The following is a 144,179-nucleotide window of genomic DNA, read 5'->3' as shown; positions in this document are numbered from 1 at the left end:
TCCTTCTAAAGACCGTCACAGCAAAGTCGACGGTCGTGGCCGAAGAATCAGGATGCCTATCATTTGTGCCGCTCGTGTTTTCCAGTTGACTCGTGAGTTGGGTCACAAATCCGATGGTCAGACAATCGAGTGGCTCTTACGCCAGGCTGAACCTTCCATCATTGCCGCCACTGGCACCGGGACCACTCCCGCCAGCTTCTCCACCATGTCTGTTTCCGTCCGTGGCGGAGCCAATTCTACTTCTCTATCGTCCACCACTGCTTCTCCGTCTTTGGATCATAAGCCTTTGTTGGGTCCCACCCCATTTATACTCGGGAAACGTGTCAGGCCCGACGATGATAACCCCGGAAAGTATGATACCGGAGGAGTCATGGTAGGACCAGGAGTTGTGGGGCCCGCTGGTGGATTCTGGGCTCTTCCAGGCAGGGCAGACTTTGGTCAATTGTGGAGTTTCCCGCCCCCAGCGGAGATGGCGGCTCATCAACCTGCTGCTGCGTTGTTCGTTCAGCAACAGCAAGCGATGGGAGAAGCGTCGGCGGCTAGAGTTGGTAATTATCTTCCTGGTCATCTGAACTTGTTAGCCTCGTTGTCGGGTGCTCCAGGAAGTTCGGGTCGGAGAGGCGAGGATCCTCGTTGAATTTGGCTGGACAAGTTTACCCCTGTTATCGGGAGTATATATATAGCTTGGTTTTGATGTGTGTGGATGTGGAAGAGGGTTTTTAGGTGCAGGCGTGCAGCTTTAGGGTCAGGGAATTAGGGGTAAATTTTGGGGACATTTGGTTGATGATTAATTAGGGTTGTAGAGCCGTCACAAATTGTTCACGATTGTGAGAGTTCATGCGAGGGAGAATTTGGGGCTTGGAGCCACAGACAGGGAGAGATCATGGTACTTGGGGATATATATGGCATGTTAAGAATGGTGTTAAAGCTACTTGTTTTCAGACGATGAAGCTGCAAAACTAATGGTCGATTCTTCTTGTTTTTACACATCATTGGGTGATTGGGAGATTTGCCCTGGATCATACTAGCAATTGACTCACCTTGTCTTCGTAATTATGATTCTGTTTTTGAGAATCATTAGTTAGTTTGCTGCGTACCATTGAATTTATGGCTCTCAAGGTGTTGGATTTATGTCTCTCTCTCTCTCTCTCTTTCTGTTTCTGCCTTCGGTGTCAGTCTTTATGTCGATCACATGATCTTAAAGGGTACTGCTGTGTCAATGATTTATTTAAAAAAAAAAAAAGCAGCTCTGCTCTGCTTCCTTTCCGTAAGCCCCTCTCATTTGGATCATTTTTAGCCACTTATCAGCCTCCAACAAATAATTGTCTTCATGCAAGTGGCTGCTTCTTTCTCACTTGGTTTGATTTATTATGTAGTGTTTCATAACTGGCGGCTTCACTCACTGGGTCTTGTATGTGTTTTCAATGGTATATTTGGGCATGTTTTAGTAACAGCAACTGCTCCTATCTTCTGCTTTAATAGTTTGGATCAGATCAGAGCTATACTAAATGCATACTATGTGTGTCAATTAAAATGATAATTGCAGAACACAAGACTAATAGGGATGAACTGCAACAATTGAAGTGTATGGATTTTGATGAAAAGAAATGGGGTCATGATGAATATGGCAGTGAATGCCAAACACTTGTTTTTCTTTCATTTTCAAGCCTTGCATGAATGAGGAAAACTAAAACAGCAATGACCTAACCAATTATTAGATTCCACATGGACAATAAAAAGGTAAAATGAAATAATTTGGGTAAATTATAAAAATGGTCACTTTTTTTACTCAAATTACATATTAGTCACTTATTTTTTATGTTTTAGTCACTTACGTTATTGTTTTATTACGAAGAGGTCATTCTATTATTAAGTTCTGTTACCTCCAAACATGGGTTTTAAATGCCAACTTGGATGTCTTACGTGGCAATCCAAATTAAATTTATTTAATTAAAAACCTATTTTCATCCTAGTAACTGGACATCCAAGTTGACATTTAAAATCCATTTGGATTGCCGTGTAGGACTATCTTTAAGGAGGTAATGGACTTTAATGGTAGAGTGACCACTTCGTAACAAAACGGTAATGTAAGTGACTAAAACGTAACATTTCAAACATAAGTGACTAAAATATAATATGAGGCAAACAAAAGTCACTATTTTTGTAATTTATCCAAACAATTATGATGTGAAGAAAACATGAAATCACATATAGGAATGGTTAGGTCTTGCAATTAGTGAGAGAGAAAAATCATTAATCATTCCAAAAATGTTACTTCATTTTTAATGATTGCAAAACGAAAGAGTGAGGATGATGAGAAAGTAGGGGAGGGGAGGGGAGGGGATGGTCTTATGATGTCAATTGCCTTTGCCTCTTTGATTTTTCACAGCTAAAAATTTGGGTGCAAGACAGATTGGACCCTCTCTTTTGGCAATTCAAGTAGAAGATAATATTTTGTGAGAAAAGAAAATTTTAAAAATAAAGGAAAATGGAGAGGGCAGAGGCAGTGCATCCACTTCCAATTGTCTGAGGTTCAATTTTCAGATTTGCTGCAAGGACTTATCCTCTCACAAGAAGAAGCCTTATCCCATTTGCTCTACCCTTTAACATCCTTGTTCACTTCAACAACACAAATTTCATTAAGAATCAATATCCATTCCAGCAACTCTTGGCACTGTCATTCTTAGATTTAAAAATAAATAAATAACCATAACATATGTATTAAAAGAATAAGAAAATGATTCAAAAAGAAATGATCATGAAATAGATTGATAAGTATTTGGACATCCCCATGAGACATAGAATTCACAATGTTATCTTCCTTGATTCAATTCAGTTTGTATTTTCAATTCATGGACTAGATTTGGTTGGGACTTTGATTGTTTGACCGACGTCCTTGGACTATCCAAGTTTTGAAGTTTTTGATGATATATCCAAGGCTGAAATGAAAAACTTTTTAAAGTTTTTCATTTCATAAAAGATTTCACATTATATTATTTTCTCTACTCCAAGATTAAATCTTTATATATTTTAAAATTAATAAAAAATAATTGTTTTGTACTAGTTTTAAAGGGATTTAATTAAATAATATAATATTAATTGAAAATATGATTTAAGTCAATTTGAATTTTTTTACCATATTCACAAAGGTGATATTAGTTTTAAAATGAACACAATATAAATAGTGTTAAACATTCTTCTTATTTAAAAGATTTTAGAAGTACCTTAAAAAATATTAAAATAAGAATTTTTTAAATATTCTTTTGAAAATTCTAAAATTAGAAAACACATTCACAAATTTTATAAATATTAAAAGTTAAATATATTAATTTTTTAAAATTCGATCTAAAATGAAAAATTTTGATAACGGAAAATCAGTAACGGGTCACGCCTAATTCTGGAATTTAGTTGTAATAACCTGCACTTTGATAATCTATTCATCCTTTGTCCAAAAATAAGAGTCTAAAATCAATGTCGATAAATCTTTTTTTTTTCCATTTTCGTCCTTTAAAGTTCTTTTTTTTTTTTTTTGCTTAGATCACAACTAAAGTCGTCAACCGTTTAACGATTCAATACTATTACGTTAAAAATGGTTGGCATATCTCTCACCTCTACCTACCCGAGCTGTGTAACTTTGAACATCAAAGTTATAAAAAATTTGCCCCCATGCAGGATCGAACTACAGACCTTCAGTTTACAAGACTGACGCTCTACCACTGAGCTATAGGGGCTTCGAATTGCTATGACTTTTTTTTTCCTTAGAGAACGTATGTTGAATTGAAAGGGAAGCAAAAAGGTAAATGTTGATACGAGCGGGGCACCAGGAGCAGCTTGGAGCAACTCAAAGCATGGATGTTTTCAAGGTTATTTGCTCCATTCTAGGACTGTTTCCATTGCCTTACAGCTACCCCTGTTCTTCCTGCTTTCAAAAGCCAAAATCTTGAATGTCACTACAAAAATAAACCATCTTCATGGAGAGGATGTTTCAAAACTGCATATCTCTTTGAACTCCACATGCTGGTTACTTCTAGCAACCACATATTTAACGCCATCCCTAAAAGTTTCAGGGCCAACTGGCCAAACCTTAATCAATGGTGGAAAAGTTCCATGGTCCAACTTCATTTTCCGACTAAAGCAGTTCATTTTTCCCCCACATTCAACTCGTTATCATTACTGACAAGTCATAAGCATTACAGGAGAAACTGCTTCAGCATTCACATATCAAACAAGACAAAAATAATAACTTGATTGGAGAAGAGACAAGTCAAGCTGATTCTCCAACGCATCTAGACACCTACCAGAAAACATTAGCTCCAAAAATTGAATGAAAAATTTACACTCCCTCCCAAACCCCCGGGCAAAATAAGAACAAATTCTTGGGGGAACTCGAAAAGAACTATGCCTTCAACTAGTAATCATCCAACACTTCCTCCTCTGTTGCCTTTTCAGCAGCAGGGGTTTCCTTGTCTGAACCTCCTTCCTCCTAATAAAAAAAATCCAAATGAGAGGTTAGGCATATTGTCACAATTCGCAACAAATGGGTAAACGTAAGAAACAGAGCACCAAATGGTTTGAGGAGAAGGGTGAATGAAGCCTTACTTCCTCATTTTGATGGTCAGCATTCTTAGCCTCCTCCATTGCCTTTTCATACTCTGCTTTCAGCTCAGCTGCTTTATCCACGTAACACTTCTTTTCCTGATTTAAGTCAAGTTCATTAGCAAACTCAGTTTTTAATCTATAACCAAGTTATAATCATAATAATGAATATTAACAACTTACTTCTTCTGACATAGATTTCCATTTCTCACCACCTTCCTTTGCAACCTAAATTTCATCACAGAAACGTTATAAACTTACCATTATTTAATAATAAAATTGAAAAAATAATAATATTCAACCATGGTGAGAAATGAGTACCCCTGTAACACCCTTTGCATCTGGGTTCGCTTCCTTGTAAGATTTCCTAAAGTCGTCCCTGGAAAGGAAAAAGAGAAATCCCGTTAATTAAAGACCACATGGAACTAACTCGTGAACAAAAAGAGGGTAAACAAAGAGTCATTACATGAACAAGAAGAAGGCGGTGGGAGGGCGTTTGGGGGCATTGGGATCTTTTCCCTTCTTCAACTTCTTCGGCTTTTTAGGATTTGACTCTGTTGTTGCGGGAGTCTTCTTCCTGAAAATTCATCGGAAACATATAAGTAAACCAAAAGTGAAGAACAAACTCCCCAAGGAAGGCCGATGAAAGTAAACAATACCTTTCTGCAGGCTTCTTCTTGGCTTCAGCAGGCTTCTCTATAACTTGAGACTCTAAATTAGAAAATAAAAATAAAGTAAAACTAATTATGAAAAATTCCCACCACCAGTAACCTAATTTAAGTTATATTAATTAAACTTGGAAACGAAGAGGCTAACCCAAATTCATTTTGATTTTAGCTTCAAGGCTACAGCTATGCATATTGATAAGAGCCATGGGTACGGTTTTGTTACACTCATCACTGCAATTTCAGGGTGTGAAACGAAACAAAGAAAATTTAGTAATGAATATACAAAGATGTGAAAATACCCAGAAAGGAAATCAGAATAAAGAACATAGAACAAGAGAGAATGAGATTACCATTTGGCAAAAGCACTGCCATCTTTAGCGCGAACAAGAGAGGAGGCAGTGGCAGGGGTAGGGGCAGGGGCTGAAGCAGCGTCGACTCTCTTCCTAGGCTTTGGTGGATTGGATTTGGACCCGCCTGCCATTATCTTTGTTTTTCACTGTAACACTCACAAAGAACGAAAGAGGAGTTTCTTGCTTGAAGGGAACCAATAAATGGAGAATGCGATTTCGATGGGTTGTTTGGGGAGGGGGAAACAATTAATAGTAGCAGAAAAGGCAAAAAAAATAGAGGGAAATGGAAAATGGGGTTTCGATATTTTGGCGCCAGCTTAGAAGCGCGCCTTTGCTTTTCTTTTATTCCCAACATTTTTGGATTTTGGAGCTGGGAGGGAGGTTGAAAATTTTGAACCAAATTTCACTAGGATTCATGAGTTGGCTCCATTAATCACCCTACGACGTAGAAGCAGAGCTTTGGGCCAAGAGTTTCGGCCTCAAGTAGACTCTTATTGCTGGGCTAAGTTGGCACAAAATTTAAGAGGGGTTGTGTTTCAATTCAGATTGAGCTCCGACTCAATTTTCCAAGTTGATAATATTTTTATTTATGGTCAAGTATGCTTAAATCCAGACCATCAACACCTCTAACCTCTACGTCCATTTTCTTTAAAGTGGATTGTAGCAGTGTAGGTGAATCTAAACTATTATTTTCTCTATTTTTTTAACAATTAATTAATCAAAATGTATATTTGATATATGTGAGAGTATCATATTATTCTAAATTTAAATTTATAAAAATCTTGACTTTTTTTCTTATTTGATCATACTAGTAGGATCACTCGCAATTCACAGCTTGCTGATATTCAGTAATTATACATTGTTAGAGTTGAGATTCAGAAGCGCTGAAAACAAATTCTAAAAAAAAAAAAGTGATGAGGGATAACAATCTTAGAAGGAAAGTAGAAAGTCTAGATTTTGAGGATTTCCCTGGATGAAGTTGGTAGTAAATAAAGGATACACAGGTTAGATGGGTAAGCATAAGAAGTTATGGATAGATTACCTGGAATGCAAAATGCTTTGAACACAGGTCCTTATCAGGTGTGGTTGTAAATTCCCTATTTCTCTGTTTCAAAAGCTTTGATAAAATGGATGAATAAAATGCATGCAAGACATTTGTTAGCTTCACATTAAACAATTTGACACTTACTTAACCACATCTCTTTCCTCATTTTTTATTAACTCATTCCTCTTTCTCAAACCTCTCACCAATTCCTTTTTACTGCTCTCTGAATTACATTTTAAACAATGGACAAGTATCAGGTTTTTATATCTTGTGGGTTTTTTTGTTTTTTTTAATATATAGTAGAGAAACCCCAAAATGGCAAAATAACATCATCCAACACCAGCCGATGCTTCTTCTCTTCTTGTAAAAATCTTGGGTAGAGAAAAATAAGCCTAATAGCTCCGAGCCAAGTAAATGACCCAAAATGATCTCTCTCGTGATTCATCTTTTACATTGGTACTAATTTAAGCATTGAAGACAAAACCCCGATGCCCCTTCACCATTTTATCTTCTTTGAATTGAATCATGGGGTAGACCATGATCAGAATTTGATTTTTTTTTTATGGAAAAATTCTTCAAGTGAAGGCAAATATGGCCGTTTCATTTCATCGCATTTTACTTGCTTCCATACAAAACCAGTACTGCCATTAGAAATGGATCCAAATCAATTTTGATTGGAAAGAATGCCCCACAATTGTTTTTAGTAAAGTTGAAATTGAAAGAGATGCAGAAGATTTTTTATTTTTTTATTTTTTTACCAAAGGATCAATAATAGAAAGAAGAAAGTAGACAAGAGACACAAATTTTAAATTTTGTATTTAGATTCCTCTACCTCAGAGTACTAATATTTTGCCTCCTTTTTTAACTGTTTGCCCCAAATTAGTTAAAACCCCCATTAATACCAAATCATCACAAAATCACATCTTGAAGGCGTTAAATGGCGGTTTAAGTTTAAAACAACCATGCATCCTTATAGAATCTACACATCTGATGGCTTCTCAACACAATATGTATTTTATCATACACACAAATGATCTTTTTTTTACATTAGTATATTAATGAGAACATGGAACTGGGAAAGAAATAATGGTCCAATTAAACAAGGTTCGAAAGAGAAATATATGCAGTGTGAAGGTGGGAGGGGTGTTCCAAATGAAAACCGATGGCTCATACCCCAGACCCTAACCTATTCAATGGCGAAGTAAAACGGTCTTATATTACAAGACAAAAGGAACGGAAGAGATATTAGTGCTGGTGCTGGAGCATTTATAGTAGTGCAGTGAAGTTGTGGTTCCGTATTGCCCATTACACATGGAAGAAATAAATCCACAAGAGGAAAACCCTAGCTGAGATATGGTCAGAGAACTGTCAATACTGAATTAAAAACAAGTTTTAAGACATTTCTCATAAACAAAAGCTACCCGCTTCACTTTTAAAGAAACTAAGCTTTGCATGCCATTAATCTACACAAATTCATAACATTCAAACATCGAAACCCAAATCTCCATTTGCATTGTCTTCTCCTTTTCTTTTCACATTGTTATCAATTTGATACCTAAAGTTAATTGGTAAGCATCATTGTGGGCTCATTAAAGGAAAAAGAAAACCATTTGTAAATATATATATATCTTCATGGAAAGGATTTTGTTGTTTAGCTAAAAGGTAGATTGCATTTTCTTTGAAGTTGGATTTCAGTTACAATCATTACCCAGATGGAGATCAAAAAGCTAACTTAGAAACAAGGGGGAAAAGGTGATAAATAAGAAGAAGAAGAAGAAGAAAGCTTAGAATACAAAGAGACCTTAAAATGAACTTAACAAGCTATGATTTGATTGATTCTAGTTTGGGAGTGATGATCAGCATAAGAAACCGAAGTTACCATTGTCGAAGTTGAGAGCATAACTGAAGGGATCATAGTGGAAGCTAAACTTCTGCTTGGATGTCCTACCCTTCACTTGTCTCCTTATCTCAGCTCTAACCCTCCAAAACATGCTCCTAAGCTTCCTCTTCCCACACAGACACAACCCAATCACTCCCATTTTTCAAACAAGCAGGCCACTCAGATATGAACTGTGGGGTCACAGTAAAGGAATTATATAGGGAGTTCAAAACAATAAAATAAAGGGTTAACTTAAAGCTTGGAACACACACAAGGCCAAGGGGGTGTACGCTAGCAGCTGGGTGTGTTTTGGACCAGTTATAACTTCTGGAAAGCAAAAAGTGTTGGTCGTGTAGAACCAGTAACCGAGGCAAAAGTTAATCTCTTAATCTCTTTCTCTCTCTATCTTTCTATCCATCCATCCATATATCTAGTGTCTTGTCGCTGCCAAGGAAAGCCTACGGCGCTGTCTGTCTGTGTGTCTCTGTCCTTGGTCTTATTGTAAAAGAGGCATGCAAGGGAAGTTAGAGGGAAAGATTACGGGGTTGATCACATGGGGTTAGTGGGTTTGAATTGAAACAAGATGACAAGTAGAGTTTTGACAAACTAGTGTACACAAGATCCATAAAAGCAAAGATATCCCCAATAAGGCCATGACATAGGGGAGACGTTGTATTTGTAAGCTTTAAACGCCCGTTTATTTACAGGGCTTCTTTTAGAGTTTTTAGTTTTACCTTTTGGGGTTTTGATGGAACGATGCTCAGATTAGCTATCTTTTCATTTGTACTTGTTTTACTTGGTAAAATATTGATTTACTTTTAGCTTTTGGTTTACTGCTCTTTGTCAATAGATGCATCCCCTCATCATTATACCCCCCCCCCCCAAAATGATGTCATTTTTGACAATGAACTTGTAACATTTATGATCCCACATTTCATGCACCATTTAATAGATTTGTAATGTCTAACCTACAAAAATACAGGTAATAGTAGTATATTTTGCACATTGAAACCCCAAGCCAAGAGAAAGGAGGTATGTTGTAAAAATTCTTCTGGGATATCTAAAATTCCCCAAGCAGCGACTAAGGTTAGACCTCGACTTACGAGCTAGACCGGTCCATCCCACCCGGCAATTCGTATGCCCTTTTGTCCAGTCCCTATCTTCATTTTTCTTTAAGCAAAATTTCGCATTTATTTGTTGTCATTCCCTTCCTCCCCCTCCCCCTCGCCCTCCGCCTCCCCCACCCCTACCCCCACCCCCACCCCCACCCCCAACACCTTTAATTGCATTTATTAATTAACAGACTTGTGATCATCAAATTTAAACTAAACACTCCATAAAGAGAGAGAAAAAGTAGGCATTAAGTTAGCAGTGGAATTAATGAATTGGTTTTGTATTAGCTCAAAATATGATGGTCCTAGGGGGTTTAAAAAGAAGCAAATTATTCAGAGCTGCTGCTAGTAAAATAATATTAATAATTCTCCAATAACAACGACGACTAAAGGGTTCATTTATGAAGAAGCATTTAATTGGGCTGACATGTTTGTCTTCCTTTTAAATTCCACATTGTTCATTACTTCCCTCAATCCTGCAAGTTGTTGAATTTTCCGTTATGCCTTTAAAACTCCTTTTGCAGTTATACTGTAACCTGCTTCTTCTTTTCTTCCTCCCAACATGGACTTTTTTTTACCCCTTCCCCCATGCCAATGTCTCTGTTTATTACTATCTTCCCCCTTTTTTTTTTAAAGGAAAATTATAGAGTGGGATGTTCTGCATCACATCAATCTTTGTTCCATCCGATCACAATGAGAGTTTATGTTGGGCCTGACTCGATTAATTAAGAAACTTAGAAATTAAACACACAAATAATTTAATATAATAGTAAATGAATAAAAAATACAAAAGATTAAGATAAAAATTAAATCTCGAAATTTGAAAACAAAAACCCTCAAAACTTTAAATAAATTTTCATGTTTTAATTATTAAAATATTCATACGTTATATATAATATATTAGATAGTTATAAATTATAAAATCTATATTTATTATTAAAATATTATAATAGATATTTTTCAATAAATTATTAAGAATATTATTTAAAGATAACATTAATAATGTTACAATTTATTATTAAAGTAAAATTTCAATATTAAATAATTTTGTGAAAATAATAACTTATATTAATTATGTTAATAATTTATTGAATAGAAATATGTATGCTTAATAATATTTAAAATATTATTTATATGTATGCTAGAATTTTGATTTATATGTACACAAGTTAATACAACAATGAATTTGCATTTTAGCTCTTATAGAAATATATAACTTAATTTCACTCCCCTTTTTTTTTACTTCACCCCTCGTAAGGCACATTGCTATAATAACTCGATTTTAAGTAGTGTCAAAAGTAGCAGTTTTGGAACCCCATTTTCGTTGTCTAAGCCCGTAAATATTAATATTTAAAACTTACAAGGCTAGTATAGAAATATATTAAAGTTTGATCTAGTGATTTTGTCAAATTGATAGTTAACCTGACACAAATATGTATTCAACTCAGACAAGCAATTATTGTACTGGAGACACCTATGCAACCGGATCCGTTTACTAGAGTTCACCAGGCTAAATAGCTAATGAAAAGAAAAAATTGAAAAGAATTAACATGAGATTGATGCTTGAATGAATAAATGTAGAATTGAACAAGAGCATGATGTTGAGATATTGATTTTGAAATAGATTGAATTTAGTACATGTTTATATGGCATTATGGTTAATTATATGATAAGCTCACCTTGTTGTTGTGATTTGTCATGTTAAGCAAACCTTGCCAAGTTATGTAGCTTGTTGTGTTTAATTGTAAAATGAGGTAAGTTTTTTTAAATTCCTATGAACTTACTAAGTATTCAATATGCTTACCATGTTTCTTTTCCCTTTTCCTTGTAAATAATTTTGCGAAATGTGTCAACCGGATCGACTCGAAGCTCACACTATACTATCACATAATCGATAAATTTTTTGTCATTTGAGTCTTGAGTTGTGACATGTATATACATAGGATGCTTTCAAGTTATTTTGATACATATATTTATATAAGATGTAATAAGTTGAATCATGTTATGTTATGTTATAAATTAATGCTTTTGAATTGGCATATTTTGACTTATATATATTTGAGATGTATTGTGTATGTAATAGCCCGCCCAGTGAAGTTTCCATATTTGGTTACTGTTTGGCGTATAGATGATAAATTAAGGATAGATTTGAGTAAGTAAAGTATTTGTTTTGGCTAAGTATAGAATGTTGTGTAATACGCCATTTGGTAAAATCCTAATTTAGCAAGCTATAAGGTTTGACGAACTCTTTTGTTAAATATCTGCCAACCCAGATGCTTTGGGCGAACTCGTTAAATTCACAATAGTTTATATTTGTTTATTATTTTAGTATGGTGATTTGGTTAGTCAAGTTGATGTCTAGTTAGAACAAAACTAGACTACTGTCAATGATATGACCTAAATTTTGTTAAGAGCAGTTAATCACGTGAATCAAGTGAGTTAGTGGGATTCTCAAATTTTTCCACTAATCTTTGTCTCCGTTGCTTAAGTATATAAAGATAGCAATGGTCTTTCTGAAACACTTTTACGTTTTCTTCTTCCTTAATTTCTTCTAGAAGTCTCTGAAAAACTTAAGTTTAGGAAACTTCATTAAAGTAAAGGTTCACAGTATCTAGCTAACTTATACGTTAGTACCAACTCACTGATAATTACTGATGAACCCTTAGGTTATCATTGAAGTCATTTACGTGTTTTTTGTACTGCATGCATAGATGTTAGAATGGTACGTGATGAAGGAAACTTCCTAATTCTGGATTAAGTGTTGTTGATTCTTGCATACATGTTCAGATTTGATAGATTAATGATCTCATATGTATAAATATATTTCTTTTAACTTAAAAAGCTAATGATGGTCCACATGATAAAGACAAATGACTTGCTTTGTAGATTGTGCTAGAATTTCTGTTGAGTTCCTTCTTACTTCCATGTGTTGTAAATATCTTTGTTTATATAATTCATGTAAGGCAAGTAATCCTCCTCTGTAATGGATAAAAGGTGTATATGTGGATGGTGGTTATCCAAAGTCATCAGTCTATCTGTGATATGAAGTAAGCACTATTCTTCACACTTAAGCCAGTATCATTTACTTCTGATATGTGATGGAGATTAGGAGATATGTTTGTGTAGGCTCCAGTAGGGCAACTATCTCGCAAACCAAATTGAAATATCATTATAAAACATGCTATTCTGAATGAAAATGATATGAGGTGTTAAGGGGGTAAATGTATGATATGCTTTTGATTTTGAATTCTGGGTACGTGGTGGGCATGAAGATGGGTTGTCTAAGTTATGTTAAGTTGGTGTACAATATACGCCCATGTGTTAACTAAGTTGGCGTACTCAATATGTCTGTGTTATGTATACGTCATTGGGCATACTATGTTCATCATGTGTAAGTTTCCCTGAAAAGTTCGGTTGTGTTGTAAGTAATGATATGTGGTTTTCTTCTTGAAACTCACTAAGTTAATATGAACTTTCTCTATTACCTTTTCCTTCTCAGGCTTGCTGACTGAAGAAGACTTTATTAGAAGGACTATGCTAGAGTGTTGCTGCTATTGTGAGCTAATTGTTTTGTCCTGTATCATGCATAACTCATGGGGTGGCATATAAATGTATTTTGTAATTGATCTATATAAAGAACTTATATATTGACAAGGCTCTGTTTTTACAAGATTTCTATTAAGTATTAATGTTTGGATTTGAATTCTTGCATTTTGTTTAATGAAGTTATTATATTTGAATTTATATGCCAAATGGCTTGAACGTTATTTCAAACTGTTAATGATTTCATTCAAACTTCGATAAAACCACAACTATATATCATATGTTTATTTGTATAATTTTTTAATAATTTTATAAAGTTTTCGCCAAATTGTTTTGCTATAAGCTAGTCTGATTTTGAGTAGTAACACATCAAACTCGGATCCAATCATAGGGTCGGGTTTGACGTGTTACAAGGTGTATGAATTTTCATGCTTTAAGGTAAAGTAATATGGGTAAAAATGGAATGGATTAACTTGTTGAATATGCGATATTTGGTATTGAATTGTTGAAGTTCAAAAGATGTATATGCTAAGAAGGTTTTGATAGAAACTTGAGTATAGTTGATTGAATTTTTTGGCAAGCTTTTGATATTGTTTTGATTCAAAGAAAAGTTTGGTGTTAGTTGAATTTGTGAACAAGTTGGGTTTGGAGCATGAAATAGGTACCTTATGAGTCAAATTTTATTTTTTAAAAAAAGTTCACGTCCCAATGAGTAATCTTCCTCGTAGATATGTCGATTGATAGTGAGTTACATCGCGACATCAAGTAGCTTGAAGTCATGACGTGACAAACTGTTTGGCGACCATGATGTTAGCCCTATAATTTTGAAACTTTGCAATTTGATCCTAGTTCATGTTCGGGTCAACAAAATAACTTTTGTAATATCGATTAAAACTTAGATTTAATTGTGTATCATAATGTGAATTTGTTTATGATATAATTTAATGTTTGAATGATTTATTTATGGTGTATTTGACGGTAGTTGCTCCGACAACAATTGTGGCATCCTATAGCTTAAACCTGATGATCGAGTCAAGCAAAGGGCGTTACAATTGCACTCTTAGAAAGAAAACTCAAGTTCAAACATTAAAGATGACATTATTAAAAGAATCAATCACGAATTACGAAATAATTAATTATACCTATACCATAAGGGTGAGCGTTCAATCAAATTGAGTGAAAAATTTTTGAGTTAATCAAGTTGACGAGTTCTATTTTATCATCTTAACTCAATTTGAAATTTTTTTGAATTAAGTTGAGTGAAATGAAATTGAAGTCAAGTTGAATTAAGTGAAACTATTCATGTTAAATTAAACATGTCAAATTAAAATTTTGTTACAGTGTAACTAATTTCATGTTAGAGCACATAAATTTGAAACCATATAGATTTTAAAATTTTTTCAAAGCAAAATAAAGAGAGAAAAAGATATTTTAATATGATGAACTTTAATAATTAATTAACTTATCTAGGTTTTTAAAATAATTATTTTAGAAAAAAATTAAAATTTTAACTATCTTTATATATTCTTTATATTTAAAAAAAATAAAATTTGAAAATTTATTTTGAATTTTATTTTGTAATTTTTGTCGGGAAAGACCAATTTTATCATTTTTAAAATTAACAAGGACCAAAAGGGTGTTTACACTAATCTATTATTCGAATTATAAAATTTAACTAGACTTAACTCGAAACTCAAATTACTTATTTAAATTTAATTAAAAAATTAAATAATTTGATTTGATTAACTCAAAATTTAAATTTTATTTTATTTTTTTAAATCGAATCAAATTTTATCCTTTATGTGGGATAAAAATTGATAAAGGCACTTTTTAGTATCATATTAAAATCTTATCACGTGTGTGATAAAGTGTAGATGAGGAGTTTTTAACTTTTAGCCGAGGTAAAAAGGCAGGTAGAGAGAGAGCAGGTACATAGTAGTGGCCAATGCCCAATGCCCCCGGACATATAAGGCGTGTGTGGATGGGAGAAAATTCAAAAAATAGCAAGCAAGTGTCCCATATTTCAAATTTTGAGCTTTTAATGAAAATGGTAAAAATAACAAACGCCGAACGCCTCACTTTTAACCTGAAAATTGTGGTAAAAGGACAAGGCCTTTCTGGTTAAAGAAAAAAGAAACGGAAGTGAAAAGCAAAGGAGTCGTCTCTTTCTTCTGTTTTAGGGCATAAAGCGTAGTAGTAGTTGTGGAGAAATGGGGGATGAGTGACGGACCAAAACGAGCAAATGGACCTTACACTTACACAGGGTGGGTGGGTGACTTTTCACTATCATTTAGGTTTATTAGTTGGAGATGATCACACCATATCTGATGAGATACAGTCATATAATATAATATAAAAGTATGACTAGTAAATATATTTCAACCACGGGTGTTTAACTGTAGCATTAAAAATGTAAGCCATATTTGGTGGTTGAGTCATTTCTTGGGACACTACCATAGAATGGCTATTTTGAAGCCTTTACTTAACAACCATTTGATGTTGTTAGAATTTTATCTGTAATGCTAGTTTCAATAGTGCTTGGGATAGTCATTGTTAATGTTTTTACTTGAGAAATAATTGTTCCAACATTTCTTTTTGAGTTGGCAATTGGATATGAAAAATCAAACCAATGTTTTTCAAATTAAAAAATTATTTAATAATTAAATTTAAATGTAATTATTTGTAATTATACAAACGTGACAAATTTAACTAACTAAACTTTCTGAATACACAACACATGATCTAAGTTTAAGAATTATTTTTTTATACAATAACAATGAAATATTTTAATTTTAAAATAATTATACATAATTTTATTAATCTCATTTATAAATTTTATTGATACTTACTAAATATTTTTCTAATTTATATAGTATTGGTTATTGATTACTACGTATTTATATTAATTTTAAGTTTGACCGAAAGTTGTGAATGATGATAGGAAAAAGTTTCAAATGTTTATTTTTTCAGTTTTATAAAGTATCTTTAATGAAAATATTTTTTTTCTAATTTCCACGTAATTTTATTTTTATTTTCCTAAAATTATTTTTAAAATAATCAACTAAATTCGGGTCGAGTCAATGTATGATATTAGTACAATTTATGTTTGTTTTAACTCAGCTCGGCCTGAAATATGGGTCTAACATTTTGTTCAAGCCCACCCATATTTATAAATAGCTAATCTAAACTCATTTTAAGCCAATTCATATTATTTTTAAAAAGATATAATTTTTAATTTAATATTTAATTTTATTACAACTATAAATTTAGGCAACATGCTTTAATGTTTATGTGGTTTTATATGATTATATATTTAGTTTTATCTTATATGAATTACATAATATAAAAAATATATATTTATTAAAAGTATAAAATATATCCAGACGAGCTAGAGTCTCGAATGTGAAACTTAAAGCTCAACTTATTTTTTTAATAAATTTTTTTTGTCCAAATCTATTTTATAGGCCCGTACTTTTATTAAACTCTTTTATATTTTAAACTAACATTTAGATTTAATCGAATAACTTAACTCATAAATAGATTTACTCCAAACCGAAATAAGCCTAACTTCCAATTAAAAAAAAAGGAAAAGAAAAAACTAAAGTGCAAATTCCTAATGGACCAATTATCCAAACCTTACAAGCTACGGCCTGAATTGCTCGCCCGTTTATTACAAGAAAAATACGAAATAATATTATATTAAATCTTTTTATAATTATTAATTTTTCAAAATTAATATAAATATATAGTAACTTAAACATAAGTATGACATAAAGTACTTAAATATAACAAAAAAAAACGAATTTCTGGGTTTAAACAAAAAAAAGAAAAAGAAAAGAAGAAGGATATGAATATAAGAATATCAAATTTTTTTATTTATTTGAATATGATAAAAATAATACTAATACAAAAATAGTTACAACTTTACAAATATTTTGTTTAAAAAAACAACTTATCAATAGGTATTGAATGCAATGATAAAACACATTTCACTATTAAAAGAGAACAAAATTCGATATTATTAGAATGGACAAGTATAAACCCCAATCATAAACAGTAAAACGAACATGAAAAATATCAAAAAGAAAATAACCTTAAACTTAAAAGGATTGATTTAAATATAAATAAATTGATATATAATAATTTTATTTGTAATGGGGAATTGAATTATAGAGAGCTTTTAATCTATTAGATTTAATCATTAATATATGGTTAACTTATTTCATTATACATATAAGGAAGGGAAACTGATAATGATAAGTAAAAAAAAAAAAACATTCAATATGAACTCAATCAACCTGCATTTTCCTTTTTAAGTTTGTTGGTTAGAGGATGTATAGGGAGGGAAGATTGGCCTCCTTTTGGGCAAATGGCTATGAACAAACTTCACTTTCTTTTCCCTTCAACCTCACCACAAATGAGTTCGAAATTAAGACATATTGAACGTGCACCAAATTCTAGCTCCCTCAGTCCATTCTTTTTCCATTCTGAACTGCTGTGGGCTTCACAGAACGCAATTAAAATCAACTTGTTTATGATAGTTGGTTTAGAGGATATGTTTCAAAATATATTATACTCCATGGCATATATCATAATACAATGTAGTAGGATAATACATTTTGTACTTTGATACAATGATACAACAAGGAGGGAGTACAAATGGGGTAGTGGCGGTTGCTACGAAGGTTGGTTTGTCCAGTCGAGAAGGAGAGCTAGATTTGTGGAGAGTGGAGGTGAAAAGAATATAAAGGTTTAAAGTTGAATGAGCGTTGACATAGTATAAGCTTGGTATTCTTGAAGAGTCGATCCCTTCTTCATTGTTCCTGAATGTATCTATAAGCTCGGGTCCTGTGTAAGCTGATGTTAACGTGTTGGACTTCACATTTGGCCATTATTACTGAGTGCATTGGGGATATCTTTGATAGGACAAGGATGTCTGTGACAAGACAAATCTTGTCATTCATTCTGACTTGATAGGGTAAAACAGTTGGGTCCACGTGATATTTAGTGACCAAATATTTCATGTTCCCAATGAAAATTAGACCATTTGTTGCTCGTGTGGTCATCCAAGAAAGGCAAGCTCGCAGATTACCTCCCAAGTTGCTGATGGCAAGCTTACTGCTAAGGTGTCTTCTTAACTTATCAGGACACAGATAAGAATGTAACATGTACCATTTACATATGTGTGTAAACACCAAATTAATTATTAAAAGTGAACGATGTAAATATCTTTTAAAATTTTAAAATTAACAAAATTACGCTATCTAAATACAATATTATTTATTTAAATTTAAGTTATAAAATTTCAAAACAAAGTTAAGATGTTATTAATCTATGTTAAAATTGATATACTTTAAATATAAATTTTTTTATTAATTTATTTAAATTTAAATAAACTAAATATATAAAAATAAATTCCATTGCTTTATTAAAATAAAAAGTTAACTTACAATTAAATCATTAAATTCTAAACTTTTATTTTTAAAATATTTTTACAAGATATTTTTTTATTATTTAATCATCTATGGATGAAATAATAGAATAATAAAATATAATTTTAAAAAAAATTACATTGGCTATTAAAATAAATGATAAAAAATTATACATTAAAAACATAATCATTTTTATCATACAACTATTATTAAACATTTGAGTTTTAAACTATGAAAACTTATTATCTATTGATATTTCTTCTTAATTTTTTATTATACAACTAGTATAATTCACAATTAAGTTTATATAGCATGTTTAAAAATGTCCTTACAAAAATTAAAAAAAAAATACTTATTACCTATTGGTATTTCTTTTTAATTTTTTATTATATTCATTTCCATTTTGAATTTAAATTTTAAATCAATATTATAAAAATACTAAATTAATTCAACATATTATATTTTTACTAGTTTCTAATGTCACATGTGTCGTATGTGATTTTATACATTTAAATTTTTAATTAATTTTTATAAATATTGTATTTTTAATTATTGTAATGAGTTTAAAATAAAATTTTTATTCATATTGTTATATATAATTAATATATGTTAACCGATTCAAAAATTCAAATATTATAATATAAAAAAATTAAATCAAGATTAAAATATTTATAACATATTCAATATATATTATAATTTTACTTAAGTAATATTATCCAAAATAATAACTAATTAACATATATAAATTATTTTGATATAGTTCTAAAAACAAAATTCTAGTTGTTTTTTTTGTGTAAAGAAATTTCTAATTGTTTTAAAACATTTGTAAAAACTACAAAAAAAAAAGAAAAAGAAAAAGAAAAGAAAGATATATCATAAATTGTTAAGGACCGATAGATGAGTCAAGTTGTCAAGCTAATTTAATTAGAATATAGTTAGAATATAGTCGAGCTTATGTTAAATGTTATTTATTTAGTTAATGTTAACTATTCAGTTGTACAAATGGTTGTTTAAGCTTAAGAGGAATTCAGATGGTTCTATTGCTCGATACAAGGCACGTCTGGTTGGGAAAAGATACTCACAAGTGGTAGGTTTTGACTATCAAGACACCTAGTCCCAGAAGGTTGAAAGGTGAGACAAGTTGACATCAACAAGACTTTTTAAATGGAGATATAATAGAAGAGGTGTTTATGCTTCAACTACCTTGGTATGAACAACATTTTGAGAATCAACAACTAGTTTGCAAATTGGTTAGAGTATGCAATATTAAACACATCATATTTTGTTAATTGTATTTGTTGACTCAATTGAATTTAGTTACATTAGTTGAAATCAATTGCAATGTAACTGAATGAGCTATGAGTTGTTAAAGTTGTTAATGATTTGGTTGGTTTATTTTAACAATTAATGACCTGTATTGTGTGGCTATAAATAACATCTATCAAATATTAATCAATAACTTCCACTTCAATGTAAAAGTAATTTTTTCTTTTTCAATTTTTTTTCATGTTTCTTTGTTGATTTTCTTATTTTCTTTTTGTTAATTTTCAATTGTTATTTGTGTTCAGACCATATTTCAACATGGTATTAGAGCTAGTTTTGATCACTAGAAAATGTTGATTGTTGATTGCTTTGGTTGTTGGTGTCTGTTTGTGAAGCTGCTTGGTGGTTGGTAATGTGTTGAAACTTTCAAAGCTAGGTTTGATAACTGGAAACAGTGTTACTCTTCGATTGTTTAGTAACTAATATTTTTTGAATAATTCAAAGTGATTTTCTCAGCTAACTTGGTTTCTTTTTTTGCTATTTTGAGCTGGTGTTGGTGTGATTTGCTTGGTTGTATTTGTCTTTGATCTCGGTTGGTGATTTGATAAGTTCTTGCTCATAAGTTGTTTTTCTCTTGGTGTTCGATCGATGCTTTGTTTTTCTCTTGGTGTTCAATCGGTGCTCTCATTATGGATTTGAAATTTTTGCTCTTGCTTTTTTGTTCTACTCTTGACATCTTGTGTATTTGTTTCTTGGTTATGAAGGCTGTGGTGAGTAATTTTATTCAGGGCCTAGTACAACAAGTTAAAATCTTGTTGATCTAGTGGTTTTGGATTGAATGTCAAACCTAAAAATTCATTGTTCCTACTCTATAACAATGATAACATTGTAAATTTACTAGTTAATTCTTTTTGCGGTGAGGCACTTGATATTCTTTTTGCCATTTTTCACTTTTATGTGAGCGCCATAAGTGGTAAGCTTTAACTAGCATGACACCTTTAGTCTCATTGTGAAGCTTGTTACAATTTAAGATGATATCTCTTTTGTTGTCTCAAAGGGTTGGAAGTTGTGACAAATTGACATCAACAATGCCTTTTTAAATGAAGATTTGATAGAAGAGGTGTTTATGATTCAACAACCAAGGTATGGACAATATTCTTAAAATCAAAAACTGGTTTGCAAGCTCAACAAGGCTCTATGCAGCCTCAAGCATGCTCTTAGAGCATGGTTCGATAAATTAAAACAACATTTGCTTTCAGTTGGCTTTACATCATCCTAATCTGACGCCTCATTGTTTTTTAAGCTTGGAGAGGATACTATCATATATATTCTTATATATGTGGACGAAATTATTATCACTGGTGAGTTAGTCTAATATATTGTTTTCTAACATATTGCACATTTATATCCATAACAAAACTTACCATCAACCAAGCACATATTAGTCTCAATGCATTATAGTTGTCCAAGCCTACAATAATACTTGACTAAGGACCTTCAAGAATAATCATATCATGCTTAGGACTTTATCATTATACAATTTATTTAACACAGAAATAAAGACTGTAAACAATAATGACAATGCCTTTACTAAGAAACTAGGTAAAAGTACGTTATTACAATCATCATATAATAGGTCATTGGGAATACTCCAACAGTGCCTTGAAAGTGAAGGACTAACTTATAAGTCAAGCTGTGAAGCTAATTCAGTTAGAATATAGTTAGAATATAGTTGATCTTCTGGTAAAAGTCAACTACTCGATTGCACAACCTGGTATATTCTTGTTATTAGCAGTTAAGGTAGTTAAGGAGCTTTGTATAAATAATACATGTGAGGTTCTCGAATGATAACCTCGATAGTTTGAGTATTCATTGATCTCAGATATACTTTGTCATTGATTGTGCTTTACAGTAGTTACTGTCAAGATCTTAGCATAATTGAACTCTTCACAATTTCATTTTTATTTATCTTAACCATCAATAAACTGATCATAGTAAATTTTATAAAATTTTATATAAGAGATATAAAGATATTTATTATATAAATAATTAAAATGTACTAGTAAAAGTAAAAGTAAAAGTAATATAATTTTTTTGTTAATGGAAATATAATAATAACTTATTACTTTTATATGAATTATTGATAGATTATGAATGATATGATGTATATATTAATCCAAATTCACAAAATATAACTCAAAATTCAAAAATTCAACTTAATCGACAAATCAATTCGATTATTTTAATTATTACAAAAGCTTGAATGATTGTGGGTTAATAATTTTGAGGAGGTCAATTAGTTTAGTTTTCAAAATTAGAGACCCTATTAGTGATAGAAAACAAGATTATAGATGTACATGTGTAAATCTCACTTTCTTAGACTTGTTAAAATGAGTTTTTGGTTCTACATTACATACATTGGTATTTGTATTTTCGTTTTCCTGCTTTTAATGAATTCCCATGTTAAAGTTGTTGTTCATCCACTCACTCGTCATTTTCCTCCTATTTTCTTTTACTTCTCTTTCCTCATTATCCTCAGTCCGGATTGAATTTTGGTAATCAAATTGGCAGAAGTGAATTATTAACTATTACTTATTAGGGGTTTAATCTTCATTTAAGACAGACAAGCACTGACAGGTGATAAAGACTGCCTAACCACCATCACTTTTAGCTTTCACAAGCATTGGTTTTAGGAGGAAGGGTGTGAGAACAAAATTTTCAAGTATATCACGAAGGATCGTAATTGCCTGCCAACGCCTTTTTCTTTTTCTTGAAACCCCCTTCTTTAACTAAACAAATTACAACTTTTGGGCAGTCTTTGGTTCTAAATCTAAACTGGTAAAATACCCCCTAATGCCTTTATTAGAGATATTAAGTTGGAGTTTCGTCTTAACCTAATCAATCTTGAAAAAGTGGTGTAAAAAATATTGCAAAAGTCATTGCTTGTTGGGAGGGCTTAAACAGGGGCCCAGTGATGGCGCTGCCTTCACATGTTCACCATAGTGATGGCTCCTCCCTGGCCCCAAACCCAAAGTCATAGCCCTCATCATTCCAACACTCCACTTTACAGTCTTGCTGGACAAATAGAGCCAATAGAATCTCCATGTGTGAAGATAACGGGCAATGAGGAATGTGCTATGCATGTCAATCGATCAAGGTCGTTCCACCCTTAACCTTATAACCCAAATAGACTACTTAGTTGTAATATCCAAGTAGAATATTCTTTTCTATGTTTCTTTCTTTTCTATGTAATTTATTTATGTATTGATCATTGTCATTAAAATTAACACTTTATACATAAGGAATGAGGCAAGAACTTTAAAGAAAACCATAAATTATAATATGATACAAGCAGCACATGGCATTATTATACATCAGACTCTTATGTATTAATAATATATATTTTAACTAGGGATAATACCCACCAAAATTTACTATTTCTTCACATCATCAGCTTAGCAAACATTGGGGCCAAAACCAACGGATCCGTGGGCTCCATCAAAGGAAATTTGGATCCCCTCTTGCTGGATGTTCCCTATTATTGAAAGTCCAAATGTGGAGGAAGCAAATGCAAGATAGAAAGTACCCACATCATCAACTGGTATAAGAAAGTTACTTGCCGGTAAGGTCAAGATGGGTCCGCCTAAAAAATAAAACGACATCGTTGGAACTCGAATCATTACAAAATTCGATAAGTTATAACATGTATTGAATATGGATACTGTGGAGATTCGAGATAAGTTAGCTGTTTGTGCGATAAAGGCATCACGCAAGGCATTCTAAGCCAAGATCGAAAACCTTGACACGGCAGTTCTGATGTCTATAACAACCCCTTCATACCCTAATTCGGTAAGCTAAAAAATACCTTCAGATACAAGCATTCGGATGCCACCTACTTCTAAACCCGAGAACCCTACATAATAAAAGCTCGGGGCCTGTAGGTTACATAGCAAATTGACCCATGCAACACCTACTAGAATTGCTCCACGACCGAATTCTAGTGATCCGGATACATCGGAGCCCTGATTGACTAAACAGTAACTAAAAGCACCCACTATTTGACCACCCAATTGACCCCCTAGCGACAAGGATCCACCTCCAAGACTCAGTAACCCAGCTACCCCAATGCACATGCCCCAGTTAATGTGGCCGCACCCAATAGCCACATTTTTAACCACAGTTCGACTGGAAGTGAGTGTTTCAAGCGCTAGTGTCCCTGTTGTATAAGACCCATCATCGTACAAAACCTCGTATCGGCATTGACCCGCATTGCAACCTGAATTCTCAATCCGGTCACAAACGGCGAAACAGCAAGAGATGCCAGCGTAAGAAGCAGAATCAGCCGAATAAAAAACCGGGTCAGATTCCTTATAACATTGACCTCAAGGCTGGCACTGGACCCAAACAATATCACTGCCCGAATCAATGACCACGTATTGACTTTTTGGTGGGCTACCAACGCCTATTCTCACAAAATACTCCCCACTTCCTTGGTCTATCCCTGAAACGACATCTGACCCAAAATCGTTTACCTCATAAACAGCACCTCCGTCATGGCCTCCACCGCTAGAGAGGCGTCGTAGGAGATTTGCAACCCTTTTCACGTCCCTTTGCATGCGTTCATGAAAACGACGGCTATGGTCGCGAAAAGTACCACTAGTGTTGGAAGATAACTTGTCCCTATGGACAAGTTTCAGCTTCCATTTCCCTTGAGTTTCACTAACATCGGAAACTTGGTGATCTCAGATGTTTGGAGAGGCCTGGGTATTTTTGTCCCAATGAAAGTTTGTTTGACGTTCAAGAGTTGAAAGTCGGGATAGCAGGCAATGGCGACACTGCTTAGACTTAAGTGTAGTATTGCCACTAGGACTATTGGCAGCACTGAGGAAGCTAACATGGGTGAGAGATTTGGTGGTTTATTTAGGGGTTTTAGAGAAAGGTGGAGGGTTCCGGGTGGTTTTGGGTTAGTGTGGGCATATATAGAGGCCAAAAGGCATGTGGGGTTTGGAATAATAATTGAGAATTAAAGCAAAGCAAAGCAAGCAGTATTTATATCTGTTTTGGTTTTGGTATAGGTTTGTTTTTGGACTGACCAAAAACTTGGGGAATGTCTTGTACTTGTTTATGTTCCAACTCTCTTTTTTATTTTTCGGGGCGGGGGTATGTAATAGCCCAAATTTTAGTGTTGTCAGAAATAGTAGTTCGATACCACTAAATTCAAAAAATGAACTCGTAGATTATATTATTTAATATTTATGAGCCAAATGTAGCTTTTAAAATATTTTTGAAATAGTAAATTGTGTTTTATAAAGATTTATTTGATTAAGAAATTAAGAAAAAAAGGTATCGAGATCTCGGTGTTATAAACCAAGCCATAAATATTTTTATAAATATTTACGGAGTGTCAATAAGGTAGTATTAAAATTTCGTTAGAAAATTTTGACGTTTGGGTGATTAATTAAATAAAAAAGACTAAATTGAAAAAGGTGTAAAAGTTGCTAGAAGGATTAAATAGCTAAATTGTCAAATGAAGAAGGACCTAAAGTGAAAACAAGCCTAAAGGAGATACTTTGGGCTGCACAAGTAGAGAAAAAATCAGGAAAATTGAGAAAATAAGGGCAAAATGGGAAAATAACAAAATTTACTAAATAAAAAGGGGACTAGAATGGAATATCTATAATTCTCTTCATTTCTCTTCTTTTCATCAGCTGAAAAACAACCATGGAAGAGAGTTCAAGCTGGTTTTCATACTCTAGCTTCATGTAAGTTTAATTCTTGTTTTCTCCTTGAAATTTCTAAGATTTTGGACTTTTACAATTAGGTCCAACTTGCTATGTCATTAGTTTTTGATTCCATGGCTAATTTTTAAAGTTGCTATGGATGAGTGCTGGAAGCATATGATGAATAAATATAGAATTGAAACTTTAATTTTGATGTATGATGATTTTATCAAGTAAAATTGATGGAAATTGATTTTAGGACCTAATTATGAAAGAGTTTGGAATTAAGGTCTAGTGCTAAAGTTCTGATTTTCAGGGGTTATGAAGTAGTTTAAAATGATAGACTAAAGTATTAATTGAGAAAAATTAGCTCAATTGAAGAGTTAATTGAGCAAGGACTGAATTGTATGAACTGTGAAATTTGGGGTAAAATGGAAATCAACATTTTGCATTAAAACTGTTTTGGACAGCGGCAGTAGTCTAACTTTGAAAAATCACCAAAAATTGTAGAAATAAAATTTGAGAATGAATAAAATATGAAATTAAAGCTTATTGAGTTTAGTTTCTTATAGAGGAAATTATGTAAGCAATGGAATTGTAAATCATGAGATATAATAAATTTTATGAGACAAGGTCAGAATGATTTCGGGTTCCCTTGTTTTGACTTTAGAAAATCATAAAAAATTTAAGAAAAATAATTAGGGCTTAAATTTATATGTTTAGAATTCTGAATGAGTCTATTTTCAAGAGAAACAAATGGAAACATTATTCGAATCCAGTACGAGGAGATAATTAGTTTTTAGTGAAGAGGGGTCGGAACTGTTAGACCGCAGAACAGGGGTGAATTTAAAGAATAAACTGTACTTATTGGTTAAACCAAAAATCCTGAAAATTTTATGGTAAGAAGATACATTAATCTAGTTTCAGGAAAAATTAGTAGATCTTAATTTTGAGTTCTGTAGCTTAAGATAAAAATAATTTAGTGACTGTGATATAGATGGACAACTTGAATATTCATATAAGTAAATAGTAAAAAGTATAGATAATATTACTTACAACTGTGTTATATACATTAAGGATGTGGAATGGAGAGGAGGAAGAGGAAAATATGTGAGTGACTTATGCATAAATTAATTACATGCTCAATTATATTTGGTAAATGTTAAACTTTGTTAAAATGAAAAATGTTATAAATTCATGTTTGAATTAAATGTTATATATGTTAAAGAATAATTTTAATATTTGATATTGCCTAATAAATGAATATCCGATATTGCTTAGTAAATGTCAAGCCAAATATAAAAAAAAAATGTTGTAAGTGGAATATGTGTGAAAGAATGTGGTAAGTATTTTCATGCTTATGTATGGTTATATGTGTTTTCCTGAAACACAAGAAAATGATGGTATATATATTTGATATATGGAGACATGAGACTATGATATATGAACATGGAATATATTTTATAAATGCGTTTGTTCATATTTATAGAATTGTGCAACTCAAGTGTACTATTTGTATAAAGATAGTATTTCAAATGATTTGATGAGTAAAGCTCCAATATGAGATAGTCTGAAATCAAGACAAATTGTTATAAAAGCGTATTTAAAATACATAGATTTGATTGTTATAAGTTATGTGAATAAATGATGTGTAAAAGTATATGCATATGAGAAATTTAATGAAAGTTAAGCCTATACATGTTTCTTGATATTTATATAAATTATATGACAAACAATGTGATAAGAATAGGTATTAGGGCTCATGATCAATTCGAATAATTATGCTTTGCACAATTATGTTGAATATAGAGAAGTGGTAAGTTAAGTACCATGTTATACGAATTTATTAAATATTACATGTTTACTTTATTTTACTTTTTCCCCTAATTAATAATGATTCGATAAGTTCTGATAATCTCTTGTACCCTGTTCCGATTATGGATATGGGTAGGAAGTATTACAGTGTACTTTTTTTTCTTTCGCTTTATGAGTGGTGTTATCTTGACCCCAAGTGTGAATGATTGATTACTTTTCTAAATTTGAACCCTTCAACAAGCTGGAGGAAACAATGTTGGTTTGGTTCGTATCCATCTAACTGAAGGAGATGGCAACTAATATTTGGAATTACAGAAAATGCTATAAACCAAAGAAACGCCATCTGTACTGCCACAGAAGACCTTTGAGATCATGCCTTCCAAACTTTGGATTGATTAGTTTAATAAACTTGGGTTTGTTTGTTTTTTTTTCCTCTTTCATAAATTAATCTAAATTGTTTAATTTCTGTTTATTGTGTGGCTTTTTCATTCATCTTTACAAAGGCCAATGTGAGTACTTGATAATTCTAGTTGTACTAAATTATCCCCTTCTCTCAAAAGGTGAATGATTTGAGGAAGCGAAGTTTCTTATTCAGCTGACCCATTTATTTTTAGATTTAAAACAAGTTCCAAATACGGTCCAAATTTAAGAATAAATTATTAATAAATTTGGATATAAAATTACAAAACTCTCACAACTACCTTGCCATTAAATCATGATCTATCAACAAAAACAAAATATTACTTCATCTAACTCTTAATTGGACTTGTTGATAAGTTACACAATAAGAGATCAATTTCATTGGATTTACAATACTAGATAGGTCAAAATTGTGGGTGTTTATGCAGCTTCCCTTTCATGGTGTTATTAATTAGCAATTTTTAGAGATTTTGGAATGCGATGATTAAGATAGTATTTAGAAAGCCACTTAATAATTGGATTTGAATGTAATTGTTTGTAATTAGATAAGAATAATATGTTTGGGTAACTATTGTAGTTGTTAAGTACAGCTACCAAATTAGGTGTAATTGGAGCATCCCAATTATACTTTTCAATTTTCAGGGGAGGGCAAGAATTTGAATAATTACATAGAAAATTACACTCAAATCTACCTTTTAAAAAGATTATTTTTTATACAAGTTATAAAATTATATTATAAATATAAATATAAATATGTATGAGTGTTTGGGATGATTATAAAAAAAATTCTTATATTATAAATTCTAAAAATAATTTGTGTATTTTATAAAGTTATAACCAAAAATTATATTATTTAAATCCCAAAAGGTTTCTGGAGTTATGGCAAAAAAAAATATTATAAACAAATTTACATGTTATAAAAATGTTATAATATATTTATTTATAAAAAAATTATGGCTAAATATGGACATAACTTATTTATGTGTCTATACTATATATTATAAAAATAATACACTTATTCATAAAAAAATGATATAATTTTTTTATCATAACTTATTTATAAAAAAAAAATTTTATGAGACAAATTATTTTTTATATAATTTTATAAAAGTTAATATTATATATTATTATTTTTACTTAATTTACATTTTATTCGTATGGGTGAAGAGATAGACTTAACAAATCCAAGCCCCACAATGAAGCTTCTTAACCAAATACCTTGTGAAGTAGCTTCAAAACACAATACAAACTCCATTTACATAGTAGAAGTGGCCACCAATATTTTCCTTTTGGGCATTTGCCCACGATATGATTGTTCCGGAAAACATAAAATATATTTAAATGTCGATTTTCAAAACCAACATATCCAACAAAATTTGTGTTTGAATATCCAATGAATTCTAGATTATCGGATTGTCATATGTAAGCATGTAACTTTAGATCCTTTCCAATGTTGAGTTTTGGACATTCGTTCTAATGGAAGTTACCATTCTTAACAATGGTTGCAACACTTTACGAATAATCCTTTATTTTAAATCTCACAAGAATTTTATTGATGTGAATTTATTTCAACAATTGTAACGTCTCTTACTTAACTTGATTATCGAGTCCGAGTTACAGGAGGTCACATCTATTTTTGAAGCAATTAAGGTCAAATACATCGTAAATAAAACATTCAAACATTCCACCAAGACATAAATACATTCACGTTATGATATGCAATTAAATTCGAGCCTTAATAGAGCTTATGAAATCTCTTTTGTTGACTCGAGTATGAAATATGACCAAATTACAATATTTTTAAAGTTTTCGAAATAGTTATTGATACCTCTATTAGGTACCAATATCCTTTTTAGTTTCGATGTTTCAGAAAAATCAATTTAAACTGAAGGTGTCGACACCTTACCTTTTGTATCGATACCATTTTAAGGTTCGATGTTTGAAAATTTTGAAAAAAAACACCAAGTATCGATACCTTTATCTTGAGAATCAAGACATCAGGCCAAAAATGTCAAAATATTGCATTTTGGTACCTTTATGATGCGAACAAAAGATTATAATCAATTGGTGCCTAAAAGCACACTTAAACCTGAACAAATATGTGAAATTAATTTTAAATATTGTTATAGAAACAAAAAAGTTTCTTCCCATTTATTTCTCCTCATTCTTGACCTTTTCCATGATAGAATCTTCCTCCATTAAAGCCATTCAAAAACATGAGCCCTCCTTCGTCTGCTGCTATTAAAATTTGAACCACTAGATCCATAAATTAAGGTAAGATTGGAAGCTAGAATGGATATCAAATTGAGAACCAACTTTTAGTTGCATAAACAATTGATTTTGAATGTAGGTTTTGTGAGAAAGCAAAGAAGGGGTGAGGATGAAGAGTAAGAAATGAGTTTAAGAAAATATTGGGTGTAAAGTGGATAGACTTCTAAATTTTTACATGAATATTGAAAATCCTATATTTCCTTCATATTTCACAAATCATTCCAAATATTTGTACTTACTACTCACCCTACCTACTCCATCTTTTATTTTATTTTTTTTTCAGGAATTCTCAATTATATATATATATATATTATACTTCTATTTTTTTAGATTTTCTTTAAAAGTTTTATAATTAGAACCAAATTGATAAAATGTACAAAGGTTAAGGGTTAAATTTATTAATTTTTTTTAAAAATAAAATAAAATAAATAAAATACATAAATATTAAGAATTAATTTTATTATTATACTAATCAAAATTATGTGAAATTTTGATAGTAAGTACATTGAGTGATATGAGCATATCTATACTACCATATATAAAAGGAAGATTCTAAGACCTTCCTTCTTTGACACATGTTCTTGCTTTTTTTTTTTACATTATTAATAATAATGGTTAAACTTCAATATTGATACATTTATTTTTATTTATATAAAAATGGTTAAATTTTAATTTTTTTTTGAGAAAAAAACAAACAAAGATAAACTACAATAAAGTTCCGATAAATATAAAAATCCTCTCTTTATCTGCCTCAAGATAAACTAGCATTTCATCTGGAGGAGAGTCAATCAGGTGAAGATCCCCCCTCTTCCAAGAGCCATTTTAGCAAGATAGTCTGCACTTTTATTCTCTTCCCTGGGAATAATGTCTTATAATCCATTGTCTTTCTTGAGACAAAATCTGGTGTATTCTCCTAAGAAGAGCCGATTTTGGTTTATTCGAATCATTCTCATAAATGGCTTTGACTACCTCCAAACTATCAGAGTGAATAATCACATTGTCATGTCGTCTCCGTTGGATAAGCTTTAGGCAATCCAATGCCCCATAGTTCTGCATCAAAAATTGAACAATTCCCAATGAATTGATTGTATCCCATCATCCAGTTTCCTGTGCTATCCATGACTCCTTCCGCAGCTGCTCTTCCGGATGTTCTAGAAACAGCACCATTAGCATTGAGATAAATCCAATCCTTGGATGTCGGCTCCTTAAGGGGTAAAACAGTATAGTCACTCGAAATACTTCTAGAATCCAAAGACGCTTGTTTAGCCCAGCATATTGAGACTTTAATGATTTCATTGGGACTCCATGATTTCATTTGAAAGATGGAAAGGTTGCGATTCTTCCATAGATGCCAAGCTAACAATCCAAAGAGGCAAGCCCATATAATATCCCCACCATGAACCCTCGAAGTATCCTATAAATTGAAAGAGATCCATTCGTGTAAAGGGTTAGAGAAAAAAAGAGATTGTTGGTTTCTTGGAACAACTTGTTTCCAAACCTCCTTAGCCACAGTGCAATCCCGAATGATATACAAGATGTTCTCAGAAGCATGTCCACAAATCGAATAAGAAGCATCGTTCGCTAAACCATGCCTCACTCTTTCCACATTAGTGAGGAGTTTCTGTTTAAGCACTATCCAGAAAAAGAAGCGAACTCTTTGTGGGCCCGGGATTTTCCACACCGTTTTCCATAATTTGTCCCTGGAGTTCCAAGAGTCCTCCTTCAGCATCTTGTATGCACTTTTAATTGAGAAAGCTCTGGTTGAAGTATGTTTAAATTTGAGATTTAATTTTTGATATGATTTAGTATCTTAATGTTTATAATGATATTAATTAGTTTAGATATTTTATTCTAATTAAATTGTGGTCGTAAATTTAAAAAGGTATTAACATTGTTCAAATTTTTGTTAGATTTAAATTCATTACAATATTATCATTTTACATGATTATAAAATGAATACTTAAAAAAATAGAATCTCATATCAATAAATTTAATAAAAGAATTTTAACCGTGTGATGGAAACTATGTTAGTATCAATTAGATTACTATCATGGCTTTGAGAAACTTTACTTAATTAAATATATATAATTATATTATATATAAAGCTCAACTTCAACCAAGTAATACAATATTTTAGGTTTGACTATGTGTATTCTTGTATGCCATGTTTATATTATTATTTTAATTATAACTATATTTAAATATATTTATAACTTTTTAACATTAATAATTGGTATAATGATTTATTTGATCCTCTAATTTTTAAAAAAATAATTATTTTAATTATTTTATTTAATTTTTTGTATCTTTAGTCTTTGAACTTGCATTGCTTGTCAAATTATCTCAAAATAGATAGAAAAATTAAAGTTTATTAATTTTGCTAATGTGGCATACAAGTAGATGCCACATCGTCGATTAATTCATTTAAAATATATTTTAATTTTTTTAACTTTAAAAAAAATAATTAATTACTGGTGTGGCAATCCATGTGTTTGCCATGTCAACAAACGTTAATTTTGTCATACATTTTGGGGGGTAATTTGATAAACAACACGAATTTAAGGATTAAAAGAGACAAAAAAAATTAAATGAAATTTTATAAAATTAAAGAACCAAATAAATCATTATACCTTAATAATCTAATATGTATTTATCTTCACATTCTAATTATTTATTATCATACTCATATGAGTGGAATTTAAAAATATCAACAAATATTAATTCTTTTGGTGTTTCATCAATCAAATTTCCTTTTAATTTCTTTTTGGTCCTTTTCAAAGTTCGTAAATCCATGGACCGGACCAAGCATTAAAGATTATAATCATTGCATAGAGATGGAATGATGTGACTATATCCTTCTCCATGGGATGGGGCCATCATAATCAATTTGCTTCCTAAGCTCAAGCATGGTTGGTTGGTGTTGGGTGATAATTCAAGAGCGTTTAGATGCCATACTATGATTAAATGTAAATTTTTTGTTTTTAGCACCTCCGAACAACTAATAATTTAATTGATTTTTTAATACAATTTTCTTTTTTAGATTTTATCTTCTCAAAATTTTCATCATTATATAATTTATTGCTTTGCCCTTAAGACAAGCAAGGGCTTAAACAGATTGGTTATTGTTTGTTCATAATAAAGTAGTATTATATTTTATGTTTCAAAAGTTTATAATTTAGTCTCGATTTAGTAATTAAATGATACTTTCATATATAAGAATTTTTTAAATAATAATAAAAAAGTTATATTTGATGTATTGATAATATAATTTTTTATTTTACAAATAACTTTTAAGATTCTTATCACTCCCTGTGAAATTTAAAAATAAATCCCAACAACAAAGAGGCACTTATTTTGCGAATCTAACATAGGCATCATAACTCTCAAATTTGTTCTAAGATCGTAATTAAAGGTGACTTTGTGACTATAAATATTTAAATGATCCTAATATTCGTCATGACGTTTTTATACGTAATGCACTGAATATTTACGTTAAAAGAAACAAACATAGGAGCGAGCCATCAATGCAGCCAAGTCCTCTTTTACAAGTTGAAATATGTGTCATGGCCCCTGCCTTTTTCAAACATTAATCTTTTAAAATACCTGTCAACTACATTTATTTAAAACCTTTTTGGCTATCCCTTCAACTTCTCCTTCAAATCCCACTTTTAACCTTTTTTTTAATTTTTTTTATATTTTCAATATTTCCATGTTATCAATATATTTAGGTAATTATAAATATTAAGATTTGAGTTCTCATTCGACTGAAAAAATATTTAGATAAAAATTTTTCAATAATAATAATTTCAAAATTAATTTAAATGTGTCACTTCTTCCATTCAGTTGAACAAGAATTTTAAGTATATTAAATATTAATTAAGAGTCTGTTTTCCCAGCAAACATCTAATAGTAGATATTAGTACATTACCTACATATGGTATGTTTCTTTTGTGATCATATCATGTACAATTAGGGGTTTAATACAAATAATTAAATTTATAATAATAATATTATTAATACAAGGACCTTTTTTCCCTTTATTGAGTGGAAGACTGGTTTAAAAGCAAAGGTGGTTTGTATATGATATTCATATGCATGCATGGCGGCTCATTGGCAAATCAATTCCAACTGTGGAACAGCAACAAAAACCAGAAAATTAACAGACTAGGAGAAGTAAACTCTTAATTCTTTGATTGAAAAACTCACTTAAATCTAGACAACCAAACCTATGCTATTTATATAGCAGGAGCTAATTAACAAGTTGATATAAGCTCTAATAATTTTTATTCTAGTTAATCCAACTAATTCTATAACAGAAATTACTACCTTCTCCACAGACTAACTGTCAACTACTTAACTGTCATAATTGCTAAGTTGACTTATTCCTCAATATTCACTGCACAGGCCCAAATTTAACTAAACCCAACCTAACCCCATTACATTAGCCCAATCCCTAAAAAAGCCCTAGCCCAAATAACCCCAAACAGACCCAACTAATCAGTTTAGGGTTTCAAAAAAGCTAAAACCCTAAATCACCTAATCCCACCGCCTCAGTCACATCGTCAGTGCAAGTGGCACCTGCCTCCACCGCCTTTCGCCTGCAATATTAAAAGAAGAAAAGACAGTGTGCAGAAAAGGTTGAAATCCTTGTAAAAAATAGGCTATATAAGCCACAAGAGAATCGGGTATTGTAACACCCCTATCCCGTAACCATCGCCGGAATAAGTAAGGGGCATTACCGGACTTGTAACTCATGACAGAACGGTAAAACTTTTTTTTTTTGATCATTCATTTGGATAAACACTAAACACAGCCAGGAATAAATTGTAAACTTCTATAAGTAAACATCCAAAAGATGCCATTTTCATATGGCTTATATACAATAGTCAAAATATCATTCTACTATATTGTCTATCCTATACATGCCATAAGCTAAGTCTAATTACATAGTTGCCGTAATGGTAGATAGTGTGACGAAGTGCTGATGATCCCCGAACTGGTAGTCAAAATCCACAACCTATAAACCAAAACATGATCGAACAGAGTAAGCTTTTGTAAGCTTAGTAAGTTTTAAGCAAAACAAAGTGTTCTCATTCACTATCATTGGTCATTCATTTCAACTGTTCGATGAAGTTAATCTAGAGCTTCATCTCGAACTATAATATCAATAAACGCATCACTTGGCTGTCACATATATACTTTCGAATGATAATGACCTAGATGGTCAAATATTTCCAAAGCACCTTCTTCATCAATTTTCAACTTTCAATAATCCTTTCCACTTGTTCATAATCACATCCATATTTTTAAGTATTTCAACATGACAAGTACTAAATTACCGTAGGCACATAAAGAACTAAACATATTCCTTATCACATATACGTAAGCTTACAAAACATAATCATTACCTTGTACTGGCACATCTAGCTGAACCCAACCCATACTCAAATCATAAGGCTTTTGGGCAGAATATGCACTAATACATAAGAATATTTCATCACATACTTCATTATACAAGCATACCATTACCAATTAGATCATTCTCATATTTGGAGTTATAATATTAATCACATTTACCTACCTCTTTGATACTGATAATTCACCTCGAAATCACTCCACCGATGAGTAAGTAATACGTACCTGAACATCTTAAATACATAATACTTATTTGATGGTAACTTATTGCAGATACTCAATACCAAAGTCTTACTTGAATCCTAGCATTTAGCCGTCGGGTCTTTAAAGCTCGGATATAGTACGAGCACGAAGCCTACGGACATTAATCAGGATAATATTCTCGCATAAAGCCTGCGGGGTTTTAACCCGGATATAGTACTGACACAAATGCCCTTCGGGACTTATCACATTTATACACTTTCACATCCATCAAATTGGCCATTCGGCCATATCACATATATACACCTTCACATCCATCACATCGGCCATTAGGTCTTATCTCATATATACACTTTCACATTCATCACGTTGGCCACTCGGCCTTATCACATATATACACTTTCACATTCATCACATCGGCCATTAGGCCTTATCACATATACACACTTTCACATTATCACATATACACACTTTCACATTCATCACATCGGCCATTAGGCCTTATCACATATACACACTTTCACATTCATCACATTGGCCATTCGGCCTTATCACATATATACACTTTCACATTCATCACATCGGCCATTAGGCCTTATCACATATACACACTTTGTACATCAATTTCATCATAACAAAATTGACTAGGTATACTAGTCATTTACGGCTTATAGCTTCACTTTAATACGGATTTGGTACTTTGATTACCAATATTTAATCGATAGCTTATAAGCAACTCAAATAGTTTTATTAAGGTTTACAACATAATCACAAATTCAGCACAAGCTGTTTTTCCTGAGCAACAGTCATTAAATTATTCGTAAATGGAGCTACGAAACTCCAAATGAAGTGCCGTTAATTTTCCCTGAAAATAGACTCATACATATTTTATCCAACAAATTTTCAGAATTTTTGGTTTGGCCAATCAATGCCAGATTTTTCTTCAAGTTTCCACTATTTCACTGTTTGACTATGCTGACCACTCTTCACTACGAATCAAATTTCTCATTGTAAAAAATTCAAAATATGTTCTAGTTTATTTCATTTGAAACTAGACTCACTAAGGCATCTAGAATATAAATTTTGTCTTTTAAAAATTTTTGTACAATTTATAATGATTTTCTAAAAACAGAACAGAGGATCACAGTGTCATTCTGCACTGTCTCACACAACTTTAAATATCTCATTATCGGTAATTCCTTTGCTTACACGGTTTATTTTATAAGAAACTAGACTCATTAAGCTTTAATTTCATGTTTCATTCAGCCTCTAATTAAAGTCCATAAATTTATGGTGATTTTCTAAAGTCACGTTACTGCTGCTGTCCTAAGCAGACTATTTCAAATTACACTTAAATTCCCAAGCTCAAACACTTAAGAACTTACCATTTGAGCTTAGAACATAACATGGCGACATCATATCTTATTAAATCAACTCATCATGTCCTATTATGATTGAATTTACTCAACGTTTAATCACTTAAAACTTACCTCGGAAGTGGTCGACGACTAGATATCCACGGCTATTCGCTTACTTTCTCTTTTCCCTTATCCGACTTTGATCCTCTAGGCTCTTGAGCTAAATCAAACAATTTACTTCCCAATCAAACATAATCACACGGCATCCATATACATTTTAGAACCATTCTTAACATATTTACTACTCATTTACAAACAAAATACTCATATCACATTTTTAAAACTACCTTTCATAAACACTATGTATAAATATGCATTTCTTCACTATTTACTAAGTCAAGCCAAACCACATGATTTATTAATCGTTGATATATATAAATACAGCATTAACAACTTCACTTAAGCTTAAGTATAAAATTTGGTCTTACCAAATTTTGCACATTTTACCAAAATAATAACTACCAATTTTACACATAAGTGCCGAATCAAATCATACCATAGTTACAATATCACTTGACTAATGAAATATCCAAAAATCAATCTATCATTTACCAAATTCATAAACCACATATAAGGCACATTTTAAACTCAAGCATGTAACTTAACAACTTAACCATTAGTTGCCGAACCACAAACAAAACATATCATAGGCATGTAAAAACATATTTTACCAGTTGATAGCCAAATATAAATATACAACCCTTTACCATTTCCAAAATACATATGCATGGCCAACCTTTTAACCATATATTCGGTCATAAAATTTATTCTTTAACAATTCAACCAATTTCACAATTTAAATCAAAACTAATTGGATCATTTATAACCGTACCTAAATGAACATCAAATAGTATACAAAACATATTCATATGTTAATATCTCAAACCTTACCTTAACAACCAATATGCAAGATATCACATATACATAACTTAGCTTATGAAAGCATATGTATTATATCATAAACACATCTTTTACCAATTACCTCACTTAAGCCAAATTTTATAATCAACCACAAAAAAAATATACCACAAATCATACTTCCAAAATGAGCTACTTCCATGGCCGATTATATTTCATCATTAACATATCTCATTTTCGAATCATATAATCAACATCACAAACACATCACCAAAACACAAATCATACCTATCATATAACAAGCATAACAAAATAAACCAACCATGTCAAATATAACCATAATTTGATCAAACCTTGAAACCGAACTTAACAAAATAAACAAGCCATTGAATGATTAGAACTTGAACTAACCACCTTCTTTATACATAATTTTCCAAGAATTTCAAGGTACTTACCTCTTCCAAACCTCCTCCAAGCCGAACATGAAGCAAGAGAACTCCTCTCTTCTTCCTTCCTCAAGTCACGGCAAAATGGGGGAGCAAGGATGAAACAACTTTTGTTTCTCCTCCCACTCCCCTCATTTTTTTTATTATTCTTCCCACAACATATTAACACAAAAGGTTTATAATATGTTTTACCCCATAGCATGGCCGGCCACTAGCTCAAATTTTGGGTAATTTGACATGCAAACCCTTCATTTTTATAACATGCATCAATAGGCCACTTTACATTTGCTTAGCACATTTCTAAACTTTCTCACATAAGTCCTATTTAATAAAATTCACTTACAATTAACAAAATTCAAATATGAAATTTTCACACATGCATATATACATATAATAAGCATCAAATATGACGGTTAATTATTTTTATGACTCGGTTTTGTGGTCCCGAAATCACTTTCCGATTAGGGTCAAATTAGGGGTGTCACAGGTATAAGGTTGGGGATTTTCTTTCTTGTTTTCGAAATATAAGAGGGAAATAACATCAAAAAGGCTTCAATATATACTCGAAATCGCAGCAAAGGGATACAAAAGTCCGAATCAAAGGTCTATTTACCTTTTTATCTTTTTTATCTTTTTTTTGGATTTATTTGCATATATCATCTCTACTCTAATAAAAGCAATACATATATGTATTAGATAAATATAAGAGAAAAAAAAATTTACCTCTGGGCGATTTTCGGCCACCGTGTACGGTGGCCGACACGGCGGAGCCACGGCGAGGATGATAGTCGGATCCCCTGGCCAGTTTCGGGTTTTCTCCAGAGAGAAAAACTGTAACGCCCCGTACCCGAGACCGTTTCCGGAGTCGAACACGAGGTGTTAACGGACTTAATTCATTACTTAAACAGCTCATACAATTCATTTTAAAATTTCCAGACAAGCTGGCTAACTGCATCACAGTTTCTTTAAAAAATCATATCTCGAGTTCCGAAACTCTAAATCCAATTCCGTAAATTTTTCCTGAAACTAGACTCATATATCTATCTACTAATTTTTTTCTAGAATTTTTGGTTGGGCCAATGAGTACAGTTTATTAGTTAAAGTCTCCCCTGTTTCAGGGTTCAACTACTCTGACATCTGTGTATTACGAATCAGATATCTCCCTGTACAGAGCTTCAATAACTATGCCGTTTGTCTCTAATAAAACTAGACTCAATAAGGAATCTGTACATATAAAGCATGACTTCTAATTATCTTTTTAAAATTTATGGTGAATTTTCAAAGTCAGAACAGGGGATCTAGAAATCGCTCTGACCCTGTTTCACAAAAATTTAAACATCTCATAAAATATAGCTCATATACCTGTTTCGCTTCTTCCATATGAAAATAGACTCATCAAGCTTCTATTCCATAACTTATTCATTATTTAATTCCATTTTTACTATTTTTAGTGATTTTTCAAATTCACGTTACTACTGCTGTCTGAATCCATTTTATGGTAAATTTTACCTATTTCATGGTTTCCATGGATTAGCTAGCAAATTTGACATACATAACACCAAATATGATCATGATTAGCCATTCCAATGGCTAATCATTACCAAGCATTTCCATACCACTCAATAACCATATCATAAGACCATATATACAAAATGATTATAATGCTATACATGCCATACTCAAAATATACAAGCCATTATGCCAAGATGGTATACGGATAGTGTGAGCGAGCCTCTGACCGTTCCCGATTTCCGAGCTGGCTTTTCAAAACTACAAGGAATGAAAAGGAGGGAGTAACCATAAATGCTTAGTAAGTTCACATGCAAATAGCAAGTAACATAACTATATAAGCAAACATAAAACATCATTTGCATAATCATCACCGAGACATTCATATCACATTTTCATTTATCATCTTACCATATTGTTGTTATATCGATTTTTCAACCCGAGGATTAAGTACATACCTGTTCAAAGTATTCATTTCACAACACTTACCAATACGTCCCTTTCATCTTGAGTATTCCTCCATTTCAGTAGAACTTTACCCGTTGAACACATCGGAATATAATTCGGATACATGGAAAGTTTGCACATAAGTGCCACATATGTAGCCAAGCTACCATGTAACCCGCCCATAAGCGAACTCGGACTCAACTCAACGAGCTCGGGCATTCGTATCCATAGGTGAACTCGGACTCAACTCAACGAGTTCGGACATTCGCATCCATAAGTGAACTCGGACTCAACTCAACGAGTTCGGATGCTCAACCATCCTAGTGACATGTCACTTGTATCTTAATCTATTCCTAAGGTTCAAACGGGCTTTTTCCCTCGATCTCACATTTGCCGTCTTCCATGGAATATCGGAACCGATACTCAGTAGCAATTCATATTTATCAAGTAGTAAACATAATTTGCATATTACTCAACATTAACCACAAAGCATAATATTTCACGATTAAAAATCAGCATATCATATAATTAACATTAATAACTTAAAAATAACATTTATGCTACATTATTTACACATGAACTTACCTCGTATGCGAAAATGGCTCCTTTTACCATTTCGTCCACAACTTGGTATTTTCCCCATTTTAGCCCGAATTTCAGTTTTCCTTGCTCTATCATTTAAAATATAGTCTAATTAGGACTCACATTATTCAAATTGACCCAAAATCATATTTTGGAAAAATTACAATTTTGCCCCTAAACTTTTGCATATTTACACTTTTGCCCCAAAGCTCGTAAATTAAACTTCAGCCTATTTTCTTATGTTTTATGACATGCTGGTCATTTCTCCCTTCTATGGCAACATCAAATTCTCACTCGAACATGTACTTATGACTATTAGGTATTTTTACCGATTAAGCCCTTTTGCTCGTTTTCACTTAAAACCGAGTAGCACAAGTTGTCTAACATAATTAAAAACCTCATATTCTATCATAAAACACCAAAATACACAAATTTCACCTATGGGTATTTTTCCAAATATAAACCCTAGGTTAAATTATTGCTAGCATAAGCTAAATCGAGCTACCGGGACTCCAAAAACATAAAAATCATTAAAAACGAGGCTAGAACGGACTTACAATCGAGCTTGGAAGCTTTAAAAACCCTAGCCATGGTTTCTCCTTGCTATATTCGGCCATGGGGTTGAAGATGAGCAAAATTGGCTTTTAATTTTGTATTTTAATTCATTTTACCCCTAAATGACCAAAATGCCCGTACTACTAAACTTTCCAAAAATTCCATCCATGTCCAATTTTTGTCCATAGACTTAGAAATTGGTAAAATTTCTATTTAAGACCTCCTAATTAATATTTCAAAACAATTTCATACTAGAAACTTCTAGAATGCAAGTTTTGCAAATTATTCGATTTAGTCCCTAATTTCAATTTAAGCACTTTATGCATAAAATTTCTTCACGAAATTTTCACACATTCATGCAATCATATCATAGACCTTAAAATAATCATAAAATAATTATTTCTATCTCGAATTTTATGGTCACGAAACCACTATTCCGACTAGGCCCAAAATTAGGATATTACAAAAACCCTCTCTCTTTCTTTTTTTTTCTCAATCTCAGAAAAAATGAAATTTCAAAAAAAAAATTTACTTTTATAAGCCTTTGGTACGACGTCGTTTTGGGGCAAACACTCAGCACCCAAAACGGCGTCGTTTAGCTACCCTGACCCTAGACCCGACTCCAACATGCTTAGGATCCGCGTGTTTTTGGACTGAGGGTCTATTTGCGCCCTCAGTCCCTCCGCTTTTGAGGCCGGTTTTAATGTGGTCCCATTCCCCTTTCTTTCCTTTTAATTTCGCCCATAAAGTTTCATATTTGTTTCGTTTTGGTCCTGTGTGAAGCACAGCGTTTTGGAGAATGGGAAAATTTCCTTTTTAATCCCCCATGTCCTTCGCGCCCTTCGAATGGGTCCATTCTCTGACTTTTATTTTTAAATTTGCCCTAAAATTTCATTTTTGTTTCGAATTTAGTCCTTTTTTTTTTCAAATTTAATTTAGTTTATACATTACTTTTACCATTTTTTTATTATTTTTAATATTATTTGCTATTATATTTACCATTATCGTTATTATTATTATTAGTATATTTTTTCTATTATTAGAATTATTTTTTAGTTTCAACTAATACTTATATATTTATATATTTTATGTATATATTTATAGTTATTTTTCAATATTATTATTCCTAATAAATATATGTATACATATTTAAATACTATATTATACACATCTTTAATACCACGTTATATACATATTATTATTATATCTATTTTTACTCTTATTATATTTTTTATTAATATTAGTATATGTTTCATTACATATGTATATATCTTTTAATATATATATTTATTTAATATTATTAATAATTGTTTTTTTTACATTATTATCATTTCTAATATATATGTGTATCGTATATGCTTTTATATATATTATATATAGTTAGTATTATTAGTTATATGTATTTATTCTATTTCATGTACATATTTTTATTATCCTTATTATCCTTATTAATATTAGCATGTGTTTTATTATATGTATATATCTTTAATGAATATATGTATATTTATGTAATATTATTAATAGTTGTTTTTTAACATTATTATTATTTCTAATATGTATATCCTATGTAAATATTTCAATATTATATTATGTATACATTTTTTTATATATTACGCATATATATCTTTTAATATTTTATTTTTATTATTATGTATATATATTTTTGATACTACATATATTTTTTTATTTCTATTATTACATATATATTTTAATACATATATGTATATATTTATATATCGTTATTATTAGTTATTTTTTATATTATTACTGTTTTCAATAAATATTGTATATATTTTTAATCTAGTATTATATGTTTTACATATATATGTTCCCTACTATTTCATATTTACATTATTACTATTATTATCATGTTTAATACCATATGTATTATTATTGTTTTATACTATTATTATTTATATTATTATTATTATCGTTTTCGTTATCATTGTCATTTTTATTTTGCCATGTTTTATTTTTATTTATTTATTTATTTATTTATTTACTTATGTATTTGATCATTTCATTTTCCTCATGCATTTGTTTATATTTACATATTACTAGCCTTGCTATTATTTCATCTTTTATAATTGCTCATATTATTGTTTTTGACACTGTCGCACCTATTATTATGTTATTATACATATTAATATCATAATTTGCTTTTATGTTTTACTATAAATCACATTATATATTTTTTACTCAATACATTAAAATAATTCTTTCATAAAAGTAATATTCCGAATTTGGTAATTCGAGACAATCGTGCCCTAACTTACTGGGTTCCGATTTTTCTCATTTAACCTAAATAACGGAATATTCTTTTAAATCACAATACAAGTTTTGAAATAAATGCTTACTCTTGAAGATTCGAGGTGTTGTGTCCTAACTTACTAAATACGACATCTTGTTACCTCAAGATAAGAGCTTTTGCAAATAAAGGCAATATTCGGTATTAAGAAATTCGAGAAAACGTGCCCTAACTTTCTGGGTTTCGACTTTTCTCGTTTACCCTAAATAACCGAACATCCTTTTAAACAATTTAAAATACATTAAATAAAAGCAAGTTCATTCTCAAAAGTTCGAGATGTCGTGTCCTAACTTACTGGATGTGACATTTTATTACTTCGAGATGAAAAGGTCTTTAACACTCGAGTGTTTTTACAAAAAGATGGATTGTATTTTAAAGTCTTTCAAGTTTTCCATTTTCGACACTAAGACACTAATTAATCAACTAGGTACTAATTTTTGGACGTACCGAGGGTGCTAATCCTTCCTCGTGCGTAACTGACTCCCGAACTCATTTTCTGATTTTCGTAGACCAAGAATTATCGTTTTAGTAAATCTTAAATTTTATTAAAATGATTAATTTGATGTGACCCGATCACACCTCATAAAAAAGGATTGGCGGTGACTCCCTATTTTTCATTTTCGTTTCCAAAACCAAAGTCAATCCCTGTTTTTTCAAAAAAATAGTTTCGACATTCAACTAACTAGAAATGTCTATGATCACCTTCTGCTCTGTAATTCCTTAATATTCACCAGACTAGAAATGTCTGTCACCTTCTATTCTGTAAGGATCCATCTCTGTTGACAACCTTGAGTATTGATCTGAACTGGGTAAAACATCCAGTTGAAAGAGGCTTAGTGAGCACATTTGCTGTAACGACTCAATTTTCAGTGGTACTGAAAATTACAGTTTTAGGATCTTATTTTCGTAAACCGAGTCTGTAAATATTAAATAAAGATATTTACGAAGTTATTATATAGGTGAATTGAAATTTGGATAGCAAATTTAGCCGAAATTATGAATAATTAGGGCCTAGAGACTAAATTGTAAAGTTCAATTTCTATAGATTTTTAATTAGAAAATATCTTGATGACTTAAATTGTAATTAACCAAAGGTCCAAAACAACAATTAGACCATGCCAAAGTAAATATTAGTGGACGGTATAATCTTATGGTTATTAACTTAATTAAATTAAGTACTATTTAACTAAATAATACACTGGTTCATGCCACACCTTGAGGAATGATGTGCTAATTGTCTTGGTTCAGTGAGCTGATGATAGTTGACATTCATTGTTGAACTTTCATCAGAAACACTTACAAAAGTCTCATCAAATCAATAATAACATTTCTAGACAATATGGTCAATCTTGCTACATAACAGACACTATGGCTGATTGTGTGTAAACCTTCCCTCACAACCTCTGGCACAATGAAACCCTTTACCATTCTAGAAACTACCTCAAAATTGCTGCTTATGTCCTTGGTTATAGCTTCTATTGTAACCACTTGGTCCAGAATTCTTAGACCAACTTACACCTTCACTACTCTGTTGACTAGCCAAATTAGCTTGAAGAGGTACATTAGACCCAAATTTGAGTTGTCTTAATTCACAACCAAGTAGCATATCAGTTTTGAGGTCAAGAGAAACACAAGTGGCTAAGGCTACCACTCTGGTAAACTCATATTTTACTGAGAGCCCTACAAGAATAATGTTAACTTGCTCCAGTTAAAAAATCAAAGTACTTGCAGCAACCAATGTGTCAAACATTCCTTTGATCTTGGGCAGATACTATTTAACAGACAACTAACCCTTTTTCTAAAAATACAAATCATGCCTTAAGCTTGAAATTGTGATAATAGAATTGGTAGCAAACTTTCTTTCTATAGTTGCCCACATATCAAAGCTAGTATGAGCATTGGTAAGATAAATCAAGATCTCATAACACATGATTAACAGCAACCAAGAAGCTAACAATTTGTCCTGTAGTATATGCAATATGTATTCAGGATTCTCAACTAATTTCCCATCTTTATCAAATATGAATTGAGAAAGAACATTGGCAGTGCCTAAAACAAAACCTTGCATACCATATCCTTCAAGAATCAACATGATTTGATGCTTCCATAGTAATTGGTTTCATTAAGTTTGACAGCATCATGTTTAGGAAATTGCTTAACTTTCTTACCAAGAAGAGAAGCCACTGAAGCAGGCTCTGTGTAACACCCCTAACCCGTATTCATGCCGAAATAGGTTAAGAGGCATTATCGGACTCGTAACTTAGATTAAAATAACCAAATATCAAATACCATCTTAATTCAATAAAATACCATTCATTCATGTTCATTACGAACTTAAACTGAGCATACAAGGTTTAATCCATGCATTTAGGACTAAATCGATAACATGTGAACTTTTCAGAACTTATAAAAATATTCAACTTTTAAAAGGTTACACGCCCGTTTGAACAGGTCGTGTGCCTCACATAGCATTAGACACGCTCGTGTGTCTAAGCCGTAACGAAACAGGGCATACATACTGACTTGTCTTCACAGCCACAAGACACGCCCGTGTGCCAGGCTGTGTGAAAATTAAAGAGGCTACTGACTTGGCCACACGACTGACCACGCGCCTTTGTGCCAACCCGTGTGCCACACACGACCAATAGACACGCTCTTCTGTCTAGGCCGTGTCAAAACTGGAGGGTATACTGCCTTTAATTCGTAGGGTACCCTAGGGGACGCACGACTGTGTAATGTGACCGTGTGTCGCACACGGCTGAAACACACGCTCGTGTCTCTGCCCGTGTGGACAAACATAGGCCATTTGAATAGCCAATTTGCAACCCCAATTTGGGTCAACCTATAAGCAAAGAAATAAGCATATATGCACAACCAATTCAGCCAAATGCCAAACCAAAACATAAGCCACTCATGACATATCAATTCTAATCAAATATATACTCATAAGCCTTACTAATCCATATCAAAACATAAGTTAAAAAGCTTGTCAAAACATTTCTTTCTATACATCATTCAATTACATGCTAAAACTTGCTAAAACTTACCAACATTTACCATTTCTTTTGTCCAACTAGAACATATCAAATATATCATATTGCATCACATATCTTATACCAAAACCATGACATATCCACAACCATACCAAGCCATATCACATGGCTAAATATATATTCATCACAAAACATAATTTCACAACTTCTAGCCTATACATGCCATACTTTAATATATACATTTTCAAAGTACCAAAATGAGGTTTGATAGTGTGGTGATGATCCTTGATGATCCCCGAACTCACGCTAGCTTCGATATCTATAAAACAATGCAAACACACACACAAAGTAAGGTTTCAAAAGCTTAGTAAGTTCGCACCATAATCATCAGCAGTATATAAAATATGAAACATCAACACATACGTACTTATAAATTCTCAACTCATCTATCAATTTCATGCCAACATCATTCATATATTTACACCAATTCAATAAACTTTATATATGCATAATACCATCTACCACATAGGTATTAAACTTACTTGAACATTCCCGTATTCATTCATTTTCATTCTCACCTCTTGCTCGGTTATTTTAAGACTTTTCGAAGATTATCAATGCTTTAAACTTCCGCACACTTAGTGTATTAAAGATTAGCCGAAGCTATAATAATTTCGCACACTTAGTGCTTTCTCAATTAACCAAAGCTATCTCGGTATTGCACACTTAGTTCCTCATATAACCGAAGCTAGTTTAACTCGCACACTTAGTGCCAAATACCATTGATTTATCATTGTATTCATCCAAACTAAATGTATATACAATCTATGTATAAACTAAGCATCAAAAAATACTTATTAACATCATATTTTATGTTCGAACTTACCTCGTACTCGAAATTGTCGACTCGGATCATCTACTCTATAATCTTTGACTTCCCTCGGTCTAAGTCCGAATTCCTCTTTTCTTAATTTATAAGTATTCAAAATTAACCCTTTTATTCACTAAATTATTCAAAACAATCCATAGACACATATTTAGGGCATTTTGCAAACTAGCCCTCACGTTTTCACATTTCGACACTTTAGTCTCTAATTTACAAAATCACAAAACACACAAAGTTTGCTTGTACACAAGCTTAGCCGAATTTTCATAGCTCTCCTACAAGTCCATACATTTTATTTATTTGACATTTTAGTCCTTCAAAATAATATTTTTACAATTTAGCCCAAATTACTCAAATTCATCAAAAATCCAAAGACAAAACATGTAAACCCAACATCAAGCTTTCATATTTCAACATATAACATCACAAAGCTCATGAATTCATCCATGGCATATTTCAAAATTATGAACAAAATTAAAAATTGAGGCATGGGTTCGATAATATACGAAGCAACGATTACAAAAACGTAGAAATAATTAAAAACCGAACAAAATCCATACCTTAATCAAGAAATTCAATGGCTGAACCCTAACTATCCTTTTCATTTCTTTTATGTGTGATTTTAGGTTGATGAACATGAGAAAATGAGTTTATTTTAAGCTTTGTTTTACTTAACTTATATTATTAATCAAATACCAAATTTGCCCTTTATTAATACATATAAAAATCATTTGTAATAAGGCCATATATGTCCATTAACCATGTAAATGGCATAATTACCACATAAGGACATCTCATAAATAAAGCCAAATCAATTAGGCACTTTAAACATATAGCAGGCAACTTTTACATTTTACGTGATTAGGTCATTTTTCTAAATTAAGCACACAGACATTCAAATTTTCATAAGAGACTTTCACACATGCTAATTCACACATCATAAACACAAAAAATAATATTTAAACATTTCTCTGACTTGGATTTGTAGTCCCGAAGCACTATTCCGACTAGGGTCTAAACTGGACTGTTACACTCTGTGTACAAGCCCAATTTAGCCCGGGGCCCATAAATAGAAATAAACTAAACCAACAAGCCCAAAACCAAAGCCCAAATTTTAGACCCAACTACCCTAGCCCAATAGAACCCAAACCTTAACAAAAAAATAAAACCCTAGCCCCCTAACACAAGTGGCGCCGCAACCTACCCTAGCCACTGCCTTTGCCATGCCGCCGACGTCAGCACCTCTGCCACCACCTGCTCCTCCACTTGCTCCACCACCTACAAGATTTAATGAAGAAGAGACAGAAAATAATAAAAAAAGCATGTAAAATGGATTTAAAAAGCCAAGCCAAAATCATTTGTAACATTTGGCAATTTTATAAATACAAGCAGTAGACATTTTTAAGAAAAAAAAAACAACAAGCATTGAAGAAAAAAAGCAAACTCAAACGTGCCAAGGTTCCCTTTTTTTTCCTTTTATTTTCATTTTTCAAAACTATACATACATATAAAGATTTCATTTTTTATTTTCGGTTATATATAAAAAAATACATAAAAAGGGGAGGGAGACCGTACCTATTTTGGATAGCCTAAAAGTGGACATTTTTTTGGGCTCCGACCACCGTGTACGGTCGCCATAGTTTGGACGGAGGGAGAGAGGCTTCAGAGAAAAGGGAGAGGGAGAAGTTTTTTTTTATTAAAAAAGGGGTGTTGAAATGAAAATTTTTTGGGAAAATTTAAATAAAGGGCCAAAACGACGTCGTTTTGGCCAGGATCCTTAAACCCCAAAACGGCGTCGTTTTGAGCCTTAAACCACTACCCGACCCGCTCCAGGCCTAGGATCTGCGTGTTTTCAATGGAAGGGCTAATTGCACTTTTAGCCCTTCCAACTTTTTATTGTTTTGCAATTAAGTTTTTTTTTTATTTTTAATTTTTACCCTGTAATTTATTTCAATTACATTTTGGTCCACATTTAAACGACGCCGTTTCTGTGGGTAGGGATTATTTCCCTTTTGGACCCTCCTTGTTATTCGCGTGTTCAAATTGGCCCATTTCCTTTTTATTTATTTCAGATTTGCCCCAAAACTTTGTTTTTATATTCAATTTCGTCCTTTTCATTACTTTTGTTGTTTTATTATATTATTACTCTTATTATTATACTTGTATTTATATTTATTTTATTCTAATACCATTATTATTACTACTTCTATTATTATTATTATTTAACTATTATTATTTTTCGTACATATATATTATTATTTGTATTATTACTATTATTAACGCTTTTATTATTGCTATTATTATTCCTTTTACTATTACTATTATTATTACTATTATTACTATTTTTTTATGTTCATTTTTATTATTAATATTATTATAATCTTATTTTATTACTACTATCATTTTTTAAAATTATTGTTACTATTATTCTTTTACCATTTAATACATTATTACTATTTTTATTATTGTTATTATTACTATTTATTATTATCATTATTATTACTATTACTTTTACTTTTATTTACTATTATTATATTATTATATTATTTTTATTTTTATTTTCCATTACTATTATCATTATTATTATTACTAATATTAATATTCTTATTATTACTATTATTATTATCATTAGTATTATTAATATTAATATTATTATTATTATTATTATTATTATCGTTCTCATTATCATTGTCATTTTTTATTTTTTCATGTTTTATATTTTTTATGTATTTGTTTATTTCATTTTCCTTATGCATTTGTTTTATATTTTTATATTACTAGCCTTGCTTTTATTTCATCTTTTTATAATTGCTCATATTATTGTTATTGACACTGTCGCACCTATTATTATGTTATTATACGTATTAGTACCATAATTTTGTTTTATATTTTACTATAAATCACATCATATTTTTACTCGATACATTAAAATGTTGTTTTAAATAAGAAATATTTCGTATTTCGAGATTCAAGAAAATCGTACCCTAACTTACTGGGTTTTGATTCTTCTCATTTAACCTAAATAGCGGAATATGCTTTTAAAATCGCAATACGAGTTTTGAATAAAATACTAATTCTCGGAAATACGAAGTGCCGTGCCCTAACTTTCTGGATATGACATCTTGTTACCTCGGGATAAGATTTTTTTTATATAAAGACAATTCGATATTTGGAAGTTCGAGAGATCATGCCCTAACTTACTGGGTTTCGATTTTTCTCATTTACTCTAAATAATCGAATATCCTTTCAAAAAGTTAAAATACACGGATTTTAAATAAAAGGCAAGCTCACTCTCAAAAGTTCGAGATGTCATGTCCTAACTTACTAGATGTGACATTTTATTACTTCGAGACGAGAAGGTCTTTAACATTCGAATTTTTTTATAAAAAGAGGGATCGTATTTTAAAGCCTTTTAAGTTTTCAATTTTCGACACTAAGACACTAATTAATCAACTAGGTGCCAATTTTTGGGCGTTACGAGGGTGCTAATCCTTCCTCGTGCGTAACCAACTCCCGAACCCGTCTTTCTGAATTTCGTGGACCAAAATCGTTGTTTAAATAAATCAAACTATTTATTAAAAACAATCACTTTTACGAGGTAACCTGATCACACCTCATCAAAAAGAATTGGTGGCGACTCCTATGTTTGTTTTTATTTTCAAAACCAAGTCGACCCCCTTTTTTTCAAACTTTAAAATGGTTTCGACACTCTGAATATGATATATTCACCTGCTCACCACCACCACCATTCGAGGGGTGATTTGGACTGCCTTCAACTACTTCTGGTGCCATGATGATTAAAAACACTTGTAACCAAAATCTCCAGTGATCTTAGCATAAAGACCTTGGCTCTAGTACCATGTCGAGATAACACGAGAACAATAAGAAAAACCAGAAAACTAACAGACTAAGAGAAGCAAAGTCTATTTCTTTAATTGAAACACTCACCTGAATCTAGAGGACCAAAAGCAACTAGTTAACCAGTTGATATTAGTTCTAACAACTTTAATCTAGTTGATCCAACTAATTCTATAATAGAAATAACTACCTTCTTAACAGACTAACTATCATAATTGCTAAGCTGAGTTATTCCTTAATACCAACTTCTATACTAAATGTCAACATTCGACTAGCTATGGCTTGTTAGGTTTATATCAAGAGTAAAAAAGCTTTAAAGTTAAGGAGGATTCACCTAAGCTAAAGTTAGAGGATAAAAGAATCACCATAGCAAGCAATAGGGAGGTGTGCTACATCAAATTTGATTAATTATTTGAAAAAAAACAATTTCTAACAACGGGTTCTTGGAGTTCAATTTTTTAATCATTTATTTGTTATAATATTTAATAAAGATTGCGATAAAATTATAATACTATTATGAGTTCGATTTAGCTTAATTGAGATTCAAACCACAATACGTTTACATGATTCTTGCATTCTACTTTATTAATAAAATTTTTTACCTTAAAAAAGTATTATAAAAATAAAGAACGAATATGACAAGTTTAATGTTCCTTAAGTAAGGTTTCACATTAAAATTTTACATGCGGATAAAAAATAGGATTGAAATAATTTTACTTCTCATTTAGAGATCCAACTTAAGTCAACTTTAAATTTAATCAGAATCACCCTAATAGTAATGAATCTAAGAAGACATTAGATTAAGAAAAAAGAAAGAAGATGCATCTTTCAAGTATGCTTATAAGACATGAAAGATTTATTAATTTAAATATTAAAAAGCTAATTAAAAGAATGAAAAACATTGAATGGATGGATGAATTTAAATGCAATTTACCATAAAATTATAGACAAACATTTTAAGTAAGCTTGATTACCACTTTCTTTAGGTTCTTGTGGCTTGCATATATAGGATTTCATAGCGAAGGTTGTCTCTCAAACCTTTTTTGAGTCAGTTGGAGTCTTGGACTCTACGTTATGATTAAAAAAAAAAAACCATGAAATATTCTGTGGGAGTGCGCACTAGAGCTAAGACAAGGATGGAGGATTTATATTGAAAAATTGTGTCAACAGTTATAAATACGACAAGGCCAACCAGAACTGAAATGTTAGAAAAATAAGAAAGAAACCCTATGTGGGAATTAATGTTACAAATACATGTTAGAAAAACTGAAGTTGGGAACACACATAGGATAGCACCACCACTTCCCAATAATTGTACCATTATTACCACCTAAAAGTTGTTTTAATATCTTTATTTTATTTTCTCTTTCCGAATGTCAACATGCAACTCATTCATGTGCATATGAAATTTAGATTGATATGTTCTGCAATATGGCATAAATGTATAATTATACACTAATTAACTTACAAGGTATTCTATATATATATAATTGAGGGCAAAGTTTAATATGATCATATTGAAGGTTGTTCATCCTCTTATTATGTGGTTGAATCATGGTATAAGAAAACAAACTTTAGTTTCCAACCACCACCATTGCAATCCTTCCAAGTAAAAAGTATTAAAATAGTGAAAGAATGATGAGTTTATTGATATCTTGATGAGTATTTATAATGACTACATTGCTCATTAAACCACAAAGAAGAGATAAAGAAATTAAAAAAAAAAAAACTACAAATTTTGAACATAAGATAAGACAAGGAAGTTCAAGAAAGATAACAAGAAATCTAAACAAAATAGTTATTGATGTGGACTAAGTCAATGCAAGTTGGTGTTGATATCAACCACACCCAACTTGGAAAAATGGTAACAAAGGAAGCATCGTGGCAGTGTTTTTGTTAGAAGATCCATGACTTGATGAACGAAAGTGGAAGTCAATGACCACATGTTTCATGCGGAATGTAAGTTGTGTTCACAATGTCACAGAGAACCCGAGGAACTGCTATAAGTGGAACACAAAGTTCATGAAGTAAGTGAATGAGTTAATCAGTCTCAATACAGCTGCGGCAACAACTTGATATTCAACTTCTGTTGATGAGCAAGAAACCGAGTGATGCTTTTTCGAAGACCATGAAATAGGAGAGTTACGGAGATAGATTATATATCCGGTTGTTGAAGTGCGATCGTTAGGATTACTAATCCAATCAGAGTCAGAATATGCAAGTGGGTGTAGATCAAGTGCCTTGGTAATTTGAAGAGCATAAAAAGAGGTAGCATGGAGATACTGAAGAAGTCGTTTGAGAGAAATCCAATGAGACATAAATTGTTGAAGAATAGCATCAACAATATCAGGGCGATTCATAGGCGTGGAAATTCCTTTACAATTGTGCACGTCAACCTCTTGTAATATATCATTTGTTTATGCTATAAGAAAGGTAGAGACTATCAGTGGAATGAAACACCTCAAATACCAAGCAAATAGTTAACCGGACCTAAAAAACCGATTAGAGAGAAGCCTTGATGATATTCTCAACACCCTCAAGCTAATTGCCAGTTACTAGAATATCGTCAACATAGACCAGCTTATACATAGTGGAGCTAAAATTGTGTAAGATAAATAGTGAAGAGTTAGATTATGATTTAATAAAACCCAAAGTAAAAAGATAATTTTTGAGTTCTGTGTTTCATGCACGAGGAATTTATTTAGGACCATATATTATTTTCTGAAGATGACAGATATAGTTGGATGTTCAGAATCTTCAAATATTGGTGGTTGTCGCATACAAACTTTTTTAGTAAATTGACCTTAAAAGAAAGCATTGTTAACATAATATATTTTTAAGCATAAGACAAAATATATAATTATATAAATAAAATAATAATAAATTGAACAACTATAATATGATTGATTTTAATATAAAATAATGCATAAAATTTTTAAGTGAATATTTTTTTAAAAAAGTTTGAAATATTAAATAGAATTAAATATTATAAAATAATAAATATTTGAACTTTTCTCAATTTTTAATTATTTAGTAAAAAAAATATTATTAGACATGAATATAATTGCAATATCTTTGAATTATTTATTAATTTTATAAATGTTAAATTATTTAATTTTTTCCTATGCCCTTAATGGTTAATTTATATTTTCATTATAAGTCATTTCACTGCTATCTTTATAATTAAATTCAAACACATCTCACCATTAATTTTAATCTCGTTAATATAATAGTTAATCTCACTGTTATAATAACTAATTTTCTTACCATTGTTGTTTTTAGTATCAACTATGCTTGTAGCGACGTAAAAATTTTAGCTTAGCTTGGTCGCTAATTGTGGCGATTTATTGAAAAAAGTTTAAATTTTGACGTTTGATTTTTGAAATAAACAGGGAGTCGCCACCGATCCTTTTTCCTAGGTGTGCTCGGACACCTATTAGATCTCTTATTAAAACAAATAAAAGGCTAAGTTTAGGTCTACGTTGAAATCCAGAGAAAATTTAGGGTTCGGGAGTCGGTTACGCGCGAGAAAGGTATTAGCACCCTCGCGACGCCCAAAATTGGTATCTTATTAAACACATGTTGTCTTGATTTTCAAAATACGAATTCAATTTGACATTTAAGTGTGATCCGATTGAAGGAAATGAGAAGTTGCAAGTTTTGTTTTTTAGAAGGACGTCCCGTTTTTAACACGAGCCGATTAATTTCACCCAACATAGCGATGAAATCAATGACTTAATGTTAAAATCGGTACATTGCCTTATTCTTAAAATTAAAATGTAAAAAGTTTTTAAAATGATAGTAAAAAATCCAAGAATATTATTGTCAAAAAAATGTGAATAATGATGTGAATAATAAAATATATAAAATATAAAATATTAAAATATCAAAATATTAGAATAATAATTAATATTGACAAATAAAAAATAAAATAGAAATAAAAAAATGTACATAATATATATATTAGAAATAATAATGATGTTTAAAAATCAATACTATTAATAATACTACATCAATATGTACATATATAAAAAATAAATACGTGATAATATTAAAAATATGTACATAATATAGTGTTAAAATACATACATAATATAGTTAAGATATATACATAAGATAACATGTAAAAAAAATATATATATATATAAATAATATAATATTAAAGATATATACATAAAATAGTATACAATATATATACGTAATATAGAATTTAAAATATACCTAATATATTAAAAGAATATATATAATATAATATTCAGAAATATAATAATAACAAAAAAGGAGAGAGAGGGAGAGGGTGGATGATTTTCGGCCACAAGGTCGCCCATCGTCCGGTCACCGGACCGCCGCCGGCGCCACCGTACACGACAGCCGGACCTCAAAAAACTTTTTCGGTAAAAATGGGTAAGCTTCCTCCTTTTATTTTTTTTACTTTCGTATAAAAGAAACAAAATAAGATTGAAAGGAAAACAATAAGTAAACAAAGAACTTAAAATGAGAATAGACAAAGAAACCTCTTTTGCTTTGATCTTTGATTAATCTTCAAAAAAACTAGCTTCTCCAAAAACTAGTCTTCACAATAACTCTTCTCCTTATTTACTTTAAAAAGAAACCTCTCCAAAATCCTTTACAATAACTTTCTCTCCCAAAAACTCTCCCAAAAAAAAATCCCCCCATATACAAAATATGAGAAGGCTTATATAGCCATTTACAAAATATTTTTTTATTGTTTATGTCTTCATTTGTAGGTACAAGTGGTGGTGGAGCAAGTGTGGTTAGATGAGTAGGTAATGGAGCAAGTGTGGCTAGTGGATTTGGGGGTGGAAAAGGTGTGGCTAGTGGAGTTGGTGGTGGAAAAAGAGTGGCTAGTGGAGTTGGTGGTGGAAAAAGGAGTGGCTAGTGGAGTTGGTGGTGGAAAAGGTGTGGCTAGTGGAGTTGGTGGTGGAAAAGGTGTGGCTAGTTGAGAAAAGTTTAAGTTGTGGGCTAGGTTTTTTATTTTGATTTGGGCTTAGGGTTTGGGCCATTGGGGTTTTGATGTAAATTGGGCTTTGGGTAGTTAAGATTTTGGGTTTTGGGTTTAATTTTGGTGGGTTAGGTAAGGCTAAATTGGGTTTTGATGTGAATGGGCTAAAATTGGCCTACAACAACTGCCCCTCTTTGCTTATTATCGTGTAACGAGAATAGAGCAAAGATATAAAGAAAGGCCAATTTTGCCCAGTCTTGCTAAGTATGGACTTCTTTGGTGCTCTTCTCATCCAAGTAGTCTCTTTCCAGTCCATCGCATCTTGTAGCTTTAGTTCAATCCACTGCAAATTCGGAGATATGCCTTGTAGCTTCAATCTGTTCCAATGTAATTCAATATGCTCTTCTATCGCTTCAGTGAGATAAGGTTTTGGGTCTTCTCTTCTGCCACTTTAGAAAGGCAAGATCTGATATCCTCGATCAACTCCACTGTAACTTCAGGGAGACAAAATCTGGTGTCTTCAATCAGCTCTAATATTGATTCTTTACTCGGCATGTGATCCTGAGCTCAACTCATTTCTCGCAATATGAATTGACTCCGTAAAACTAGACATTAAAAACAGAAATTGAAAATAGCTCAGCACGTGAGTCAAGGCTCAACTCACATCTCGCAATATGAGTTGATTTTTGAAAAATATAAATTGAAAAAAAATAGAAATTGAAAAGCAGAAATTAAAAAGACCTCAGCATGTGAGCCGAGGCTCAACTCACCTCTCGCAATATGAGTTAATTTTTGACAAACAGAAATTGAAATTACCTCAGCGTGTCCCGAGGCTCAACTCTTCTTTCCCAATATGAGTTGATTTTTGGAAAACAGAAATTTAAAAATACCTCAGCGTGTCCTGAGGCTCAACTCACCTCTCGCAATATGAGTTGATTTTTTTTTACGAACAGAAATTGAAGAACAGAAATTGAAAAGACCTCAGCATGTGAGCCGAGGCTCAACTCACCTCTCGCAATATGAGTTGATTTTTGACAAACAGAAATTAAAAGGCTTAACTCACTTCTCGCAACATGAGTTGATTTTTGAAACAACAAAAATTAAGAATACCTCAGCGTGACCTGAGGCTCAACTCACCTCTCGCAATATGAGCTGAATTTGAAAAAGTAGAAATTAAAAGGTTCAACCCACCTCTCGCAATATGAGTTGATTCTTGACAAACAGAAATTGAAATTACCTCATCGTGTCCTGAGGCTCAACTCATCTCTCGCAATATGAGTTGATTTTTTGAAAAACAAAAATTTAAAAATACCTCAGCGTGTCTTGAGGCTCAACTCACCTCTCGCAATATGAGTTGATTTTTTTTTACGAACAGAAATTGAAGAACAGAAATTGAAAAGACCTCAGCATGTGAGCCGAGGCTCAACTCACCTCTCGCAATATGAGTTAATTTTTGACAAACAGAAATTGAAATTACCTCAGCGTGTCCCGAGGCTCAACTCACCTTTCGCAATATGAGTTGATTTTTGAAAAACAGAAATTTAAAAATACCTCAGCGTGTCCTGAGGCTCAACTCACCTCTCGCAATATGAGTTGATTTTTTTTTACGAACAGAAATTGAAGAACAGAAATTGAAAAGACCTCAGCATGTGAGCCGAGGCTCAACTCACCTCTCGCAATATGAGTTGATTTTTGACAAACAGAAATTGAGATTACCTCAGCGTGTCTTGAGGCTCAACTCACCTCTCGCAATATGAGTTGATTTTTGACAAACAGAAATTGAAATTACCTCAGCGTGTCCTGAGGCTCAACTCACCTCTAGCAATATGAGTTGATTTTGAAAAACAAAAATTAAAAGTATCTCAACGTGTCTTGAGGCTCAACTCATCCCTCGCAATATGAGTTGATTTTCCTTGAAAAGCATGAATTAAAAACATCAAAATACCCAAAACCTGTCCTTTGGTAGAACTCGGGTGTCTTTTCCTTTGATTCAGTGCGACTCTCATTCAAGATTTCTTGCTCTGCTGGAGTACCTGTATATGATATGTATGATGTTATCATGATATGCACATGTTTGTCTTAAATGCTTTTATGCCTACATGATTATGCAGTGCTCCTTAAGCATGTTTGTCGTATGTCCATTTAGCCACGGTTGTTGAGGATCTGTGTTCATTGCTTTGATTCTCGACTTTCTCTTCAGGCCTTATACCTGCCTTCAAGCTTCACGAGTAATCGACGTTCCTCAGATATCACTCTTCTGCCCCCGATTGAACTTTGTTCTTACTTTGAGACTCTTGTGCTTATCAAATTTTCATCCAGGTAATGCTTAACATTTCTTTTGTTTAGAGTATGTCATTTCTCCATTTATCATGTAAATAAACACATAATGAGATGCATGAAAAAGGTCAGGTATGGAAAAAATGATATTTCATATTCATCTATTTCAAATGTGGCAAATAAAGCAAGTTAACCAATGAGAGTAAAAAATGTCAAAAAGAAAGAAAGGATCGTATTCAACGGATACAAATACTTTAGATATTCGACACATGAACTCTTCCACGTTCCTCAATCAAGAATCTTTTCGAGTCTGGCTCTTTGCGTAGAAGATTTCGAGCTTTCAGAAATGCTTCAAATACTGTAGTCTCACTGTTTGACCCGCTGTTAAAACGCCACGCTCTTTAAGCCAGGTTTACCTCATTAGGACGCCCTCTCGGGTTTTTATCCTAATCTTTTGTACTAATCAAGACGCCCTTTTCGGGTTTTCGCCTTGATCCCTTTTTTTTTTAAGATGCCCTTTTCGGGTTTTCATCTTAAGCATAATATTTCTTCACAGCATCTGAGTTCACTGGATTCGACAACACTTTCCCATCCATCTCAGTAATGATCAAAGCTCCTCCTGAGAATGCCTTCTTTATGACATATGGTCCTTCCCAATTTGGTGCCCATTTTCCTCGCATGTCTTTTTGTATTGGGAGAATTTTCCTCAGCATGAGTTCTCCTTCATGGAATTCTCTTGGCCGTACCTTCTTGTCATGGGCTGTGATCATTCTTTTCTAGTACATTTGTCCATGACAAATTGCCCTGAGACGCTTTTCTTCAATGAGGTTCAGTTGATCATATCGAGCTTGTACCCATTCTGCTTCTTCTAACTTTGATTCCATTAAGACTCGCAGAGAGAGGATCTCAACCTCAATAGGTAGCACAGCTTCCATTCCATAAACCAGAGAGAAAGGAGTTGCTCCTGTAAATGTTCGCACAGATGTGTGATATGCATACAAAGCAAATGGTAGTTTCTCGTGCCAATCTTTATATGTCTCAGTCATTTTCCCAATATCCTCTTAATATTTTTGTTGGCTGCTTCCACAGCCCCGTTCATCTTTAGGCGATAGGGCGAGGAGCTATGATGCTTTATTTGGAATTGCTTGCACACTTCTTCCATCATCTTATTGTTCAGATTCATGGCATTATCTGAAATGATTCTTTCAGGCAAACCATATCGGCAAATGATTTTCTTTTTCAAAAACTTGCACACTGCAGTCTTCGTCACATTGGCAAACGAAGCGGCTTCAATCCATTTTGTGAAGTAATCGATAACCACAAAAATGAATTGATGTCCATTTGAAGCTTTTAGAGAAATTGGCCTTATGACATCCATGCCCTACATAGAAAAAGGCCACGGAGAAGTCATAACATGAAGGGGTGAAGGGGCTACATGAATTTTATCGCCGTAGATTTGACATTTGTGGCATTTTCTGGCAAAATTGATGCAGTCACTTTCTATTGTCAGCCAATAATAATCGAGTCTCATGATCTTTCTGGCCATATTGAAACCATTGGCATGCGTTCTGCAAATTCCCTCATGGACCACTTCAAGTATTTTTCTGGCTTCAACATCATCCACACATCTCAAAAGCATCTGATCCTTTCCTCTTTTATACAGGATATCCCCATCAAGAACAAATCCTGCTGCCATTCTTCTAATTGTTCTTTTATCGTTCTCATTCGCTTGTTCGGGATACCTTTGATTCTTGATATATTCTAAGATATCATGGAACCAAGGCCGTCCGTCTACTTCTTTCTCAATGCTACAATAGTGTGCAGGGACCTCGTATATGCTCATTTTGAGGGGCATTATTTTTGTTTCTCTACTTACTTTGAACATTGAAGCCAAAGTGGCCAGGGCATCAGCCAGTTGGTTCTCTTCTCATGGGAAGTAATGAAAAGTTATTTCTTTGAATTCCTTGATCAATCCAGCCACTAAATCGCTGTACTTAATCAATTTTGAGTCCCTCACTTCCCACTCTCCACGGATTTGGTAAATTACTAGGGCTGAGTCCCCGTACACCTCCAAGATCTCGATGTTTCGTTCGATAGCTGCACGAAGCCCCATGATACAGGCCTCATATTCTGCGATATTATTGGTACAAAAGAAGTTCAGTCTTGCAGTGAACAGATAATGATTCCCGTCTGGTGATACCAGGATTGCTCCAATTCTATGCCTTAAAGCATTTGATGCACCATCAAAGCACATTTTCCATGACTTCTCTTTTGATTACTCAGATTCTATTTTTGTGATGCACATTAAGTCTTCGTCTGGAAAATCGAATCTTAAAGGCTCATATTCCTCTGTCGTTCGAGTTGCTAAAAAATCAGCTATTGCGCTCCCTTTTATCGACTTCTGACTTACATAGGCAATGTCATATTCCGAAAGGAGGATCTGCCATCGTGCCATTCTTCCTGATAGTGCAGGCGATTCCATCATGTATTTTATTGGGTCCAGCTTTGAAATTAGCCATGTCGTGTGATACAACATATATTGTCTGAGTCTCCGAGCTACCCAAACCAGAGCGCAACAATATTTCCCAATGGACGAATATTTTGCCTCATATTCAGTGAATTTTTTGCTGAGGTAGTAGATCACTTTTTCTTTCTTTCCTGACTCGTCGTGTTGCCCCAGTATGCAACCCATTTAACTTTCGAACACAGTCAAATACAATATCAATGGTCTTCCAGGAGTTGGCGGTACTAGCACTGGAGGACTGGACAAATATTGGTTTATCTTATCAAAGGCCACCTGGCATTCCTCGTTCCATTCTCCCGGGTTATGTTTTCGAAGAAGCCGAAAGATTGGGTCGCATTGGTTGGTAAGTTGAGTGATAAACCGGGCGATGTATTTTAATCTCCCTAAAAATCCTCTAACTTCCTTTTGCGTGCGCGGAGGTGGTAATTCTTGGATGGCTTTTATTTTATCTGGATCAACTTCAATACCTCTTTCACTGACAATGAATCCTAGCAACTTTCCCGAGGTAGCCCCAAATGTACATTTGGCTGGATTAAGCTTTAGCTGCAACTTTCTCAGCCTTTCGAACAATTTCTTAAGGTTCACTACATGCTCTTCTTCCCCTCGAGATTTAGCAATCATATCATCGACATAGACCTCTATTTCTTTATGCATCATATCATGGAATAACGTCACCATAGCCCTCTGATATGTTGCCCCTGCATTCTTTAACCCAAAAAGCATCACCTTGTAGCAGAATGTTCCCCACATCGTTATGAAGATAGTTTTCTCCGTATCTTCCGAGGCCATTTTGATCTGATTGTACCCCGAGAATCCATCCATGAAAGAAAACAATGAATGTTTTGCTGTGTTGTCCACCAACGTGTCAATATGTGGCAAGGGAAAATTATCTTTTGGGCTTGCTCGATTCAGGTCACGATAATCCACGCACATTTGTACTTTGCCATCTTTCTTTGGTACCGGGACTATGTTAGCCAACCATTCTGGATATTTGGAGGCTTGTAGGAAGCCAGCATCAAATTGCTTCTTGATTTCCTCTTTTATTTTCAACAGCATTTCGGGTCACATCCGTCTTAATTTTTGCTGGATGGGCTTGCATTCTGGCTTTAATGGGAGCTTATGGACCACTAAATCTTCATCTAGCCCTGGCATGTCCTGGTATGACCATACGAAAACATCTTTGTATTCGCGGAGTAAAATGATCAAACTATGTCTGGTACTCTCTGAAATAGAAGTCCCAATCTTCACTTCTTGTTTCTTCTCTTCAGTGCCCAAATTTATTGTTTCCACAGATTCTTCATGAGGCAAAATCTGTTTATTAGGCAAAATCTGTTTATTCTCTTGTTCCACCATTCTTAACAATTCAGGAGACGAGACATAATCTTCAGCATTTTCTTCGGCTTCAAATTCTCCTAAGCAAACAACCTTCTCAAAATCAATTTCAAGATTCGTAACGGGCTTATTCATGTCGTCAATATCTGAGCACCTGAAAGTTGAATGGAAAAGGAAGCTATAGAGGGGCATCCAAGTATTGGAATCAACAAAGAAATGTCATGTCATGGCAATGAGGCAAATGTGAGTATAGGCTATGAAATGAGAAAATGATTATGAAATTAGCGATAATGCGAAAAAAATCGTGACAAAATGCATCTTTATTGATATTTATTTAAATGATAAAGAGCGAATGCAAACTCTTACAAAAGAATTCTATTATATCTAAGGACATAACAGAATGTTAACGTTTGAGCATTACTCTGAAGACTTATAAACTACAAGAAGATCCTCGGCAGTCCAATTGTTCAACATGAAACCCGGGGGACAAGGGCGTATCTTTGAGACGCCTTTACTCGCGTCAGCTCCTTTATCAATGACATTTATACTGATATTCTAAAAACCCTTTTCAATTAACCATAACGTGTTTCGTGGACCATCTTGTTCAGGGTACATCATTCCCGCAGATGTAAATGTTTTTGACAAAGGAGGGTACTCTATTGGTTCTCATTCTGGTTCTTGGCCCAAAGTTCTTGCAATCCTTCTTTCCTGATCTTTTTTCCACTGTCTTCTTCTTTAACGCATGTCAAGCTGGAACCCCAAACCATATCGGGCCCTGTGGTGCACTGGCTTTAAAGCCCTGACTATTCCTTGCAGATATGTCCCTAAACCTCTTCTTGCTCGAGCTCCCCTTCCTACGGTCAATTTGACACCCATTCTAGTATTTCTCGACAGTTTTGGCATCAGAATTCTGTTTTCCTCAACAATAAAAGTGGCATTGACGAATTCAAGGGATCGGAAGGAACATTCCAATGCGTCTTTGTTCACTTCCAAGTACGGTGCATCGGCAGAGACAGATGCGACAATGTCTTCTTCTCCCTCGACAGTGACCAAACAACCGTCCATGATAAATTTCACCTTTTGATGTAGGGATGATGGGACTGTTCCAGCAGAATGGATCCAGGGTCTTCCCAAAAGGCAGTTATAAGAGGGTGTAATGTCCATGACTTAGAACTCGACATCAAAAATTTAAGGGCCCACTTCCAAAGGGATTTTGATCTTTCCCATGACTTCGCGCCTCGTTCCGTCGAATGCCCTTACCGTGGAATGACAGGGCCTTAAGTAGGACAAATCCATCGGTATTCTGGAAAGCATGGCTAATGGCATAACATTTAACGCTGACCCATTATCGATGAGTACGTTCGGTATTATGTAACCCTTGCAGCGTGTCGTGATATGTAGCGCTTTCACCAAGCCCCTACCATTTGGCGGTATCTCATCATTACTAAAAGAGATGAAATTGTCCGCATTTAGATTATTTACCCACCTATCAAGCTTCTCAACGGATATGTTGTTGGCCACATAAGCTTGATTTAACACATTCAATAAAGTATTCCGGTGTGGCTCTGAATTTAACAGTAGAGATAAAACTGAGATTCGTACTGGCTGCTTACTCAATTGTTCCACCACACTATACTCGCTGTGCTTGATAAATTTCAAGAATTCCTGAGCTTCTTCCTCATTCACAGGCTTTTTGGTTTCTTGCACGGGTGGAATTTCTTGCTCGACTTCTACTTCGTGCATCACTGCTTTCCCTTTTTGCTTCCAATCGCTATTCTTTTTTACTGGTTCGACTTCTTTAGAATAACAACGCCCACTGCGGGTAAAATGACCTACTTCCCCAATGTCTTCAGTTGTGGCTTCGGGCTTTTCCCCTTCAGGTGCGATGATATTGACATTGTACTTCCACGGTACTGCTTTATTGTCCTTATAAGGGAAAGGTGATTGTACTTCGATTATCATTTTTGGCTTCACCGGCTCTTTCTTCGCGTCATAATAAATTATTAACGGTCGGTCGGCGCTATATAGGAAACCCGATGATTGATTGTCGAAGCGCATATTTCTCCTCTATCGGCCTCCTCGCTTTTATGAAAGATCCCAATCTCCTTGTTATCCATCATACTTTGCAGTAATCCTCTGAACTCGTCGCAGGACTGAATGTCGTGCCCTTCAATGCCATGGAACTCACAAAAACTGTGACCTTTTGCATCTTTTCCTTCGAATACTCCGTCAAGACGATAAAGTAACTCTTTTTCAACTAGTACCTCCCAGATTTTCTGCAGAGGTGTTCTTATTTCAGAAACCCATCTTCTACTTTGTCGTTCATTTTCCTCTCCTACTACGCTCACATTCCCTTCGGTGTGGTTTGGGAATGGGTTCCCAGTTGCATTACTGGCACTATCGAATCGTAGGATACCTGCATCAATGAGTCCTTGAACTCTTATCTTAAAGGCTAGGCAGTTTTTTGTGGAATGTCCCTGGTTTCCCGTATGGTATGCACAACTAGCGAATTGTATGTTTTAACCTCAGCGAACGAGTATGGAATATGCAATGAATGAATGAATGCATGAATGTCAAATGACTGTTAGTCATGAAAGAAATGCAAGAAATTGGTGTTAATTTCAAGATAGCCCCTATTTAGGCATTTCCTTAATCAAAAGAGTCTATTACACAATGTTTCAGTCACTCGTGTAATTGACTCCTCTATCAGAAACCCCTTTTTGGCAACCAATCTCTAATCAACCCTTTCCTAACAAGATGTATATGATGCATGATGAAAAATAGAAATACAGACAAACAACATTGGTTAGCAAAACACATATGATCAGAGAAAAATTGTGGAAAATCTAACAAATTAAGCTACTTGGTCCAATGGACTCGATTCCTTTGCATAGAAAGCGAAAGTGCAAAAGGTAAAAGGCGTTCCTCCCGTGCACTTATTTTGGTGACTACTAAACGGATGGAGGTTCAGCATGGCTCTAGTTAGGTGGCTCGTATGGTTCATTATATGCGGTTTTGATTCTAGATAGGTACTCGAATTGCCCGTACTATCATCTACTAAGATTAACACGGAGCCTCGGTCATAGCCTATCACAGGCTCACGAGTTCAATTCGAGGGGTTACATTTACTTATGCCTATGCGGAGGGACAAGTTAACTCACGAAAGCATAAATCATATATAACCCGAAAGTATTCACTAGCCTGTGCGGAGGGACGAGTTAACTCACGAAGGCGTAGCGTTTACTTTCACTTAAACGGACGGAGCCCGGGTAGAGAGCTCATGTTATGCGAAAATGTAAGTGCACGATGTGTGGGGAACAACTCATAAACCTTTACGTTTCACTTAAAGAAACTAAACCAAAATTAAAACCATAAAAATTAAAACTGAAAACAACCAAATAAGCAAGTTAGAAGAAATATTTACAGCACGATACAAATGCATGAATTTTGAAAACGAGATTTTCGGATCACGACCAAATATTTACTTTGAACAAGGAAATTTGAAAATTTTGACAAAACGTGTTTAATTCCAGACACGACTCTCAAAAAGGCTTTCCCCAGTGGAGTCGCCAGCTGTAGCGACGTAAAAATTTTTTTAGCTTAGCTTGGTCGCTAATTGTGGCGATTTATTGAAAAAAGTTTGAAATTTGACGTTTGATTTTTGAAATAAACAGGGAGTCGCCACCGATCCTTTTTCCTAGGTGTGATCGGACACCTATTAGATCTCTTATTAAAACAAATAAATGGCTAAGTTTAGGTCTACGTTGAAATCCAGAGAAAATTTAGGGTTCGGGAGTCGGTTACGCGCGAGGAAGGTATTAGCACCCTTGCGACGCCCAAAATTGGTATCTTATTAAACACATGTTGTCTTGATTTTCAAAAATACGAATTCAATTTGACATTTAAGTGTGATCCGATTGAAGGAAATGAGAAGTTGCAAGTTTTGTTTTTTAGAAGGACGTCCCGTTTTTAACACGAGCCGATTAATTTCACCCAACATAGCGATGAAATCAATGACTTAATGTTAAAATCGGTACATTGCCTTATTCTTAAAATTAAAATGTAAAAAGTTTTTAAAATGATAGTAAAAAAAATCCAAGAATATTATTGTAAAAAAATGTGAATAATGATGTGAATAATAAAATATATAAAATATAAAATATTAAAATATCAAAATATTAGAATAATAATAATTAATATTGACAAATAAAAATAAAATAGAAATAAAAAAAATGTACATAATATATATATTAGAAATAATAATGATGTTTAAAAATCAATACTATTAATAATACTACATCAATATGTACATATATAAAAAAATAAATACGTGATAATATTAAAAATATGTACATAATATAGTGTTAAAAATACATACATAATATAGTTAAGATATATACATAAGATAACATGTAAAAATATATATATATAAATAATATAATATTAAAGATATATACATAAAATAGTATACAATATATATACGTAATATAGAATTTAAAATATACCTAATATATTAAAAGAATATATATAATATAATATTCAGAAATATAATAATAACAAAAAAGGAGAGAGAGGGAGAGGGTGGATGATTTTCGGCCACAAGGTCGGCCATCGTCCGGTCACCGGACCGCCGCCGGCGCCACCGTACACGACAGCCGGACCTCAAAAAAACTTTTTCGGTAAAAATGGGTAAGCTTCCTCCTTTTATTTTTTTTACTTTCGTATAAAAGAAACAAAATAAGATTGAAAGGAAAACAATAAGTAAACAATGAACTTAAAATGAGAATAGACAAAGAAACCTCTTTTGCTTTGATCTTTGATTAATCTTCAAAAAAACTAGCTTCTCCAAAAACTAGCCTTCACAATAACTCTTCTCCTTAATTACTTTAAAAAGAAACCTCTCCAAAAATCCTTTACAATAACTTTCTCTCCCAAAAACTCTCAAAAAAAAAAAAATCCCCCCATATACAAAATATGAGAAGGCTTATATAGCCATTTACAAAATATTTTTTTTATTGTTTATGTCTTCATTTGTAGGTACAAGTGGTGGTGGAGCAAGTGTGGTTAGATGAGTAGGTAATGGAGCAAGTGTGGCTAGTGGATTTGGTGGTGGAAAAGGTGTGGCTAGTGGAGTTGGTGGTGGAAAAGGTGTGGCTAGTTGAGAAAAGTTTAAGTTGTGGGCTAGGTTTTTTATTTTGATTTAGGCTTAGGGTTTGGGCCATTGGGGTTTTGATGTAAATTGGGCTTTGGGTAGTTAAGATTTTAGGTTTTGGGTTTAATTTTGGTGGGTTAGGTAAGGCTAAATTGGGTTTTGATGTAAATGGGCTAAAATTAGCCTACAACAATGCTAATCAGACTCTCCATCCAAATGAAAATGTAATTATTACAACTACTGAATAAGGCAAGAACTATTGAAGTCTAGATATGTGCTTTGGTGTTAGGTGCAACAACTATTCTGCCATGACATCCTGTCTTGAAATAATATAGTCAAGTAGCCTAACTATGCACTCGTGATTCATGAAAAAAGAGATCCAAGGTTCATATTTTGTGTGAAAAATGGCAGTTCTGCCTTTATGTGTACTGCTCCCCAAATTACTGGACAGCAATAGGCTTGCTAGGTGTTTTGCATGATCCAGGTAGTTGGGTTTGGATTCGGCTTTTCTGTTTACAGCTTCTGGGATTTGGGTTGGTTTTTTTTTTTTTTTTTTTTTTTTGTGTTACGATTTGTAGGCATGATGGGTATCTCTAGGCAGACATTAGAAAGGACCATCTCTGATGAAAATTACTAAGCAATGATGAGGTTGACCAGCTGGTTCTTTTGCTACCAAATTCCCAGAATTTTCAAGACACCAACTCCGTTGTTAGCATAGCTGTAGGGTTTTTGAATGTGAATCCAGAGAGACAAACGGACGTGGGTGGGATTGTGTTTTTGATCAAATTGTGAAACGTGCATTTTGGTGGGGAATTACTTACTATCCTCCATTATTTCACAGGAATGAGCTCTCTGCAGTTGCACTTCACTTCATCCCCACCACCAAATCCTTATAACCATAGCACAAGCCGAATAGATGTGCAAATATTCAGTGATTTTTCTATCCATTACCTTTCTAAATTACTTGTATTACAACTAAACGATCATTTTAAATGATGAGAAATAAATTCATTTTTTATCATTACTAATTTTATTATCGGGTGTTCAGAATATTCTAATTTGTTATTTTAAATTTACAAGATTATGTAATTTACTTTTTTTAAATATTAGTTATTTGAATAGATTTTCCTTTTTAAATTTTTAAAAATATTTTCATTGTTTAAAAACTTCAAAATTAAATCATAATAAAAATTTTATTTTCTAATCATAAGTGTCCTCGTCCATTTTATAGTCTAAGCATAATCTTGTTCGGGTTAGGAGCCATATCTAGATAAAATCATCCCAATAATGAATCTTATAAATTTTTTTAATATAGTCTCTCTCCTCTAATTAAAGTTGATTTTTTTTTCAAAATCTTCAAACTTTGAATTCCATTTTTTAAATATTTTAATTAATTAAATTGTATTTAAAAAAATTACTTTATTCAAAGTTTCTAAATTCATTTTCTTTTCAAAATTTTATCATTAATAAATTTAAAATCATAAGAAATCAAAGTTAAAAATTATTGATGAATAAAAATCAAAATATGAAAAATTAATAATAAAAAAATTAATCGGTGCATTAGACAAGAAAACTAATGTGTAATTATTTTAGGCTAGCTTGTATATTCATTTTCCCACTTCGGGATTTAAATTTCATTTTATTATAATTTAGTACTTAAAGTATCAATTTTTTAAATTTTTGATCCATTTTATAATAACAGTTAAAAAATTTTGTTAGGCCACTTTGGCCAATAGAAAATTGTCACGTGGCAATTAAATTTATTTAAAATAAAATTTAAGATTAAATTTAAAAAATTATAATATTAAGTATTAAAAAAATTGACTTTGACCAGCATTGACCTATCACGTGGCACTATTAGAGTAGACCATATGTCTCGTTTATTTTATTTTATTAATATGATATATATTATATTGATTAAAATATATAAAAAAATCATATAGTATATATAAAAAATTTAAAAAGCTTTAAAAAAATATAAAGTTATAAAATTTAAAAAAGTCAAAATAATGTATAACAATTAAAAAAGTATTTAAATTTCAAGTAATTGAAAAAAAAAACCCTTGAAACTTAAATACCTTTTTAGAATTTTCTAAAAAAAATATTTTAAACTTTTTTAAATATTGGTTACATTTTTTAACAATTCTGTTTACAGTTTTTGTAATAATATTATTAATTTCAAGTAATTTATTTTCAATTATCGTATTTTTTAAAATTTATTTTTATAAAGTTTTTATAACATTTTTCTAGATTTTATATATCTATTTTTATTTTTCATATTTTTTAATGTGTATATATATTTAATAAAATATTATTTGTTTTTTTTAATAAAGCCATCATATGATGTGATTAGCTATTATATTGTTTTTAACATCTTTCAAAAAAATAGACTAAAAAAATATAATAGAGGCATATTTTAGATATTAAATTGAAAAGTAATTAATACTTTTAAGTAGTAAGGGAAAAAAATGTTTAGATACTAAAATAAAAAAATAAGTATATTTCAAAAGTTAAATTTGGTAATTAATTGGTAGAAGTAAATATTTTATTGCGATTCTGAATTATTGGTTAGTGTTGGGCGCTATTCTTTTTTTTTCTGTTAAACAGGATTTTAACTGATGGAGGTAATTGCGGGAATGAAATGGATAAGGTCAAAATACACACGTAATTCATATAAACAATTTTAGTTTTATATTTAAAGAGTTAAATTTTAAATATAAAAATTAGATTACAAATTTCATTTAATTTATTAAATTTTTTTTAAAATATATATTTTTAGTGAACTATAAGATAAAGTAAACTAACAATAATGCATTCGAAGTCAAATTATATTTGTGGGTGATAAACAGAAAAAGGAAATTGTAAAAATAAATAACGGAATATCTAAAACAGACAATACCCTGTAGCTCTGAGATTTTACAGAGTCAACCTTTGCTATTGAATGGATTATTTTTCTAAATACAACATGAAGAATCCAGGATTTGAAAATATCAGATTCAAGAATTGCTCCGCTGCACCAACAATACTGTTGGTATGCTTTTTGGTTTACTGGGTTTTTGTTGGAATTTAAAATACCCATTCTCAGTATCTGCAGCACAGGGTTTTTTGGGTTTTCCATTTTTTAAGTTGTCTTTTTCACAGTGAAACTCACCCTGCATTTGATCATTTTCACAATAAACAGATTGTTTTTTACCTTCTATTTATTATTATATCTTTGGTTTTCATATATTTCTCATTTCTGACACAACTTCTGTTGCCTCATTCGTTCATCTATAGGTCAGCAATTCTCAAGAGACTAATTCTTGAATCCTGGAGCAAATCAGTATTTAATTCCTCTCATTCTCCACTGGGGGGCTTCTTCATTTTTACTCGGCTTGATCTCTGGTTAGCTCTCTTGTCTTTTATTCCCCAGAATTTTACACCTGTTAGTGAAACCCAGTAACGTAATCACCCAATAACTATGGTTGAAAATCCATGGATTCTGGTTATTCTAATTAGGCAGTGCTGTTAATTCACTTCTTTTTTAGTCGTGGATTGAGACAAGCCTAGATGACTGTACATGAAGCTAGCAACAGCTCCGAGTGGAGTAGAGAGCAAGATAAGGCATTTGAGAATGCCCTTGCAACATATCCTGAGGACACCTCATATCGGTGGGAGAAAATCGCGGCTGATGTGCGTGGTAAAACTTTGGAAGAGATTAAACAACACTATGAGCTTTTAGAGGATGATGTTAACCGGATTGAGTCTGGTTGTGTGCCTTTACCTGCATATAGTTCTTCTGAGGGTTCAACATGCCATGCTGGTGATGAAGTAACTAGCAAGAAAGGAAGCGACCATTTAGGGCATTTTAATAGTGAGTCAGATCATGGGAGTAAGAATTCAAGGTCAGACCAGGAACGTCGTAAGGGGATTGCTTGGACAGAGGATGAGCACAGGTGAATTAGATGCTCCCATTTTATTTTTAGTTTCTGTTTTCATTTAGATTGTTTTTATGTACCTTTAGAAGTATCTTGATTAAGTTTATTTTGCTTGCCGAACTTTAGTACTTAAGTGTTTTTTATGCTTTATAGTTATTAATTAGGTACATTTGTTATGTTTTGATTGTCTTGGAATCTCTTATCTTGTTCATGTTCAGAATCTTTGGTTTTTATTTGACAAAAATAATTGCTTTCCACTGTGAGTTACTATGAAGCTGTTGATTTTTGTTGAAGGTCAATAGATGAATAATGTGTCTTTAAATTATGTGAAATAACGGAAGAGAACAGAGAATTTCAATGTTATGACATGGAATAGATTTCTTGCCAGTGCTTGTTCAGTCTCTGTCCAGAAAACTTGTACCCCGAAAAGAATAGTTACACAATCTTTAAATGTGACCCGTATAACACTCGTGGCCTTTATCTGTGGATAAACCTTTTAACCTTGTCTAATGTGGGTTAATCTTTTTGAAGCCACCTTGATAGCCTTACTCTTGACCTAAAGCTGGCATTTTAGGTTTTGATTGCTTTAGGATGGTGTGTGCCTCTAATGTACAATTGTTGTTTTTAGTTTTTTGCATAGCAGTTTGGGTTCCATCATGAAAGTGCTTTGCAAATTTGATTCTGATATGGAAGGGAAGGGAAGGGAAGGGACAACTTGAGATGGGTTATTGTAGAGAAATAGCTTCTCATCAGGCTACATTATAAGAAAAGAACTTATGAAAATAATGCTCGTAACCTATGTGATTTGCTGCATCATGAAGTATCATGAATTGGTGCTTAGATTGTACAGCAAGTTTGCTTTGTTGGGTTAGTTTGATTCGCGCATTATGTTGGAAACCAAGCCTTTCCAAGTGAGAACTACGTTAGTCTGTGGTCAAATTTGCATCAAATTTAACGAATTAACTATTTAGGTTGTTTTTTTCTCTCCTATTTCGATTATACCACTTTCTAACTGAATTCTGCGTTAGACAAATTTTGGATATTTTACCTATATGAGCTGTCTCACTTCACAATATTTGGAAAGTTCACTGCCCATTTAGAATACCCATAACTAAGAGCAAGTAAAGATTAAATTCTGCCATTTTTTCTACCATATTAATTATAAGTTCCTCTAGATATTACAGATATTGGTTTGCTCCCCGTTCTCCATTAACTTTTCGAACTTTAGCATTATATTTTTTTTCTCATTTGATAGGATAAATTGTGTAAATTTATGTCAAATAACAGATGGACATATGGAGATGTGATTTAGGCAACTCGGCTACACATCCCTGGCATGTATACTAGGCCATGTTAAGAAACACATAATGTGTATCTTCACTAAACCATGTGAAACATGTAAAGCAACCTTTTCACTTCAACCTAGTGTGGCTTTTGAGGTTAGGCATGGCAGGGAATTTAAGAGTTCCTACTTTAAATTGCTTTTGGGCATTTAGAAAATAGTAAATGAGTTGAGATAGGGGTATGCTTTAGGCGTAAAACTTGGCATTAATAAATGGTTTATCATGGATACCTTATTCTATGCTTAGCATGTTGGTCGCTGAGCTTCCATTTTTCCCATTTGGTTCTTGATAAAAGTGTACTCGAAATAAAGGACAAATAATGACTTAACAGCCAGTTAAAGAGCCACTTGATTTATAAATCTATGTCAAGATTTTTTGTCCCGTTTTTTTCTTCTCTATTCTGTTTGTTGGTTTAATTAGAATGAGTATCTTTGAAAATAATGAACCAAAAAAAAAGAAGGTGAAAACTTCCATATATTGTTTAAATGACATGATAGGCTAAATAATTATTATTTCAGTATTAATTTGAACCAAATTTGTTAAGGGGGGCCTTACCGGATAGAATTTAGAAGTTTCTGTGACAAGTTTAGACAAATTGAAGTTTGATGAACTGAGCAGGAGAAAAGTAGTCTATATTTATATATACTGAAAAGGAAAAGGTGTAAATTTACTTATTACGTCACCATTTTATCATTTTCTCTTTCAACAACTTTGATTCCAAACTGGAGGGAGCTATACAGCATGCTTCCATGGGTTGAAACACTAGTAAAAAACTCAGCGACTTGAAATGAAATAATTGTTGAATTTCAGCTATAGTTATTTATTTGGTTAAATGTTCAATTCCTTGCTAAAGACATGACTTTCCTTGCAACATCTAATTAATTCCCATTTCCAAAATTAACTGTAACTTATTGATGTAGAGTCCTTAGTTTGATAATTCTGTTCTTGACATGTGAAGTAGCCTATTTGTTTTAACATTTACTATTACATTGTACATGTAAACTACTACTATGATGATTTTATTTTACCGTTCCTATGTGAGTTTTACATTAAGTAGATGTTTTGTCTGTGCTTAAGTTTTATCTTGTAATTACTTTTACTTTGTGTTGGGAAGTTTGGTATGCACTAGAAATAACTCAACCTAAAACATAGATATCTGATAGCATTAAAGATGCAAGGTTATTGTGATAATACTTGTACTTAACGTTTTGGTGTGTTTTTGTGCTTGGTAAATTTGGAAGTAAGTATTGAATGCTTTCCCTTTGGATGTATGATGGCTTGATTTTTTGTCTCAGTTGTAAAGCAACATCATCACAACAACAATTGACTGTGTTTAAATAATCAGAATATTTGTTCTCTGTTCAAAAGAAGACATGCTAAAAGGGTGTTAAGACTGTGGTTGTTGATGAAAACCCCTTCATGAAAAATATATTGGATGATTAATATAGCTGGGGGATATTTTCCGTTGAGAATGTTCAGTAACTGTTGCATGATATTAGATGCTAATTCTGAGAATAGTTGTAATCTTGTTTTAGAGAGGCAGCAATCAGATTTGGAAATCTAAAGGACATCTGGGGAAAAAAGAATCTTGTAGAAGAAAGGATAAATGTAGAAGTCAATTGTAACTGCTCCAGGTGGATATCTGATGTCAGCTTCTGTATATAATGAAGATTGGTGTTTGTCTTGATGCTAAAAGCTGTATGGTAAAGATAAGGAGTCTCCTGGAGCTTTATGTGCAACCTGCAAAATATGTTAGGAGTTTTTAAAGCATTGGGTAGATCACCTTGAAAGATTGCATACAATTAAAGCTTTTCTTATGGTCTACTTGTATTAACATGAGTGTTAGTGCTATTGTCATTCCTTCCACAACTCATGTATTTTTGCAGATTTCTCTGTTTGAAGCCTTGGCTTTTTAGCTTTATATGAAGTTTGTTATTGGGAAAGCAAAGTTAGGAGATCCTCCGGAAGATTCAGTAGATACATACTGAGAAATTATTTGGAAGAATTGGATAGGAAGAAAAAGGTAGGTTCCGTGCTTTATTTGCAATTAAAGTTGTTCCCCTTCTGGATTAATTGTCAAGAACAGCTAGGATTTCTGAAGGATGTTAAAAAGCATATATGGTGAATGTAGTTGACTGCTCCTTGAAGTGGCTCTATTAAGGTATGTTTGAAGGAGACGAATCTGAGTCATATTGGAATATATACTGTAATTTATATTTACTGAAAAAATTAGTAACATTTAAGAACACATTGATTTTCTTAGAAATGATAGTTGCCTAGGCTTGCATAACTCGAGTCACCTGTTGGCAGAGTTTGTCATTTTATCCAGCTGTATTTGCAGGCAGCTTGATATAACCTTGGGTCATATGTGAGGCTTTTGGAACATTGTGTTTGTCATCAGCATCTCTTATTTGCTCCCTCTCCTAATGATGTGTGATTTAGTGTTCTAGACTTCTGGTTGCCATAGTTTTGTGAAGTCGCAAATAATATTATGTTTCTGAAAAGTTCAACGGTTATGCTTCCTGCATCTTAAAGAAGGAAAAAGAAAGAAAAAAAAAAACAGAAAGAAACTTGTGTTCTCTTATTAAAAATTCTGTTTTAGTAATATGCTCGTTTAATCAAGAGACTTGATTTTTATTGAGTTTAGTTGAGGTGCTATGATTTTATTCATTTTTGTCATTTGAAATTTGCTTAATGAGGATCTTTTCTATGAATGTGAGATGTACTTTGATGTTGCATTTGACCAATAGGCTTGTCATATTATGATTTTATTGGTATGTTTAGTCACTGTATCTTTTTCTTTGTCCCTTGAAAAACAGGTTATTTCTTCTTGGTTTGGACAAATATGGGAAAGGTGACTGGCGAAGCATATCCCGGGACTTTGTGGTCACAAGAACGCCAACACAAGTTGCAAGTCACGCGCAAAAATATTTCATTCGCTTAAACTCCATTAACAAAGATAGGAGGCGATCTAGCATCCATGATATTACTAGCGTGGGCAATGGAGAGATTCTAGCGACCCAAGGACCAATCACTGGTGAACCGAATGGTGCAGCAACTGGATGTTCCTCCGCAAAATCAGCCAAACAACCCTCTCAGCATCCTGCTGCATCACCAGGTGTTGGCACGTATTCTTCTCCAACTATAGGGCAGCCAATAGGAGGGCCCCTTGTCTCAACAGTTGGCACGTCAGTTAATCTTCCTGCCCCGCCACATTTAGCTTATGGAGCAGTGGTTCCTAGTGCACCGATGAACATGGGTCCTGTCAAATACTCAATGCCTCATAAATCTGATCATAGGTGATGTGGTGTTTTGCCGCTAAATGTACAAAGGATAGCAGGCATGCTTGCTTGAGCCGACATGGGGTTTCTGGGTTTTCCATTTTAGCCGGAATAAGATTTTATTATTTGCAAGCACAGGTTGCGTCTGTCATTTGGTTTAATCTAAATAAGCCATAGGGAGAGAACTTCCATGTACCTGTATAGGCAACTGTGGAGAAAGAAAATGTTAAATATGGCAGATTTATGAATTGCTCATCATTTTCGCAAGAAAATGCTCAATATTATTTGAACCACGTTTTCATGATCATATAAGATTAGGGTTAGGGGTTAAACCGAAAAAACCAAGTCAACGGTTCAAAAGATTTATTTGATCGATTTTCGGTTATTAAAATTTTTAATTATAAATACTAAATGCTCAACCCAATATCTAAATAATCAATAACAACATGAAACTTAACCCAACTAAACTCAATTGTAATTAAAATATACCATAAGTCATTAGGCTCTTCAAATGATAAATGATTATGAATTACAGGTGAATATTTATCAATGATATTAATGTTGAAGTTGTTGGTTAATTTGATTAATTTTGTTACTTAGCTATTTATTCGATTTTATTATGTTTTTAATCGAATTCGAATTATTTTAGCTTCACTGAATATACATTATTTTGTGTATGATTATATTTATTTCTGTAGGTAGATTTTGACGGGATACATAATATATCAAAGGTTGTAAAGTATCCAACTCGGCAACTCAGCTTCAAAATCAACTTATTGCCTATTTTATATGTATATATATATGTGTATGTGTGTTTTGGTCATATGACATATACCTAGGTTGGTTTTAGATTATTGTTTAAGTTAGTGATTTGATACTTTTGGTAACATGATTTATAATATTTTCGTGGTCCGATTTTATTCTTTAATTAGTAGTTATTCATGCTTGCTTATATAGGCTTGAATGTGCAAATTAGTAGATTAAACATTGATGCATTGAATGCTATAATTTGATGGTGTTTGAGTGTGTTCACAAATTGATGTTTTTATGTTGAGGTAAGTTTAAGTGCAAAATGGTATGGTGTTGAAGAGTTAGAAATATGCATTTTAGGCCATTTAGTCATTAAGTCTTGAGACAGCGAAACCGCAAGAGTGTGTCTCGAGACTGTCAAAAAAATTTTACCTTATTGTTCAGTCAAAAGCTTAATGTCTCGAGACTTGTCAGGCTAGTCTCGAAACAATCTCATCTAGTTCTCGAGACAAGTGGCCTTTGTCTCGAGATAATGGCGCATCGAAGCTAAATAAAATTTGCCATACTCTAGGTCTAGAGACAAGGGAGACAAGACCCATTGTCTCGAGACATTTAAACATCGAAACTAAAATAGTAAAATAGTAGATGACTATTTGGAGACCAAGTCTTGAGACTTGAAGACTTTTGTCTCGAGACATGTTAACTTCAAAGCAAAAATACAAAATTAAAAGAGTTTAGATTTGTATTCTAATCTTGTATGAGACCATATTTAACCCTAATTATTTAAATCATGTTTAATATGCACTCATATACGTAAGGTGAGCCTTTATAATTCGATTTCACGAAAATAATCTGCTTGTAACACTAAATAGTGGCATGAATGAAATCGGTAAAAATCACTTCTAGTGGGTTCAACGATAATAATGAGTAGAATAAGTAGGTTTATCCTTATGTATTTACTGAGCTCTTTGTACTCACGCATTAATTGTTTAAACGTGTAGGTTGTGGACTTATTTAGAAACTTGTGATTCTAACTTGGGGCTATCGCATCACTATTTAAGATTGAGGTTATAATTGTTATTTGTATTTTGACATGTACGTAGAGGCTTGGATTATTAAAATAATTTGCAAATATTTTGACTTGTGAAATTAAGTGCCATTTGAATCCTATTTGAAAGTTTCTATAACCATTGACTTATAAATTGAAATTATCCATGTTTGAAAACTTATTGATATATTATGTTAATGTTTGGGGATGATTTGAAATATTTTTGAACTAATTTTGAGGTTCTTTGCATCAAGTTTTGAGACTAGACCATTTAGGTATCGAGGTTGACAAGTCAGTTGATAAAAAGCTACATTAAACCTTACAAGTTTTGAGACTTTGGTGTTAAGTATTGAAACTTACATGTCAAGTCTCAAGATAACTTGTATTTTTTTTAATCATTTTAAACCTCTAGAACCCTGTTTTAAGTTTTGGACATGTCCGAACATTTATGAAATGTTTCAAAATAATTTTAAAAATGTATTCAAGCTTTCTAAATTATGAGAATGACTTTAAAGAATTTTTACTAAGTAATAAAATGGTGTTTTACTAAAAGAAAATTTTTGTAGACGTTAAGAAAGTGTTCTGGTAGCATCCCCTATCGGTACTAATCATTGGGACAAGTAAAGGTTGTTACACAATGACAGGATCTAGTAATAACTTTATTTCTCAAGTAAATTAAAAATGAAGGGGGTTAAAATTAAAAGCTAAAATAATATTAAAAGTAACTAAAAAGAAGTGGTAAAATAAAATAAATGAGAAAAAGCTTTAGTCAAGGTAAAATCCCTATTTGATTCATAAATATGATCTTCGATACAATGATATCTTTAATGCCTTTAATAAATTAGTTCTCGTTGTTGACTCAACGCTGGGCAACTAATCTTCTCCTACCTATTTGGTAATCAAGAGATAAATTGTTTGAAATTAGTTCCCTAACCAATAAATAACCTTGTTAAATAACTTTATAATTCAACACTTAAGATTTAACAAATGGTAGGATTAAGAACGAAAGTAACTTAATTTTAACAAACAAACATACATCAACAAAATTTATTAATGATAAATCACAAATTCACACCATATAATCATAAACTACAACCTAAATAATTATTGAGTTTGTGATAAGTATTAAAATGAAATAAAAAATTGCAGAATGAGTTAGTGAAAGTGAAACATCCACTGTCAATTGACGAAATAGTCACCACTTTCACCTTATTCTTTTCCTTCCTTTTGTCCGTCGAAGCTTAGAATTATGAGCTTTCAACATTGCCAGCAATTGAGTTGCTCATAGCCAACATCTGGAGGGGGTCGAATATCGAGTTTTGCATCATCATGCTGCTGGACACCCGTAATCGACTAAAGCTATCTTTGGTGACAAATGGCGTTTGAAAACATTACTTTTGTTTTTGGAATTTATTGTCATTATTTTTTTTGGACTTCAATTTTTTTCCATTTCCACAGTAACACATCGGGTTCTTATTTTCTGCTGTTGGAGAATGCTTTCCTTCAAATTTTTGTCTTCGCTGCTGCATCACTAGAGAAATAGGGCAAAAGCAATACAAATATCCCAATTATTAGGATTCCACCCATTTGGGGTGATTAAAATGATAGTTGTTTATTTATTTTATTTTATTTTATTTTTTTGATGAAAAGACCCGAAGGTCGACCTCAATTCATTGCATCACTTAAAATCACATCATGAATTTCGACAGGGTAATCCATATCGAAATCCTTAATACAATTCAAAGCCTTAGCCCATTTACAAAGAGAATCAGTAGCTTTATTACAACTACGCGGGGCCCAAGCAAAAAGATAAATATCACAAAAATCCAAAATTTTAATGTTCTCCCGAATGCTGTAGCCCAACGTGGACAAGTCAGCCCACCGCCTATTAAGCCTATTCACCAGGCTGGCACAATCGGTTTCAAATTCCAGCTTAAGCCATTTCTTGGAACGCGCAAATTTAAAGCTCTCAACCAGCGCATGAAACTCAGCCCATTCGGCTTGAACATTCTGTGCTACCATACCAGCCCGCCCGCCAAGTACAAAACCGTCGTGATCCCTCGCCACCAGCCCAAAACTCATCTTCCTACCGTTCGGAGACGCATCGAAATTAATTTTAACAACCCCCTGATCCGGCTTCTTCCAAACTTTCTCCATAATCGGTTTAGGAAGCAGCGGCTTATCCATGAAATTAAAAATTCTAAAATCCCTGCTCAACACAGCAGCCCTTTCCCACGTTACTCTAGCCTCCTCCTCCTATAGTTGTTTATTTAAATGTAAAACAATGTGGTGGAAATTTTGTGAAAGATTAAAATTAAAAAAAAAAATTCACTTCGGATTTTCATCAGGAATTTTCTATCAGCAATCCAATTATAAAATCTCCTTAGTATCAATTTCACATTTTACCTTTAATATAAATTTTATTAAAAAAATAATATTTTTATCTTAATATATGTTTTAATTTTAAAATACATATTGACAAAAATTAAAATAACTAAACCAACTAATCAAACAAATAAATTAATCTGTAATGAATAAATTATAAGAGGATAAAAATTAATAGTGAACAAATTTAATTACGTTACAAAAACTTAAAATTATCCTTTTAATTTAACACAAATAAATAAAATTATTTAACTCAATTAACTTAAAATTTTTTCATTTAATAATGCATCCCATTCTATTTTCTAAAATCGAAAGCTTTTCCCGCTTTTAATGCTGTCCTTGTCCATTCAGGGCAACAATAATTCACATGGTAGGTGGTACCATTTATTCTAATACACTTGTAGCTTCGATGATTACTCTATAATACTCCATACTATGCCAAGAATTGTCGATTCCTAAAACCAATAAAACCACTACAATCTTGTTAGCTTGGACGACAGAAATTTTTGAAACTACAATTGAGCTTCAATTCCATGGCCGCCTTTCCATTTCCCTACACTTTCTTTCTCACAAAACCTTCCATTTCAAAGTCCTTAACTACCCGTCACCATGTAAAGCTTCTGGTTTCACCTACGACCAGGAAAAACACCTCAAAAACTTGCAGCTGCAGTGCCCAAAATACCCGCCGTGCTCCTTCAAATTCCCCACTTTGGACTGTCACCGACATAGCCCAAGCTGTCGGTGGCAAGATTGTAAAATGGGGTCCTCCAGGAACCATTTCTATTGATACCAGAACCATAGAACCGGGCCAATGGTTCTTCGCCATTACCGGGGAAAATGTTGATGCCCATGATTTTATAACCCTTGATTTATCGAAAAGTGGATGTGTCGGGGTAATTGGAAACCGTGTTTGCGAGAATTGGGAAATGGGTTTCGTCCAGGTTGATGGCGACACTGTAAGTTCATTGCTGAAGATGGCAGCATTTGCAAGGAACAGGTTTGTCGGTAAAGTGATAGCAGTTACGGGAAGCGTTGGGAAAACTAGCACAAAAGCTATGATAGCTTTGGCGCTTGAGAGTTTAGGGAGTAAAGTTTATCATAGTTATGAGCACTGGAATAATACATTCGGGGTTTCTCTCTCATTGATAACGATTCCTAGGGATGCAGGGATAGCAGTTTTGGAGATGGGAATGAATCGGAAAGGACAGTTATTGGAATTGACACGGCTAGGGAGGCCTGATATTAGAGTGATTCTTAAAGTGGCCACTGCTCATTTGGAGAATCTTGTAAGCTTGGAGGGAGTTGCAATGGCTAAAGGGGAGATGTTCCAAGAAGCAAAGCCAGGAGATATATGTGTAGCCAATGCTGATGATCCTTTTGTCAAGAGCATTCCAGTTCCACAAGGAGCTAGAAGGGTAAGATAGGCTTGTGTCACACTAATCGTGTTCTTCCGGCACTTGTGTTATACATGTCAGTTAAACTATTAGAAGCCTAGTATATATAACATTACACACTGCATTGGCATTAGCTTATGCTTTCTAAGAGCCACACTGTATGAGATACTAAAATTTGGGCTCTTCCCCCTGCCTTATCATAGACGTGTCATAGTATTCAAGCAATTATTAGCAGCATGCTTTTAAATGGTTTCATGGTAAAAGGTGAGTCCAAGTCTTTGGACTGTCTAAGCTGTATGTTTCTCCAGTTAATCTTGGCAGTCAATAATGTGGTTTCTATTTTTTGCCTTCCATCGTAGCTGGCCCTGTAGTTTGACTTTTTCCTCTGCTTCAGGTGCTTTTTGGTCGGAGTTTGGAGTCTGATGTTCGGTTGGTAGCAGCAGAAAGGGTAGGCAGTGGTGGCAGTGTTGGAGTTCGAGTTGTCTTACAGAAAAACATGGAGATGTAAGTTCTTCTTTTTCAAATTGAACCACTCTTGGACCAAAGAGTGTTTGAAATGAATAGATCCTTACTAATTATTTGGGGCCACTCTGGAAAATCAATTGAAAAGCAGGAATTTTTCTCTCAATGAATGGTTCCCTTTTAGAGTTGAGATTTTGACGAAAACAGTTACATTCTTGCTTTGAAATCCACTTTTCGAAACTGAAGTGAATGATCAGTTGGTACCAAAGGGTTGTGCTATTGTTCAATACATTCATCATCACCATTCACAAGAGTAGGGCCTATCTATCAATGGTGATTAAAAATACATTGGAATATAATTATAAATGGAATGCAAAGTAACAAAATTAGTGGCAAATGAGATCTAAGAGCTAGGACTCAAACCAGATATCAATTTTCTTTTTTGGGTAAATTGTAACTTTTCCTTATCAACAACTATTTCATAAAGACCAAAACATGCAGAATGTTTAGGTTTGTACTCTGTAGTTTGGGCTTCTTTTCTAGGATTGCATCTTATTTGATATAAATCACTTGAAACTATTTATGCCTTTGATACATAAACAGCTTATTGGCTTCATATCCAGGGTGGAATTTGTGATTCCGACTTTGGGTCTGCATATGGCTGTCAATGCATGTGCAGCAGCAGCAGTTGCAACTTCTATGGGTGTTCCTCTTTCTCAAGTTGGAAGATCCTTATCTCGATACATTCCTGTTAGTATGAGGTCCGAGTTTGTTGTAGCTAAAAGTGGCATCAAGATAGTGAATGACGCTTTCAATGCCAATCCTGTTAGCACCAAAGCCGGTATCGACACGTTGAAAAACATTGATTGTGATGGAAAAAGAGTTGCTATTCTTGGGGACATGTTTGAACTAGGTACTCATGAGATAGAGTATCATGAGGAGGTATTAAACTATTGTCATGATGCTTGTATTGATGTAGTTGCCTTTGCGGGGCAGAGGTTTCATTTAGCAGCTGATAATATGAATTTAATGAAGAAGATGAAGGTTGTACATGCTGTTGAAACAGAAAATCTTATTCCTAAAATCTTGAACTGTTTGAATATGAATGATGTAGTCCTCGTGAAGGGTGGGTGTCAGATGCAAATGGTGAAAGTTGTGGATGCAATTAAGGCAATGCCTAGATTCACTCAACCTTCATGTTCGGGTTTGGAGAATTGAAGGCAAGAACAAGGATGACAAATCTGATAAAAACAACTGATCAGGAGTCGAACTCTTAAAACAGAGTCGGTAAGGTGTGGGGCTAAGCAAGTGCTAATGTCCCTTTCGGACAAGGCGCATTTGTTCGAGACTTAACTACTGTAAGGGACTTCTACCCTTTTGTTGCTTTGTAAACTACTTTGTTGGATGCATTGAAGAATCAGGATATATGTACTCCTACTGCCATGCCATCATGTTGCAACCAACATTACATTTGTCATATGGTATGTTTTTTTTAAAGTTGACAAACCGGCCTGTGATTCCATCATCGTCCTGTTGTGTTGTGTTTCTTTAATGTTAAGCAAAACCATTCATTCACTAGCATTAACATAGTTTAAGTTATGGTGATTTGGAGCAATGGAAAGCAGGTGAGGCAATCTTCAATCAGCATGGGCCTACCGTCCATTCATTTCCACCTCAGGATTTGGGTTTGAAGATTTAAAAAAGAAAGCTAGAAAGATTTGTATTAAAGATAAGCACATGGATTGTTGCTTGGTTAGGTTTGCCTATTTTGTTTTGACCAATCAAGCTTTTATGCTTAACAAATCAGCTTTTCAAAATAGGTTTCTTCCTACATCATACATAATATTTAGAAGTTTCTCAATTTTGCTACCCTCTTACGTCAGTCAGCTTTCTATATCTTTCCACTGATAAAAAGGAAAAATTGGGGAAAAAAAAGAACAAATTATTTGACTACGACCTTGAACAAAAGAAAAGTCACATAGACAAGTTCTGGGTATTTGTATTTGTAGAAACGGATAATTTACATTTATAGCTCACTGAACTTGGTATTAATTTTTTATATTGGTGACCAAATTGCATTTTTTTTACTTTTTTCATTAACAAATTGGTTATATTAGTCTCTGTACTTTGCGAATTGCTCAATTTTAATATTTGTACTTTTTAAAATTTTAGTCCTGACTCAAACAGTTGCGAGTCATATACTAGGCGTACAGCAAATATTCTCTAATTTGATCATTCTAAACCTTAATACTTTTAAAAATTTTATTAAATTCCTGAAAGTTTTAATTAGGTCCTCCAAATTTTAAATCTAACATTAAAGTTTGAAATGAAATCCGACTTGGCCATGCTAAAAGGAAAGATGGTAGTGGCAGTTGGTACTATGATAGTTGATCCCACATGGTCTACGTATGACATGTCTAGAAACTTGAAGCATCACTGAGTCACTATGAAGTCACTGCATATATAGATCATTTTGGCTCTGCAATTTGTTTGGTTGAGGTTTCCAATTGGCTACCAAATTGCATGTTTCCTTTATCTTAGCAGTAAAGGTGAGCAGACATCAGAAAGTTACAATGCCAACTCAGAAAGTTTCAAATCCACATCCTCTTCCTGTCATTGACATGCTAATCCATGACGTCTGCTTCTGTTGCTAATTTGACATTTTAATAACTTATCTCAATTCATCATCTCTATTTTTCCTTTTTTCTACTATAGTTTGACAGTTTTTCATTTATTTTTTGCAAAATAAATAATTGTTGAAGGATAAATAAAATCTAAAATGTATCGCTAACTAGAACGAAAATTTTAAAAAAATTTAAATGTCATTAAACATATACACAGTTTTGGGGTGGTGGTAGCTCATCTCGCCCCCTTAATCATGCGGCATTTTGCAACTATTCGTTTAACTTTCTGGAAAGTTCCAACGACGGATGAATACAAATATAGGTATAGGTTTTTTTATTTTTATGTTTTATGGTAGTTTGGGCTGCTTAGAAAATAAGTGAAGCCTTCACGCAATCATAAATAAATATGATACTGTCAATTTCTACTGATGAAATAAAATTTCAAGAAATGGAGCAACTTAACATTGGAGTTATAATTTTCTTTTCAAAATAAAGAAAATCTGGAATCTTGGTTAGGTATTTTGTACAAAAATTAAATCATATAGTTGGATTCAACTTTCATTTCCTCAGCATCTTTTTCTTAAAGAAACCAAATCTTTTGTTTTAAATATTATTATCATTTTACAATAAAGTTTAGAATTCAACCAACCACCCCCTTTTGTATCCCTTTAAATACCGTTTGCCAATCTACAACATTCATCCATAATCACAAACCATCCCTCCATTTTATCATTGAAGTATTCCCAAAGAGAAAACCAGAAAATCAAGGATTCAAATTTCTTTCATGAAGATGAAGAACCAGCTACTAGAACAAGTTATTGGAGTTCCAACGAAATCTATCGTATATCGAGTTGAGAGAACCCCGAGACTGTACTTACCTGATGCTGAAGGGTCTGCAACGTTCAGGATAAGTAAGTTTTGTTCTTAACTCTTAAATAATTTGTGTCAATGATGGATATGAAAATTCATTATAGCGAAGATGTTCACAATACTAATGGGAAAGTTTTGGAATTGCAGGCAAAGGGAATTTTGTACTTAAAAGAATGAACAAGCTAGGGAAGAAAGCTGATAGTTTCGCACATGGAATCCGAGAACATGGTAAGATAAGAAACATATTAGTACCGTATTCAAAGCTTATAGGTATCTGACACTCATGTTGGAGTACATGAGATCATGGTGACATGAAAGCTAAAGTTTTTTTTTTTTTTGGTTTGTTACTTGTGAAATTTGCAGTGAGACTGGGGCCAAAGATCAGTGAAACTGTGAAGGGAAAATTGAGTTTGGGGGCAAGAATTCTTCAAGTAGGAGGGGTGGAGAAAATTTTCAAACAATTATTTAGTGTGAAAGAAGGAGAGAAGCTGTTGAAGGCTTGCCAATGCTATTTATCAACAACGTCAGGTCCTATAGCGGGCCTTCTTTTCATCTCCTCTGCAAAGGTCGCCTTTTGTAGCGATAGATCCATCAAAATCCCTTCTTCGAATGGAGATTTTGTCAGAGTACATTACAAGGTATCATATATGATTGCCTTTCTGTCTTCATAATTTTGCACCCTGTAATGGCATCATCTCACGTTGTGGTGTCAAATTGGATGCAGGTTTTGATTCCACTTGAGAAAATCAAGGGAGTTAATGAGAGTGAAAACATGAAGAAACCATCGCAGAAGTACATGGAAATTGTGACAGTTGATGATTTTGATTTCTGGTTTATGGGTTTCTTGAATTATCAGAAAGCTTTCAAGTATCTGCAACAGGCAGTAGTATCCCAAAGAGTAGAGGATGAACAAGTCACTTTCTAGGTGGCTTACAAAATTATTTATTTATCCTCTGTTTTCATCAAGTTGTTTATTGTTGATGAAACCAGGAAAAAACCATCAGTCTTAGAAATGTAAAAAGTTATTGTTGTTGATTCAATATATAGGCTACTTAATTCTTCAATCCCCCAAGGCTCCATATCCACTAATGTATAGGATGCGTTTCCTTATAATGGTCATGGTTGACTATGGCGGGCTCCAATCTTAATATGATCGGATTGACCATCTTGATGAGTTTGAACTCCCTGTGAACACATTAAACCAAACATAATCCACAAGAACAATACCTGATCTCAAGCATGACCAATATATTTGAATCAGTAAATCTTTTTTATCGATAACGAGTCTTTTACCTCCAGCATCGCATAATGCATGTGAATATGCACCTTCAATTATATATAAAATATTCTAAAAAGAAAAAAATAAATCAGAATTTTTTAGATTTTACAAACAAGTTAAGAATTTAACAAGTGTATTATAAGGTGTAATAAAAAAAATAAAAAAATAATTATATAATTAAATTGCACTTGTCGCACTCTCAATTGACTTGTAAAGTCTAAAAAACTCAGTTGATAGTGTGTCAAATAATTACCCAAATTATCATATGATATTAAAATATGAGTTAATATTTGCTACACCAATATTATTTTACAAGCACCATTAAAAATTGTCTTGTATCTTTTTTTATATTTATTTTTTTAATATTTTACTATATTCATATAAAGTTTGAAAGTTGAACATATTATAGTTGTTAGATCGTAATGGGACAGCAATGGTCAACTCTACGAATAGTACAAGTGGTCTGGGCAGTTGGTTCCATAAGTAGTACTGGAACCCTCTGGGAAAACCCCCTCAATTTGGCAAATAAACGAGCCTTACTTATTAATCACCACAACAAACCTCAACCACCACATACTACCTGAGGTGACCTAGGCTTATGGCTTCAAACCATTTGACCACTTATTAATGTGATTGCATAACGTTAGTAAGTTAAGAAACAATTTAATTGAAGAAATAACTGTGGAGTGTAATAATCAGTAGTTCGCTCGGGGATGCATTAGGATAACGTATATTTTGTTGTTATGATAAAATTTAGCAACAACAATCCCTCCTCCATTGGCAGAGTACAAGCTTAGAAAACCAGTTATCATCTCAACTTCATTGACGCAAATGAAGTTGCCAAATCAATAGCCTCATTTACACATGATGCATCCGTTCCTTGAAATGGAACATACATTTCCATAAATTACAGAAGATGGGGGTTGCAAGCCAACTTAAATATCACAAAACACTAACGAGTTTGGAGTTTAAAGAACAACATGCAATAATATTCAAGATTTAAGTGCTAAGAATCCAAACAGTTCTTACAGAACCAAGTTTTGAAATAAGTTACCAACATGTACTGTAGACGAACCACCTTTGCCTCTACCACACTTCCCCTTCAGAGGCCCAAGTGCCTTTTTCAACCACTCTGATACCTCCAATCGTTTCCTAAGTTCAAATTTCTCTAGTACACCAGCATAAACAACATCCTTGTTTGTATTTTCATCTATACTGAAAACCATAACAGGCATTTCTTGTTTATTAATTCGCAATATTTAGTACAAACGTGTGAAGCAAACTTCGATAAAAAGATTCAATTAATTAAAAGAAAGGGTCAATATTAGCTAGAAACCTTCTGCTGAATAACTTTTGAAACTGTTTCACGTAGAGCAGCTACATCTAAACCAACATCAATCCAGGTGATACAGAAGGAAGATTTTTCTGTTATCTCGAATTTTTAATTGACGGAATTGTAAAATTGTAGTAAAAAGAAGTAATTGGCTTAATGGTTAAGAATTAGTGAAATATCATTGAGGCTTGAGTTCAATTCCCTTTGTTTGCAATTTTTTTTCTTTTAAGCCTATGCCATCCACTCCCAGAAAATTGTTAGGTTTCATTTTTTTTAAGGATTAAAATAATTCTATGTTGAATTTTTTCTCTTTTCCCTTATTGTTGTCCCCCTCTCTAGCTCTCTTCTCTTCTCTGTTCTCCACCTCCACTTTCTTCCCTTCTCCTTTTTTCTTGCACCATTATTGTCGTTCCTAGTGGTCCTCTTCTACTCCTTTTATTTCTTTTGATCAGTGTTTTCATTGTCTAGGCTGAATTATTGTTGTCCACCTTTTGTTCTTCACTGTTGTCGTCACTACTTCCTCATTTTTCCTCCTCTATCACCGCCATGGTAATCAACCACCAATCTTGTCGCCATGATGAAAATAGATTTAATTTTATTTCAAGACAATTACAACCATAACAATTTATTCATTTTTCAAATGAGAATGAGATTCCATTGGAACAAACTGATAATAATGATGAATCTTGTCAAGAATTAATAAGAAGTAAAAGGATTAAAAAGGTCAAAGATTTTAGACCAGATTTTATTATGTTTCTTGTAGAAAGAAAAGGTGAAAAAAGTATGTTCAATAAGATACCTTATTGTTATAATACGTAATCTGATCCTATTACATTTGAAGAGGCAATAAAATCTCAAGACTCTGCTTTTTGGAAAGAAGCAATAAATGATGAGATAGATTCAATAATGGGAAATCAAACTTAGATCTTAGTTGATCTTCCACTGGGTTCCAAACCTATAGGTTATAAATGGATCTTTAAAAAGAAAATGAAGGTTGATGGAAACATTGATAAATTTAAAGCAAGGTTAGTAGCCAAAGGTTTTATACAAAAATAAAGAATTGATTACTTTAATACCTATGCTCCAGTAGCAAGAATTGCTACAATTAGACTTTTAATATCACTAACCTCAATATATAATTTGGTTGTTAACCAAATAGATGTTAAAACTGCATTTTTAAATGGTGAATTGGAAGAGGAAGTGTATATGGAACAACTAGAAGGTTTGTTGTTCCAGGACAGGAGCATAAGGTTTGTAAGCTTATTAAATGTAACATGTTTTTAGGGTTAATTGGAACAGTGGTTTTGGGACCATAATCTGAAGTCAAAATATATATTTTATTATTTTATTAAGGTTTACAGTATGATAGAATGTTCGCGTGAAAATTTCGTAAAGAAATTTTACCATTTGAGTGGTTAACTCGGTAAAAAGGACTAAATTACGTAAAGCGTAAAACTTGTGTTCTATTAGCTAAAAGAGTGAAATAGCAATAGAACACTAAAGTAAAAGTCCTTATGTGGATATTAACCCACTAATTAGTTAGTGGAAGATTTGGTTGGCATTGTTGTAAATTGTTTTAAATTGGAAGGTTAATTAGGTAAATTTGGAAATAAGGTTAAATAAAAGAAAACTAAAATTTCCACTCATCTTCATCCTATATTTTCCACTGAAATTTAGAAACAAAGAAAGCCATGGATGAGCTTTGAAGTTTTTGTAAGTGATTTTTGACCTGATTTTTTTAATAATTTCTACGTTTTTAAGCTCGTTGTAGCTTAATCTAGCTAGCCCGTATCTCCGTTTTCGAAACTGCTATAGATTTTGAATAATGCCATTGTTGAATACTTGAGTGTTTAAATGTTTAATGATAGATTATGAAGGTTAAATGATAGATATCCAAGTTTTGTTATGTGATTTTTGACAAAATTGTCAATTAGGGATTAATTTGTGAAATTGTAAAATTTTATGGTTAAATGTTTGAATAAAATGAAAATATGGGCTGTTATGAAGCTATTAAAAATTTGGGTAGCATGGGTTGTCCTTAAATTTCATGAATTTGCAATTTTACGAGATAAAGACTAAATTGTAAAAGTGTGAAACTTTAGGGGCAAAAGCATAATTTTGCCAAAATATGTATATAGTGTCAAATTGAATAGAAAGGAAAGTTAATATGTTGAATTTGATATTATATATAGATTAAGATAAGCAATTACCGAAACTAGATCGGGGAAAACGAAAAGTGGACGAGTAGTCGATAATTTTATTTGAGCGACATGAGGTAAGTTCGGATAGCTAGAACCGAATTATTAAATACATGTAATTGTTTAAAATGTATGTGTATAAGTTGAATGAATTATCCACTTGAAATTCGAATTGCTGATTATACGATGAAGTTGTTGTTTACATGAATGAAAGAGAAATGCTACAATTGTTATATATTTTACATGGATTCGGTACGATAATATGCATTAGGTATGCAAATTGAGTATTTAAATGTATATTCTTAATTGAATTGAATATAGTATGATTTGAGAAATTGAATTATTGATCATTGAATGCTTAAATGATGAAGTTGGATTATTATCGAGCCCCGTTTGAACCGTAAGAATTTGTTAGATACGAGTGACATGTCGCTAGGGTTATCGTTTTGGTCGAGGTCCTGCATTTGTTGCGAACTTACCATAGCTTATCGATATATCAGCTCGTAAGAGCTTACTGTTTTCAGCTCGTTGGAGCTTACCGATTCAGCTCATATGAGGTTATTGTTTAGCTCGATAAAGTTTATTGTTCAGCTCGATAGAGCTTACCGTTTCAGCTTAATAGAGCTTACTGTTTATCAGCTCAGGAGGAGCTTACCAATCATGGCTCGAAAGAGCGAAAATGATAATGAATTGACGGATTACCGATAAATACACTTAGCGTGTATCACCTGAGTATCTATCCAAATTCTATGTAGTTCAACGGGAATAATTACTCTTACCGATCATATGAATAAGCTATGTTGAAATAAATGAATTACTATTAAAATGGATATATTACTATTGATACGGATGAATTACTGTTGATGCAGATAAATTATTATTACTGATGAATTACTGGTTATATGGATGAACTACTAGTTATATGAATGAATTATAGTTTATACGAATAAAAATGAATTGTCATAATGTTATGTGAATTACATGGTATTGATGTTATTTGATGAATTAAATATGGAATGAAGTTATATGTACTTGATATTGAACATTTACTATTTTCACCTATGGTGACTTGATGTTTACATCGATATAATTATACTAATCTATTGATGATTTTATATGCTTATACATTGGGCAAATTTGGTTGGATTGTATTGAAGTGGTAATATAGGTTATAATGACGTACGAACAAATGTTATATGTGAATCGAGATATAGGTGGTTTAACTATATATATGCCCATTAGTGTGCAAAATACAGAATATTTGATGTTATTTCCATGGTTCAACGGACAAGATAACGGTATAAGAATTGAAATGATAATATGAATCAGTTCAGGTATATGTGACACGCTCGACAAGTAAGTAATATTTAATAATTTCATATGATACGTAAGTGAAAACCGATGAATACACACATGAATTATCAGGTTGTTATTGTAATATTTGTTAATTTCGATGGAGCTGATTTATATGTATTCATGCTTATCTAATTGTGAATTAATTGTTAAATTGTATATAGTACACACTAGTCATACGAGCTTACTAAGCTTATTAGCTTACTCTATTTATTTCTCGTATTTTACAGTGATTTGAAAGTTCGCTCGGGTTGGAAGTCATCGAAGATTTCATTACACTATCCAGAAGTTGAATTGGTATTTTTGAACTCTTTGAAATTGGTAATATGGCATGTATAGGCTAGTTGACTAAATGAGATGTGTAAGTTATTTTAGCTATTGAAGCTTATATGTATTGATGTGTTTAAGCCATGTGATTTGGCTTAACTTGGTTAAATATTAGGTTACGTTTATGTGTACTAGATATGGCATGTTTTGGTAAGTAGTTAATGGAATGAGGATATGAAAATGGTATGGATATGTGATGGAAATATGGATCGAAACTATTTGAATGATAGTTGGTACTTGGATGCTTAAGGTTGAATTATTGAATAGGTTATATGTGTATATTGACTAATGAATCATATTGGTTTGGAATATGTATGAATGCACAAATAGAATTGATTTGAGTATATAAATTTTTGGTTTTGTAATGGCATATAATGTGCACTTGAAATGGTTGTTTTGATTTCCAAATTAAATAAAAGTATGGTGTTATATGTAAGCTTAGGTGATTGAAGTTTGGGTGAAGAAAAGTGGCCTAAAACAAGCCTATTTCTCGTCCACACGGTTGAGCACACAGACGTGTGACTCGACCATGTGTCTGCTAAAGCTTAGTTAAAATAAGTCAGTGAGTTACACGGCCTAGACACACGGGCGTATCTATTAGCCGTGTGTGGCACATGGGATGAGACACGAGCGTGTGGTCGGCCATGTGACCCAAGTCAGTATGTATGCCCTATTTCTGCATGGCCTATGATACGGGCCATGTGAGGCACATGGCCTAGGCACACAGGCGTGTGACCTTTGTATTCAAGAAAATTTTCTAAGTTTCCCAAAGTTTTCAAATGTTATCGATTTAGTCCTGAATACATGTTTTAAGTTATTTATGCTCGACTTAAGCATGTTACAAGTGTAAATGCATGACTTTGATTGAAATGAGTTGATTTAATGACAAATAAATGTTCTGAATTGTGCTAAAAGTCCGATAATGCATCGTAACCTATTCCGGCGATGGGTACGGGTTAGGGGTGTTACATTTATTAGTATCAGGGCTACGATTTAGTCATTCTAAGACTAGCATAGCATATATGAGTCTAGATATACATGCCATATTTAACCTGTGATAGTGTGATATCTCCTGACTCTGACGAGAATTGTTTTAATTAGACAGATGTGTTTTCCAACCGAGCTAATTTTGATAGTAATGAATATAATACTCAAATATTTGAGTAAAATGTGTTTATGATGAGTTGAAACTCATAAAGGTATGAATGATAGTTTATAACATTATGTTATTGATAAATGTTATGTCATATGCGAGTATATGTGAAAGTCAAATTATGAGGCTTTACGACCTTCATCCCCTTACCAGTATAGATTTATAATGAAATTTACTAGATTAGGATTGAATAAGTTCCCAAGTGTGAAAATCAAAGAGTTCAAGGATAGAATGATTTATAACATGGTCAGCTATGAGAATGGGTTAGCAAGTAAACACTGTTCTGGAAGAGATGACAGATTGCTCAGAAGATCATTCAGATTATGCAATGTCGCTGTTAAAGAAGAAATTTACTTCAGTTAACTGAATTATTCAGGTATAATAATTAAAGAAAGTATTACCAGAATTTCTTCTGAATTGATTTTCATTAATGGATGAGATAATGTGGGATTAGTGATGACAAGATTAGACAGTGAAATAATGTTTGAATTGTATTGATAGCTGAGTGCATGATTATAGTTGAAGTAAATTACGATGATTTCTCGTAGGTATTCTATGTGTTCATCTATCCTCAGAGGTATGTGTAACTATATATTTTCAGATGAAATTCTTATCATATGATAATGTTAACTAAATATACTGATATACAAAAGCATTGTTGGGTTGTTTGGGTTATGATCGACATTATTCTATCTTTTTCTGGTATTCTATTACATTATGTTGATAGAAGGTTGATGGTAAAATCTGTATGATGTTAGTATTCTGTTTCTATTGGTTATTATTCTGTTGAATAAACTTGAAGATTATATTGCTTCTGTTACCGTTGATTCCAGTGCATATAAGTGATGCTTTACTTCTGGATTTCCTCTGAGACATTATAGAGATATTTACCATCTAATATGGGTACTTTCTCAAAAAGTTCAGTATAGTATTATATTTGGGATTATAGTATCTCGGTTTTCTTATGATTCTATATGGTTATCTGTGAAAAAAATTTGAATGGATATAATTATATTTACTTCGATTATAATTTCTGGTTTGATCATAGTAACGTTGCTATACAAATCTTGGATTTATAGAGGTTGTGATTCTGTATTGGTTGTTATTGGAACTATATTTGATTTTCACTTTTGTTTCAAACTGTATTATTGATAGTAGAGATCGACTCATTTGTTTAATCTGATTGAGTTATTCACTTGAAAGGTAATTGAATTTTGTATGCTTGAGTTTATCCATAGGTAAGAAAAATAAATCTTGTACGCTCATGAGTGAACAGACGGGTAGTTTGAATGAAGTGTTCATATTCTAGAGGACATGGTGTAGAATTATAACTATCGGATCAGATCTAATTCAGAAATGATATTGTAAATTAAAGTTATTCTGATGGATAAAGTTATTGCATTTGTGAATTTTGAATGGTTTGATACTTGTTAATAAAATTATTAATTGTGGAAGGATTATGGATTAGCGATTGATTATCATTTAGGGAAAGTGATTGTAGTCACAGATACCAGGAGCAGAAAATCTTTGTTTGCTTTAAGGGTAATGAGTATGTAGTTACTTTACCAGAAGGTGGTTCGATATTAGCTAAGTTAAAAAGCTAAATCGATGTTTATTCAGCAAGTCTGTGGGACATGGAAATAAGGCAGTGAATTGTAAGTTAAAAGAGTACAATGGGAGACGTTTCTGATTCAGAGTTTCAGATTAGAACCGATGATTACTTGTTGTTCTAAAACAAAGTTTGAGTACCGAGAAATCTAGAGTTTTTACAGTGATTGATACACGAAGCTCAAAGTAGTAGTTTGCCTATTTTTCCAGAAAAACAAGATGATTAATGATCTGAATTTGTTGTATCGGTAGACAAGTATGAAACGAGACATTTCTGACTCTACGCTTAGAAGTTTAAAGTATCAGCAAGTTAAACTGATTGTTATATACCTTCGGGACTGTTACAGTTTGAGATGATATCTAAATGAAAAATAGGATCATATTACGATGGATTCTGTATTGGGATTTTTCTTATCACCAAAAAAGAAAGGTGTTATCTGGGTTACTACTGAATGTTTAAAAAGTCTGTATATTTATTTCTATACGTACATATTTCTCTTTTGATAGACTTGTTGAGTTATACATTTCAGAGATTTTCAGATTATACATCGTGTAAGTCTCTATTATTTTGGGAACCCGAGGTTTATATTGTGATTCGGTAGAAAACTACAGTAAATTTTGGGTACGAGGTTGAGTTTTAATACCGCATTTCATCTTCAAACTGATGGTTAATTTGAGAAAGTAATTCATATTCTTGGAAATATGTTTTGTTACTATGTTTTAAAATTTGAAAGCAGCTGAGAAAGACATTTACTATTGGTTGAGTTTCCGTATAATAATGGTTATTAGATTAGTATAAAGGTGGCATTGTATGAAGTATTGTATAGTTGCAATTACCAAAATCCGTTGTACTGGATAGAGCTTTGTGAGAGAAAGATTCACTGAGTTGTTCTAATCAGAGAGATTGAAGAGATAGTGAAAGTAATTCGTAACCGTTAGAAAGTAGTTTCAAATCGACAGAAAAATAATGTGAACTTGAAACGTAAAAACATGGAGTTGCAGTCAAAGGACTAATTCGTTGAGAAACTATTGTTTTGAATATAGCGTTACCCAACTTAGCCTTAAAGAGAAGTTAGGTTTGCAATTTATAGGACCGTATGAGATTTATGAGAGAAATAAGCCAGTGTTTTATATATATCTACGTTGCAACGGTGCAATCAGATCTTTTGCATATAAATTCTCCTACCAATATTGAGATACATTCTTATATAAATAGTATAGTGAAGAACGGATCAGAATTTTAGCTTGGGAGATTGAAGAGCTGAATTTATTGCATTACCTGTTGCATCAAAAGAAGCAGAATGGTTCAAAAAATTTTTTTATGATGTACCTCTATGGCCTAAGCCAATTTCACCTATTTCTATCTGTTGTGATAGTGAAGCTACTCTAGCAAAGGCATATAGCCAAGTATATAATGGAAAGTCTAGGCACATTAGATTAAGACATAGCTATACCGACAATTAATCTCTGATGGAGTAATCACTATTAATTATGTGAGGTCAAGTGAAAATTTGTCGAATCCTTTGACAAAAAGTCTTGCTAGAGATGCAGTCAACCATACCTCAAAAGGGATAGGACTCAAGCCCACTAATTAGAGTCACCCATGACAGAACTCGACTTAACGTTTGGTATAACGTCAAGTCTTGAGTTCAATGAGACAATGTACATCATTAGTATGCGACTATTAACATTATAAATGAATCCAATCTAAGATTAAAGTGCTAGGTACCCGTAATGATAAAGGAAAGATGAGTAATGTACTCTTAATAAACCCATAACATAAATATGTTAGAGTGTTATAATTATAGGAACACTCTTGATGTATGTGAGTAAAAGTGTGGCCACTTCTTAGAGCTCAAGGGCTTGGCTCTGATAGCACTCATGAAAAGAGGACACAAACACATGACCATAATAGTGTCCCTGGATACTATACATTGACTGATGTTGAAATCATTTCGTGAGATGTGTTCGGTTCAAAGCTTAGTCTACTATGCATTTTCGATTAACTTTAGCATGTTTTCACTAAATGAAGGTTCATGATAAACCATAATTTATACATATTTTTATCCCATGCTAAATACATTTATGGATGATTTCTCCTTAGATTTGGAGAATTCGATGCTCCTAATCCTTTAATTTCATGTTTGATACTTAGGTGAGCATAGGAGAGTAAAAAGAGCGAGAAACGGGCAAAAAATGGAGAAAATGGGCTAACGTGGGAAATAACATGGCCTGGACTTCCCTACACGGGTAGACCACACGGCCGTGTCTATTCAGCAGACTTTAACATGGTTTGAAGCACTTGCACACCGGCGTGTCACACTGGCATGTCCTTGTCGGGCCCAAGTCTAGTTCTAATCGGAAAAGGGCACTTTGGAGGGCTTTGAGGCATTCTAAAGCCTATTTAAACACACTAGAGGAGGACAAAAGGGGACACACGGAGTAGGAGGCAAAGAATTACTCAAAGAAAGCCGATTGATCAATCTCAAAAGCCGGATTATCCTTCAAGACTAAAGATTTCCCTTCAATTTCCTTCAAGAATTTTTGGGTTTTCTTTATGTTTTGTTATCATTATTCTTTTGAGATGTTTTCTTTTACACTTATGAACTAAAACCCCTAAATACCTAAGGGGAATGAAACCTAAGACGGATCTTGTTATTATTTTCCGAATTATATGATAAATACTTGATTTGTTATTAATTTTGAGTTCTTAATTCTTACTTTAATATTTCAGGATATTGATTTAAATATTGATGTGCTTATTCAGAGGAGCAAAAGTCCCTGTCTAAGAGTAGATCTAGCATAATTAAGTGGAGTTGATTGCACCCCTAAACATAGGGCGACATAATTTTTTCTGATTAAGGTGAAACCTAATAAGGAATCCATAGATCGAGTTAATGCAACACTGGGGGTTTTAATTAGAAAGAGATTTCAATTAATCAACCTAGGGTTCGATGTTGTTAGTCCGAGAGAGATAATAATATAACTTAGGGATTTCTACGGATCAAGTCAAGTGAATAAATCATCTGATTCAGAGTCAAATAATAAGTGAAGTCTAGGTGGATTTTCTCTTGGGTATTGTCCAAATCAATCAGTTTTTCCTAAAAGTATTTCCCCAATTTACTTTCTGTGCATTCTTAGTTTAGTTAATTTGTTTAGTTAAAACAAATCCCCCTTAATTTTAGGCTAGATAATAAAAAGAAAGTTAATACTAGTACTTTTAGTTACTGCGCTATAAACTATACTACTGTTCAATAGGTGTGCTTGCCTTCATCGTGATAATAGTTAGTTTTCAAGTACAGTCAATTATAAATTTAAAACTTATCATGATTTAACGATCATCAAGTTTTTAACGTTGTTGCCGAGGAACTAAGATATTAGGAACACTTAATTTTTATCACTTTAGCCATTTATTTTATTGCAATTTAAATTTTATTTTGATTTCTGTTAATTTTCTTTTATTTTCTTCTGATAGGTTTTTATAGTTTATGACTAGAAGAAACCCGTCAGGACCATTACTTTTTGACAGTGAGATTGAAAGCACAGTTCGCAAAATCTAAAGAGAATTAAGGTGAAACCTAAGAAACATAGAGGAAGGACAAGAGGAAGATATCCATAACACAACCGAGGAGATGGCTGAAAATCAGAATAATCAGCTTTCAGCTGTGGTTGCTGCAGATCCAATAAATCAGAATCCTGCTTCTCGTACTATGTATGATTATGCTAAACCTACTTTAACAGGAGCCGAATAGAGTATAGTTAGACCTGCTATTGCTGCAAATAATTTTGAACTGAAACCTAACACAATTTAAATGGTACAACAATTTGTTCAGTTTGATGGTTTGCAGGACGAGGATCCAAACACTCATTTGGCTATTTTTTTGGAGTTTTGAGACACATTTAAGATCAATGGTGTTTTTGATGATGCCATTCGCCTTTGGTTGTTTCCCTTTTCGTTGAGGAACAAAACTAAACAATGGTTGAACTCGTTACCACGAGGGTCAATTACTACTTGGAAACAAATGACCAAAAAATTCTTACTTAAATATTTTCCACCGGCTAAAATGGCTAAGTTGAGGAATGATATTTCTTCTTTTGTGTAGATGGATCTAGAAACACTCTATGATGCATGGGAGAGATACAAGGATCTATTAAGAAGGTGCCCTCACCATGGGTTACCACTCTGGCTACAGGTTCAAACTTTTCACAATGGCCTGAATCCTTCAACTAGACAGATGATTGACGCAGCTGCTGGTGGGACTATTAAAAATAATACACCTAAGGAGGCTTATGAATTTAGAAGAGATGTCATTGAATAATTATCAATGGCAAGTCATAAGGACAAAGCCAACGAAAGTAGCCGACGCTTTTAACGTCGAAGAGGTCACTATGCTATCAAATCAGGTAGAACTTTTAAATAAAAAAATTAATGGTTTGTGTGGTTCTACTCAGGTACATCCCGTGATGAGGTGAGAATCAAATGGAGGATGAGTACACATAGAATATCAATCCTTCAACCCTAGCACCGAGGAGGAACAAGTTCAATATATGGGTAACAATAATTCTAGGCCTCAAAATAACCCATATAGTAATACTTATAATGCAAGTTGGAGGAACCATCCCAACTTCTTGTAGGGTGGTCAAGGAAATCAAAGGCCACAACATCTCCCAGGTTTTCAACAACCACCTTACCAGCAGGAAAAAAAGTCGAACCTTGAGGAGATACTAACGAAATTTATCTCGGTGTCAAAGACTCATTTTCAGAATACCGAAATAGCACTTAAGAATCAACAAGTGTCGATCCAAGGGCTTGAAAGTCAGATAGGCCAAGTTGCCAAATTAATTTCTGAACGACCACAAGGTAGCTTGCCAAGTAACACTGAATCTAACCCAAAGGAATAACTCAATGTGATTACCGCTCGAGAAAAAGAAGGGTTAGTTAAACCTGAACCAAAATCGAGGCAAGGAATGGTGGTAAGTAAAAGTAAGGATGAGGTAAACCACAGTGAGTGGAAACCGGTAAGTAAAGAGTACGAACCTCGTATGCCATACCCCAATACGACAAGGAAAGACCACACGGACGAACAATTTGGTAAATTCCTTAAACTATTAAAGAAATTACATATTAACTTACCGTTTATTGAAGCTCTTTCGCAGATGCTGAACGCATTTAAATTCTTAAAAAGCTTTTAGCAAACAAATGGAAGTTGGATGAGACGTCGCATGTAGAGTTGAACGCAGTTTGCTCAGTCGTTCAACAGAATAAGCTACCCAACAAGTTGAAAGATCCAAGGAGTTTTACAATTCCTTGTTTGATTGGTAGTCTGAACGTGAATAATGCATTGGCTGATTTAGGGGCGAGCATTAATGTTATGCCCTATAAAATGTTTAAACAGTTAGGTCTTGCGAAACCCAAACAAACTAGGATGAGTATTCAATTGGCTGATAAAACCATTAGATTTCCTAGGGGTATCATTGAAGATGTTCTTGTTAAAATCGATAAATTTATATACCCAGTAGACTTTGTTGTTCTAGATATGGAAGAGGATAGTAACATACCTTTGATTTTAGGACGACCCTTTTTAGCAACTACTAGAACCATTATTGATGTTGGTACAGATGAACTCACACTTCGTGTGGGTGATGAAACAATCACTCTTTGAGCTCGTAATTTGAATAAAACATCAAATATTGAGGGTGGTTGTATAAATCATGCTACCAATACTAATCATGTGGTGCAACCTTCTTTGTAGGAAACACGTTCGAGGAGCATATATGAGCCATGTTCAAGTAACAACAAAGGACCCATCTATGAAGAACGAAGACTTCAAGTCGATGAACTAGATGAATGGCGTACACCTGTCAAGGAGAAACCAAAAGCACACTAAAAATCGAAGCGACACCACAATGAACATAGGGATGAAACAAGGCAAATTAAAGTTGGGGACAAAGTATTGTTAGATGAAAATGACCCCCAAATTGCTACTCTAGAGCACAATACGGATAGAGCGACTCCCTTCACGGTAATGAACATCTTCCGATATGGTACAGTTGAGGTAACACATATTGTATTAGAAACTTTTAAGGTAAATAATACTCGACTCAGACCTTATTTTGATAAAATTGATAGCATAGGTGAGGAGTTTCAACTCCTTAATCCACCGTAATCACACGAAATCAAGGTAGAGTCGAGCTTAGACTCTAAATAAGCGCTTCTTGGGAGGCAACCCAAGCACTAACCTCACTAAATTGGGTTTAACTTTTCTTTAACTGTTCATAGTTTAACTGCAGGAAATTTTGACATTTGACAAGGGCAAACACGACATAGCCCACGGGGGTGCTTTAGGCCGTGCTCATACCACGGGCAGTGACACGGCCGTTCGATACGACCGTGCGAGAATAGAGCAAAAATTTTTCCAAAACATGAGATTCGATACATTGCCAAGGCCGTGTGACATGGTCATGGGCAATCCTATCAAAATAACACGGGCGTGCACTACACTCGTAGAAGAAACTGAGAAATTAACACGGGCGTGCAACAAGCCCGTGTCACTACTCGTGGTCGAGACTGTCAAAAGAACACGGGCTTTGGAGAAGCGAACCACATCGTGAACGATCGTGCGATTCGACCATGTGACCACACGGCCTAGACACACAGCCGTGTCCTCAGGCCGTGTGGCGATTTCTCATTTCGTGATAAACACGGGCTTGTGACACGACCGTGTGAGACCAGTGTTGGGTGTCACTGCCATGCCTTTTTTTTTAAACTCGTTTGATTTTTTTTTTATTTTTTTACTTTTATTTTTATTTATTTTTGAAGACTCTACCTATCTTTATGGTAATAATCGAATTATTCCCTTAACTCTCCTTCACAGTAGTGTCTTCTCATTTATCCCTCAGAATCATGCCTTTTCCTTCAATTGTATGTTCAATTATCGCTCTAGCGAATCTAAGGATTTCATCCACAATCTCAGGGCAGTTTCACTTCTTTTCTTCTCTTTCGATATTATATTTATATCGTTATTATATATCTTTGTGCATTGAGGACAATATACATTTTAAGTGTGGGGGGATTTTATATCATTATCAAAAAAATCCCTGAATTTTGTCTTGTTCTCAAATAATCTTCTCATATCATTATTAGAATGAATTTTGATTAATTTATGATTTTTATTGATATGTCTTGAATTAAAACATAGGCATTCATGCATTGATTGTTAGACTTTAGGAAATTAAAGAATCAAGCATGATAAAGTTGATTTTTAAGAATTAAAATTTTTTAGGTTGTTTCCCCAAGTTTAGGTATTATCTTGAGTTGAAATTCACAGGTTAAACATAAAAAAAAAAGCCATAATTTTTGTGAGATCTTAAACCTTTAAAGCATATATTATTTCTTTTATGCTCACTTTTATTGCTGCTTTGAGTGCGTCAATATCGAATTGTTATTCTAGAACTTGCTTGATTATGCATGTCAAGACCACACGTTTGATTTGGTATGTTGAGATGATAAAGGCACCGAGGTTTAACCCACTCACTCCATAAAAGCCTACCTCCATAATTAACCCTTAGTGAACCCCCTTGAGCCTAACAAGCCATTAATTGATTTACCCTCCACATTAACCCATAACCCATTATTGTTGAAATCCCCTTAATTAATTTGATCCCTATTTTTGTTGAGATTTGATTTGAATAAATTACTTAGCTATGTTTTATTTTTAGCAAAGTTCTTTAATATTTTATTTGTTATTAAAAAAAATTATTATGAAATTATGTAATGCTTAGATTAAAACGATGTTATCCATGAAGAAAAGCTCAATTAGGTATGCAAATTGTCAATTGTAGTATTTTTCTAGTTAGGTAATTTTTCAATTCAATCTTGATTCTAACCTTCTTTTTTAGCTTATGACCACATCCCCTAACCAAAGCCACGTTACAACCCTCTAAAGACCTTTTGATTGATGTATCATCTCAACATATAATGGTGGAGAGTTAATTTTCATGCAAGCCTATGGTAATAACTTTTCATATTGACTAATAAGTGATTCATTTGTTGTCCTTAAACACTTCGAGTGATTTGAGTGAATCGTTAGTGAGGATGTTGAACTCTATGATATTTTGAATAAAAGGTGATTACTTAGATGAGGGGAGACACTTAATGTCTTCGTGATAAAATGCTTAACTTGGAATGTTTGAAACTTTGATGTTCTTCTAGTTGAATTCTCAATGTATGATTACTTATGGTTTATTCTGAGATACTATTGATAGGAATTATAAGTTGAGAAAAATAAATTCTTAATTGTGAGTTGAGGATTTTACTTGAGAACAAGCAAATGCTTAAGTGTGGGGGTATTTGATAAACCGTAATTTATACATATTTTTATCCCATGCTAAGCACATTTATGGATGACTTCTCCTTATATTTGGTGAATTTGATGCTTCTAATCTTTTAATTCCATGTTTTATACTTAGGTGAGCATAGGAGAGTAAAAAGAGCGAGAAACGGGCTGAAAACGGAGAAAATGGGCCAACATGAGAAATCAACACGGCCTGGGCTTCCCTACACAGGTAGACCACACGGCCGTGTCTATTCAGCAGACTTTAACACGGTTTGAAGCACTTGCACACCGGCATGTCACACTGGTATGTCCCTATCGGGCCCAAGTCTAGTTCTAATCAGAAAATGGAACTTTGGAGGGCTTTGAGGTATTCTAAGGCCTATTTAAACACACTAGATGGGGACAAAAGGGGACACACGGAGTATGAGGCAAATAATTACTCAAAGAAAGCCTATTGATCCATCTTAGGAGCCGGATTGTCCTTCAAGACTGAAGATCTCCCTTTAATTTCCTTCAGGAGTTTTTGGGTTTTCTTTATGTTTTGTTATCATTATTCTTTTGAGATGTTTTCTTTTACACTTATAAATTAAAACCCCTAAATACCTAAGGGGAATGAAACCTAAGATGGATCTTGTTATTATTTTCTGAATTATATGATAAATACTTGATTTGTTCTTAATTATGAGTTCTTAATTCTTGCTTTATTATTTCAGGATATTGATTTAAGTATTGATGTGCTTATTTAGAGGAGCAAAAGTCTCTGTCTAAGAGTAGATCTAGCATAATTAAGCAGAGTTGATTGCACCCCTAGACATAGGGCGACATAATTTTGCCGGATTAGGGTCAAACCTAATAAGGGAATCCATAGATCGAGTTAATGCAACACTAGGGGTTTTAATTAGAAAGAGATTTCAATTAATCAACCTAGGGTTAGACATTGTTAGTCTCGAGAGAGATAATAATATAACTTAGGGATTTCTACGGATCAAGTCAAGTGAATAAATCGTCTGATTCAGAGTCAAATAACAAGTAAAGTCTAGATGGATTTTCTCTTGGGTATTATCCAAATCAATCAATTTTTCCTAAAAGTATTTCCCCAATTTACTTTCTGTGCATTCTTTGTTTAGTTAATTAGTTTAGTTAAAACAAATCCCCCTTAATTTTAGGCTAGATAATAAAAAGAAAGTTAATACTAGTACTTTTAGTTCCTGTGGGTTCGACATTCCGGTCTTGCTATAAACTATACTACTGTTTGATAGGTGCGCTTGCCTTCATCATGATAATAGTTAGTTTTCAAGTACGGTCAATTATAAATTTAAAACTTGTCACGATTTAACGATCATCAGTTCAATTGTAAGACACCTTCATTTATTCAAATTGATTTCCAAGAATATCAAAATCTAAAATATTTTGAAAATGGGGGGAGATTGTTAGAACATTTTCAAATTTTTATAGTGCTCTAATAACTAAAAATGAAATGGTGTAATTAATCAAAAGTTAAATCTTTTAATTATTGCTCAAAAGTCATATCACTTGATTTCTTGACAATATTATAACTATTCAAATAATATTATTTGAATAGTTATAATATTAAATGAATAATTATGTATCTTTTTAAAAATATTATTATTCAGAAAATACACCTATTGAAAGATGTCTCTATGAAGAGACATAAAAATTCCTATAAATAGGAATGTGATTTCATTTGGAAATCACACCAACAAGCTCTAATATTATTTCTATCCTTCCTCCATTCTTTTAATATTATTAGATTATTCTATAAAGAATTACTGCAGAAATTCTTTGTAGAAATTGAGTTTCTTGTTATAAATTGCTCAGTGCTTAATGGACTACTCTCATCAGTTCAAAACGCAAATAGTCGTTGGCTTCATTGTATCCTTGAGGTTAATTTGCTTGAAACTCTTTTACACACTGAAGATAGGTGGGGGCGAATATAACCTTAAAGATAGTGGCTTGATACACACCTTAGAGCATTGTTCTATTTCTTCTTTTTCTGTTCGAGTTCCATTTGTGTGTTCAAGATTTTCCTCATCAGATATTCGCACTAACATTTTATTTTCAAATAATGCGTCTTTTGAATAAAATTGGACTAAAATTATAAATAACCTAACAAATTGGTGATTTTATTAAATTTAATGCAACCGCGTTAAGTTTTTCGAAAAAATGTTCAAAATAATGATTTTTAAATCGAACATTCTTACTTGACCATTCGGCGACTAATGTAACATTTAGGATTCGGCCATAACATTTAGATCAAGTTTGAAAGGTTACATTTTCTATCTTTGGCAGCAAGTTCATTCAATTCAGTTGCTATTATGACTGTTTTCTACATATTTTGTTCAACAATCTTCTTTTATGCTTTTTTTCAGTTGATTATGATAAAACAAACCAATTAAAAGGAACATGGTTTCTCGAGCTGAGGTGATGAAAACTAAATTTGATGGTGTTTATTGATGAGCTGAGATACCTGAAGTTGCGCAATTTTGCCCTTAATGACAGCTTTTTTGGCAGGAAGAATTATGTTGAAGTTGGCCTGCATGCAACATATGCAACACTAAGGTGTAGAGAAGCAGCCTGAACCATGCAGATGCTGCTGAAGTTGATGTTGCTGTTCAAATTCATTTTGTGTTGTTACTTCAAACAGTATTTTGTAATTTAGTTTGTTTTGAACTAAGTTGGTAATATGTTTGATGTAATTAGGTGAAGATTGAGCTGATAAATCAGCTTTGCAAAGTGTACAACTTATGTTTTTTAGCAAGTTTCAATATAACTTAGTGGTGTTAGGTAAATGTTTAGGTGAAATTTATCTTGTTTTGACTAGCTAAATGTTTGGTATATGTATTGGCATTGTGCTTTCATTCAAAGTTAATGAAAAAATATACATTTTCTTCTTCATTTTCGGGTTTTTTACTCAAGCAAATGGCTTAAGCTTCTTAGCTGATTTCTCTTGTTTGCTTAACAAGCATCGAGCCTTCAACCTCAAGTTTCTGTCATTTTTTATTCATCTTTGTTCTTAGTTCCAACAATTGGTATTTAGAGCTCATTTCTTAGTGGACCTATCATTCTTCAAGTCTAAAAACCTTGTCTTCATCCGGATTCTCTCCAACTGCACCACCAGTCTTCAATGGAGAAGGCTACCATATCTAGGTAGTAAAAATGAAGACCTAGCTGTAGGCATTTGACTTGTGGGAGGTTGTCAACTCATATGTTGAACCAGTACCTCTAAGAGCCAATCCCACTGTGGCTCAGATCAGACAGCACACAGATGAAATAACCAAGAGACACAAGGTCATGTCTTGCATCCAAAACAGTATGTCTGATGTGATTTTCACAAGGATCATGGCTTGTGAGTCACCAAAGCAGGCTTGGGATAGGCTAAATGAGGAGTTTTAAGGGACTGAAAGAACAGGACAGCAACAACTACTAAATTTGATAAGGGACTTTGAAAATTTGAAGATGAAGGAGGAAGAAACAGTGAAGCAATACTTAGACAAAATTATGGCTGTTGTGAATAGCATTAGATTGCTTGGGAACCAGTTTAGTGAAGCAAGAATTGTAGATAAGGTTATCTCAACCTTACCTGAGAAATATGAAGCCAAGATCTCATCCCTTGAAGACTTGAGAGATCTGACTAGCATCTCATTGAGTGAGCTGATCAATGCTTTTTATGCTCAAGAGTAAAGAAGAGCCAGCAGACAGGAGGAGCATCTAGAAGATGCCTTCCAAGCCAAGAGCAAACCTGTCTCGAGCACCTCTACCTACAAATGGAAGAAACCTGGACAGACAAGCCTAGAACAGATGGTGCAAGGAGAAAGTATCCACCTTGCTCACATTGCAAAAGGCTCGGTCATCCAGAGGCAAACTGTTGGTTTAGGCCTGATGTGCAATGTAAAGTCTCCAAAAAGATGGGCCATGTTAAGAAAGTTTGCAGAAACAAAGGCAAGCTGAATCAAAACCAGCCTCAACAGCCTAGATTTGAAGTTCAAGTAGCAAAAGAAGGCTGTAAACAAGAAGAGCAAGTCCTTGCAGTTTCTTGCTCAGCTGCTAAAAGAAAAGCCATAAAAGGATGGCTGATTGATAGTGGATGTACAAACCACATGACCCCTAATGCTGCTATCTTCAAAAGCATAGATACAAGTTTCAAAATAATGGTGAAAGTTGGTAATAGACACTTCATCAATATAGAAGGCAAGGGAGATGTTATGATTGACACTCCTACAGGCATCAAACTTGTTTCAAATGTCTTGTTTGTGGCTGATATTGATAAAAATCTTCTTAGTATTGCATAGTTGCTTGAAAAGGGCTATTCAGTAGTATTTAAATACAAAGAATACCTAATCAGTTATCTAGGTGGATCCAAGCTTATGTCAGTAACCATAGCTGACAGAAGCTTTGAAGTGGATTAGAACAAGAGCTCAAACAATTCTTACACAATAGTTTTAGATGAATCTAAGCTGTGGCACAAGAGGCTTGGCCATGGCAACCACAAGTCAATGATCCAGCTGACCAAAGAAGACTTGGTTGAAAACTTCTCCAAATTGGTGCAGAGAGAAGATGTTTGTGAAGTTTTCCAACTAGGAAAGCAAGCTAGACTGCCATTTCCTTTTAACAAGGCCTGGAGAGCCTCTGAAAGGTTGCAGCTAATCCACACTGATGTGTGTGGCCCTATGAAGACACAGCCATTGAATGGCAGCAGGTATTTCATTCTTTTCATTGATGATTACTCGAGATATTGTTGGATTTACTTCATAAAATACAAGTTAGAAGTGGCCTCATTGTTTTGGAAGTTCAAGGCTGCAACAGAAATAGAAACAGGTTGCAAGTTGAAGACTTTGAGGTCAGATAATGGGACAGAGTATATCTCAGCTATGTTTCAAGGCTATTGTGATGAAGTAGGCATCAAACACCAACTCACCAACACTTATACACCACAACAAAATGATGTTAGTGAGAGAAAGAATAGAAGCCTGATGGATATGGCAAGATATCTGTTGTTTGAGAGGAATTTGCCCAAAACTTTGTAGGATGAGGTAGTTAACACTACTGTATACCTCCAAAACATGTTACCAACCAAGGCATTGGTTCTGAAAACTCCATTCGAAGCCTGGTTTGGGTTCAAACCATCACTGGCTCACTTAAGAGCCTTTAGATGCACATGCGATACTCATGTTCCAGTAGGAAAAGGAGACAAGCTAGCCAAGAAGGCTCAACCTGGCATCCTAGTTGGCTACAGCAGTGTGAAGAAAGGCTATATGATCTTGCATCCTTCATTTAATAGGGTCTTTGTGAGGAGAGATGTAGTCTTTAATGAGAATTCAAGTTGGAATTGGGATAAAATTGAGCCAGAATGTGTTGCTGAAGACTTGGTGACAGACCAGATTGAGGGTGTTCAAGATGAGCCTGAATTGGACATTGATGATGAGCCAGTTAAAGGAGCCAGACCTTTGAGTGAAATATATGAATGGGCTGAAGTGGTTACTATTGAAACAAGCTATTTTGAAGAGGCTGAAGCTCAACAAGGGTGGAAACATGTCATACTCGATGGAATGAGCATGATAGACAAGAATCAAACCTGGGAGCTAGTTGCAAGACCAGCCAACAGGAAGGTCATTGGAGCGAGGTGGGTGTTTCGAGCCAAGCATAATGTTGATGGATCCTTGAACAAGCTGAAAGCAAGGCTTGTAGTGAAGCGTTTCAGTAAAAAATATGACATTGACTACTTTGAGACATTTGCACCAATGGCCAGGCTTAACACAATTAGGTTGCTGGTTGCCTTGGCTGCACAAAAGTAGTGGAAAATTCAGCAACTCGATGTAAAGTCAGCTTTCCTAAATGGTTTTCTTGAAGTGAAGATTTTTGTCGAGCAGCCTGAAGGCTTCAAAGTAGCTGGCAAAGAAGATAGTGTCTACAAGTTAAAGAAGGCCTTGTATGGCTTAATACAAGCACCAAGAGCCTAGTATGACAGAATTGACAACTACCTAGCCAGCTTAGGATTTGAAAAGAGCATCAGTGAGCCAACCTTGTATGTGAAGAAGGAAAGTAATGAAACACAGCTCATAGTATCCTTGTATGTAAATGATCTACTGGTAACTAGAGGAAATCATGCAATGTTGGCTGATTTCAAAGGCAAAATGAAACAAATGTTTGAGATGTCTGATTTGGGACAAATGTCCTACTTTCTTAGCATGGAAGTGTCTCAAACTCAGCAAGGGATCTTCATAAGTCAGAAGGCATTTGCCTTGAAGATTTTGAACAAATTTTCTATGCTGAACTGCAAGGCAACAAGCACACCAGTTGCTGTTAGAGAGAAGCTATCAAGCCAAGGTGATTTTGAGAAGGTAGATGACACAACCTATAGGAGTCTAGTAGGATGTTCGCTCTATTTGACAGCCAGAAGACTGGACATCATGTTGGTTGTGAGTTTGCTATCTAGATTCATGCATTGCTGCAATGAGAAGCATTTTCAAGTTGCCAAAAGAGTTCTTAGGTACATCAAAGGTACATTGAGTTTTGGAATGAAGTTCACTAAGGTTGATAGTATGAAGTTACTTGGTTATGCTGATAGTGACTAGGCTGGATCGATAGATGATATAAAGAGCACCTCAAAGTATCTGTTTACCCTTGGTTCAGCCATTTTTTGTTGGAGTTCGAAGAAGAAAAATGTTATTACTCAATCAACTGCTGAAGCAGAATATATGGCAGCTGCAGGAGCTGTCAACCAAGCCATTTGGCCTAGAAAAATAATGGTCAATTTGAATCTACACCAAAGAGAAGCAACAGAGATTAAATGTGACAACCAGTTTTCTGTTGCAATTGTAAAGAATCTAGTGTTCCATGAGAGAATAAAGCACTTCAAAATTAAGTTTCACTTTATTAGGGAGATGGAACAAGATCAAGAGGTGAAACTAATTCATTGTAGTTCTGAAGAATAACTTGCTGATATCTTTACAAAGCCCCTTAGTGTGTCAAGGCTTATGAATTTAAGAAGAAGGATGGGAGTATGCAGCATGCAAGCCAATGAGAAGTGTTCAAGTTGGCCTGCATGCAGCACATGCAACACTAAATGCAGAGAAGCAGCCTGAACCATGTAGATGCTGTTAAAGTTGATGCTGTTGTTCAAATTCATTTTGTGTTGTTACTTCAATCAGTATTTTTTAATTTAGTTTGTTTTGAGCTAAGTTGGTAATATGTTTGATATAATTAGGTGAAGATTGAGCTGATAAATCACTTTGTAAAGTGTACAAGTTATGTTTTTTAGCAAGTTTCAATGTAACTTAGTAGTGTTAGGTAAATGTTTAGGTGAAATTTATCTTGTTTTAACCAGCTAAATGTCTGGTATATGTATTGGCTTTGTGCCTTCATTCAAAGTTAATGAAAAAATATACATTTTCTTCTTCATTTTCTGGATTTTTCTCAAGCAAATAGCTTAAGCTTCTTAGCTAATTTCTCTTGTTTGCTTAACAGGCATCGAGCCTTCAACCTCAAGTTTCTGTCATTTTTCATTCATCTTTGTTCTTAGTTCCAACAAATTGATTCAGAATCCACACTCGTTTTTAAAGAGGCCACTTTCTGTAAAGTAACAAAATAAAATTTCAAAATGGAAGAGAAATCGGTATGCTACGCCCTTGTAGAAGAATGAATCCTCCATGTGCGACGAAAATGAGAGAATAAGTTTTTTACCCCTAGCTAATTTTGTATAAAAGATAAGCATAAATATAAATAAAGGCATTGATAATAAGAACCTAAAAACATTCAAGTACATCACAAACCTTCTCTAGCAAGTTTACTTCCATTTTGCATGCGTCGTCTACTTTCTTGTAAAAGGTCACCCAATTCCATTACCTTCAAAGCACTCTCAGTAGTGACACAGTTATCCTTCTCACTCCTTTAACAGTTCCCTCCTCGAAAAAAAGAGTGAATGCTTTTGCTTCTCGTGTACCTATAAACATCATTGAAGTCAGCCTCAACACAACATTCCTAACAGACTTCTATTAAAGTCATTCGAATAAAGAAATTAACCTCCACATAGTTTTGATGAGATTGATGACCATTCTTTATTTTTTGGATTTGCAAGGAGGTCCTCCACCCTGCTACCAATTGCCACTACTCTAATTGGATCAGGATAAACCTACATTCAAAGCATAATACAACTTCTAGAAGGAATGTTCAAAGCCAAATTAGAAACAACATAATGAAGAAAATGCTTAAGCTTACTTCTCCAAAGACAGCTCACAAACCATTGATACGCTTGGCTTCAGCAAGTGTTGTTTCCTTTGAATATACATCTAACTCAGCTTTGATTTGTTAGAATAGCATCCTACAAAGTTTCTAGTGATAAGGTGATAACTTATAAAAGTAATTAAATTTTAAAAAGCTATTCACTTGATGTTATGAGGAAAGCAATTTTGGACAAGGTAGATTTAATAATGATATCATTGAGAACATATAATTTGTTAAATAATTTTTTATACCTTTGTGATCTAGTTAATATGGAAGGATATTTGACAATAAAAGAAAATATAATGGTTTGTACATCTTCATGTAATCATGTTGAAAATTTTTACTCTCTTTCAGGAGGGATAGCTGATTTTCAATAAATAAACTTCGATGATAAGAATTTTACAAACCTGTTATTTACGTCAAGAAAAGATAGCAATAGGATTCGCAAGTAAATAGCAAACAGAAGGTTTGATTTTTAAAGTTAGATAATTTATATTTATGTCTATTAAATATTAATATTATTTTTATTATATTATTTTTCAAAAGAAAATAAAGCAAAAGCCAATGCAAAAATTTACAAGACTATTTATAAGGAAGATGGAGACTTTTGGTAAAGTTATTTTTAAAGTTGGAATAAGCTCAAATCCTTATGATCCATATGAACTAAAGGTAGTTATATCTTTTTCTATTTATTGATAGAATATATAATTTATTATTTATTATCTGTTTTTACATCAAGATTTAAATATATATTTATATATTCATACAATTGATATTTTGATATTAACTTTCGCAATTTGATATTTGTGTTCCGTAAGAAAATATTTTACATGCTAGCAAATACGGTGCTCAAAATATATATGCTAGTGGTACTTCAATAATGCGGTTGTTGTTGACATGCTATCTTACATTAAATCATTTCACCAACATCGGAAATTAGCAAGAATTAAATCCACTATAATGATTACAAGTTTGTTTAGGTTCATGGTAATAACTTTTTCTTTATTCTTATGGAGCAGATGGAGTGATAAATCATCTGATAAAGTTGTGTTGACATGGGAAATAGACGTATTAATCATAGAAAGTAGTGAGTCCAGGTTGAGTCTGCAAAGTATTTCAGTAGCAGTTAATTACCATTTCCTTGAAGCATCGTTAAATTAGGGCAAGATATTTTTGATCTTTGATTCACCTTTTACCAATCATCCAAAAATTGAAAAATAGATTCAACCAGATATCTAGATTTTCGTGAAATGGTATCCAATTATTCATTGATCTTAATGGAATAGATTTTCTATTCTCTAGTCCTAAATGAATTACAGAGATAGAACGTAAGTTAGTGAATTTATAGATGCTACACAACTTTTATTGTCATGGCCACATACAAACAATGGTGATGTAGGAACAAATTATCTCATTCCACAAAGTCATGAAAGGAGTAATATACATGCAAAATACACATACATCCGAGCAAAATAATAAACAGATAAAACAACACAAACATTGCTCGATCCGACCTCTACGCATAACATGTACAAGAACTCGGAATGAAATTGCTTAAAGCCGTCGCTATGGCACTCCCTCCCATTGGCTTTGAAACCTGGTCAATTGTAAATTTGGGACAGTATCTTCCATCGGTACTAACTGGTTCAAATTGTCAAGATCTTAAACAAGAACATCTGGCTCACTTAAGCTACCGGTGAAGTTCACTTTACAATACTCAGGGAAAACTAATCCGGCTTCATCACAACCTGCTTTAGTTACATGAGGGCAGGACCTCACATCAAGGTATTCCAAAGAACTGCATTGATTCAAAAGCATATTGATTCCTGAAACAGTAATCTTTGGACAGTTACTGATTTTCAAAACCTTCAAGCTGAACTCAATTTCCCCATTTCTTAAATCCTCAAAAGCAGTATCTGTAACCTCCTCGCAGCATCCAATATCGAGCGCCTCCAAGTTCTTGCACTGTGTAAGAATGCAGCTCAACGAAGAGTCAGAAATGTTTAAGCACCAATCCATCCGCAAATTCTTAAGACTATTTTTACATGCAGCAGCTAATGACTTTATAGACTCATCAGAGACATCCCGGCAACCACCGATTATAAGAGTTTCAAGATTTTTGCAGAATTTAGATAAGGAGAATATTGACTCATCCCCAACTTTATAACAGTCCAACAACTTCAGTGTCTTCAGAGAAGATGAACAAACCTCAGCAACCTTGGAAATCCCAACATCCCCAACATTGCTGCACTTATTAATGTCTAAAAACCTAATGTGTTGACAACCATTTACAAGATCTGCTAGTCCAGAGTCACTTATGTTGGTGCATCCCTGCAAGCCTAACTCCACTAGATTCTTACAATTCCTAGAGAGAGAAAACAACAATCCATCAGTGACAAATCTGCAGCCAGCAAGATGCAGGCTCCTCAGGTCATGGCAGCCGTCAGCAACAGCTGACAATCCCTTGTCTGTCAGCTTTCGGCAATATGATGCATCCAAAGATTGTAGGGAAGGAAGACCCCCACCAATCAAAGCCAATCCTCTATCTGTAATAGCTGTCATACATAGAGGACGCAAGCCAAATTGCCCCAATTCAGAATGTAATATAGGATAACTTAATAAAGAACAGGTATGTAAGGAATTGAAATACATATATAAAAAGACTCAAAATAGAGAAACACCCATCAAACCAGAACCAAAAACAAACATCTTACAACCCTGCAAATTGGGAATATCAAGCACTATTGTCAGTAACAAAAAAGAAACCCCCAAAAGCCATAAAAAAACTTCCCCTCAGATAAAAGAGAGAGGGAGAGAGAAGAAATGCCCATTAGAAGAAAAAAAAGCCCAAGGCAAACACTTTTACCTTTACAATTTTGCAACTTGAGAACCTTCAAGCACTTGAAACCTTCAGCGATAACGGCAAGATCAGAGTCAGTAACCCCAGGATAGAAAGACCTGGAAACGGACTGAGAGAGGTCCAACTCCAGCACACGTGTGAACCTGGCAGCCATTCTGCTGAGCATGTGCGATCCCGCACGAGCCGACAGCTTCTTCCTCTCTGTACTCTGCAGATGCAGCCATCTCTTGCAGACCAGACCGAACACTTCCTTGTCCTTATCACTTTCCAGCCTTGACAGTATCGATCTCAACTCGTCGTCCGTCAATGTGTCGTTTATGCAAACCGGGGGCGCAACAGCATCGGCCATTGAATTGGATCCAATTGTAAGAGATGATTAGGGCGGAGGATTTTGGGGATTAGGGTTGAATGAATGGAAACCTCTAAATATAATAAATTATATATGGAAGATGAAATGAGACAAAGGGAATATACTATATAAGCTAAGTTGACAGAGGGGAGATGTAGGAGAAACGCAAAGGTTACGGTGCTGGGATTACGGAAATGCCCATGTTGGTGGTGGAGTAACGGTGCATGTTAGAGGGGCATGTTGAACATTTCAGAAGTAAAAGTTAAAATTGTCGGTTAAGGTGTCCGATGATTTGAAAATTGGTAAAGTTGCAAAGGTCGTTCGAATTCCGAATGATGCCCACTATTGTTGGCTATTTAAATTTTAAAACATATTTAGGGACGGATTATCTATTTTATTTAATTATTTATATCATTCAATCAATTGGTTTGGATAAATGCTAATAATTTTGAATATCCATCCCCTAATCCCTTCGTCGTAAGTACTTCTTAAAGAGTAACCATAAAATATGTTCCTTTCTCTTTAGCGAGGATCGATCCTCGATTTCATAATTAAAAGGTGAACTGAACAATCACCATATTATACCTTATAGTTAATATTACTTAAAATTTGATATATAGTTTTAAATTTTTCATCTATTGAGATGAAATCTTTATATATAATTTAAAACCAAATTTTGTAGAAAAAATTGTTATAGCCCAATTTTACCCTATTTACAACTTCAACCCAAATGACCCATTTACATTTTGCAAAACCTATTTAAACCAAACACCTACCCAAAAAACCTAAAACCCTTACAAACCAAAATCCCCACTGCAACCCACACTTAAACCCCAACCCGTCAGCCCAATAACACACTAAAACCCAACACTAGCCTAAACCCAATTGAAACCCTAAACCCAATACAAAAAAGACAAAACCATCACAAACCCTAGCCACTAACCCTCTGACATTGCTGCACCTAGGGTCTCCTCTACCCCCTGCAGCATCGCCTCTGTCACATCGACCAGCAGCCACCGACTCCCTCCACTTGCCCAAGTTGCGCCGTTTGCAAAAAAGAAAAAAAGACAGTAAATAGAATAGGAGAAATCATGTAAAATGGGGCTACAAAAGCCTTCAAAACTCACTGTATAAAAGGGGAGGAGAATAAGAAAAAAAGAGATTTTTAAAAACCCTAAAATAAAGATCCAAACGCACCTAGAAAATTAAACACACAAGACAAGGCCGAAGCTCAGATCAGAAAACAAATCGCACTAAGGTTTCTGTTTTATTTTTTCGTTCTTTCTATTTTTTATTTTCATCATTTTTTTTCTTTCTTTAAAATCAGTATGTACATATATACACATATACAATATTAAATATAAAAAAGGAAAAATCTTACCTTTTCGAATTTTTGGCCACCCCGTACGGTGGCCGACGACGGTGGTGCACGGCGGAGGTATGGTCCCGGAGTCTCACCGGAAATCCCCAGGCTGAGAGAGGGCTGAGAGAGAGAGAGAGAGAGAGAGAGAGAGAGAGAGAGAGCTTTTTTTTTTGAAGAGAAAGAAAGAAAAAATGAAATTTTTTGCAAAATTTTTTACTTTTATAACAATATAAAACGACGTCGTTTTGCATTAAGGATCCAGGGCATAAAACAACGTCGTTTTGCCCTGGATCGGGTCGACCCGACCCTACCCACTCAAGATCCGCTTTTTTTATTTAATGGGCTAATTCCGCAATCGGTCCTTCCGCCTTTTCTATGTTTTGCAATTAAGTTTCTGTATTTTTAAAATTTCCCCCCATAATTTTATTTGGATTTCAAATAAATCCTAATTGATGCGACGTTGTTTTAAAAGCTTGGGAAAATCGTTCTTTTGGTCCTCATTGTTTTAGCGCATGTTCAAATCAACCTTTCTTTTATTTTTATTTTGATTTCGCCCCAAATATTTTGTTTTTTAGTTCAATTTAATCTTTTTTAGTTATTTTACTATTTAAATCAATTATTTTAGTATTATTATTTTTATTGTATCTATTATTAATATTATTACTATTATTAGTCTTAGTATTTATTTTAATTAATACTCATATATATATACACGTTTTTATATAGTATTAAATTATTATTTTCAATATTTTTTTAAAAAATATTATATTAACTTCCATGTTTTATTACTATCACTATTATTTTATATATTTCTATATTATGTTTAGCTTTTTATATATCACGTCTTACTATTATATATATATATATATTATTATTATGTATATTTTTAGAATATATATATTTATGAAGTATTATTAATAGTTGTTTTTAACATTATTATTATTTCTAATATGTATATATTATGTATATATTTTAATACTATATTATAAATATATTTTATATTATGTATATATATTTTTAATATTATATTTTTATATGTATACTCTTAATACCATATTATACTTATTATTTTCACTATTATTATTTATTTTTAATATTATTGTTATTATTTACATATATGTATAGATATTTTTATGTACTTATTATAAATATATCATTTTCTTATTATATTATTATGTACATTGTCTTTACTCTTTTCTTTATTGTGAATATTTTTTATTATTATTCTAATGCTCTTCTATTATGTTAATATTCTTCATTAATTATACCAATATTTGAATTTTTTATAATCTTATTAGTTTGGTTTATTATTTTAAAATATTTTTCCATTTTTTTAATTAATTTCAATAAATAAGGCAACGTACCAATTTTAACATCAAGCCGTCGATTTCATCGCTATGTTGGGTGAATCACATCGGCTCGTGTTAAAAACGAAGTGTCCTTCTCAAAAGAAACCGAAATTATAAAAATTCTCGTGCTTTGATCGGGTCATGATTAAATGTTACATTGAACTCGCATTTTTGAAAATTAAGACAAAACATGTTTAATGAGATACCAATTTTGGGCGTCGCGGGGGTGCTAATACCTTCCCCGCGCGTAATCGACTCCTGAACCCTACTTTTTCCTTGGATTTTAACGTAAACCTAAACCCGGCCTCCTTATGTATTCAAAAGTAATTTTTTTTAAAAAAAAAAGGATTTATTAGGTGTCCGATCACACCTAGGAAAAATGATCAGTGGCGACTCTTTTTTTTAAAAAAAATCGAAAGTCGGTTTTCAAATTTCCAATAAATCGCCTCAACTAGCGGCAAAGCAAATTTTTTTTACGTCGCTACAGCTGGCGACTTCACTGGGGACCTTTTTTGAGAGTCAAGTTTAGAATTAAACGCGTGTTGTCAACGTTTTCAAAATTCCTTGTTCAAATTAATATTTAGTCGTGATCCTTAAGCTTTGTTTTTGAAAAGCCATGTATTTGCATCATGTCGTAAATATTCTTCTAACTTGTTTTGTCTTGTTGTTTTTCAGCTCTAAGTTTGTATGGTTTTAGTTTTTTAGTTTAGTTTTTAAATAAAATGTTAAGGTTTGTGAGTTTCTCCCCACACACCGTACACTTGCATTTTTGCATAACATGAGCTCTTTACCTAGGCTCCGTCTGCTTAAGTGGAAGTAAACGCTATGCCTTCGTGAGTTAACTCGTCCCTCTGCACAGGCTAGTGAATACTTCCGGATTACATATGACTTATGCTTTCGTGAGTTAACTTGTCCCTCCGCATAGGCATAAGTAAATGTAATCCCTCGAATTGAACTCATAAGCCTGCGATGGGCAATGACCGAGGTTCTGTACTAATCTTAGCAGATGACAGTACGAACAATTCGAGTACCTGTCTAGAACCGAAACCGCATGTAGTGAACCATATGAGCCACCTAATTAGAGCCATGACAAACCTCTGTCCGTTAATAGTCACCAAAATAAGTACATGAGAGAAACGTCTCTTACCCTTTTATTTCTTTGACATTTACACTTTTTATTTGGATTTTCTGTAATTTTCCTCTGTTTATATTTTTCGTACTAACCAAGGTATTTGTCTTTGTTTTTATTTTGCATCATGCATCATAGGCATCTTATTAGAAAGGTGTTGATTAGAGATTGGTTGCCAAAAACGGGTTTCTGATGGAGGAGTCAATTACGCAAGTAACCGAGAAAAATGTCATGGTTCGAGACTGGTCTTTGAAAACCCAGAAAGTAAAAGGGGACAGTTTAATGGAAAGATGTATCTCCAATCTTCCTGAACATGTAACTTCGAATGCTCGTCAGAATAACCTCGAAGATTTGACTCAGATTTGGAAACAGTGGGACTCAGATAATAGGGGCGTCTTCACTGAAAAATACAGGGATATAGCTCACTTGATCACTATCAACGTAGACGAACAGTTGATTCAAGCCATGGTTCAATTCTGGGACCCAACTTACCAGTGCTTTACTTTCAATCATGAAGATATGACTCCGACCATAGAAGAATATGCTGCTTTGCTTCGTGTTAACAATGTATAGTTCAACAAGATATATATGAAAGAGCCTAAGCCAATGACCTTCAAGAAAAAGCTAGTGAGATTGACCGGAATGACCGATGTATGGGCTGAAAAACAGATAAAGAAAAAGAATGAAGTTAGTTATGTTCCGTGGTTTTCTCTACGAGACTTAGTTCAAAACCATCCAGCTATTGCGAAGAGAATGGATCTATTTGCTTTGGCCATTTACAGATTGATCGTCTTCCCAAAGGTCTTGGGGCATATAGAAGTCGCGGTAGTGGATTTCTTTAAAAGGTTGAGGCAAGGGACCAACCCCGTCCCAACTATCTTGGCCGAGACTTTTAGATCTCTGAGTAGTTGCAGGAGAAAAGGGGAATGACATTTTATCGGATGCGCGCAGTTACTTAATGTCTGGATTCTGAGCCATTTCTAGAAAGTAGAGCGCACACATTTCCACATGTTCTCAAAAACATTCGCCCCATTAAAGACTTACTTTGAGAAAGATTGGCCGAAAGATGTCACCGAGCAGCACTGGGTTTCGGTTTTTCAAAACCTTCGCGTTGAAGAGATAACCTAGAGAGCACCATAAATTCGTCCTTCAGTTCTATTATACAAATGTGGAAGCCAAGATTGGGTGCCTTTACTAGGATTATGGGGAGGAATTGGATACGCTCCGTTAATGGTTCAAAGACAGTTTGCTTCACGATAGTTCATACCCGCTACCGGAGGATTGGCACAATCAGAGTTTACCTTTACAGGTGAGGGTTACATGAAAAGAGTCCGAGATACCGCAAAGTTTTGGAGGGAAATTCACCTAATGGAATTAGCTCTCTACGCTGATACAATTACTCAAGATTATGACATGTAGAGACAACGACGAGTAAACAGTTAACAAATCTCACCGACGGATTAAACTTTCCAGAATCCTTTCTCAGAAGAAATGCCATCCTAGCTAGAAGTAGCGAGACATGAATTCGAACGTGAAAAGGCCAAGCTGTTACGGGATATTAGTTCTCTTCAAGAGAAAAATTACCAGCTGAAGATCGGGGTCCAAATTGAAGAATCCAAAACCATGAAAGTTCAAAAAGAAGTTGAGATCGTGAGAAACGACTTAAGGGACCTTCATTTGGAAAATAAGAAACTAAGAAACACTATAAAAAATAGTGGCTTGGGCAAGTCACCAGCAGAATGGAAGGAAGAAATTAGCAACATCAAAGGTGGGATGGAATTCTGGAAAGGGAAAGTAAAGAAAGAAGAGGAAAAACATGCGCGTGCTATGATAGAGTTAAGAAATAAGAATGCTGAGTATGAAACTGTGGCTGCAGAATTTATGACTAGTCAGTCCGAACGTCAAGAGCTAAGAAGAAAAATACGAGATCTAGAAAATATGTTGCAATCTCGTCAGCAACAATTAGATACTCTTCTAAAAGCTCTAGAAGAATAGAATGATCAGTATGACAGAGACACTCGCACTTATGAAAGAGCTCTCCAAGAAAAAGAAATGCAACTCGGCTTTTTGATCAATGAAATTTGCAAGGTAGCTATACAAGTTGTGCAATTATCAGATGAAGCCGAAGCTCTCAGTTGCCAATTCCCTCCGAGCCAAAAATCAAGCATGTCAGAGTTCTTAGAACAAGTGAAGAAACAAGGCAGTGCGGCTAGGAAATTTGTGTAACTGTTGAATAAAAAAATGACAAAACGTTTTGTAATAGACTCTTTTGATAAATGAATGCCTAAGTATGGGGCTATCTTGAAATCAACACCAAATTCTTGCATATTTATTCATGACTAACATTCATTCGTCATTTATTCAACATTCATTTGTCATTCATTCATTTATTCATTCATTGCATGTACATATCACCATAATCATTCATTGAGGCCAAAACCGTATAATCTATAGTTGCAACACTACAAGTCTGGAATCACACCATTCTTATAGGACTCACCGAAAAGCTAGAATTATGGAAGCCGAGTTCAATGAAAGAATTGAAAGGATGGAAAGGGCCCAAAGCGAATTGCAAGAGCAATTGACCAAGTCACAACAGGAAACAAGAGATTTGATGTTAAGATCTCGAGAGGAATCGCTCAAGCAAAGAGATCAGATGGCCAAAATGATGGAGATGATGATAGCTTTGGCCAAAGGAAAGGGACCTATACAGAGCCCTAACACTATAGAGCCTCAGCCAAGAACTAATCATGATCAGGATTCGCTCTATCCCTCAGGTTTCACTCCACCTCACGCACATGTAATGCAAAGAGAACGTCCTCAAGGAGAACCTGCAAGCGTGGAGCAACGACCCGTACCCCCTACTCATTTAGGGCAGGGTATATTCGTATCGAACCCCAGAGCTAATCCTACCTATCCCAATGTTCCAGATTTGGATGATCCGTTAGAAATAGCCAGGTTGAAAATGGATGATCATGATGTTCAGGATAAGTATAGGAGTTTGGAAGAAAGACTCAAAGCTATAGAAGGTACTGAAGCCTTCTCTGCATTGAGTGCCAAAGAGCTCAATTTGGTGCCTGATCTGGCTCTGCCTCCGAAATTCAAAGTACCAGATTTTGAAAAATACGATGGCACGAGATGTCTAAAGGTGTATCTTGTCATGTTTTTCCGGAAGATGACTGGTTACGTGAATGAAGATAAATTGTTAATACAATGTTTCCAAGATAGCTTGGTCGGATCGACCCTTCGATGGTATAATCAACTTAGTAGAGAAAGGATCCGATCATGGAAAGACTTGGCATCAGCATTTTGCGAACAATACAAGCATGTATCCAACATGGTGCCTGATTGACTAACTCTGCAGATGATGGAAAAGAAGCCAACGGAGACTTTTAGGTAATATGCGCAAAGATGGAGGGATATCTCGGCCCAAGCAGAACCCCCATTGACTAAAACTAAAATAATAGTCCTCTTCATCAACACTTTCAAAGCACCGTTTTATGATAAGTTGGTAGGAAGTGCCACGGAAGACTTCGCAGATATTGTAATATCCGGGGAGCTTATAGAAAATGCCATCAAAAGTGAAAGGATGAAAGGTTCCGAGAGCTCGAAAAGGGCAGCACCTGTAAAGAAAAAAAGGCAAAAGCCTATATGGTGGGAACTGAGAATCACTACACTTCTAATCCGTATCCAACCCAGTCACGACCTCGATATCGCCCACCTCCAAACTTCTATTATCCTCCCCTAAGCCCTTATTATCAAGCACCACCTTATTACCCTTCTTACCCCGTCTACGCCACAAATAACCAAAAACCAGTCACTACGTTCCCACAGAATACCATGCCAGCTCAAAGCCAACCTAAAGATGAACAAAGACCGACAAGATCCAATCCTGAAAAACCCCAATTCACCTCAATTTCCGTGTTATACGGAGAGCTGTACCCAAAATTGTTGGAAAACAATTAATATCCCCACATTATATGGCACCCTTGAAGCCTCCATACCCAAAATGGTACGATCCTAATGCCAGTTGCATGTACCACGCCAGAAACCAGTGGTATTCTACAAAAAATTGTCTGGCATTTAAAAGGAGGGTTCAAGGCATCATTGATGCAGGCATCTTACGATTTGATGGTACTAGCAATACAACTAGAAATTCGCTCCCTAACCATACTGAAGGGAATGTGAGCGCAATGACCGATGAAGACAAGTGGCAAACCAAAAGCTGCGTTTCTGAAATAAAGACACCTTTACAGAAGATATGGAAGGTGATGCTTGAAAAGGGGTTGTTCTGTCGCCTCTACAGAATTTTTAAAGAAGGAAGTATAAAAAGTCAATGTTTTTGTGACTTCAATGGTATTGAAGGGCATGACATTCAGTCTTGTAAGAAATTTAGAAAGTTACTTCAAGACATGATGGACAACAAGGAGATTGGGATATTTAACAAAGAGGCCGATGAGGGAGAAGTATGCGCTTCTGACAATCAATCATCAAGTTTCCCTTATAGCGCCGATCGACCATTGGTGATTTATTACGATGCAAAAAAGGAATAAGTGAAATCGAAAATGATAATTGAAGTACCATCTCATTTCCCTTATAAAGGAAACAAGACAGTACCATGGAAATACGATGTCAACATTATCACACCTAAAGGTGAAAAATCCAAAGCCATGACTGGAAGTGTTGGTGATGTAGGACATTTTACTCGCAGCAGGAGATGCTATTCTAAAATGGTTGAACCAATGAAAAAGACGAGTGACTCGAACTAGAAAGGAAAGGCACCGATGCATGAGGCAGAGGTCGAGCTTGAGACTCCGTCCGAACAAGAAGTTAAAATGCCTGTGAATGAAGAGGAAGCACATGAATTCTTGAAGTTCATCAAGCATAGTGAATATAACGTCGTAGAATAGTTAAGCAAACAACAGGCATGAATCTCGGTATTATCCCTACTGTTGAATTCAGAACCACATCGGAATGCTTTGCTGAAAGTGTTAAATCAAGCTTATGTGGCAAGCAATATATCTGTCGAAAAACTTGATAGGTGGGTGAATAACCTGAACGCGGATAATTTTATTTCTTTCAGTGATGACGAAATACCGCCAAATGGTAGGGGCTCCGTAAAAGCATTGCATATCACAGCCCATTGTAAGGGTTACATAATACCGAATGTACTCATTGATAATAGGTCTGCACTCAATGTCATGCATTTGGCCACACTTTCTAGAATTCCAATTGATCTGTCTTATCTAAGGCCTTGTCACTCCACAATAAGAGCATTCGATAGGACAAGATGAGAAGTCATGGGAAAAATCAAAATTCCTCTAGAAGTGGGCCCCTATATATATGACATCGAGTTTCAGGTCATGTACATCATGCCTTCATATAATTACCTTTTAGGAAGACCTTAGATCCACTCTGCTGGGGCAGTTCCTTCATCTCTCCATCAAAAAGTGAAGTTTATCATGGATGGTCTTTTGGTCACTGTCGTGGGTGAGAAAGACATTGTCGCATCTATCTCTACTGATACATCATACCTCGAAGTAAGCAAGGATGCAGTAAAATGTTCCTTCCGTTCCTTCGAATTCATCAATGCTACGTTCGTTGCTGAAGGAAATAAAATTCCCATGCCTAAGCTGTCAAGGAATACCAATATGGGAGTTGAGTTGATTGTGGGAAAGGGAGCCCAAGCAAGGAAAGGTTTGGGAAGATATCAGCAATGGATAGTTAGAGCTCAAAAACTAGTGCCCCATAAGGCTCGATATGGTTTAGGTTTCGAACCGGATATGCGACAAAAAAGAAAACAGTTGTAGAAAGATCGAGAAAGGCAGATTGCAAGAGCCTTAGGCCGAGAATTAGAATGGGAGCCCATGACGTACCTTCCTTTGTCAAAAACATTTACATCTGCAGGAATGATATACCCCGGGGAAGATAATCCACGAAGCACGCTGTTATTAATTGAAAGGGGTCTTCAGAATGTCAGTATAAATGTCATTGACAAAGGAAATGACGCAATTAAAGATGTTTCAATGATACGCCATTGTCCTCCTAGATTTGTTTTAAACAATTGGACTGCTTTGGATCTCCTTATAGTTTCTAAGTCTTCTCCAGAGTAATACTCAATGTTAACACTCTCTTTTTTGTGTGCCCCTAAGTAATAGTAGGGATTCTTTTGTAAGAGCTTATGATTTGCTCTTTATCATTTAAATGAACATTAATGGAGATGCATTTTGTCATGGTCTTTTCATTCTCATTAACTTCATAGTTTTTTTTCCCTCTTCTCACAGCCTGTCATTGCATATATCTCACATCACGCTATAATGTTATGCTTGTTGGTCCCAATATGTTGATGCTCCTCTATAGTTTCTTTTCCATTCAACTTTCAGGTGCTCAGATATCAACAATATGAACAAACCCGTTATAAATCTTGAAATCGATTTCGAAAAGGCTATTTGCTTAGGAGAGTTTGAAGCTGAGGAAAATGTTGAAGACTATGTCTTGTCTCTTGACTTACTAAGAATGGTAAAACAAGAAGATAAACAGATTCTACCTCATCAAGAATCTGTTGAGATAGTAAACTTGGGAAATGAAGAAAAGAGGTAAAAAATGAAGATTGGGACCTCTATTTTAGATAACACCAAACATAATTTGATTGCTTTGCTTCATGAGTACAAAGATGTATTTGCATGGTCGTATCAGGACATGCCAGGATTGGATGAGGATGTAGTGGTCCATAGACTCTCATTGAAACCAGAATGCAAACCCATTCAACAGAAGCTAAGATGAATGAGACCTGAAATGCTGTTAAAGATAAAAGAAGAAGTCAAGAAACAATTCGATGCTGGCTTCCTACAAGTCTCTAAGCATCCACAATGGGTAGCTAATATAGTCCCAGTACCGAAGAAAGACGGCAAGGTACGAATGTGTGTGGATTACCGTGATCTAAATCGAGCAAGTCCTAAAGATAATTTTCCTTTGCCACACATCGATACATTGGTGGATAACACAGCCAAACATTCATTATTTTCGTTCATGGATGGATTCTCGAGTTATAATCAGATAAAGATGGCTCCTAAGGATATGGAAAAAACTACTTTCGTAACGATGTGGGGAACATTCTGTTATAAGGTGATGCCGTGCGGATTAAAGAACGCTGGGGTAACATATCAGAAGGCCATAGTGATGTTGTTTTATGACATGATGCACAAAGAAATAGAAGTCTACGTCGATGATATGATCGCCAAATCCAAAGGGGAAAGAGAGCATGTTAAGAACCTCAAGAAGCTGTTCCAGAGACTGAGAAAGTTCCAGCTAAAGCTTAATCCAGCCAAGTGCACGTTTGGGGCAACCTCAGGAAAATTGCTAGGCTTCATCGTCAGCGAAAGAGGCATTAAAGTTGATCCAGATAAGATAAAAGTCATATAAGAATTACCACCTCCGCGCACGCAAAAAGAAGTCAGAGGATTTTTAGGGAGGTTGAATTACATTGCTCGGTTTATTGCTCAACTTATTAACCAGTGTGACCAAATTTTCAACTTCTTCGAAAACATAATTCGGGAGAATAGAACGAGGAGTGCCAAGTGGCTTTTGACAAGATAAAACAATATTTTTCTAGTCTTCCGGTTCTAGTACCGCCAACTCCAGAAAGACCGTTAATATTATATCTGACTATGTTCGAAAATTCAATGGGTTGCGTACTGGGGCAACATGATGAGTCAGGGAAGAGAGAAAAGGCGATGTACTATCTCAACAAAAAATTCATAGAGTATGAGGCAAAGTACTCGTCAATTGAAAAATTTTGTTGCGCTTTGGTTTGGGTAGTTCGGAGGCTTAGGCAATATATGTTGTATCATACAACATGGTTAATTTCAAACCTAGACCCAATAAAGTATATGATGGAATCACCTGCACTCTCAGGAAGAATGGCACAATGGCAGATCCTACTATCAGAATATGACATCGTTTATGTGAGTCAAAAGTCGATAAAAGGAAGCGCAATAGCTGACTTCTTAGCAACTCGAACAACGGATGAATACGAGCCATTGAGATTTGATTTCCCGAATAAAGACTTGATGTGCATTACAGAAAAAAGTGCGAGTCATCAAAAGAGAAGTCAAGGAAGATGAGCTTTGATGGTGCATCGAACACATTGGGGCATGGGATTGGAGCAGTCTTGATATCACCGGAAAGGAACCATTATCCGTTCATCGCCAGATTAAACTTCTTCTGTACCAATAACATAGCGGAATATGAGGCTTGTATCATGGGTCTTCGCGCAGCTATTGAATGAAATGTCAAAATTCTAGAGGTATACGGAGACTCGGCGCTGGTGATTTACCAAATCCGTGGAGATTGGGATGTAAGAGATCCAAAATTAGTCAAATACAGTGATCTAGTGGCAGAACTGATTGAAGAGTTTAAAGAAATAACTTTTAATTACTTCCCACGAGAAGAAAACCAATTGGCTGATGCCCTGGCCACTTTGGCTTCAATGTTCAAAGCGAACAGAGAAATAGAAATAATGCCTCTTCAAATGAGCATATACGAAGTCCCTGCACATTGTTTCAGTATTGAAAGAGAGCCAGATGGACGACCATAGTTCCATGATATCTTAGAATATGTCAAGAATCAAAAGTATCCCAAACAAGTAAATGAGAACGACAAAAGAACAATCAGAAGAATGGCAGTAGGATTTGTTCTTAATGGGGACATTTTGTACAAAAAAGGAAAAGATCAAGTGCTCTTGAGATGCGTGGATGTTGTTGAGGCCAGAAAAATACTTGAAGATGTCCATGAGGGAATTTGTGGGACACATGCCAATGATTTTACTATGGCCAGAAAGATTATGAGGCTCGGTTATTTCTGGCTGACGATGGAAAGTGACTGCATTAGTTATACAAGAAAATGCCACAAATGTCAAATTTATGGAGATAAGATTCATGTAGCCCTTTCGCCCCTTTATGTCATGACTTCTCCGTGGCCTTTTTCTATGTGAGCCATGGATGTTATAGGGCCAATTCCCCAAAAGCTTCTAATGGACACCGATTCATTTTTGTGGTTATTGATTACTTCACAAAATGGATAGAAGCCGCTTCATTTGCCAATGTGACGAAGACTGCAGTTTGCAGGTTTTTGAAAAAGGAAATCATTTGTCGGTATGGTTTGTCTGAAAAAATTATCTCAGATAACGCCTTGAATCTGAACAACAAGATGATGAAAGAAGTGTGTAAGCCATTTCAAATAAAGCATCATAACTCATCACCTTATCGCCCGAAAATGAACGGGGCTGTTGAAGCGGCCAACAAAAATATTAAGAAGATCACGAGAAGCTACCATTTGCTTTGTATGCATATCGCACATCTGTGCGGACATCTACGGGAGCAACTCCATTCTCTCTGGTCTATGGAATGGAAGCTGTGTTACCCATCGAAGTTGAGATCCCTTCTCTATGAATCTTAATGGAGTCAAAACTAGAGGAAGCAGAGTGGGTTCAAGCTCGATATGACCAGTTAAACCTTATCGAAGAAAAACGTTTGAAGGCAATCTGTCATGGACAGATGTACCAGAAGAGAATGATCGCGGCCCATGAAAAGAAAGTACGGCCAAGAGAATTCCACGAATGAGAACTCGTGCTGAGAAAGATTCTCCCAATACAAAAAGACCTGCGAGGAAAATGGGCACCAAATTGGGAAGGACCATACGTTGTAAAGAAGGCATTCTCGGGTGGAGCTTTGATTCTCACTGAGATAGATGGGAAGGAGTTACCTAATCCAATGAATTCAGATGCTATGAAGAAATATTATGCCTAAAAAAAAGGGGGATCAAGATGAAAACCCGGAAGAGGCGTCTTGATTAACACAAAAGATTAGGATGAAAACCCGAAAGGGCATTCTAATGAAGCAAACCCAGGCTCAAAGAGCAAGGCGGATGAACGGTGGGTCAAACAGTAAGACTACAGTATGTGAAGCATTTTCAGCAGCTCAAAATCTTCTACGCAAACAGCCATGCTCAAAAAGATTCTTGATTGAAGAACGTGGAAGAGTTCATGCGTTGAATATCTAGAGTATTTGTATCCGTTGAATGCGATCCCTTTTCCCTTTATGACACTTTTTTACTATCATTGGTTAACTTTCTTCGTTTGCTACATTTGAAATAAATAAATGTGAGGTACCTTTTTTGTCCCTACCTGACCATTTTCATGCATCTCATTATGTGGTTTATTTACATGATAAATAGTGAAATGACATACTCTAAACAAAAGAAATGTTAAGCATTACCCGGATAAGAACTCGATAAGTATAAGAGCCTCAAAGCAAGGACAAAGTTCAACCGGGGGCAAAATAGTGATATCTGAGAAACGCAGATTGTTCGTGAAGCTTGAGGATGGGTACATGGCCTAAAGAGAAGGTCAAGAGCCGAAATAATGAATGCAAATCATCAAAAAAAATTGCGACGAAAAAGGACATACGACAAACATGCCTAAGGCGCATAGCATAATCATGTAAGCATAAAGGCATTTAAGACAAACATCTATATATCATGATAACAGCATGCATGACATATACAGGTATTCCAGCAGAGCAAGAGGTTGTGATGATAGCTGAACTGAATCAAGGAAAAGACACCTGAGTTCCACTAGATGACATGTTTTGGTATTCTGATGTTTTTATTTCTATTTTCAAAAATCAACTCATATTGCGAGAGGTGAGTTGAGCCTCAAGACAGTTGAGGTATTTTCAATTTCTGTCTTTCAAAAAAAATCAACTCATATTGCGAGAGGTGAGTTGAGCCTCGGCTCACATGCTGAGAGATTTTTAATTTCTGTTTTTCAATTTTGTTTGTCACAATCAACTCATATTGCGAGAGGTGAGTTAAGCCTCAGGACACGCTGAGGTAACTTTAATTTCTGTTCTTCAACTTATGTCTCAAAAATCAACTCATATTGCGAGAGGTGAGTTGAGCCTCGGGATACGCTGAGGTAATTTCCATTTCCATTTTTCAATTTATGTTTCAAAAAAATCAACTCATATTGCGAGAGGTGAGTTGAGCCTTAGCTCACACGCTGAGGTACTTTCAATTTATGTGTTCAAAAATCAACTTATATTGCGAGAGGTGAGTTGAGCCTTAGCTCACACGTTGAGGTATTTTCAATTTATGTTTCAAAAAAATCAACTCATATTGCGAGAGATGAGTTGAGCTTCAGGTCATACGCTGAGGTGAGTTGAGCCTCGGGTCACACGCTGAGGATAAAGATTGGAGTTGATTGAAGACACCAGATTTTGCCTCCCTGAAGTTGCAGTGGAGCTGATCGAGGATATCAGATCTTACATTTCTGAAGTTGCAGAAGAAGAGACCACAATCCTTATCCCATTAAAGCGATTGAAAGCTACAAGTCAAATCTCTGAAGTTGCGGTGAAGTGAACCAAAGCTACAAGATGCGGTGGACTGGAAAGAGACTACCTAAAAAAGAGAAGCGCCAAAGAGGTCAAAGCTCGACGAGGCCGAGCAAAATTGGTCTTTCCTAAACGTCTTTACTCTATTCTCGTTACACGACAACAACTCTGTTCTCGTTACACGACAATGAGTAAAGAGGGGCAGCTGTTATAGCCCAATCTTGTTCCATTTACAACTTCAACCCGAATGGCCCATTTACATTTTACAAAACCCATTTAAACCAAACACCTACCCAAAATACCTAAAATCCTTACAAACCAAAACCAAAACCCCAACAGCAACCCACGCTTAAACCCCAAGCCGTCAGCCCAATAACACACTAAAACCCAACACTAGCCCAAACTCAATTGAAACCCTAAACCCAATTCAAAAAAGACAAAGCCATCACAAACCCTAGCCACCAACCCTCTGACATTGTCGCACCTAGGGTCTCCTCTACCCCTTGCAGCACCGCCTCTGTCAAATAGACCAGCAGCCACCGACTCCCTCTACTTGCCCAATTTGCGCCGTTTGCAGAAAAGAAAAAAAGACAGTAAATAGAATAGGAGAAAATCATGTAAAATGGGGCTACAAAAGCCTTCAAAACTCACTGTATAAAAGGGGAGGAGAATAAGAAAAAAAGAAAATTTTAAAAACCCTAAAATAAAGAACCAAATGCACCTAGAAAATTAAACACACAAGACAAGGCCGAAGCTCAGATCAGAAAACAAATCGCACTAAGGTTTCTGTTTTATTTTTTCGTTCTTTCTATTTTTTATTTTCATCATTTTTTTCTTTCTTTAAAATCAGTATGTACATATATACATATATACAATATTAAATATAAAAAAAGGAAAAACCTTACCTTTTCGAATTTTCGGCCACCGCGTACGGTGGCCGGCGACGGTGGTGCACGGCGGAGGTACGGTGCCGGAGTCTCACCGGAAATCCCCAGGCCGAGAGAGGGCTGAGAGAGAGAGAGAGAGAGAGAGAGAAAGAGAGAGAGAGAGAGAGAGCTGTTTTTTTTTGAAGAGAAAGAAAGAAAAAATGAAATTTTTTGCAAAATTTTTTACTTTTATAACAATATAAAACGACGCCGTTTTGCATTAAGGATCCAGGGCATAAAACGACGTCGTTTTGCCATGAATCAGGTCGACCCAACCCTACCCACTTAGGATCCGCGTTTTTTTTATTTAATGGGCTAATTCCGCAATCGGTCCTTCCGCCTTTTCTATGTTTTGCAATTAAGTTTCTGTATTTTTAAAATTGCCCCCATAATTTTATTTGGATTTCAAATAAACCCTAATTGATGCGACGTTGTTTTAAAAGCTTGGGAAAATCGTTCTTTGGTCCTCATTGTTTTAGCGCATGTTCAAATAAACCCTTCTTTTATTTTTATTTTGATTTCGCCCCAAATATTTTGTTTTTAGTTCAATTTAATCTTTTTTAGTTATTTTACTATTTAAATCAATTATTTTAGTATTATTATTTTATTGTATCTATTATTAATATTATTACTATTATTAGTCTTAGTATTTATTTTAATTAATACTCATATATATATACACGTTTTTATATAGTATTAAATTATTATTTTCAATATTTTTTAAAAAAATATTATATTAACTTCCATGTTTTATTACTATCACTATTATTTTATATATTTCTATATTATGTTTAGCTTTTTATATATCACGTCTTACTATTATATATATTATTATTATGTATATTTTTAGAATATATATTTATGAAGTATTATTAATAGTTGTTTTTAACATTATTATTATTTCTAATATGTATATATTATGTATATATTTTAATACTATATTATAAATATATTTTATATTATGTATATATATTTTTAATATTATATTTTTATATGTATACTCTTAATACCATATTATACTTATTATTTTCACTATTATTATTTATTTTTAATATTATTGTTATTATTTACATATATGTATAGATATTTTTATGTACTTATTATAAATATATCATTTTTTATTATATTATTATGTACATTGTCTTTACTCTTTTCTTTATTGTGAATATTTTTTTTATTATTATTCTAATGCTCTTCTATTATGTTAATATTCTTCATTAATTATACCAATATTTGCATTTTTTATAATCTTATTAGTTTGGTTTATTATTTTAAAATATTTTTCCATTTTTTAATTACTTTCAATAAATAAGGCAACGTACCAATTTTAACATCAAGCCGTCGATTTCATCGCTATGTTTGGTGAATCACATCGGCTCTGTTAAAAATAGAGTGTCATTCTCAAAAGAAACCGAAATTATAAAAATTCTCGTGCTTTGATTGGGTCATGATTAAATGTTACATTGAACTCGCATTTTTGAAAATTAAGACAACACATGTTTAATGAGATACCAATTTTGGGCGTCAGAGGGGTGCTAATACCTTCCCCGCGCGTAATCGACTCCCGAACCCAACTTTTTCCCGAATTTTGACGTAGACCTAAACCCGGCCTCCTTATGTATTCAAAAGTAATTTTTTTTAAAAAAAAAGAGATTTATTAGGTGTCCGATCACACCTAGGAAAAAGGATCGGTGGCGACTCTTTTTTTTTAAATCGAAAGTCGGTTTTCAAATTTCCAATAAATCACCTCAACTAGCGGCAAAGCAAATTTTTTTTTACATCGCTACAAAAATAATATATAGATACTCAAATTCTTTGATTTTTATGCTTTTAGCAATTGCAAGCTATAATTGATTATTTAAAAAAAATTAGACACGCCTAAAGTCTTTCTAATTTGTTAAATTTTGAAATATTGAGTTAATTTTAATTTCTTTGGATTTAAAAAATGTTAGTGGAATTACAAACTCTGTTTATTTTTTTCCTTAATAATGCTGAGTTGGAATTTATAAATATTTTTTAAACAAAAAAATAAAATTTTAAAATGAAGGGGGTTTTAATTTAATTGGTTGTAAGGAAAAAAGAAAAGAAAAGAAAAAGAAGTTATGCTCTACCCTAAAAGATGGTGATACTCCACCCAAATCTTGTACAAATTTGTTCTCTCCAACCTCAATCAATAGTCCAAGATATCAAGAACAAAAGTAATCAAAGCTAAAGTATAAAATTCAAATGTGGAGATGGAATTCAAAAGTAAAAACATGCCATGGAGAACCCAAAAATATAGAAGATTAGTTATGATTATTTAATAATATTTTTTATTTCATCTGCATAAAGGGGATTTTTCGAGGACACCTTCAATATTCTATAGTGATGCTAAGTGATTTCTTCTGGGATTTTAGTGTTTTCACAATTGCTTTTAGATTTTGGGTTTTTTTATCAAGATGATTTTGTTTGAATTTTTTAGGGTTTTTTTTCTAATAAATACATTGATTTCTTAAAAGTGGTTAAGGGCTAGTTTGAAAACTACTTTTAAGGAGTGATTTTGAAAAGTTTTGTTTAAATTTTGAGTATTTAGTATTGCTGTCAAAAATACAATATCTATTTTAGACATATTATTATCAAGTAACAAATATGCATTTAAATCATATTTAAATTAGTTAATATTATTATATTTTATTAAAAATATAAAAAAATTATTATAACTTGTTGCTAATATTTTAATATATAAAATATAAATTTTAAATATTTTTAAGTAATAAATATTAATTATTTATAAAATTTAATTAGAATATATAAATTATATTTTAAATATTTAAATATAACTATTAGATATTTGTAATTAGTATTTTTTAAAAAATATGTTTTATTTTTAATTAATAATTTTAACACATTTGTAGTTAAGCATCAAGAAAAAAAAAAGGGAAAGTACCATATTATTGGAGGGGTGAAAAGGTAATTAAGCACTAAAAGTGTTTTTGGGAGAAGAAAAGCTAAAAATTTCAGCTTCTCCTTTTCAGAAGTGCTTTTCAAAAACACTTCTGAAAAGTTAAAAATTTCAACAAAAAACAGTTTGTTTAGCAAAACTTTTCTTTCAAAAGTGCTTTTAGAGTCAGAAATGTTTTTTTAAAGCATTGTAAAATAGGCCCTAAGTCTCGATTTCGATTTTGATAGTGAATTTATATAGTTTTTTAGGATTTTTTTGATTATTTAGTTTTTTTTTAAAGATTTTAAATAAGTTGGTTTCTTTGAAAAAATCAAGATGAGTTTCGTTTTTAATTGGGAGTGGGAATGATGTTAAAAATCCGTCAAACTCTAATTTTATTTAAAAAATATATATCATGATATATTTTTTATATATTTTAATTAATATTAATTCTAGTAAGGATGGCCTAATCAAGAAAAGACACATGGAAATATAAATAAACATCATAATTTCAACTCAGCAACATTAACGGAAAAATAAACAAAGTTAGTGATTGAACTAATTTTCAAATACAAAAAATTACAAGGATTCAATATTTCAAAATTAAAGTGTAAGAATTAAATTTAAATTTCAAAAGAGTATAGGACCTTGAGCCTATTTAAACCTTTAAAAAAACATTAAAGGTGTAAAATAAATTGTTCCTGTGATAATTTCTTAAAATTATTTTTTTATTGAAAAATATGTAATATTTTATTTCTAAATACTATCTTGATTTCTAAGATTAAGTCTTTAAATGAGTTAAAAGAATTTGTTTTAAGCAAGGGGTTTTTTAAATATTGTTACAAATTTTGTTAAGTGTTTTGTGTGGTAACACTTGAGATCTGGATCCGGCAAATCGATAGATGTGCCTTTCACTTAGAATTGAAAGTGGCCCGCTCTTTGTTTTTACCAATTAAGACATCAATAACACCCCTAATTAGTTGTTTTCACTTATCATCTCGTTGATTCCTAGAATGTTTGGATTTTTTATTATTTACTTTGTTCAACTGATAGATGTCCCAATCCACTTATTGTTTCAACTAGCCAACTGATCAAAAGTGGACATGGGTCCTTAGGGGACTGATAGGTATTACTGTCAAGTTGTGCTGGAGAAAGTCATGGAGAAAGCTCTGCGCTTGACGACATCCAAAGCCCTAAGGATATTCATGTGGTTGTTGTAGTAGGCAAGATGCTTTTCTGGGTCCCCTACCCTGTTATAAGACAACTTAAGGAATTTAAATGAGGCTAAGAGGTTGAAGGCTAAGATTGTCGGAGCCAAAGGCTTATAAGCATAACTCCTCGAAGCTTCGTCAGACTTGGAACCTTTGAATTCTTGTATCAATTCAAACTTGAAAGTTGTTATTTGCTCATCAATAAAAAATGGTTTGTTATATGCTCCATGATCTTAATGGTGAATAGGTCGAACTTATTCCATAATCTCATCATCGTTATTCTCCTTCTAGTTTCTATGAACAATAAACTAGGCAGAACCTTCCAAGTGAAGAGGAGAACGCAAGTGGGTTTCCTTGGTAACATCTTTGGCTACATGCAACTTTGGGATCAATTGCTCATTACGAGCATTCAGCAAGTTTAGCAGGCACTGGCACTCCTGCTACTCCTGGAACTAACGTTGCTGAGCCAGGAGTTGTTTTTCTATGAGACGCATCTTCTCCTTCATCTCAATGACCTGATGATGGGAGCTAGAGGCTTGCTACTACTAGGAAGTTTGGCCTACAATAATGGCAATGACAATCAATTGAGATGGAGGGGTTGTGAAGCAAGCAAAGGCTTGTTGCAAATGATGAGCAAACTACTTTCTAAAGGTCTTAGGAGGAGGTGCCGAAGGGTGGTTGAGTGTCTATGGCAGTAGCACGGCTGAATAGAAATGTAGGGAGAGAAACGTTTAGGAAGGCCATGAGTTTGGTGAAAGCCTCAAGAGGATTGACAGCTAGTCGATTTGTTGTTTAGGTAGTATGAGGATAGATTTGGTTTAAAAGAAGCCTGGTGTTGGTAGGGTTGGTGATATTTGTCGGATTAGAAGGATTGGAGGTGTAACACCCCAAACTCGTCTCCGTCACCAAATTAGGGTTTCAAAGCATTACCAAACAATCAAAATAACATTAACATCATAACATTTAATAAATTAATCTCAATCGAACAAAAGGATATACAATCGTGTCCCAACCCGTGTCTCTACCCATGTAAGTTGTGTGCCAGACCGTGTAACTCTCTGACTTACGACACACGGCCCTATTTCAGGCCTTGCGCTAGGCCGTGTAACTCACTGACTTAATACACTAAGAATTTACAAATGACACATAGTCGTGTCACCATACCGTGTGTGTCACACGGTCGTGTGACAGCCCGTGTCCTAAGCCGTGTGATCCAAAAAGTTGACCCTAAATTCAAGCCATTTCAAGGCTAAACCATACCTAACCAACCATTCTATTTGTGCACACATTCAAGAGAATTAAACATCATTCAAACACACCTAAACATGTCATTTCAAACATCCTATTTCATCTAACCAATATGCCATTCAAAGGCACCACATTTATACTAAAACATCATTAGCCAAACCAAATCAATATTGTCATATTCAAAGCACAAAACCTAGTTCCTTAATTACCAAATAACATCACATATAATCATTTGCATATCATTAAAAACATACCAAAAAATATCATATATTTCAAGTACCTAAAAGTGGCCAAAATGACCTAACTTGACAAGGCATTAAAAGTCAATCAAACCAAGCATAAACTTCAAAAGCATATACATACCAAATCAACCATTAACACATTCATGAACTACCATTACAAAAGGTCCTATACATGCCATATATAACCTTGGCCAAATTACTCAAAAACTACTGAAATGGTTGCTGGATAGTGTGATAGGTCTCCAACGAACTTCCAACCGATTGAGCTTCTGGTTATCTATAAAACAAAATAAAGTAACTACATAAGCAACTAGTATTTAGTAAGCTCGTATAAACTCAAACATAACTTATCATTTCTTTAACACAAACTATAGAATAAGCATAATGTCATTACCAAAACCATAAGCTTAGTAAAAGTCTATACAAGCACTATCAAACTCACAAGTTAGTAGGCTCATCCATGATACAAATAAATTCAATCATATAGTAAGTAAAATTCATATACACATCAACCTTTTTATATGATCATGAACCATTTTATTTGTATACTTACCATGTCATTTCCTTTACCTACCCATTGAACCATCTAGAATTACATCGAATACTCAAGAATGTTCACACATAGTGTGCCTTTCCATATAACTGTAACATTTCTTTTTCAATAGTGCTTACACGAGCTACGAAATAAGCCTGTTCACACGAGCTATGGGTCGGAATGTTAGCTACACGATATTGCTTACACGAGCTGTAGAGAATCCGCAACAAATGCAAGACCTCAACCATCTGTAGGACACTCAAGACCAGCACCCAAAACATGAAATCCCTAATGACATATCATTCGTATTTTAAGAATTCTTAAGGTTCAAATGGGATTTGTTATCCGTCATTTACTCAAACATCGGTACATATACAATTTCAAGTTCGTTTGTATAAACACAACATAGAAAATAATTAATTTAGTTGTCATTAATATGATCATAATTTATACGAACTTACCTCGATAACTATGGTCGTAGAAGTAAAGTTGCAAACTAATCTGAAGCTTTAGCCTTTCCCTAATTTAAGTCCGGTTATTATTTATCTTGATCTTAATAGATAATTTCATTCAACTAAGTACTTCAAGTATTCAATTCAATCCATAATTCATATTTATACAAAATTATGAAATTACCCCTAACGTTTTAACTTTTCACAATTTAGTCCTTAAGCTCATAATTTGAAAATTAACCATTTTAATCCTTCATACAAGATAGCCAAATTTCTTAGGGACTCTTATAAACCCACCTAAATCATCATTTTATAATTTTAATCCTATATATGATTTCACCAAAAATCACTTAACAAAACATGTTCGTTTAACAACTAAAGTTAATAATCTATCAACTAACATCAAAACCTATTCAAAAACAACCATGGAAAGCCCCTCAACCTTTAACACTTTTGCAAATTAACCCCCGGGCTAGCTAGACTAAGCTAAAACGAACTCAAAAACATAAAAATCATTTAAAAAAAGGACAAATTTACATACCATGCATGATGGAATTCAAAACCGAAGCTTCCTCCTCGTCAATGGAAATTTCGATTCCAAAAATAAGAAAAGAAAGAAGATGATAGCTTGTTTAATATTTTGTTTACTTAATCTTTTAACCTAATTATCAAATTACCAAATTAACCTTTTAAAACTATTAAAATTTCATTAAAACCTATCCATGCTCATCCACTAGCATAATATGGTCTATTTACCAACTACATCCTTCCATTTACCTTTCCATAGCCATTTAACCTTTTTAACTAATAGATACTCACTTTTGCAACCTTTAAGATCTAGTCATTTTTACCTAATTAATCATTTAAACTTCAAAATTTCTTAATAAAATTTTAATACGACCTTAAAATAATCCCATAGACATTAAATAAATATTAAAATAATAATTCACGCATCAAAATTGTGATCCCGAAACTACTATTTCCAACACCAGTGAAATTGAGTTATTATAGGAGGTTGAGAGTAACATCATTTTAAAGGAAAGTCATTGTAAGTCCATGCTCACCACACCAATTTTTGATACAATGTACAAAAAAAGAGGAGTGTGAGGAGAAGTAGGTGGTGATGCTGAGGAAGTCGGTTCAACTAAAAATATGGAGAGTTGAAAAAGAACAAGAGGATAAGTTGATTGTTAGAAGAGAGGATAATTGCTCAAAGTAACTTTAAGGGCTCAAAGGGTCAATAACTTCTTTTATCGTTAGAAGGGTATTTATAGGAGAGGTACTCTTGTCCACTAGCGTAATGTAGAAAGTTGTTATGAAGGAGGTTATCGTTGTGCAATGCGTGAAGGACGTTCATCGTAGGGCCTATTCTGTTATGCCTTTGATCATTATGAGGTTGTTATGCCCAAGTAGTTTCTTATTACCTTAAGGATGTGTTTACACTTGAGAAGCGTTCACATTCAAAAAGTGGATGCTTATATCATTATAGAAGAATGGGAAGGTCCATCAAGCGGGTGGTCATGAACACAAAAAGTTGGTACTTTTCTGGTCAGGACGGGTGATCAAGTAGGGCGCTTTCTTAGGTGAAGTCAAAGAGAAGGTCAATGTCATCTATCTTACTGACACGTGTATAGGTTGGAGAGAAATATAACAATATTAAATGTGTGGTTCAAACCAACTATATTTAGCATAATTTATAACCTATATTGTTAAAAAAATGCCTTAAATAAGCTATTAAAAAACAATTCTTATATTTAGTATAATTCAATCATTTTTTAACCAATAGTTAGATATGTTGAACTAATTTTTAAATAATTTCATAACTACATCCGGTAAAAAATAATGCTTAATACTTGGACTGAGAGAGTGGGGTTACCGAAATTGAAATTGGATATTGGATGGAGAGAAACTGGAAAGTAGAAATAAGACAAGTAACAAGAATGACGAATATGATTGTTGATGCGATGACTAAATGGGTTAGATGTTGTGTGACTGAACTTCATGTTTTTGATAATCCACCCCAAATGGGGCCATATGTTATGGTGCGTGACAAAGGGTAAAGAAATTGATTAAGCTCTAAGCCTCAACTTTCGATATTATAATTAAAATAAACATTGAAAAATAATCACGGGTAAAAAAATTGATTAAGCTCTAAGCCTCAACTTTCTATATTATAATTAAAATAAACATTGAAAAAATAATTACTAAAACTACATATATTAAAACAAATTTATGCATTACGAGAATTAAGAGAATAATGATGAATATATGAAAAAAATGGTATAATTTCTTCTTCTAAAACAAATCATACACGTTGATTTGTTTACAATAATATAAATTGATTAATTTTTAGGAACAATTTTATTTAAATTTTAAAAAAAATATTTAATTTTTTTAAAAACCACAATACAATTCCTTTTTAAAAGAAATAGCAAACCCTATTTTCACAATAATATGTATGTTTTTATTTTTCATATTAAAATCCGTAATAAGGTTCTAATTTCTAAATAATGTTATATTATCCTACTATCAATTATCATTTCTGAAAATTATTTTGAATAATCTTATTATACGTTCTAATTTAACTTTTTCTTTTCGAGACGATACTTATAGCCCCTCCTCAACCCATAAATACGTTGCAGCGCACTCAAACTCACATATGCCAATTGAGTTAAGACTCAATTCAGTGGCAGAGCTAAGGGGGCTAGCAAGGCCCTGCCCCTTTAAAATGGAAAATTTTTCATTTATGCCTTTTATAATTTATAAAATTTTAAAATAATAATGATAAAATTACATTTTAGCCCCCCAAAATGATAAAATTTTAATTTAATCTTTTAAAAATTATAAAGATATAGACTATTAAAATAGTGAAATTTTATTTTTACTATCGTAAAATATACAATTTAATTTCGTTCCCAAAAATTTTTTTGACTCCGTCACTGACTCAATCGATAATAATTTTTAATTGTTAAATATAATAATCACGTGCATCAAATGAATAAAAACACTAGTTTAATATAATTGAATGTAATATTACATGGTAAAGAAATAGGAAAATTTAGTAATTATGAGCATGAACTTAAAACAGTGGGAAAATGTTAAATTTATATAAAATATTAATAAAAAGTTTCCTTAATCCATATAAATAAAATAAAAATATTTTTTTTTATATAATAGAATCGCATCCACATATGCACTCATTTAAATTATCACATAAACAAGACCTAAAGATCAATCCTACGACCTTAGGAATTTGATGAACACCCCCTTGACTAGAGGTGTGCATGGGCTGGGTTCGGGCCGGGCCAGGTTCGGGTCGGGCCCATAAAAAATTTTGGCCTGTTTTCAAGGCCCGGGCCCGGCCGAAATATGGGCCTAGAAATGGTAGGCCCAAGCCTGGCCCGACCCTGCCTTGCCATATTTAAAAAAAATTCCTTTTTTATTAAATAAAAAACTTTAAAATATAATAAATCAAATACATTTAAAACATAAAAACAAATATTAAAACAAAAATAAATAAAAAATAAGACTAAAATAATTCTTAAAATAATACATAAATTAAAAATAAAATAAAAAGTAATTATATTAAAATTGAAACAAATTAAAATTAAATTAAGAACTAAATTATATTAATAACAAAAGTTTTACAATATTAAAATAACATTAAAAACAACAAAAAGAGTAAAGTAAAATACTAAAGTTACTTAAAATTAAAAATAAAATTTTTTTAAAAATAATTTAACATTAAAATCGGGCCGGGCCGGGCTGGGCCCGGGCCAAAAAAATCTTACCCCAGGCCCGGCCCATTTTCTAAACGGGCCTCGTTTTTTTGTCCAAGCCTATTTTTCGGGCCTATATTTTTACCCAAACCCTCCTATTTTTCGGGCGGGCCTTCGGGCCGGGCCGGGCCTCCCAGCCCATGCACACCTCTACCATTGACCAATATATCAGATGTTGGATTCAAAGGAATGTGTTCTTTAACACATGTCTAAGGTTTTTCTTTTATTTTTTTCATTATAGTTAAATTTTAATTTTGATCTCTTTATTTTATTTAAAATAACCTATAAAAATAGTTACTTTTGTTTGTCTCAAGTTACATTTTAGTCACTTATATTTGAAATGTTACGTTTTAGTCACTTATGTTATTATTTTGTTACGAAATGATCACTCTACAATTAAGTTTCGTTATCTCTCTAACGGTAATCCTTCGTGGCAGTCCAACTAGATTTTAAGTACCAACTTGGATTTTTAAATGGGATGAAAATAGATTTTTAATTAAAAAAATTAATTAATTAAAATTTTTAAACCTAAACCTTAACTTAAAAAATTGTTCAATGGGTTTTTTTTTCTCATTTGACTGGAAAAACTATTGTTAAGATCAAAATAGTCGAAATCAAATTGACTGCTTCATAAAGATGGATTTAATGGAAGGTTCAGGTATGTCTTCTATATATTCCTCTATCTCTTTTATTCAGTACTGAAAAACAAAAGATTAGATTTTTTATTGTTTAATGAAAACCTTAAATTAAAATTCTTGATATTTTCTTCTACTTTTTGAAATTGTTTGTAAACATGTATTTTATTTTGCGTCAATAGACATCTCATAAAATGCAACCAGAAGCGTGTTTCATTCAAGCTAATTTTAAGATTTTCAGAAAAGGGCTGTTACTTTCACTATTCTTGTTCCTAATTATTATATTTTCTAGTTCTTTCACAGTTCTTGAATAATTAGTTTCTCAATCAAATTTTTTCTGATATGAATCAACTTGTATGTTCACAATCTCTTTGTGGGTATTCCAGATTATTCTTTCTTATTGCTGATTTCAACTATTTTGATCTTAATAATAGTTTTTCCAGTCAAATGAAAAAAAACCATTGAAAAAAATAAGAGACAGAAGAAAAATTAAAAAGAAGAGATCAACAGTTTTTTCAGTTAAGGTTTACGTTTGAAAATTTTAATTAATTAAATTTTTTTAATTAAAAATTTATTTTCATCCCATTTAGAAATTTAAGTTGGCACCTAAAATCTAGTTGAACTGCCACCTACGATTACCGTTAGAGAGACAACAGAACTTAACGGTAGAGTGATCACTTCGTAACAAAATAATAACATAAGTGATTAAAACGTAACATTTTAAACATAAGTGACTAAAATATAAGTGACTAAAATGTAACTGAGGCAAACAAAAGTAACTATTTTTGTAGATTACCCTTTTATTTATATTATGAAATAGTTAAAATTTAATTTTAGTCCCTATACTACGCTCAAATTTAAGATTTAATGTCCGTACTTTATTTTTTACATAATTTTGTACCTTATAATTTCATTAATTATTTATACAAAGAAGAGGTCCCAAGCAATTTTGTCATCACACGTCCTTCTTCTTTTTTTCCTATAAAATAACGGCAAAATTTTAGTATTAATCTCTCTACTTTACTAAACTATTTTTTATTGTAATAAACATTTAATAAATAAATAAAATTAAAAAATTGAACCCACCGAAAGTGAGCAAAAAATTCTAGTTATTATAATAATTAAGGATATAAAAACATATGAATGATTTTAAATAAATTTTATTATTAATTTTATATTGAAAGTACTGAAATTTTTATTTATGAGTACTTTTTTACAATAAAAAAATTAAATTTCCATTTTTAAAACTTTTAACTAATTTATTTTTATTCATTGTTACAAACAAATGGTTGAACCTCGATAACTTTAATTATATGTGTAGGTTTTCCAACATTTAGAATATCATTTAGGTTTTTTTAATCTTTTTATGTGTTTACTTGATTTTTTATTTATTTATTTATTTATAAAATCACACTTTAATATCTTCTTAAGAATTATTTGTAATGATTGAGATTCTATTTTCCAACTTTATTTTCAGAATAAAAAATTATATATATTAATATTATATTTGCTGTTACATGTATTTTATTACTTGAATTTGATTTTATCTGTATTTTAGATTTAAATATTAATTAACATATCCCGGGACTAAAACTAGTAGTTGATTAAAATTGAATCAAAAAATCTAATTAAATTACTAAAGACAGATCAATTGGATGAACCGCAACACCTATTTATTATTTTTCTTTTAAACTGCCTCTACCTCTATTTCTTATAAAAATAAATTATTTAATTTAAAAAATTTATACGGTTAGAGTATCCTGTTATAATAAAAGGATCTGCCTGCCTTGTGAAAAGAATGTGAAAATACCTGACACATATTTTTATTATAGAGATCCAACCAAATTAAATTATTTATTGTTAAATGACTTAGTTTTATCCATATTCTATTAAAAAGAATTCAATAAAGCTGATTTTCAACCTAGTTAAAATTTACTATTTAAAAATATCATTTATCATTTAATAAAATTATATTCTGAAAACCTTTTTATAATTTTGTAAATGAAATATTTAGTTTAAAGTTGAATTTAAATAAAAAGATAACTTTCATT

At 33.3% G+C, this 144,179-nt stretch overlaps 7 protein-coding genes, 2 non-coding genes and 1 pseudogene across 10 annotated transcripts in view; 4 read left to right on the top strand and 6 right to left on the bottom strand.

Moving 5' to 3' along the window:
- The window catches only part of LOC107942277 (transcription factor TCP7), a 2,111-nt gene extending 660 nt beyond the window's left edge, over positions 1–1,451 (top strand). The window contains exon 1 of the mRNA XM_016875905.2: positions 1–1,451. This exon is cut by the window's left edge and continues 660 nt beyond it. Within this exon, the coding sequence (XP_016731394.1) occupies positions 1–637 (637 nt within the window). The 3' untranslated portion in view covers positions 638–1,451.
- A 2,208-nt stretch (positions 1,452–3,659) lies between these two features.
- Positions 3,660–3,731, bottom strand: TRNAT-UGU (transfer RNA threonine (anticodon UGU)). Its single transcript has one exon. It is a non-coding gene; the product is annotated as a tRNA-Thr (tRNA).
- Positions 3,732–4,190: 459 nt separating this feature from the next.
- On the bottom strand, positions 4,191–6,008 carry LOC107942274 (high mobility group B protein 7). The gene is made up of 8 exons (XM_016875902.2): positions 5,615–6,008; positions 5,413–5,495; positions 5,256–5,307; positions 5,063–5,173; positions 4,918–4,975; positions 4,780–4,824; positions 4,600–4,695; positions 4,191–4,483 (listed from the first exon to the last, which is right to left on the bottom strand). The coding sequence occupies exons 1-8, from the start codon at positions 5,743–5,745 to the stop codon at positions 4,409–4,411; spliced, it is 651 nt and encodes a 216-aa protein (XP_016731391.1). The 5' UTR covers positions 5,746–6,008; the 3' UTR covers positions 4,191–4,408.
- A 17,298-nt stretch (positions 6,009–23,306) lies between these two features.
- Positions 23,307–24,853, bottom strand: LOC107942276 (protein ASPARTIC PROTEASE IN GUARD CELL 2-like; annotated as a pseudogene).
- A 9,780-nt stretch (positions 24,854–34,633) lies between these two features.
- Positions 34,634–53,950, bottom strand: LOC121211426 (secreted RxLR effector protein 161-like). Its single transcript, XM_041084190.1, has 3 exons — positions 53,648–53,950; positions 48,937–49,010; positions 34,634–34,712 (listed from the first exon to the last, which is right to left on the bottom strand). The coding sequence occupies exons 1-3, from the start codon at positions 53,948–53,950 to the stop codon at positions 34,634–34,636; spliced, it is 456 nt and encodes a 151-aa protein (XP_040940124.1).
- Positions 53,951–70,704: 16,754 nt separating this feature from the next.
- LOC107931246 (transcription factor SRM1) lies at positions 70,705–76,634 on the top strand. The gene is made up of 4 exons (XM_016863081.2): positions 70,705–70,869; positions 71,115–71,222; positions 71,366–71,773; positions 75,918–76,634. The coding sequence occupies exons 3-4, from the start codon at positions 71,388–71,390 to the stop codon at positions 76,399–76,401; spliced, it is 870 nt and encodes a 289-aa protein (XP_016718570.1). The 5' UTR covers positions 70,705–70,869; positions 71,115–71,222; positions 71,366–71,387; the 3' UTR covers positions 76,402–76,634.
- A 4,268-nt stretch (positions 76,635–80,902) lies between these two features.
- LOC107931220 (UDP-N-acetylmuramoyl-tripeptide--D-alanyl-D-alanine ligase) lies at positions 80,903–83,993 on the top strand. The gene is made up of 3 exons (XM_016863034.2): positions 80,903–81,977; positions 82,351–82,460; positions 83,042–83,993. Exons 1-3 carry the CDS (start codon positions 81,096–81,098, stop codon positions 83,634–83,636), a joined length of 1,587 nt encoding a protein of 528 aa, XP_016718523.2. The 5' UTR covers positions 80,903–81,095; the 3' UTR covers positions 83,637–83,993.
- Positions 83,994–85,527: 1,534 nt separating this feature from the next.
- On the top strand, positions 85,528–86,976 carry LOC107931217 (putative GEM-like protein 8). The gene is made up of 4 exons (XM_016863031.2): positions 85,528–85,953; positions 86,060–86,140; positions 86,276–86,550; positions 86,637–86,976. The coding sequence occupies exons 1-4, from the start codon at positions 85,827–85,829 to the stop codon at positions 86,835–86,837; spliced, it is 684 nt and encodes a 227-aa protein (XP_016718520.1). The 5' UTR covers positions 85,528–85,826; the 3' UTR covers positions 86,838–86,976.
- A 12,257-nt stretch (positions 86,977–99,233) lies between these two features.
- On the bottom strand, positions 99,234–99,340 carry LOC121211635 (small nucleolar RNA R71). The gene has a single exon (XR_005906854.1). It is a non-coding gene; the product is annotated as a small nucleolar RNA R71 (small nucleolar RNA).
- A 13,796-nt stretch (positions 99,341–113,136) lies between these two features.
- On the bottom strand, positions 113,137–115,272 carry LOC107931234 (F-box/LRR-repeat protein 4). Of its 2 annotated transcripts, none has more exons than XM_016863057.2 (2): positions 114,607–115,272; positions 113,137–114,295 (listed from the first exon to the last, which is right to left on the bottom strand). In XM_016863057.2, the coding sequence occupies exons 1-2, from the start codon at positions 114,947–114,949 to the stop codon at positions 113,403–113,405; spliced, it is 1,236 nt and encodes a 411-aa protein (XP_016718546.2). In that variant the 5' UTR covers positions 114,950–115,272; the 3' UTR covers positions 113,137–113,402. The 2 variants fall into 2 exon arrangements, with proteins under 2 accessions (XP_016718546.2, XP_016718547.2); XM_016863058.2 differs by having other exon boundaries at positions 113,137–114,458; positions 114,607–114,767.
- Between the last annotated feature and the right edge of the window lie 28,907 nt (positions 115,273–144,179).

The sequence above is a fragment of the Gossypium hirsutum genome, chromosome A12 (genome assembly GCF_007990345.1).
Source record: "Gossypium hirsutum isolate 1008001.06 chromosome A12, Gossypium_hirsutum_v2.1, whole genome shotgun sequence".
Taxonomy (NCBI): domain Eukaryota; kingdom Viridiplantae; phylum Streptophyta; class Magnoliopsida; order Malvales; family Malvaceae; genus Gossypium; species Gossypium hirsutum.
Note: the sequence above shows the minus strand (reverse complement) of the source record. Positions and strands in the feature narration are given on the sequence as shown.

Bases quoted from the DNA above. Each gene is read 5' to 3' on its own strand.
- LOC107931246 (XM_016863081.2), top strand. From the start codon at position 71,388: ATGACTGTACATGAAGCTAGCAACAGCTCCGAGTGGAGTAGAGAGCAA. The intron at 71,774-75,917 runs GTGAATTAGATG...CTTGAAAAACAG, and splicing joins TGGACAGAGGATGAGCACAG to GTTATTTCTTCTTGGTTTGG.
- LOC107942274 (XM_016875902.2), bottom strand. From the start codon at position 5,745: ATGGCAGGCGGGTCCAAATCCAATCCACCAAAGCCTAGGAAGAGAGTC. The intron at 5,496-5,614 runs GTAATCTCATTC...CTGAAATTGCAG, and splicing joins GGCAGTGCTTTTGCCAAATG to TGATGAGTGTAACAAAACCG. The intron at 4,484-4,599 runs GTAAGGCTTCAT...TTTTTTTATTAG, and splicing joins CTGACCATCAAAATGAGGAA to GAGGAAGGAGGTTCAGACAA.
- LOC107931234 (XM_016863057.2), bottom strand. From the start codon at position 114,949: ATGGCCGATGCTGTTGCGCCCCCGGTTTGCATAAACGACACATTGACG. The intron at 114,296-114,606 runs GTAAAAGTGTTT...TATGTATGACAG, and splicing joins CAAGTTGCAAAATTGTAAAG to CTATTACAGATAGAGGATTG.
- LOC107931220 (XM_016863034.2), top strand. From the start codon at position 81,096: ATGGCCGCCTTTCCATTTCCCTACACTTTCTTTCTCACAAAACCTTCC. The intron at 81,978-82,350 runs GTAAGATAGGCT...CCTCTGCTTCAG, and splicing joins TTCCACAAGGAGCTAGAAGG to GTGCTTTTTGGTCGGAGTTT. The intron at 82,461-83,041 runs GTAAGTTCTTCT...CTTCATATCCAG, and splicing joins TTACAGAAAAACATGGAGAT to GGTGGAATTTGTGATTCCGA.
- LOC121211426 (XM_041084190.1), bottom strand. From the start codon at position 53,950: ATGAATCGCCCTGATATTGTTGATGCTATTCTTCAACAATTTATGTCT. The intron at 49,011-53,647 runs GTATTGAGACTG...TAAATCTTGTAG, and splicing joins ATCAAGTTGTTGCCGCAGCT to GTGGTGGAGCAAGTGGAGGA. The intron at 34,713-48,936 runs GTAGGTTGCGGC...TTAATATTGCAG, and splicing joins TGGCAAAGGCAGTGGCTAGG to GCGAAAGGCGGTGGAGGCAG.
- LOC107931217 (XM_016863031.2), top strand. From the start codon at position 85,827: ATGAAGATGAAGAACCAGCTACTAGAACAAGTTATTGGAGTTCCAACG. The intron at 85,954-86,059 runs GTAAGTTTTGTT...TTGGAATTGCAG, and splicing joins GTCTGCAACGTTCAGGATAA to GCAAAGGGAATTTTGTACTT. The intron at 86,141-86,275 runs GTAAGATAAGAA...TGAAATTTGCAG, and splicing joins ACATGGAATCCGAGAACATG to TGAGACTGGGGCCAAAGATC.